Below are 126,268 nucleotides of genomic sequence, written 5' to 3'. Positions count from 1 at the left end.
TATGAGTTAAGAGAATAGGAACTTTTAAAAGTGTGAATAGAAAGGTTCAGAACTTTTGTGAAACATCAAAGCACAGTTGAAAAATATATGGCAAATATCAATCCAATATGGATGGTGTTAAGAGATAGGTGGGAGGGGTTGAATGGAGCTGAAGGTTGGGACTAATAACAACTAATAACAACAAGATAACTAATGTAACACATACTGTGTCCGTAAAAAGTATATAGGTTATAGGTTAAGAACTTTTGTCAAAGAGCACAGTTTGAAAGATATGGCAAATAGAAATCAAACCGGATGGACATCAGAAATAGATGGGAGAGATAAAATAAAATGAATATAGTATGTATAAACTGGAAGTAGAGGCCTAAGCGTTGTTGTTCACAAGTTTACTCCAATTAGGGGAGGGGTGGTAGGGTTAGAAAGTAATAAAGGAAAATATACAGTGAGGGAAAAAAGTATTTGATCCCCTGCTGATTTTATACATTTGCCCACTGACAAAGACATGATCAGTCTATACATTTAATGGTAGGTTTATTTGAACAGTGAGAGACAGAATAACAACAAAAAAATCCAGAAAAACGCATGTAAAAAATGTTATAAATTGATTTGCATTTTAATGAGGGAAATAAGCATTTGACCCCTCTGCAAAACATGACTTAGTACTTGGTGGCAAAACCCTTGTTGGCAATCACAGAGGTCAGACGTTTCTTGTAGTTGGCCACCAGGTTTGCACACATCTCAGGAGGGATTTTGTTTCACTCCTCTTTGCAGATCTTCTCCAAGTCATCAAGGTTTCGAGGCTGACGTTTGGCAACTCGAACCTTCAGCTCCCTCCACAGATTTTCTATGGGATTAAGGTCTGGAGACTGGCTAGGCCTCTCCAGGACCTTAATGTGCTTCTTCTTGAGCCACTCCTTTGTTGCCTTGACCATGTGTTTTGGGTCATTGTCATGCTGGAATACCCATCCACGACCCATTTTCAATGACCTGGCTGAGGGAAGGAGGTTCTCACCCAAGATTTGACGGTACATGGCCCCGTCCATCGTCCCTTTGATGCTGTGAAGTTGTCCTGTCCCCATAGCAGAAAAACACCCCCAAAGCATAATGTTTCTACCTCCATGTTTGACGGTGGGGATGGTGTTCTTGGGGTCATAGGCAGCATTCCTCCTCCTCCAAACACGGCGAGTTGAGTTGATGCCAAAGAGCTCCATTTTGGTCTCATCTGACCACAACACTTTCACCCAGTTCTCCTCTGAATCATTCAGATGTTCATTGGCAAACTTCAGACGGGCCTGTATATGTGCTTTCTTGAGCAGGGGGACCTTGCGGGCGCTGCAGGATTTCAGTCCTTCACGGCGTAGTGTGTTACCAATTGTTTTCTTGGTGACTATGGTCCCAGCTGCCTTGAGATCATTGACAAGATCCTCCCGTGTAGTTCTGTGCTGATTCCTCACCGTTCTTATGATCATTGCAACTCCACGAGGTGAGATCTTGCATGGAGCCCCAGGCCGAGGGAGATTGACAGTTCTTTTGTGTTTCTTCCATTTGCGAATAATCGCACCAACTGTTGTCACCTTCTTACCAAGCTGCTTGGCGATGGTCTTGTAGCCCATTCCAGCCTTGTGTAGGTCTACAATATTGTCCCTGACATCCTTGGAGAGCTCTTTGGTCTTGGCCATGGTGGAGAGTTTGGAATCTGATTGATTGATTGCTTCTGTGGACAGGTGTCTTTTATACAGGGAACAAGCTGAGATTAGGAGCACTCCCTTTAACAGTGTGCTCCTAATCTCAGCTCGTTACCTGTATAAAAGACACCTAGCAGCCAGAAATCTTTCTGATTGAGAGGGGGTCAAATACTTATTTCCCTCATTAAAATGCAAATCAATTTATAACATTTTTGACATGCGTTTTTCTGGATTTGTTTATTGTGATTCTGTCTCTCACTGTTCAAATAAACCTACCATTAAAATTATAGACTGATCATTTCTTTGTCAGTGGGCAAACGTACAAAATCAGCAGGGGATCAAATACTTTTTTCCCTCACTGTAGATGGATGATTTTAAATATGTTATTGGACCATAAACAGATGTGGCTCATTAACTTTTACAGACCAAATAATGATGATCCACGCTTCTTTGAAAATATATATAATAAATGATCAACCCTGCAAGCAATACAAGACTATATTATTATGGTGGGAGATTATAATACTGTTATAAATACCTCAATGGACCGTAAAGGAAATCACACTACAAACTATCACCCTCATGCTCTTAAGGAAATCATGAATGTCATGCATATACTGGAACTAGTGGATATATGGAGGCTTAACCTCTTAAGGATCTGACCCTTTCAATTTTCTCCTAAAATGACATACCCAAATCTAACTGCCTGTAGCTCAGGACCTGAAGCAAGGATATGCTTATTCTTGATACCATTTGAAAGGAAACACTTTTTTGGAAGTTTGTGGAAATGTGAAATTAATGTAGGAGAATATAATACATTAGATCTGGTAAAAGATAATACAAACTAAAAAACATTTTATTTAAAACTATTTCTTTGAAATGCAAAAGGCCAATAGATGGCAGTAGTGTGTGTGCAAAGTTTCAGATTGATCCAGTGAAGCGTTGCAATACTGGACTATTTTGTATCAAGTCTGCCCAAATGTGCCGAATTGGTCAATTGATACATTTTTAAGTACATAACTATAGAGAACAAACAAAAATTATATGGTAATACAAAATGTAAGTTTACACACTCCCAGGAATGTCATACATGATGGATCATTAGCTTATACACTAATTTTCACACACCTAGATGGCCGGGCGGGGTGGGTGTGGAGCCAGAGACAGCAGGGGTTCAAACTGTAGAACGCAGTTCCTATATTTGAATATAAAAACTGATTTTATCAAACTAAACTGTGCTACATTTTATCTCTGGGACCCTTAGGATGACAAATCAGAGCAAGATTACTGAATATAAGTACATTATTTACCTTTAGAGGTGAATGTATCAAACCAGTTGCCGTGATATGTTTTTTGTTGTTGTTGTGCACTCTCCTCAAACAATAGCATTGTATTTTTTCACTATAATAGCTACTGTAAATTGGACAGTGCAGTTAGATAAAAAATAATTTAAGCTTTCTGCCCATATAAGACATGTCTATGTCCTGGAAAATTTGCTTTTACTTACAACAGTCATGCTAATCATATTAGCGCATGTTAGCTCAACCGTCCAGTATACGGGACACCGATCCCGTAGAGGTTAAATATCCTGACCTAGTGAGATATACATGGCGGAGGCTCAATCAAGCTAGTTGTCTTGACTTCTTTCTTATGTCATTCTCTTTGGCACCAAAAGTTTTAAAAAGTGTTGATAGGGGACAGAATGCGGTCGGACCATCAGATAATAGGCATATGCATTACTCTTACTGAATTTACACGTGGGCGAGGATGTTGGAAATTGTATCAAAGCCTATTGGATGATAACTTGTTTTTAACTAGGACAGAGGAATTTATAACTGCATTTTTCCGACATAACATAGGTACAGCAAATCCCCTTATTGTATGGGACACTTTTAAATGTGCCTTTAGAGGCCATGCAATTCAGTACTCATCTCGAAAACAAAAGCAATTTAGGTCAAAAGAGTCCATACTAACAAAGGAAATAGAAGGTCTAACAGAACAGATAGATAGCAATACAAACTGTACCATAGAGGCTCAGAATAAGTTAGAGGAAAAACAAAAAGAAATGGAGGAACTTATTCAAGAAAGATCAAGTGTAATAAATTATAAAAAATTAAGCAAACTGGATGGAATATGGGGAAAAATGCACCAAACAACATAGAAATGCTACCAAAAAGAATTTACTGAAACTGGTTACAAATGACGGAGTCACCCATGATTCACCAAATTATATTTTGAAGGAGGAAGCAAAGTACTTTAAGCATATGTTTTCGTTTCAGTCTCCTCCATCTCCTCTAACCAAAGCTAATTGTATGGATTTTTTTTCTATTGATAATGTAAAATTAACAGCCGTACAGAAAGACTAATGTAAAGGACAAATTACAGCGAAGGAACTTCTTGATGCAATTAAAGCCTTTAAGTACAGGAAAACTCCAGGGCTGGATGGCATACCAGTTGAGGTATACCAAACCTTTTTTGATATACTCAGAGGACCGTTATTAGCATGTTTTAACAACTCCTATGTAAATGGTAGATTATCAGACACTCAACAAGAAGGTCTGATTTAATTATTACTGAAACAGGATACAAGTGGTAAATATAAAGATCCAGTCCATTAAAAAAAATTGGAGGCCCCTTACATTTCAGTGTTGTGATGCAAAAACTCTAGCAAAATGTATAGCGCATAGAATTAAAAAGGTATTGTCGGACATTATTCATCCTAATCAGACAGGTTTTACATGGACGATACATTGGAGATATGGCCATCGAAATGTTAGCTATTAAAATCAGATCCAACAATAATATTAAGGGGTTAGAAATCCAGGGCTTAAATACAAAGGTGTCATTGTACGCTGATGATTCATGTTTTCTCTTAAATCCACAACTTGGATCTTTCCACAGCCGTATTGGATCCCTAAAAATTACACATTTTACATTACCATGTAGTTTACCAATACGATAGTCTGATGGTGATGTGGATAACCTCGGTATACATATCCAGAAATAAATAAATCTCACTCAATACATTTTAATAGAAAGTTAAGATCTTGCTACCATGGAAAGGTAAATACCTGCCTATTTGTGGAAAAATCACCCTGATTAACTCTTTAGTAATATCCCAGTTTACCTATTTGCTTATATACACCAAGCGAACAGTTTATTAAATTATATGAGCAAGAAATATTCCATTTTATTTGGAACGGCAAGCCAGACAAAATTAAACAGGCCTATTTATATAATGAATATGAATTAAATATTAAAGCATTAGACCTCTCACTCAAACAATCAAGCGCTATGATGAAACTGGCTCTCATGAGGACCGCCACAGGAATGGAAGACCCAGAGTTAACTCTGCTGCAGAGGATAAGTTCATTAGAGTTACAGTGCCTTGCAAAAGTATTCATCCCCCTTGACATTTTCCCTATTTTGTTGCATTACAACCTGTAATTTAAATTGATTTTTATTTGGATTTCATGTAATGGACATACACAAAATAGTCCAAATTTGTAAAGTGAAATGAAAATAATAACTTGTTTAAAAAAATTCTAAAAAAATAATAATGGAAAAGTGGTGCGTGCATATGTATTCGCCCACTTTGCTATGAAGCCCCTAAATAAGATCTGGTGCAACCAATTACCTTCAGAAGTCACATAATTAGTTAAATAAAGTCCACCTGTGTGCAATCTAAGTGTCACATGATCGCAGTATATATACACCTGTTCTGAAAGGCCCCAGAGTCTGCAACACCACTAAGCAAGTGGCACCATGAAGACCAAAGAGCTCTCCAAACAGGTCAGGGACGAAGTTGTGGAGAAGTACAGATCAGGGTTGGGTTATAAAAAAATATCCGAAACTTTGAACATCCCACGGAGCACCATTAAATCCATTATTAAAAAATTGAAAGAATATGGCACCACAACAAACCTGTCAAGAGAGGGCCGCCCACCAAAACTCACAGACCAGGCAAGGAGGGCATTAATCAGAGAGGCAACAAAGAGACCAAAGATAACCCTGAAGGAGCTGCAAAGCGCCACAGCGGAGATTGGAGTATCTGTCCATAGGACCACTTTAAGCCGTACACCACGGAGCTGGGCTTTACGGAAGAGTGGCCAGAAAAAAGCCATTGCTTAAATAAATAAATAAGCAAACACGTTTGGTGTTCGCCAAAAGCCATGTGGGAGACTCCCCAAACATATGGAAGAAGGTACTCTGGTCAGATGAGACTACAATTTAGCTTTTTGGTCATCAAGGAAAACACTATGTCTGGCGCAAACCCAACACCTCTCATCACCCCGAGAACACCATCCCGTTTTTCATCGGCAGGGACTGGTAAACTGGTCAGAATTGAAGGAATGATGGATGGCGCTAAATACAGGGAAATTCTTGAGGAAAACCTGTTTGTCTTCCAGAGATTTGAGACTGGGACGGAGGTTCACCTTCCAGCAGGACAATGACCCTAAGCATACTGCTAAAGCAACAAGTGGTTTAAGGGGAAACATTTAAATGTCTTGGAATGGCCTAGTCAAAGCCCAAACCTCAATCCAATTGAGAATCTGTGGTATGACTTAAAGATTGCTGTACACCAGCGGAACCCATCCAACTTGAAGGAGCTGGAGCAGTTTTGCCTTGAAGAATGGGCAAAAATCCCTGTGGCTAGATGTGCCAAGCTTATAGAGACATACCCCAAGAGAATTGCAGCTGTAATTGCTGCAAAAGGTGGCTCTACAAAGTATATACTTTTTTTTTTGGGGGGTGAATAGTTATGCGCGCTCAAGTTTTCAATTTTTTTGTCTTATTTCTTGTTTGTTTCACAACAAAAAATATTTTGCATCTTCAAAGTGGTAGGCATGTTGTGTAAATCAAATGATACAAACCCCCCAAAAATGTATTTTAATTCCAGGTTGTAAGGCAACAAAATAGGAAAAATGCCAAGGGGGGTGAATACTTTCGCAAGCCACTGTACGAGCCTCAGGAATTGCAGCCCAAATAAAAGCTTCACAGAGTTCAAGTCACAGACACATCTCAACATCAACTGTTCAGAGGGGACTGTGTGAATCAGGCCTTCATGGTCGAATTGCTGCAAAGAAACCACTACTAAAGGACACCAATAATAAGAAGAGACCTGCTTGGGCCAAGAAACACAAGCAATGGACATTAGACCGGTGGAAATGTGTCCTTTGGTCTGGAGTCGAAATTGGAGATTTGTAGTTCCAACTGCAGTGGCTTTGTGAGACGCGGTGTGGGTCAACGGATGATCTCCACATGTGTATTTCCCAACGTAAAGCATGGAGGAGGAGGTGTTATGGTGTGGTGGTGCTTTGCTGGTGAAACTGTCTGTGATTTATTTAGAATTCAAGGCATACTTAACCAGCATGGCTACCACAGCATTCTGCAGCGATACGCCATCCCATCTGGTTTGGGCTTTGCGGGAGTATCATTTGTTTTTCAACAGGACAATGACCTAACACACCTCCAGGCTGTGTAAGGGTTATTTTACCAAGAAGGAGAGTGATGGGGCCACAGTGTCTCCGGACCGCTCCTGTCTCAGCCTCCAGTATTTATGCTGCAGTAGTTTATGTGTCGGGGGGCTGGGGTTAGTTGGTTATACCTGGAGTACTTCTCCTGTCTTATCCAGTGTCCTGTGTGAATTTAAGTATGCTCTCTCTAATTCTCTCGTTCTCTCTTTCTCTCTGAGAACCTGAGCCCTAGGACCATACGTCAGGACTACCGGGCATGATGACACCTTGCTGTCCCCAGTCCGCCTGGCCTTGCTGCTATTCCAGTTTCAACTGTTCTGCCTGCGGCTACGAAACCCCTACCTGTCCCAGACCTGCTGTTTTCAACTCTAAATGATCGGCTATGAAAAGCCAACTGAGAGACCTGAGCCCTAGGACCATACGTCGGGACTACCGGCCGTGGTGACTCCTTGCTGTCCCCAGTCCGCCTGGCCTTGCTGCTATTCCAGTTTAAACTGTTCTGCCTGCGGTTATGGAACCCCTACCTGTCCCAGACCTGCTGTTTTAAACTCTAATGATCGGCTATGAAAAGCCAACTGAGATTTATTCCTGATTATTATTTGACCATGCTTGTCACTTATGAACATTTTTGAACATCTTGGCATGGTTCTGTTATAATCTCCACCCGGCACAGCCAGAAGAGGACTGGCCACCCCTCATAGCCTGGTTCCTCTCTAGGTTTCTTCCTAGGTTTTGCCTTTCTAGGGAGTTTTTCCTAGCCACCGTGCTTCTACACCTGCATTATTAGCTGTTTGGGGTTTTAGGCTGGGTTTCTGTACAGCACTTCGAGATATTAGCTGATGTAAGAAGGGCTATATAAAATAAAATTGATTGATTGATTGATTGATGGAGTGCTGCATCAGATGACCTGGCCTCCACAATCCCCCGACCTCAACCCAATTGAGATGGTTTGGAATGAGTCGGATGGCAGAGTGAAGGAAAAGTAGCCAACAAGTGCTCAGCATATGTGGGAACTCCTTCAAGACAGTTCGAAAAGCATTACAGGTGAAGCTGGTTGAAAGAATGCCAAGAGTGTGCAAAACTGTCATCAAGGCAAAGGGTGGCTATTTGAAGAATCTCAAATATAAAATATATTTTGATTTGTTTAACACTGTTTTGGTTACTACATGATTCCATATGTGTTATTTCATCGTTTTGATGTCTTCACTATTATTCTACAATGTAAAAAAATAAAGAAACACCCTTGAATGAGTAGGTCTGTCCAAAACCTTTGACTGGTAGTGTAAGTGTATACACTATGACACACACACACATTTGCACATAAACACACACACAATCAAACACACTCAATAATCTTCCATGTCAGTGAAAGGGCTTCTCATCAGAAGAATGGAAAAGCACAGATGAGTGTAAAGACACTGGCAGCTGGAGCCAAAGCCCTGGTATTACAACCAGCTAAACACACACACAGTGTACGGTGAGTTGTGTGTGAGCTGAGGACCAGGCAGAACACTTAAGATTGACTTTGAAAGTTGACATCTTTCCATGTCCTGAGGACGTTGGGCAATGCCTTCAAAAATGTCCACTAGGGGCAACAGTGAGCGCTACTACCATCAAGTAGGCTTGGGTTTTGCTAGGGTGTTGTGGACGGGGGGTGGCGGAAGGACGTAAAGGTTGTTTGTTCAATCCCACTGGTAGACACTCTTTCTTTGTTTTTCCCAATCCCAAACCTTAAAGGCCGTTTGCACTTCCTCATTTGGCCTTGTTTTTCAGCAATGTTCATAAAAAGGGTGGCTATTTGAAGAATCTAAAGTAAACACTTTTTTGGTTACTACATGATTCCATATGTGTTATTTCATAGTTTCGATGTCTTCACAATTATTCTACAATGTAGAAAATAGTAAAAATAAAGAAAAACCCTTGAATGAGTAGGTGTGTCCAAACATTTGACTGGTTCTGTATATATTTGCAAAAACATATATGGGGGATTGGAAGTGATGCAGATAATTACATTGATGGAAGCTACAATCTATCTGCAATATTAAAGCTGATCTACCCCCTAACTTTTTTTTTTTTTAATTAAGTGAATAGAAACTTTTAAAAGTGCTTTTTTCACTGGACAGTTTAACATTTTAATTTAAAGTACGACATACTGTACAGTACATTACTGGATATTCATATTTACTCAGCATTGACCACAAGATGGAGACAAATATGACAACGGAGCCCATTGGATGAAATGAATGTTGGTGACTGATGCGTCATCAGTACTGGAAGCTGGTTGATGGACAAGCATTATTATGATGCAATAGTTCATACAGTCTCTAGCACACTGTAATGACTGTTGTGTCATAATAACGCTTTTTCGTGTGCCTGTCCCTCAGAAATTACATTTATGATGAAAGACTCTTGATCTGCTCTAGACAAAATGTAATTGAGGATAAAGAAGTGTTAAATATATCATCCAGTTACAGTTGCGAGTGGTGAATGTGACTATTGTTTCATACCTGGATTTCATAATGCCAGCTCAGTGTTATCGTGGAGGTTATTGCTGAGTTGCATAACCGTCCGTTGTGTAATAGCACGGCAGATAATCAATAAAATATGAGAGGGAAGAGAACTGTGTGAACTGCACCTCGCCCCCAGAGTCTATCCTCCAGATAGAGGTTTGTTTCTACTGCTTGACGAGAAGTGACTAAGAACTCTGAATTCACAAAAGTGGTGATATTTTTATTCTTTGTGGGGTTTTTTTTGGAGGTGCATAAATTCCCATCATGGTTACATAGGAGCTGAAAAGGCATTTTAAAAAACATGTTGAGGGAGAAGTGAATTTGACCTGACGTCATCATGTTTTAGTTGGGGATAAGCTTTCCATTCATGATGTCGAAGCCCATTATTTCAATATTCTCATGGCTTTTATTCTGAACACTTTGTTGTAAAGTTCTGTTCAGATCTCGGGGGCCGTATCAAGCGTCTCAGAGTAGGACTGCTGATCTAGGATCAGGTCCCCCACTGTCCAAGTAATCTTATTATTTGTGATCTAAAAGGCAAAACTGTTCCTGAATCAGCACTTCTACTCTGAGACACTTGATTCAGCCCCTGGTATTTGCCTGTTATTTATTAAGAAATTATTTAGTACTGCAATAACTAATAACAAGAAAGTCTGCTATTTGCAGATGATTAGGCAGTAGTAACTGGAAAACCCTCCTCTGAACCGTAGTCTTCAACATAGCCTTCCATCTGACGAGGCTTTCCAGGCTAAGAAAGTAAGCCTACTATGGAACATAGGGCAAGTCTTCGTATGGAGAAGGGATGTTGAACTGTGTACAGTATCTATAGTCAGTCAGCTTTACCATGAGCGGATAAAAGGAAGACTCGCTCACAGAATGAGAGCCAAAAATTCTGCTTACATACATTCCTGAGTTGTCTCAACACATTTGCCAAATTTGAGTAAACTACAACTAGAAATCCTGTTGTAGCTGAATGTCTTGATTTTATTTTAATTGAGTCAACTTTTGTAAGATTGTCATCAGCTGAACTACACATTTTATGTTGGGTGAACTATAGATATTTGCTCAACTATGGAAATGTGTTATTATTGACTTATGGCTGTTATATATATATATATATATATATAGTACCAGTCAAAAGTTTGGACACACCTACTCATTCCAGGGTTTTTCTTTATTTTGACTATTTTCTACATTGTAGAATAATAGCGAAGACATCAAAACTATGAAATAACACATATAGAATCATGTAGTAACGAAAAAAGTGTTAAACAAATATATCTTATATTTGAGATTCTTCATATAGCCACCCTTTGCCTTGATGACAGCTTTGCTCACACTTGGCATTCTCTCAACCAGCTTCACCTGGAATGCTTTTCCAACAGTCTTGAAGGAGTTCCCACATATGCTGAGCACTTGTTGGCTGCTTTTTCTTCACTCTGCGGTCTGACTCATCCCAAACCATCTCAATTGGGTTGAAGTCGGGGGATTGTGGAGGCCAGGTCATCTGATGCAGCACTCCATCACTCTCCTTCTTGGTAAGATAGCCCTTACACAGCCTGGAGGTGTGTTGGGTCATTGTCCTGTTGAAAAACAAATGATAGTCCCACTAAGCCCAAACCAGATGGGATGGCGTATCGCTGCAGAATGCTGTGGTAGCCATGCTGGTTAAGTATGCCTTGAATTCTAAATAAATCACAGACTGAGTCACCAGCAAAGCACCGCAACACCATAACACCTCCTCCTCCATGATTTACGGTAGAAAATACACATGCGGAGATCATCCGTTCACCCACACCGAATTTCACAAAGACACGGCGGTTGGAACCAAAAATCTCCAATTTGGACTCCAGACCAGAGCACAAATTTCCACTGGTCTAATGTCAATTGCTCGTGTTTCTTGGCCCAAGCAAGTCTCTTCTTCTTATTGGTGTCCTTTAGTAGTGATTTCTTTGCATCAATTCAACCATGAAGGACTGATTCACACAGTCTCCTCTGAACAGTTGATGTTGAGATGTGTCTGTGACTGTTTCATCATAGCGCTTGATGGTTTTTGTGACTGCACTTGAAGAAACTCTCAAAGTTCTTGACATTTTCCGTATTGACTGACCTTCATGTCTTAAAGTAATGATGGACTGTTGTTTCTCTTTGCTTATTTGAGCTGTTCTTGCCATAATATGGACTTGGTCTTTTACCAAATAGGGCTATCGTCTGTATACCCTCCCTACCTTATCACAACACAACTGATTGGCTCAAACGCATTAAGAAGGAAGGAAATTCCACAAATTAACTTTTAAGAAGGCACACATGTTAATTGAAATGCATTCCAGGTCACTACGTCATGAAGCTGGTTGAGAGAATGCAAAGAGTGTGCAAAGCTGTCATCAAAGCAAAGGGTGGCTATTTGAAGAATCTCAAATATTAAATATATTTTGATTTGTTTAACACCTTTTTGGTTACTACATGATTCCATATGTGTTATTTCATAGTTTTGATGTCTTCACTATTATTCTACAATTTAAAAAATAAAGACAAACACTTGAATGAGTAGGTGTGTCCAAACTTTTGACTGGTAGTATATATATATATATTAGACAAGTATGTTAATGTTGTACTTAGAGTCTCCTTTGACTCCTTTCCAGGTTCAGTCATGATCCAATTAATTGACCAGACAGTAGGTTATTTCAAATCTGCTCTGACCAACCGCAGACCAGATAAACAAGTAAAGCAATCTCAATGGTTACAACAAATCCACTTACTTTTTTGCTATATCTGGTTTAATGCATCATATTTCGGCCTCTGAAATACATGTTTCAGTTGTAAACTGGTACCTGGCATGTAAATTGAGTCAAATAAAATACAACTTGCTGAAAGGCACACTGGGTAATATGTTAACGAGAGCAAACCAAACTCTCTTGTGTGATCAACTCAGCTATTTGTGTTGCAAAGGCTGTAGCCTTGAATGGCAGATTCTAGTTTGCATATCTAATAGCCTACCGTTATACTATAGAATAACTAAACTTGACACCATTTGATGGTTGTTTGGGATATGAGTATAGGCTACAATAGTCAATTTAGAGATCTCAGCCTATACATTATCTTCTTCATGATTGAAAGACAGGTGAAAGGAATAATAACGCTGCTCTTCCTGTGGCCCAGGGGATCCAGAGTTACATTCTCCACATGGCAATTTCTCACATTATTAACACAATTGCTACTGTGCAATCAATATAAATGACAAAAAATGTAAATGTTGATGTAAATTTTAAGAGTATGTGGGCGTCCTCTGCTGTGATATTCAGCCCCTTGTGACACTTCCATCTCTATTTCCTTATTCAATTTAATTGTATGTGGTTTATTGGCATGAAGTAGCCTACACAGGTAGGTCTTAGATGAAAGGAGCCTAAGTAGTAAAATCACATACATTGTTTCTAATGACAAGTATAGCACAATCTATTTAATTAAATCAAATGATTGGGGGGTACTCGAGGACCGGAGTTGGGAAACACTGCAATAGAGGATGAGATATGCGATATACACTGACTCAGTATACCAAACATTAGGAACACCTTCCCCTTTTGCCCTCAGAACAGCCTCAATTCGTCGGGACATGGACTCTACAAGATGTCGAAAACGTTCCACAGGGATGCTAGCCCATGTTGACTCCAATGCTTCCCACAGTTGTGTCAAATTGGCTGGATGCCGTTTGGGTGGTAGACCATTCTTGATACACAGGGAAACTGTTGAGCGTGAAAAATCCAGTAGTGTTGCAGTTCTTGACACAAACCCGTGCGCCTGGCACATACCCTTTCATTCACCCTCTGAATGGCACACATACACAATCCATGTCTCAATTGTCTCAAGGCTTAAAACTAATTATTTAAACTGTCTCCTCCCCTTCATATACACTGATTGAAGTAGATTTAACAAGTGACATCAATAAGGGATCATAGCTTTAACCTGGATTTACCGGGTCAGTCTATGTCATGGAAAGAGCAGGTGTTCTTAATGTTTTGTATACTCAGTGTATACATATGTATGGTATAGTGAGCTTCTGAAATGACGTCCGTCCACAAGAAAATAACGCGCTATCTATCTCCTTTGTATGAGCGCTCCCGTGTATTCTGGTCAAGTGCTGGAAGTTGCATTGCAGGGGTGTGACTAGGCTACTTCTGCAATCTGCAGTCGGGAGGAGCGCTCTCATATAAATGCTTCTACGGTCTCATCAGGACCTCGCATCGCATGCATCTCGAATGGGAAGGCCCCTCGTTGAATGATTTCAACACAATTAGTCGAGCGGATGCGCTGAACAGGGAGGGGTGAATCTCCATCACGTTTCCCGCGGAAACACAGGCACCTGTGCGGTTGGATGGAGAGCGGCGAGTAAGCTGAAGAAGGGAGAGCGGTGGAGTTTACCCCCCTTCCCCCTTGCACCAAAATAAAACTCCTTCTAGGTAAGACCAACGCTAGTATTTCATAAAATTAATCTACTTTCTTTAATGTTTGTGTTCTCGAATATGCAAACTCTTGTTCTCTGAAGCACCACATGCCGAGTGTATGGAGACACTTTTTGTCTTATTATGTCTAACATCTCGTTCTCCATGGATTGAGTTGTTATCGTCAATAGGAAGAACAATAATCTTCATTTTATAGGATTATGCCTTTATGTACCCACCAGAGTGGATCAAATGTAATTCAATGATTATCTAAGCAACAATCGACTGAAACATTGATTTGCATTCCAGACAGTGCCAGTTCCTCCATAAAGCTGGCCCATGCAACGTATATAGTGGCATTATGAAGAAGTATTATAATGGCGTACAGGGTGCAACAACATAATTTCACCGGGTCACTAGCTACATATTGTAAAGGCTATAGCCTACATAGGCTACTAACACTTACAAAAAATTATTGCCGTTTTGAAACTGCAGTAAAAGTCCAGTAACTGCAGTCGACTGTGGTCATTTGGACTCAGTAATTGCAGAATAACTGCACTCTAACTGCGGTTACAGTTATACTGCACTCTGATTGCAATATTTTTTCGTAAGGGAAAATATATATTAAGTGTTGAGGCCACAAACGAACATTCACATTAAAGCTTCTGTTTGTGTAGTGCCAAAAACCCTAGAGGGTGTACTTCTTCCTGACGTTGTGTATTTCCTCTACCTGCGACCAGTTTGTACATTAAACATCCTCCTATCAGGCTGCAAAGGCATCGGTTTCCTTCTTAACTCGATTAAATGGCGGGCAGCCCAAATTCTTGTTTGAAAAATATGCATGTTGTCTTAATAAAACTTATTTTCCCACCACCATGCTAGGGTGGCTAATGCGTTGTGTACAGCAGCAGGGGGTAAACAACAGACTGGTGCAACCTGATTGGCTGAATGCTGTACACAACGCAGGAGCCACCCTAGCAAATCTAATCAAATCAAATTGTATTGGTCACATACACATATTTAGCAGATGTTATTGCGGGTGTAGCAAAAGGCTTGTGTTCCTAGCTCCAACAGTGCAGTAGTATCAAACAATTCACAGTAGTATCTAACAATTCAAGGGATCCAGAGGTACATGCTCCGCAGGCCCATTTCTGGTGGTGGAAATTGTGTTTTATTAAGACTATGCATATTTTCCCTTTATTTTTATTTTTCTGGAGGCACGCCATTAAAGCTAGTTAAAGAGGAAACCGATGCCTTTGCAGCCTGAATGGAGGATGTTTTATGTACTCGCTGGTCGCAGGTGGTTAGTAGTGTGTTGCCGTTTACGCTATTTGCGTTGGGACGTCAAAGACCAGACAACATATACTTTGGCAAACCTTGGGGCTACTGTATGTGAAAAGCAATCGAGTGACACAACCGAAGCTGTTCTTTCAGAACCACACTCTCGGTCAGAGCATGATCCCACGCTACCATTCTGAAAAGTTGTGATTGTTTGTTGATAGAAAATAGACTTGAGTCATCTATTGTACCCAACAACCCACTCCCTAACAACCTATAGAAAGTAACTGTGTGTGGGCTATTCTGATTCGCACGTAATAGACACCTCCATATGATGTTATTAATGCAGTTTTCGATATAGCATTTATATGGATTATGAGAAGTAAGTAAATTAATTCAAATGTTCTTGCCAATAGCCTCCTGGTCAATAAATATGGCATTCTCGTAGTATTTCTTTAGTATTTAGAATATATTTAAATCGGAACCTATAGCATATTGCTTATTTACCAAGTTAAAAATGACTAAGACTGTTGCAAGTGTAGGTTTAAAAAGCCAAACTAGTCATCATTACATTTTAACACTGAGAAGGTTATAACTCAATTATAGACTCTCTAAAATGGAGAGCAACGTGTAGTTCTGGGACTAATTGACCCACACAAACTCTCTGTTCCTGGGCTGGAGCTGGACAGAGTAGCTAATAAAAAATAAGGAAGCCTGTGCAGAATAAAACATATTCCAAAACATGCATCCTGTTTGCATTAAGGCACTAAAGTATAACTGCAAAAAATGTGGCAAATAAATGAACTTTATGTCCTTGTCACACCCTGGCTCGGGGACTCATTATGTTGAGCCAGGGTGTGTTCATTCTATGTTTTCTGTTTCTTCGGTGGGTGTTCTAAGTTGTCGATTTTCTATGTTTGCCGGTGTGACTCCCAATCAGAGGCAACGAGTGTCAGCTGTCGGCTGGTTGTCTCTGATTGGGAGCCATATTTAATCTGTCGGTTTTTCCTTTGGTTTTGTGGGTTCTTGTTTCGAGTTAGTTTAGTTTCACCGTGTACTGTCACGTTATCGTCTTTGTTTGTTTTGATCGTGTTTCACTTATTAAATAATATGTTTGCTTGCAACGCTGCGCCTTGGTCTACTCAATCCTACGACGATCGTGACAGAAGAACCCACCAAAACTGGACCAAGCAGCGTGAAGAGGAGAGAGGAAGGACCTGGGATCAGGGGAGTAGGAGTTTCGGCTGGGCCACGCTAAGTGAAGAGGAGAGAGGCTGGTCTATGAAGCAATGGATCGAGAGTCTGGCGAGAGCTAGGGAGGCCTGGTCCACGGGGAGGAGAGAACCCCAGAAAATTTTTAGGGGGGCTCACGACGTGGGACGACGGGGCAGCAGGAGGCCGCGATGGAGGCGGTCCAGCGGGTGTGAAGAGGAGGCCGCCAGGTTAAGGGGGCCACTGGTCACAGAGGAGAGGGAAAGTGTGGAGGCACGGCGAGAGGTACTGGGGTGTGTTACCAGTCCGGTCCGGCCCGTTCCTGATCCCTGCGTAGGGCCAGTGGTGTGTGTCCCCAGTACGGTCCGGCCTGTTCCTGTTCCTCGCATCGAGTCTGTGGTGCGCGTCGCCAGCCCGGCCCGGCCTGTTCCTTCTCCCCGCACCAAACCTGTGGTGCGCGTCGCCAGCCCGGTCCGGCCTGTTCCTGCTCCCGCACCAAGTCTGTGGTGCGTCTCGTCAGCCCTGTCCGGCTCGTTCCTGCTCTCCGCACCAAGTCTGTGGTGCGCGTCGCCAGCCCGGCCCGGCCTGTTCCTTCTCCCCGCACCAAACCTGTGGTGCGCGTCGCCAGCCCGGTCCGGCCTGTTCCTGCTCCCCGCACCAAGTCTGTGGTGCGTCTCGTCAGCCCTGTCCGGCTCGTTCCTGCTCTCCGCACCAAGTCGGTGGTGCGCGTCGCCAGCCCATTCCGGTCCATTCCTGCTCCACGCACCAAGCCAGGGGTGTGTATTGTCAGCCCGGTCCGGTCCGTTCCTGTTCCACGCACCAAGCCAGGGGCGCGTGTCGTCAGTCCGGCTCCGGCCAGCGGGGCTAGACAGGACCAGGAGTACTTTGGGGGGTTGGAGAGGAAGTGGGGATCAAGCCCGGAGCCGGAGCCGCCGCCGAGGAGGAATGCCCACCCAGCCCTCCCCTGTTTTGCTCGTATTTGGCGCGGTCGCAGTCCGCGCCTTTAGGGGGGGGTACTGTCACACCCTGGCTCGGGGACTCATTATGTTGAGCCAGGGTGTGTTCATTCTATGTTTTCTGTTTCTTCGGTGGGTGTTCTAAGTTGTCGATTTTCTATGTTTGCCGGTGTGACTCCCAATCAGAGGCAACGAGTGTCAGCTGTCGGCTGCTTGTCTCTGATTGGGAGCCATATTTAATCTGTCGGTTTTTCCTTTGGTTTTGTGGGTTCTTGTTTCGAGTTAGTTTAGTTTCACCGTGTACTGTCACGTTATCGTCTTTGTTTGTTTTGATCGTGTTTCACTTATTAAAGAATATGTTTGCTTGCAACGCTGCGCCTTGGTCTACTCAATCCTACGACGATCGTGACAGTCCTGAATATCAAATCAAATCAAATCATATTTTATTTGCCACATGCACCGAATACAACAGGTGTAGACATTACAGTGAAATGCTTACTTACAAGCCCTTAATCAACAATGCAAAGTAAAACAAATAAAAAAACTGTTAAGCAAAAAAAATTAAAGCAAATAACTAAAGAGCAGCAGTAAAATAAAATAACAGTAGGGAGGCTATATACGGGGGGTACGGTGCAGAGTCAATGTGCGGGGGCACCGGCTAGTCGAGGTAATTTAGGTAATATGTACATGTGGGTAGAGTTAAAGTGACTATGCATAAATAATCAACAGTAGCAGCAGAGTAAAAAAGGGGGACGGGGTGGGGGTGGGGGGGGCAGTGCAAATAGTCTGGGTAGCCATGATTAGCTGTTCAGGAGTCTTATGGCTTGGGGGTGGAAGCTGTTGAGAAGCCTTTTGGACCTAGACTTGGCGTTCCGGTAGCAGAGAGAACAGTCTATGACTAGGGTGGCTGGAGTCTTTGACAATTTTGAGGGCCTTCCTCTGACACCACCTGGTATAGAGGTCCTGGATGGCAGGAAGCTTGGCCCCAGTGATGTACTGGGCCGTACGCACTACCCTCTGTAGTGCCTTGCGGTCGGAGGCCGAGCAGTTGCCATACCAGGCGGTGATGCAACCAGTCAGGATGCTCTCGATGGTGCAGCTACAGTGGGGAGAACAAGTATTTGATACACTGCCAATTTTGCAGGTTTTCCTACTTACAAAGCATGTAGAGGTCTGTAATTTTTATCATAGGTACACTTCAACTGTGAGAGACGGAATCTAAAACAAAAATCCAGAATTTTATTGCATGACATAAGTATTTGATACATCAGAAAAGCAGAACTTAATATTTGGTACAGAAACCTTTGTTTGCAATTACAGAGATCATACGTTTCCTGTAGGTCTTGACCAGGTTTGCACACACTGCAGCAGGGATTTTGGCCCACTCCTCCATACAGACCTTCTCCAGATCCTTCAGGTTTCGGGGCTGTCGCTGGGCAATACGGACTTTCAGCTCCCTCCAAAGATTTTCTATTGGGTTCAGGTCTGGAGACTGGCTAGGCCACTCCAGGACCTTGAGATGCTTCTTACGGAGCCACTCCTTAGTTGCCTGGCTATGTGTTTCGGGTCGTTGTCATGCTGGAAGACCCAGCTACGACCCATCTTCAATGCTCTTACTGAGGGAAGGAGGTTGTTGGCCAAGATCTCGCGATACATGGCCCCATCCATCCTCCCCTCAATACGGTACAGTCATCCTGTCCCCTTTGCAGAAAAGAATCCCCAAATAATGATGTTTCCACCTCCATGCTTCACAGTTGGGATGGTGTTCTTGGGGTTGTACTCATCCTTCTTCTTCCTCCAAACACGGCGAGTGGAGTTTAGACCAAAAAGCTCTATTTTTGTCTCATCAGACCACATGACCTTCTCCCATTCCTCCTCTGGATCATCCAGATGGTCATTGGCAAACTTCAGACGGGCCTGGACATGCGCTGGCTTGAGCAGGGGGACCTTGCGTGCGCTGCAGGATTTTAATCCATGACGGCGTAATGTGTTACTAATGGTTTTCTTTGAGACTGTGGTCCCAGCTCTCTTCAGGTCATTGACCAGGTCCTGCCGTGTAGTTCTGGGCTGATCCCTCACCTTCCTCATGATCATTGATGCCCCACGAGGTGAGATCTTGCATGGAGCCCCAGACCGAGGGTGATTGACGGTCATCTTGAACTTCTTCCATTTTCTAATAATTGCGCCAACAGTTGTTGCCTTCTCACCAAGCTGCTTGCCTATTGTCCTGTAGCCCATCCCAGCCTTGTGCAGGTCTACAATTGTATCCCTGATGTCCTTACACAGCTCTCTGGTCTTGGCCATTGTGGAGAGGTTGGAGTCTGTTTAATTGAGTGTGTGGACAGGTGTCTTTTATACAGGTAACGAGTTCAAACAGGTGCAGTTAATACAGGTAATGAGTGGAGAACAGGAGGGCTTCTTAAAGAAAATCTAACAGGTCTGTGAGAGCCATAATTCTTACTGGTTGGTAGGTGATCAAATACTTATGTCATGCAATAAAATGCCAATTAATTACTTAAAAATCATACAATGTGTTTTAGATTCCGTCTCTCACAGTTGAAGTGTACCTATGATAAAAATTACAGACCTCTACATGCTTTGTAAGTAGGAAAACCTGCAAAATCGGCAGTGTATCAAATACTTGTTCTCCCCACTGTATGTATGTATGTATGTGTGTGTATGTACAGTGGGGAAAAAAAGTATTTAGTCAGCCACCAATTGTGCAAGTTCTCCCACTTAAAAAGATGAGAGAGGCCTGTAATTTGCAGCATAGGTACACGTCAACTATGACAGACAAAATTAGGAAAAAAATTCCAGAAAATCACTTTTTGAGGATCTGAGGACACATGCCAAATGTTTTCAGTCTCCTGAGGGGGAATAGGCTTTGTCGTGCCCTCTTCACGACTGTCTTGGTGTGTTTGGACCATGATAGTTCGTTGGTGATGTGGACACCAAGGAACTTGAAGCTCTCAACCTGTTCCACTACAGCCCCTTCGATGAGAATGGGGGCGTGCTCAGTCCTCTTTTTTTTCCTGTAGTCCACAATCATCTCCTTTGTCTTGATCACGTTGAGGGAGAGGTTGTTATCCTGGCACCACACGGCCAGGTCTCAGACCTCCTCCCTATAGGCTGTCTCATCGTTGTCGGTGATCAGGCCTACCACTGTTGTGTAGTCGGCAAACTTAATGAAGGTGTTGGAGTCGTGCCTGGCCATGCAGTCATGGGTGAACAAGGAGTACAGGAGGGGACTGAGCACGCACCACTGAGGGGCCCCCGTGTTGAGGATCAGCGTGGCAGATGTGTTGTTACCTACCCTTACCACCTGGGGGCGGCCCGTCAGGAAGTCCAGGATCCAGTTGCAGAGGGAGGTGTTTAGTCCCAGGATCCTTAGCTTAGTGATGAGCTAATACAAAGTGTAATGTTTAGGTCAAATCCAACACAACACATCACTGAGTGCCACTCTTCATATTTTCAAGCATGGTGGTGGCTGCATCATGTTATGGGTATGTTAGTCATCTGCAAGGACTAGGGAGTTTTTTAGGATAAAAAGAAATGGAATAGAGCTAAGCACGGGCAAAATTCTGGAAGAAAACCTGGTTCAGTCTGCTTTCCAACAGACACTGAGAGACAAATTCACCATTCAGCAGGATAATAACCTAAAACACAAGGCCAAATATACACTGGAGTTGTTTACCAAGACAACATTGAATGTTTCAGTTTTGACTTAAATCGGCTTGAAAATCGATGGCAAGACTTTAAAATGGCTGTCTAGCAATGATCAACATCCAACTTGACAGAGTTTGAAGAATTTTAAAAAGAATAATGTGCAAATATTGTACAATCCAGGTGTGCAAAGCTCTTAGAGACTTACCCAGAAAGACTCACAGCTGCCAAAGGTGCTTGTAACGTATTGACTCGTCGGTGGGAATACTTATGTAAATGCTTTATTTCGGTATTTCATTTTCAATACATTTGCAAATATTTCTAAAAACATGTTTTCACTCTGTCATTATGGGGTATTGTGTTCAGATGGGTACAAAAAAAAAGATTCAATAATTTTTTTATTCAGGTAGTAACACAACAAAATGTGGAATAAGTCAAGGGGTATGAATACTTTCTGAAGGCACTGTAGTTATAGATGTTTATGCAGCTATAGCACCTATGTGGACTATATGCAGTCCTTATAGGCTTCAGTTTGGAGCTTAAGCAATAACTAAAGTGCTCCCCAACGATAATAATAGATTGCATTTCCATAGTGTTCCCTGCTAGGTCTCAAGGGATGCAAGTATCAGCGGAAGAAGGGGAGTTGAGTTTTCATCTTGATTGATTGGGCTGGTGATTCACTTTGAGGGGGAGGCCACAGATTCAAGATTCTCCTATCCTCTGACGTTTCAAAAGCCCTGCGCCAGCTAGCTCTCTGTGGCTCCGCGGCGCGTTGTTGCTTTTAGTTAACCGCGCATAGGAAGATCTGTCAAAGGTGCCAGCGAAGGAAACTATATCTGGCAACCTAAGCGAAAGCGGCGTGGCAGAGGCAAACCGGAATAACCGCCACGCTAGGTTAGGCTATTCCCTATTCCCAGGCACTGTGGCAGCGAAGCAGTTAATTTTTATTATGACTCATTGTGCGATATTAAAAGCAAAGTTGATTTATTAGTTGTACCGAGGCTGGCGAGAGAGAAGAGAACGAGAGAAACTGACAAAAGCCCACTTGCTGTGATCGTTCTCTCTTTCTTGATCCCCCTTCTCTCTCTCCTTCTCTCTCTCTTTCTGAATCTCCCTCTCCCCTCCTCCCCCTCTCTATCCACCTATCTCTCTCTCTGTCTCTCTGTCTCTCTTTCCCTCTCTCTTCCTCCCTTCAAGGCAGCACTGCATCCATTATTATTGATCACTGGTGTTTTAGCATGGACGACCAATAAAGGGAAGTAGTACACATTCATTTTCTTCAGTAGGTGTAGTAGCTGTAGCACACCAGGTCCTGCTTTTACATTTGTACAGATAAGCACACATTTAGTACACACACACACACACACACACACACACACACACACACACACACACACACACACACACACACACACACACACACACACACACACACACACACACACACACACACACACACACACACACATGCCCTCTGCAGTTTTTGTTGTTGACAGCAGATTGTCTTTGATAGTGCAAGGGCTCTCCAGTTAACAGAAGGGCTGACTGTGTGTGTGTTTACATGGATCAGAGCGAGTGTTTGCCCATGCGCTGTGTGGTCTCCCCTGCCAAGACACAGAGGAGACAATCATGATGCTCTTTATGAGAGCTAACACAGCAGAAGTGCTAACAGGATACACACACTGTCTCTCTCTCTCTCTCTCTCTCTCTCTCTCTCTCTCTCTCTCTCTCTCTCTCTCTCTCTCTCTCTCTCTCTCTCTCTCTCTCTCTCTCTCTCTCTCTCTCTCTCTCTCTCTCTCTCTCTCTCTCTCTCTCTCTCTCACACACACACACAGACACACACACACACACACACACACACACAGACACAAACACACACACACACACACACACACACACACCGGCTGTGCTCTCTCTCTCACACACACACACACACCGGCTGTGCTCTCTTGTTCTCTGTAGGCACTGTGCAGGCTGCAGTGTCACACAACTCCACAGGGAGGGTGTTTCCACAAAAAGCTTGCTTTATGTCTCTGAGTAGAAAGGCTATCCTTTTCATCGCCAGAAGCAAAAGAAGTAGAGTCATTGAATCATTCTGAATCATCGGTCCAGAGTTTTCGCCATTTTTCTGCTTGGCACCATCTGCTTAATTTAGTGTTATTCATTGATATTTGCTTTGAGGAATATTAGGAACTATTAAATAGTTATTTTTCACCAGCTTGATATTGTATCAGCTATGTTGCATTGTATTGATAAGCTAACGTAAGATAATATTACCTACTTGAACCCTCCATCTATCATGATGTAAATGACAATATTAAGGTTTATATTTAAGGTGTATTTGAATTGTACACATTTGCAGCTAAAAGCATACATAGGCCTAAGTAAAAAAATTAAAAAGATACAAAAAGATTGAAGTTAATGGTATTTGAGATGTAGTATACAATATTACAGTCAAGCAGTGTTAAAGATGGCCGTTCTTATTGTATTTGTTTTGTTGACGAAGCAGAGGTGAAAAATATGCAGTACATATTATGCTGTTCTATCGTGTGTGTGCAATGATGTCAGAGTAAAAACAAAAAACTGTGTTTGCTGTTTGCAGTAACTTCTTTGTTGTTGTAATATCGCAAACAGACGTGGCAGTTTCAGCATTAAGGATTACAGCTTTAAGCAGTCTCACAAAGTAAGGTATAGTGCTGTTGTAATATCTGTCAGTCCGAGTAGGTGGATTGTTTAGTTTGTGACTGGATCGGGTAGAGGCAGCCATATGCTGTAATCCTGATAATAGATGTTATAAACAGTCATTACAGCGGATGTCAGTGAAATTGAACAGAGCAGCTAGGCACTAACCGACTACCGTGTTAGGTTAGCCATAGGTTGTCATTAATGTTTATGACCTCTTATGTCATTATTATGCCCACGATATGTAGGCAGAAACAGTTAAAGTAAAGTGTTACTGAATATTAGTTGTAAAGTACCCATGAGATATAGAGGATTGTGCAAATTTAGAATAGATGGGCCAAGTACTTTAGTATGCAAATTTGACAATACAACTGAAATGCTATTATGCTAATTCCTCCCAGAACAAGGATGGTAATGTCACAGAGTTTTCAAACCTAGAGGCCAAACATCACGATACTTCCGGGAACACATCGCGAAGCAGACTCGACAGACCAGACTAGAGTTTGGGGTTTGGCAAGTCAATGGGAGAAGTGAAAAATGTTCTCGAAATCTAAAGGCAAAACCTATATTCGAGCCAATGTCTTTAGTTGCTAAAACTGTCATTACTACAGCCTTGTGAAAGTGACAGACTAACTCGTTTTCATTTTCATCAAAAACAACTTCATATCGAAGGAGTGCCTTTGATTTGATGGCCTGCAAATGCCAGTTCGGCACGACACGACCGTTAAATGTGTTTCTGCGCATGCGCTATGCTAGCTAAAGTCGCCATGACATGCGTGACTGGGGATTTCTATTGGAGAAGCAGTTTCTAGGCTTCTTTATTCAAATTGTCTTTGGTAATGCGTTAGATTAGCAAGATGCCCTCTACAATTGAAATTAAATATATGCCTGCCAATGCACAGCACCAAATGACAATGTGTGGAGACCTTTTCTTCCTTGTCTCTCTGTCTCTCTCAGAAGGGTTCACTAAGGAGAATAGAGGTTTTAGCCCACACAGCTTTTTGTCTCTTGCTTTCTGATGCTCACTTTCTCAGTCCCTCTATCTCTATCTGTATCATTATTTCCCTCCCTTCCCCCCTCTCTGGAGGGATAAGGATATGTCAGACTAGAGATGGAGAGAGAGACAGGCTGTAGTCTCCACAGCTGCCAGAGGCCAGTTTACCCCCCGCCTCTCTCTGTGCTACAGTAGGACCCTACTAATGGCATTTCAGCAGCTGTCCCTCGCCTGCACTGCACCAGCCAATTTAATTGGGCTGCCCAGCAGAATTTAGTGATTTCTCCCCTACCTCCTCATCCCCCCCTTCTATGTCATTAGTGTAATGTTCCTGTTTACTCTAAAGGCATCCACATACATAGGTTGGGTTTGCTCCTAGCAGAACTCGGCTAGGGGAAGCGAACATCTGTGCTCGCATACTCCCTTAAAAGACCTTTGCTTGAAAAACAAGAAATATTACTGTTTGTCCCACTTGAGACACCATAGCAACAACATAGCCAGTATACACTTCCTCAAAATAGTAGAGATAAATCAAGAAATCTCTTATACATTTTGACATTTTTGGCGCAGATGGATGTTTGGTGCAGTATTTCTCAAGTGAAAAAATGTGCATGAAAACTAGTCGTCTCTCGTTGAATGACAACAAACACTTCATGTTCCTACTCCTACTAGGAGTAGTACTGTTGACCAATCACTGATGAAGGGGGTGTAGATTTCAGCTACCGAACTTCGACTTGGCACAATAAAAAAAGAATATGTGCACAAACAGCCGAAAACAACTGTGCTGAAGACCAAAACAAACAAAAAATTTCTAAAGATTTCATCATAATATACAGTACCAGTAACAAATTAGGACACACCTACGCATTCAAGGGTTTTTCTTTATTTTTACTAATAATATATAATAATAATATGCCATTTAGCAGACGCTTTTATCCAAAGCGACTTACAGTCATGCGTGCATACATTTTTGTGTATGGGTGGTCCCGGGGATCGAACCCACTACCTTGGCGTTACAAGCGCCGTGCTCTACCAGCTGAGCTACATTGTAGAATAATAGTGAAGACATCAAAACTATGAAATAACACATATGGAATCAAGTAGTAACCAAAAAAGTGTTAAACAAATCAAAATATATTTTATATTTGAGATTCTTCAAATAGCCACCCTTTGCCTTGATGACAGCTTTGCACACTCTTGGCATTCTCTCAACCAGCTTCACGTGGAATGCTTTTCCAACAGTCTTGAAGGAGTTCCCACATATGCTGAGCACTTTTTGGCTGCTTTTCCTTCACTCTGCCGTCCGACTCATCCCAAACCATCTCAATTGGGTTGAGGTCGGGGGATTGTGGAGGCCAGGTCATCTCTCCTTCTTGGTAAAATAGCCCTTACACAGCCTGGAGGTGTGTTGGGTCATTGTCCTTTTGAAAAACAAATGATAGTCCAACTAAGCCCAAACCAGATGGGATGGCGTATCGCTGCAGAATACTGTGGTACATGCTGGTTAAGTGTGCCTTGAATTCTAAATAAATCATAGACAGTGTCACCAGCAAAGCACCCCCACACCATCGCACCTCCTCCTCCATGCTTCACGGTGGGAACCACACATGCAGAGATCATCCGTTCACCCACATCGCGTCTCACAAAGACACGGCGGTTGGAACCAAAAATCTCAAATTTGGACTCAGACCAAATGACAGATTTCCACCGGTCTGATGTCCGTTGCTCGTGTTTCTTGGCCCAAGCAAGTCTCTTCTTCTTATTGGTGTCCTTTAGTAGTGGTTTCTTTGCAGCAATTCGACCATGAAGGCCTGACTCACGCAGTCTCCTCTGAACAGTTGATGTTGAGATGTGTCTGTGACTTGAACTCTGTGAATCATTTATTTGGGCTGCAATGTCTGAGGCTGGTAACTCTAATGAACGTATCCTCTGCAGCAGAGGTAACTCTGGGTCTTCCATTCCTGTGGTGGTCATCATGAGAGCCAGTTTCATCATAGCGCTTGATGGTTTTTGCGACTGCACTTTTAGAAACTTTCAAAGTTCTTGAAATGTTCCGTATTGACTGACCTTCATGTCTGAAAGTAATGATGGACTGTCGTTTCTCTTTGCTTATTTGAGCTGTTTTTTCCATAATATGGACTTGGTCTTTTACCAAATAGGGTTATCTTCTGTCACTGTCACGATCGTCTTGAGAAGTCGACCAATGCGCAGCGTGGAATGTGAACATACTTTTTTATTAGAGATCACACGAACAAAACAACAAACGATACGAAACGTGAAGTCCTTGTTTACAATACACACCATACGGAACAAGATCCCACAACACACTGTGGAAAACAGGCTGCCTAAGTATGGTACCCAATCAGAGACAACAAGCAACAGCTGATACACGTTGCCTCTGATTGAGAACCACACCGGCCAACATAGAAACAAAAGAACTAGATAATAACCCTAGCACACAAAACACATAGAAACAACACACCCTGGCTCAACATAACAGAGTCCCAGAGCCAGGGCGTGACAGTACCCCCCAAAGGCGCGGACTGCGACCGCGCCAAACATAAACCGAACAGGGGAGGGCCGGGTGGGCATTCCTCCCCGGAGGCGGTTCCGGCTCCGGGCATGACCCCCACTCCCTCTCTAACCCCCCAAAGCGCCCCTGGTCCGGTCTGGCCCTGCTGGCCGGAGCTGGACTGAACGCTGGTGGAGTGGATTGCTCTAGCTCCGGAGTGGAGCAGCTGACCGGTGCCGGACCAGGCTGGACTGAACGCTGGTGGAGCGGATTGCTCTAGCTCCGGAGTGGAGCAGCTGGCTGTGCCGGACTGACGACGCGCACCACAGGCTTGGTGCGGAGAGCAGGGACGGGCCGAACCGGGCTGATGAAGCGCACCACTGGTTTGGTGCGGGGAGCAGGAACAGGCCGGACCGGGCTGACGACGCCCACCATTGGCTTGGTGCGAGGGGCAGGAACAGGCCGAACCGGGCTGGCGACGCGCTCCACTGGCTTGGTGCGAGAGGCAGGAACAGGCCGAACCGGGCTGGCGACGCGCACCACAGGTTTAGTGCGGGGAGCAGGAACAGGCCGAACCGGGCTGGCGACGCGCACCACTGGTTTGGTGCGAGGGGCAGGAACAGGCCGGACCGTACTGGGGACACACGCCACTGGCCCTACGCGGGGAACAGGAACGGGCCGGACCGGACTGGCAACACACCCCAGTACCTCACGCCGTGCCTCTACATTCTCCTTCCCCCTGGTGTCCAGTAACTCCCGTAACCTGGCGGCCTCCTCTGCCAACCCTCTGAACCACTCTATCCCGTACTCCTGCTGCCCCGTCGTCCACGGCGTGAGCCCCCCCCTAAACATTTTCTGGGCTTGTCTCTCCCCCGTGGACCAGGCCCCCATGGTTCTCGCCCAACTCTCACTCCACTGCTCCCAATTCCAACCTCTCTCCTCATCACGCTGCTTGACCCAGTCGTGGTGGGATCTTCTGTCACGATCGTCTTGAGAAGTGGACCAATGCGCAGCGTGGAATGTGAACATACTTTTTTATTAGATATCACACGAACAAAACAAGAAACGATACGAAACGTGAAGTCCTTGGTTACAATACACACCATACGTAACAAGATCCCACAACACACTGTGGAAAACAGGCTGCCTAAGTATGGTTCCCAATCAGAAACAACAAGCAACAGCTGATACACGTTGCCTCTGATTGAGAACCACACCGGCCAACATAGAAACAAAAGAACTAGATAATAACCCTAGCACACAAAACACATAGAAACAACACACCCTGGCTCAACATAACAGAGTCCCAGAGCCAGGGCGTGACAGTACCCCCCCAAAGGCGCGGACTGCGACTGCGCCAAACATAAACCGAACAGGGGAGGGCCGGGTGGGCATTCCTCCCCGGAGGCGGTTCCGGCTCTGGGCATGACCCCCACTCCCTCTCTAACCCCCCAAAGCGCCCCTGTCCGGTCTGGCCCTGCTGGCCAGGGTGAATGACTCATACTGAGGCTGCCATTTTTGCTGTTTACTGCACCGCAAATTTGCGATCGGAATTTGAACACCCACAGTGTTAAATTGATCACTTTCTTCAAAATTATGTGACCATCTCAAATAGTGTTAAACCAGGGCTCTCCAACCCAACCTTGTTCCTGGTTTTCGCTCCAAGCCTAATCTAGCACACCTGATTCTAATAATTAGCTACCTGATTCTAATAATTAGCTAGCTGATAAGCTGAATCAGGTTAGTTACAACTGGAGTTGGTGTAAAAACCTACAGGAGGGTAGCTCTCCAGGACCAGGGTTTGGAGAAACCTGTCTTAAACTAACAGAGTGTTGGGTCCGTAACACCATGGGTGCAAATTCCGGTTTAAATTAACACTTTATTAGAGCTGATGCTGTCACACTTTCTCAGTGTTAGAGAATTAAAACATGTGGTGTTACAATAACTCATTTTTGGGTGTTGTTTTAACACTGTAGGGTGTAAAGCCTTATTTGCATATTATTTTAGAGGGTGCCTTCTGTGTGAAATTTAGAGGTACTAGTACCACCCACGACTGTGTTTGCTAGTGACAGAGACATGATTTTTGCAGTCCTGTATCCTTCACCAAGTGAAGTTTTCCACAATACCACACTCCGACAGCCTAGTTTTACCCTAACACAGTGGTCTGAATCTCCTGGTTTGCAAGCCACATGGGCAAGTCACATTATGCTAGCTTGCAAAGTGTTATATAATTCCTATGGAATCCAGCAAGAGTTAGGATATTCAACAATTGGAACTGTTAATCACCCGCAACTGCAGTTAAAATGGCTGGCAAGATAGGGAAGATTGATAAATGAGACTATCTAAACTATCTAAACTGGAACAACCATCTCAATAACGAGTGAAATAAGTCCAACCAATTACAGATTGGATTAGTTATAGAAAAATGTATGTTATTTTTCTTGGTGTAGTATAAGATAAATTAATTAATCAATGTGCATGCAGAAACATAGATATTAAAACAAACTATTCTAAAAAGCAACCTGCACAAAGCATGCTGGGAAATGTGATAATGAGGCCACTGCCATGTCTTTTTCATTCTGAGAGAGTTAACGGAAATTAACTGAACACGGTCAAGTAACAACAGGTAACAACGCGGTGCTGATTCCACTGTGATTCAAATAACACTTCATTTATGCACCACAGGTGGTGTCAATTTCAATCCCACTGGTGCTAACCCCACTAGAATCAACACCGAGATTTTAACCGCCGCAAATGTGCTTGTGTTGATATTGTGATACAGAAATATTGTGTTGTACTTTACCTTGGAAGACATGCTCTGTCTATATCCATAATTAACTCTTCTCTAATCTGTCTTCAAGGATCTAGTGTCATTATGTTTATGCTAACCAAACACAGCATCTGCATGTGTCATGATCAGTAAATTGGTTGTTATGAGTGCTTATGGCAAGATTATGACAGGCTGATGTCATGCTCAACATTGTAATAAAGGCTTCTGGACAACAACCAGTTTAATACAATTTACTCTTGCACTCTTTAGCCATTACTTCTACTGTGAATTGTGTTACTGTGTGTTTCATATCTATGTTTACTGTATTATGAAGGCATACATAAGTATTTTTTTTTCATTTATATGCTGGCACAAGGAGACACAAATATTTCTGAATGTTTTTAAGTCTTAATACAATATACGTATGACAAACCACCCATAATGACTTATGAATGTAATTATGGTCTTTATGCATTTATAAAGGATGACATTATAAGGGAGCTGTGAACTGTTATGAATGTTCATAGCAAGTCTTATAATGCACTTTGAGTGATGAAGCGTCTGTATGTAATCCGTTACGAATGCACTTCTAGCCTTTATATGCACTTATAACAGATGATATAAGGAGCACTTATGATTGCTTATAATGGACCTAGGATTACTCTTGTAATGTTTATGCTTATGCGTATAGTGCAATATGTATGTAACAGAAGCCATTATAATGCATTCATAATGCATTATATACTGGTGCATTCAACAAAGAACAAACTAGTGTTCTTTTGTTTTTAGGCTGGTGGCTGTACAATGTCCTCAGCACAGGGCAAGGATATATCGGACTACCATATCAGCGGTGAGTCTCTGTGTGTGTGTGTGTGCCTGGCCCCACGATGCCCCATCCATTCTGATGTTTCATTCTGCTTGGTCACACACAGCAGAGCCACCGATACAGTCTGTTTGTGTGTGTCCTTAAGGCAACCCTTCATAAGAACACTTAAACAAGGCTTTGGCATATCCACATTAAAAAGACCAAGGTATTCCATAGTTTTCCTGTCTGCTGCTTTGAAAAGGCAAGGTAAAACTGTCTGCTTTGGGCATTCACAATAAGTAATTTATCTTGAGAGAGACGGCAGTAACATTTAATGATGGTTCTTTCAAGTCGAAGATGTGAAATGTGTTTTTAGGTGCAAATGAGAATGCTGTTTTTGTTAGTAATGAGTCATCAAGTGAAAAGTCATCATTATGAATGTTTAGTGTTATAAAGGTTTTATTAAGCAATGCTTCGTTTGATGATACATTAAAGTAAATAGTGGACATCATTTGCTTTACAAACAAATGTTATTCCCCCCCCCCAGTGGTCCGAGCCCCCCCTGGATGGGAGGTAGGGGTGTTCGTGACTGGGTTCCTCCTGTTGTTGGCGGTGGCAGGAGTCAACCTCTGGAAGTTATGGAAGTCTGGTACCTTTCCTGCACCCTCACCCTTCCCAAACTTTGACTACCGCTATCTACAAGAAAAATATGGCAACTCCTTCTCAGAAGCGCGGCAAAAGGTCAGAGTTAATTTCAAGTCCATTGATACTACATAGGGAGAGAATGTTGAAAATTCCAAGAATTCTCGGTAAGACTTAATTTGAAGGGTACCTACATAAGGACATCATAACACATTAGTAAGCCGCATGTGTAAACAATTCATGAGTACTCAATCAAAAAATCTTACATGTATGGAAACCACCACTACACTACAATACACAACACTCTGAATGCACCATAATAACCAATGCCAGGAAAATAGTTTTGAGCCACTAACTTTATACATTTGGGGTATGTTCAGTATACAAGCTACTTCCTACATTTGAGCACTTATTGGTCCATGGGAGTCGAGCAAAATGTTGTAATATTATCTTTTAATCTTTAAGGGAGTAAACATGATTATTTCAATAGAACATATTGAGTTGTTCTATTATTACCTTGAAAGATACTGATCGAATTGGGAGTTTTGTTTATTTTTAAACATCTAAAAAGAATGCTGTCCTACCTTTTGATGTCACTACCGAAACACACACATTAAAAGCCTGTAGAATGAATGTGCCTTAAGCCACACCCTACAAATATCACCAGGTGATGGGATTGTACCCCTCTCAAGCATGGTCACATGGTGAGTATTCTGTCTACATGCATTGTGGGGAAAATGAGTGACGAAGTTGGTAAATCTTCATGTTTTTTTAAAGAAGTGTCACTACCGAACATCTAATATATTTTTGGGACTAAAATATATGTTTGCTCTGTCCAAATGAAAGCCATATGTTAGCTGGCGATTCTTTAAAGTAAAAAATAAGTCAAAATTATCCAAACCAAAATGGATGGTCACAACCGAAACAATTGACCCCATTCAGATATATAGAGGTGTCATCTTTGTATCTGTGCCATTATGGCGTCTGTGACAGCACGGCCAGCGCCATTGAGGCTATCTCCATTTGTAAGTTACATGTGCTCTACCAACTGAGCTACAGAGGACCACCATGTGGGTAGCGGACCAGTATCACAATATGAAAAAATCAACCCATCTTAACCAATTAACCCATCTTTTGCAAAAACAATAAATCAGCGATAAATAAATGTTGGGGTAGGTGCTAGAGCTTGGTGATATGGACAAAAACTCATAAATGCGATAAATTTAACTATTTTGCTCTAACAACAAATACAGATTTTTTTTTTAATGGACAGCTACTTTACATTAGCGGCAGGGCTCTAGACCATTTTTTTCCCAGTGTCAAGAAAGACAACTGAGGCGGCAGCGTATGTATTTGTATTGATTGCTACGCTAAGGGATGGTACATTTCTTTCAAGGGCTTAGATACCACAATATATCTTAGCTCAAGGTAAGGGTCATTTAGCTTGCTAACATTCTAACTTATAAACTGATAATGAGCTCCAAACACAAATGAAAGCATGATGTTAGCATGAAATGTGCCATCCCTTAGTGTAACAATCAATAAAATCATATGTGCTGCCGCCTCAGACATACTGGCAATCTGTCATCAATACCTCCACTCTTATTCATAGTTTATCTCGTGATCTCGACAAAACAACTTTTGTTGTGTCGTGATCGTGAGAAAATGTTCTTGTGATCTTGGCAAAACAACTTTTGATCTCGACATAACGAGGGAATATATTTTTTATGTATATGTCCTCTCTGGACTTCCGTAGTTTACTGAGAATGGTGCGACAAACAAAAAACATCCAGTCAGCGGCAGTCCTGTGGGCGAAAACAGCTCGTTGATGAAAGAGGTCTAAGGAGAATGGCAAGAATCGTGCAAGCTAACAGGCGGGCCACAAACAGACAAATAACAGCGCAGTACAGTGGTGTGCAGAACGGCATCTTTGAACGCACAACTCATCTGTCCTTGTCACGGATGGCTATTGCAGCAGACGACCACACCGGGTTCCACTCCTATCAGCTAAAAACAAGAAGAAGCAGCTCCAGTGGGCACGCGATCACCAACATTGGACAATTGAGGAGTGGAAAAACATTGCTTGGTCCGCCGAATCCCGGTTCCTGTTGGGTCATGCTGACGGCAGAATCAGAATTTGGCGTAAGCAGCATGAGTCCATGGCCCCTTACTTCCTGATGTCAACGGTACAGGCTGGTGGTGTAATGTTTTCCTGGCACACATTAGGTTCCCTTGATACCAATTGAGCAATGTTTGAACGCCATAGCGTATCTGAACATTGTTGTTGACCAGGTGCATCCCTTCATGGCTACACGGGGGTCTGACCCGGTACTAGATGTGTGTACCTAATAAACTGCTCACTGTATATCATAAGGATGTGGTAGCCTACTGGTGATCTTAAACACTTCTCCAATTGTTGAGATCTGATATTCTGCGCAGTGCAAGACGAGATGTAAGCCAATGTCATAGGCCTATCGTCAACCAATCACATTTTTCAAATCCTTTTGGGCTAAATTCCAGCTAAACTTGGAGAGGACAGTTAGGCCTAACTACTTTCAAAAAGTGTGCTTCTGATGAACCGCTACAAGAGTAAATCAATAGCCATATTAGACTGAAAGATAAGGTAATTTCGTCAACCTTGTGAGGCTCTCCAGCCATGCTCATTAGTTGCTCATTCAACTGTTACTTCACTCAATCACATATTAAAAGTGTCCCTTCCTAAATTTCCTGAGACCAACCAGAACTGTTTCTTTGGCCAAATCTTCCCCGATTTTCAAAAAACAGTTAGTGGTCTCTCATTTCTACATCACCAAATTTTATCGCGAGGCAAAAGAGTAGGCTAGGTGCGCTTCAATTGCTCAATCGGTGCAGCGGATTGCAGGTGTGTAGTGCTGCCTGTGCGCCACTTCTCACTGTTTGGCTGACTTGTTGGAAGACGTGTGCTGAAAGTTTTGGAAAAATAGGATACAAACTATTTAAAAAATGACCCCCAATTTGCACCACTTCTATAGAATTACCCATATATGCAGCTGATGTGCCTGCTGCACAAAGATCACCATGTTTATATCACATTATTAAATTCCCTTTCATTTGCACAACAAATCTCACTTTTGCCTGCTGTGCAAAGCACGCTGGGACATGCAGTGAAGAGGTCAATGGAATGTGACCAAAACAGTGAAATGCCATGTAAATGCCACCAACGCATCCCCTTGTGGGAAATAGATCCAGAATCCCTTCATTGCTGCCCATCAAAATGTGGCTACATTTAAGCTATTGTTTATATGTGTAGTCACACTATGTTGGGGTAAAAATCGGAGTATAATGTTTGTATAGATGTCAACCCTTATACATATTAATATCATCAATTGCATTACACTTAAAAATGTCTTCAACTACCACCACCGATTTCTATATGTTAGCTATGCTACTAGTTTATATGAACGGGAGTTAGCGTGTAGCTGACATTTTTTTGAAACCCGAAAAGGACAACCTCTAAATATTTTGCTAAGAAAACAGCCAGATATATGCAAGTCGGATTTTAGTAACTACCTTGTGGGCCTGTTAGAACATATAAATTATGACGGATTTGTCGAATATCCACTTTGTTAGATCAGCTTTTTTGAATAGGTGCCAACGATGGCGTCCTTCTTCTGTCCCTGACGCAGTGTTGCCAATTTAGTGACTTTGTCGCTATATTTAGAGAGTTTTCAGACCCCTCCAGCAACATTAATTGGTGAAAGAGGCTAGCACCAAATTCAGCTACTTTTCAGGCTGCCTGTTTTTGATAGCATTTAGAGACATCAAATAAAATTAAATTTTATTTGCCACATGCGCCGAATACAACAGGTGTAGACATTACAGTGAAATGCTTACTTACAAGCCCATAACCAACAATGCAGTTTAAGCATTTTTTAAAAATAGCAAATAATTAAAGACCAGCAGTAAAATAAAATAACAGTAGGGAGGTTATATACAGGGAGTACCGGTACAGAGTCAATGTGCATGGGCACCGGTTAGTTGAGGTAATTTAGGTAATATGTACATGTGGGTAGAGTTAATTATTTATGACTATGCATAAATAATAAACAGAGTAGCAGCAGCGTAAAAGAGGGGGTTGGGGTGGAGTGGGGGGGAAATGCAAATAGTCCGGGTAGCCATGATTAGCTGTTCAGGAGTCTTATGGCTTGGGGGTAGAAGCTGTTAAGAAGCCTTTTGGACCTAGACTTGGCGCTCCGGTACCGCTTGCCGTGCGGTAGCACAGAGAACAGTCTATGACTAGGGTGGCTGGAGTCTTTGATAATTTTTAGGGCCTTCCTCTGACACCGCCTGGTATAGAGGTCCTGGATGGCAGGAAGCTTGGCCCCAGTGATGTACTGGGCCGTACGCACTACCCTCTGTAGTGGAGCAGTTGCCATACCAGGCGGTGATGCAACCAGTCAGGTTGCTCTCGATGGTGCAGCTGTAGAACTTTTTGAGGATCTGAGGACCCATGCCAAATGTTTTCAGTCTCCTGAGGGGGAATAGGCTTTGTCGTGCCCTCTTCACAACTGTCTTGGTGTGTTTGGACCATGATAGTTTGTTGGTGATGTGGACACCAAGGAACTTGAAGCTCTCAACCTGTTCCACTACAGCCCCGTCGATGAGAATGGGGGCACACTTTTTTTCCTGTAGTCCACAATCATCTCCTTTGTCTTGAGCACATTGAGGGAGAGGTTGTTGACCTGGCACCACATGGCCAGGTCTCTGACCTCGATATGATGGTGTGAGATTTCTATGGTGTGAGATTTTTTCTTTATTCTGTAAGTGTGTCTACCTCAATCCATGCGTATATTCAACATAAGTCACAAATAAAACTATGATATATGAATATATAAAATATTTTGTTAATAAAACCATTATCCGTAAATCTGTACAAAAACTTTACAAATTAAACCATAATCCGTGAATATGTAAAAATATTTCACACATATTCACCAAAAGTCACAAATAAATCCATGATCTGTAAATATATTCAACATAGCTCACAAATAAAACTACAATTTGAACAAATATAGAAGGATTTGTGAGCAAATGTTCAGAAATCCCTAAAATGTACAACTGTGGAATATGCATTTGCACATTCCAAAATTGCTTGTGGATCTTTATTCTATGTTTACAGATTTAAAAAAATAAAAAATTCACCTGTCGGATGTATTACAATCCACAAATGTGACTTGTTTCAGGAAATCTACGTCGCACATATCTTTTGTTGATGGCAGAAATGCCTTCTGGAACATGTGAACTTTCATGTGCCTTAATAACAAATGTGCATGCCATCTGTGAAGACGTATACAATTGTTAAATTACGAGCCTAGTTGGTTTAGCCATGGAAAAATACAGGAACCTTCCCGCTACCCATGATTGGCTGAGATAATGGATGGGCTGGACATGCCGCGAGATGAGTTCGGATTGGTTTGCAATGTAGCATGCTTCTGTCTATAATATGAGCTGCTCAGTATGTGTAGATAATCCATTATACTGCATATTTTTTTAGAAAGATATCATGAAGAACTGCAAAAGTGTTGTCACTGCTATCCACTTTCTGGAGGACAATCGTGCCATGCTGACTCGCTCTGACTCTGAAAATGAATTAGACGATGAGGAAATCCCTGATTTAGGTAAAAAACGTTTTCATTGAACCAGACATTGTATAGTCTTCTGATGACAGTGATGGGGAAGAAACGGCGATCAACAGTGTTGTTCTCACGGAAGAAATTGACAAAGTTTTGAAATCAGTGGAATGCCCGGTGGAAGCAGATTATGATAGCTAAGGAGTCTGAGAAAATTCTGGGGTTTGATTGCAAATATGCGGAGGGAGTCAAAAAGAAAACTGAAGGCTGTTGTATAAAACACCTGTCTCCGGATTACATTTACAAACTAAGGGCAACCATGGCATCCGTGAAAGAGAGGGAGAAGCGTTCATCCATGTATACTGGTAAGAGTCTAGCTAGCTACATTTTCAGATATAAGTTTATAATTTTGTTTTCATTGCAAGTTAAAGAGTACTGCCAGCGGGGGCTCGCTAGCTAATGTTACGTTTATGATCTGTGTAGTAATATTATTCGTATCTCAGAAAGCCATTTGCATTGCTAATTTTGCCTTATGTTAGCTAGATAGCTTACATTGAACCTAGTTGGTTAGCTTTATCTACCTGCAGATTCATGCATGGTGGTTAGCTATGACAATCAGTTTGTTTTACTAGTAGTATGGGTTGGGATTATTGCCACGTTCAAAACAAATGGGAACTTGGAAGTGGGAAATCTTCTCCAAACTTCTTCCATTTAAGAATGATGGAGGCCACTGTGTTCTTGGGGACCTTCAATGCTGCAGACCTTTTTTGGTACCCTTTCCCAGATCTGTGCCTCGACACAATCCTGTCTCGGAGCTCTACAGACAATTCCTTTGACCTCATGGCTTGGTTTTTGCTTTGACTTGCACTGTCAACTGTGGACCTTTAATAAACAGGTGTGTTCCTTTGGAAATCATGTCCAATCAATTTAATTTACCACAGGTGGACTCCAGTCAAGTTGTAGAAACATCTCAAGGATGATCAATGGAAACAGGATGCACCTGAGCTCAATTTCGAGTCTTATAGCAAAGGGTCTGAATACATACAGTGAGGGAAAAAAGTATGCACCATACCTCGCATTTTTAACTTGTGTAACATCAGCAACTGTAAATAATTTGACTACCTAGCTATGTAACATAATTGATGAGGGTTGACATTGGTTATGATTATGATCTTGGATGCATTTCAATCTCACAAAATTATAGGCATGACGCAAGATAGGATTCCAAACAGATGCAATTAAGTTATTGCATATCCAGCAAGCTAGCTAGCTAAATTTACTGCCAAACATTGAGGATAAACAATAATACGACAATTTAGCATTATAAATCTTTGAAACTGAAGCTGGTTTTACTATAAATATATATTTGCCTAAACATGCCTAACAGACATGGCTGTAGGTAGAAGCTGTCTGCCTACTTACCTACCTAGGCTCATTTGTACGGTCTGGTCTGTGCAAAGTTTGAGGGTTATGCCATATGTCTTTCTATTAGGCTATATATTGTTGTAAATGTTATCTCTGTTCCTGTACACATGTATACATGTTCAACTGGTCTACCCTAATGTTAATGTTATGCTGGCACGGTTCAACTGTTGTTCCAACTGTACAATAAGAGTAGACAGTACCAGTCAAAAGTTTGGACACACCTACTCATTCAAGGGTTTTTCTTTATTTTTACATTGTAGAAACGGATGTGGCGCAGTGGTCTAAGGCACTGCATTGCAGTGCTAGCTGTGCCACTAGAGATCCTGGTTTGAATCCAGGCTCTGTCGTAGCCAGCCGCGACCAGGAGACCCATGGGGCGGTGCACAATTGTCCCAGCGTTGTCCAGGGTAGGGGAGGGAATGGCCGGCAGGGATGTAGCTCAGTTGGTAGAGCATGGCGTTTGCCACGCCAGGGTTGTGGGTTCGATTCCCACGGGGGGCCAGTATGAAACCAAAAAATTTTGACACAAAAAAATTTGACATTTAGCTAGCTAGGTTGCTGTTACTAGCTAATTTGTCCTGGGATATAAACATTGGGTTGTCATTTTACCTGAAATGTACAAGGTCCTTTTTTTTGCTGGATCTTTGTAGAATATCGACCCATTTTGGGTCACACAAAATTGTGTGTTCTCTACTCCGACATTGTGTGTTCTCTACTGCACAACCAAAAACACCTTCCTCGTCTGAAAGTACTGTCTGTGAACCTCTCCAAAATATAGCTATGTGATTTAGCTGATGGCTTTTTAGAGTTCAATACAGGACTGTAATGTTAGCTATCTAGCTATCTTACCCAGCTAGGCTGGCAAGCTAGCTAACGTTAGGTTACCTCTAATTGAGAATCTTCCTTTTTGTACTGAAGGAAAAAACATTGACGGTATCGCATCACTTCTCAGCTGTCGTCAAAATGGAATCCCCATCAGTTCAGCCTGAAAATCCCTCTGATAGTCTTTGGTCACCTCATCATTCTTGATAGCCGCAAGCCACTGGCAGAATCAGGGGGAATCACTGGTAGGTAGAATGGTGAAAGATAACTCATCTTCGCACGTGTTTGTAATTGGCTCAGTTCTGAGATTACTGTGTGTTGGTCGTTCGAAGTAAACAACGCTATTATTCAAGTTTGTGGGCACGCCTCCTCTACATAGCGGGCGGTATCAGCGTTCGCTATGAATGTCAGACTTTGTGGTTCACGATGAGCAGACCAATACACAGGGAGTTGAAACTTCCCGATTCTACCAGTGAAATTAAAATGTTTAAGTTCTAGCTTGTGGTTTGAATAATTATGATGTTTATGATAACGTAATATTGTTAATATAGTAATGACTCTATACCGTGGTAGAGGCAGGGTGAAATTCCCCTTTAAGTGTAAAACTAACAATGACTCAATAATCCATGCTTTCTGGGAATGCTATAAAGTCAAAATAAATTTGCCGGAGCTAGAAAGTTGGCTGTCAGAAGTATTACAATGTAAACATAATTTTAATCCATCTGTCTGCATATTTCAAGACATGATATATGGGGGTGAAGTGAGACACCCAATGGGCTGGACGATTCTCTTATCACTCATCTTGAAAAAATATACAGTGGGGAGAACAAGTATTTGATACACTGCCGATTTTGCAGGTTTTCCTACTTACAAAGCATGTAGAGTTTGTCATTTTTATCATAGGTACACTTCAACTGTGAGAGACAGAATCTAAAACAAAAATCCAGAAAATCACATTGTATGATTTTTAAGTAATTAATTTGCATTTTATTGCATGACATAAGTATTTGATACATCAGAAAAGCAGAACTTAATATTTGGTACAGAAACCTTTGTTTGCAATTACAGAGATCATATGTCTTGACCAGGTTTGCACACACTGCAGCAGGGATTTTGGCCCACTCCTCCATACAGACCTTCTCCAGATCCTTCAGGTTTCGGGGCTGTCGCTGGGCAATACGGACTTGCAGCTCCCTCCAAAGATGTTCTATTGGGTTCAGGTCTGGAGACTGGCTAGGCCACTCCAGGACCTTGAGATGCTTCTTACGGAGCCACTCCTTAGTTGCCCTGGCTATGTGTTTCGGGTCGTTGTCATGCTGGAAGACCCAGCCACGACCCATCTTCAATGCTCTTACTGAGGGAAGGAGGTTGTTGGCTAAGATCTCGCGATACATGTCCCCATCCATCCTCCCCTCAATACGGTGCTGTCGTCCTCTCCCCTTTGCAGAAAAGCATCCCCAAAGAATGATGTTTCCACCTCCATGCTTCATGGTTGGGATGGTGTTCTTGTGGTTGTACTCATCCTTCTTCTTCCTCCAAACACAGCGAGTGGAGTTTAGACCAAAAAGCTCTAATTTTGTCTCATCAGACCACATGACCTTCTCCCATTCCTCCTCTGGATCATCCAGATGGTCATTGGCAAACTTCAGACGGGCCTGGACATGCGCTGGCTTGAGCAGGGGGACCTTGCGTGCACTGCAGGATTTTAATCAATGACGGCATAGTGTGTTACTAATGGTTTTCTTTGAGACTGTGGTCCCAGCTCTCTTCAGGTCATTGACCAGGTCCTGCCGTGTAGTTCTGGGCTGATCCCTCACCTTCCTCATGATCATTGATGCCCCACGAGGTGAGATCTTGCATGGAGCCCCAGACCGAGGGTGATTGACCGTCATCTTGAACTTCTTCCATTTCCTAATAATTGCGCCAACAGTTGTTGCCTTCTCACCAAGCTGCTTGCCTATTGTCCTGTAGCCCATCCCAGCCTTGTGCAGGTCTACAATTTTATCCCTGATGTCCTTACACAGCTCTCTGGTCTTGGCCATTGTGGAGAGGTTGGAGTCTGTTTGATTGAGTTGTGGACAGGTGTCTTTTATACAGGTAACGAGTTCAAACAGGTGCAGTTAATACAGGTAATGAGTGGAGAACAGGAGGGCTTCTTAAAGAAAAACTAACAGGTCTGTGAGAGCCGGAGTTCTTACTGGTTGGTAGGTGATCAAATACTTATGTCATGCAATAAAATGCAAATTAATTACTTAAAAATCATACAATGTGATTTTCTTGATTTTTGTTTTAGATTCAGTCTCTCACAGTTGAAGTGTACCTATGATAAAGATTACAGACCTCTACATGCTTTGTAAGTAGGAAAACCTGCAAAATCGGCAGTGTATCAAATACTTGTTCTCCCCACTGTATATACTAAAAACTTGGAAATCAATCAATCTGCCATCATTAACACAATGGAGAAATCGAATGATTTATTATTGAAATATTGAAATGGCATGGGCATCCGAGAAAAACATATGTGTACAATTTAAGGCCGTGTGGCAAACAATAATGCAGGCATTAGGGATGGGGGTGTGCTCATGCGGCAGATGAGATGTAGTCGTTGTTTGTGTGCGTCTGTAAATTGTTGTTCATTTGTGTATGTTTCCATCTGGTGTGGGAAAGAAAAAAATGTAACAATTGAAAAAAGACTGGTACCCAGACTACCGCAGCAAGGCAAATTGATGCTGTGACAAAACGTAATCTAGCGACAAACTCCACACTGCCCTTTCCCACCTGGACAAGAGGAACACCTACGTGAGAATGCTATTCATTGACTGCCCTCAAAGCTCATCACTAAGCTAAGGACCCTGGGACTCCCTCTGCAACTGGATCCTGGACTTCCTGACAGGCCGCCCCCAGGTGGTAAGGGTAGGTAACAACACATCTACCACGCTCATCCTCAACACTGTGGCCCCTCAGGGGTGCGTGCTCTGTCCCCTCCTGTACTCCATGTTCACCCATGACTGCATGGCCAGGCATTACTCCAACACCTTCATTAAGTTTGCCAACGACACAACAGTGGTAAGCCTGATCACCGACAACGATGAGACAGCCTATAGGGAGGAGGTCAGAGACCTGGCCGTGTGGTTCCAGGTTAACAACCTCTCCCTCAACGTGATCAAGACAAAGGAGATGATTGTGGACTACAGGGAAAAAAAGAGGACTGAGCATGCCCCCATTCTCATCGATGGGGCTGTAGTGGAACGGGTTAAGAGCTTCAAGTTCCTTGGTGTCCACATCACCAACAAACTATCATGGTCCAAACACACCAAGACAGTCGTGAAGAGGGCACGACAAAGCCTATTCCCCCTCAGGAGGCTGAAAAGATTTGGCATGGGTCCTCAGATCCTCAGAAAGTTCTACAGCTGCACCATTGAGAGGATCCTGACTGGTTGCTTAACCGCCTGATATGGCAACTGCTTGGCCTTCGACCGCAAGGCACTACAGAGGGTAGTGCGTACGGCCCAGTACATCACTGGGGCCAAGCTTCCTGCCATCCAGGACCTCTATACCAGGCGGTGTTAGAGGAAGGCCCTCAAAATTATCAAAGACTCCAGCCACCCTAGTCATAGACTGTTCTCTCTGCTACCGCACAGCAAGTGGTACCAGAGCGCCAAGTCTAGGTCCAAAAGGCTCCTTAACAGCTTCTACCACCAAGCCATAAGACTCCTGAACAGCTAATCATGGCTACCCGGACAATTTGCACTGCCCCCCCATCCCTACCCCGTCCCCCTTTTTTACGCTGCTGCTACTCTGTTTATTATTTATGCATAGTCACTTTAACTCTACCCACATGTACATATTACCTCAATTACCCCGACTAACCGGTGCCCCCGCACATTGACTCTGTACCGGTTCCCCCTGTATATAGCCTCCCTACTGTTATTTTATTTTACTCTTGCTCTTTAATGATTTGTATTTGTTTTACTTATCTATTTTTTACTGAAGTTGTTATTTTCTTAAAAACTGCATTGTTTGTTAAGGGCTTGTAAGTAAGCATTTCACTGTAATGTCTACACCTGTTGTATTCGGCGCATGTGGCAAATACAATTTGATTTGATTTGATAAACAGCCAGAATACCGTTTTTAATTTAGAAATAACATATTTTTTTGACGATTTGTTGTTTCTAAATGGCTGCTGGGTAATTTGATATGCGTCGAAATCTGTGTGTTCGTAGGCATCGAATTGAGCGAATGCCACGCAGGTTCACTGAGTTGCAAACCAAATGGATAGGTCTAGTTCATTGATTTGTAGATCTGACGCAGTTGCTACCTCAGATAATGAGCCTAGCAAGCGTCGCAAATGAGTTATATAGTACACACAGAAGGCCACAGGGAGGATCAAGGGAGCTACAGTGGGGAAAAAAAGTATTTAGTCAGCCACCAATTGTGCAAGTTCTCCCACTTAAAAAGATGAGAGAGGCCTGTAATTTTCATCATAGGTACATGTCAACTATGACAGACAAATTGTGAGAAAAAAAAATCCAGAAAATCACATTGTAGGATTTTTAATGAATTTATTTGCAAATTATGGTGGAAAATAAGTATTTGGTCACCTACAAACAAGCAAGATTTCCGGCTCTCACAGACCTGTAACTTCTTCTTTAAGAGGCTCCTCTGTCCTCCACTCGTTACCTGTATTAATGGCACCTGTTTGAACTTGTTATCAGTATAAAATACACCTGTCCACAACCTCAATCAAACAGACTCCAACCTCTCCACAATGGCCAAGACCAGAGAGTTGTGTAAGGACATCAGGGATAAAATTGTAGACCTGCACAAGGCTGGGAAGACTGAATCTGCAATAGCTAAGCAGCTTGGTTTGAAGAAATCAACAGTGGGAGCAATTATTAGGAAATGGAAGACATACAAGACCACTGATAATCTCCCTCGATCTGGGGCTCCACGCAAGATCTCACCCCGTGGGGTCAAAATGATCACAAGAACGGTGAGCAAAAATCCCAGAACCACACGGGGGGACCTAGTGAATGACCTGCAGAGAGCTGGGACCAAAGTAACAAAGCCTACCATCAGTAACACACTACGCCGCCAGGGACTCAAATCCTGCAGTGTCCCCCTGCTTAAGCCAGTACATGTCCAGGCCCGTCTGAAGTTTGCTAGAGTGCATTTGGATGATCCAGAAGAGGATTGGGAGAACGTCATATGGTCAGATGAAACCAAAATAGAACTTTTTGGTAAAAACTCAACTCGTCGTGTTTGGAGGACAAAGAATGCTGAGTTGCATCCAAAGAACACCATACCTACTGTGAAGCATGGGGGGTGGAAACATCATGCTTTGGGGCTGTTTTTCTGCAAAGGGACCAGGACGACTGATCCGTGTAAAGGAAAGAATGAATGGGGCCATGTATCGTGAGATTTTGAGTGAAAACCTCCTTCCATCAGCAAGGGCATTGAAGATGAAACGTGGCTGGGTCTTTCAGCATGACAATGATCCCAAACACACCGCCCGGGCAAAGAAGGAGTGGCTTCGTAAGAAGCATTTCAAGGTCCTGGAGTGGCCTAGCCAGTCTCCAGATCTCAACCCCATAGAAAATCTTTGGAGGGAGTTGAAAGTCTGTGTTGCCCAGCAACAGCCCCAAAACATCATTGCTCTAGAGGAGATCTGCATGGAGGAATGGGCAAAAATACCAGCAACAGTGTGTGAAAACCTTGTGAAGACTTACAGAAAACGTTTGACCTGTGTCATTGCCAACAAAGGGTATATAACAAAGTATTGAGAAACTTTTGTTATTGACCAAATACTTATTTTCCACCATCATTTGCAAATAAATTCATTAAAAATCCTACAATGTGATTTTCTGGATTTTTTTTCCTCATTTTGTCTGTCATAGTTGACGTGTACCTATGATGAAAATTACAGGCCTCTCTCATCTTTTTAAGTGGGAGAACTTGTACAATTGGTGGCTGACTAAATACTTTTTTCCCCACTGTATAAACCCATACAGTTTTTTTGCCTTAAAAAAAACCTAACCCTAGATATAACCTATTTTAGGGGGTATCCAGGAATAAAACTACTCTTCTGAAATTTCATTTGTGGTCTTATGCTGCCATCTATTTAAATATTTAGTAATTGCAGTTCATTCATTTTCTTTAACAATCTGATCAGACCATCAAAGTTGATGTACCTAAGATCCCTGAATAAAGTGTATATCCTTACTGAAGTAGTAATTACTCAGAATTGCTAAATATAAAATATTTGCTAGTTCATTTTATCACTTACAACCATAAAATAAACATACTTTCAGCATAACAATAAAACTGATGGCCATTCGCATATACAAAAAACACCATAGATTTAGTTAATTATTTAAAAAACACTTTCTTTACATGGGTAACATTATATGCCAAAGTAACACCCCCTTAACATATAAACACAGACACTGGACACATAAAATGTGCTTTTTTAAATAAATCTGGCAGCTCTTAAAAGAGCCTTTGCTTTGCTGAAATGCAGGTGTGCTGCCTGTCTGCCTGCCTGGTCATCAGAGAAGTAAATCTGTGAATAATGAGAAGTTAATAAGTTATTGCCACGCTTTCACATAGAGGCCTAGTTCAAACCACAACATTTCTAACACAAAAAAGGCAAATAGCAGCAGATAAATGGTAAGCTGGTTAAATAAAAGACTGCTCTTAGAACTTTCAGACTGCCATTCGCCAAATATCTCAAAATGTATGTATTTTAATCGTTTGAAGTTCTACACCATTTTAAATCAGGATAATCTATTATTAATAATTATGTAAATTTGGGCAGCTTACAATGCTGTTACCAATTGATTGTAGTTAAACGTCATCAAACAAAAAAAATAATAATGGAACTATGAGGTCGTCCCATTGTTTCCTATAGGGGAAATATAGGTATGTCTGTTTATTTCACAAAATACACTGCTCAAAAAAATTAAGGGAACACTTAAACAACACAATGTAACTCCAAGTCAATCACACTTCTGTGAAATCAAACTGTCCACTTAGGAAGTAACACTGATTGACAATACATTTCACATGCTGTTGTGCAAATGGAATAGACAACAGGTGGAAATTATAGGCAATTAGCAAGACACCCCCAATAAAGGACTGGTTTTGCAGGTGGTGACCACAGACCACTTCTCAGTTCCTATGCTTCCCTGGCTGATGTTTTGGTCACTTTTGAATGCTGGCGGTGCTTTCACTCTAGTGGTAGCATGAGACGGAGTCTACAACCCACACAAGTGGCTCAGGTAGTGCAGCTCATCCAGGATGGCACATCAATGCAAGCTGTGGCAAGAAGGTTTGCTGTGTCTGTCAGCGTAGTGTCCAGAGCATGGAGGCGCTACCAGGAGACAGGCCAGTACATCAGGAGACGTGGAGGAGGCCGTAGGAGGCCAACAACCCAGCAGCAGGACTGCTACTTCCGCCTTTGTGCAAGGAGGAGCAGGAGGAGCACTGCCAGAGCCCTGCAAAATGACCTCCAGCAGGCCACAAATGTGCATGTGTCTGCTCAAACGGTCAGAAACAGACTCCATGAGGGTGGTATGAGGGCCCGACGTCCACAGGTGGGGGTTGTGCTTACAGCCCAACACCGTGCAGAACATTTGGCATTTGCCAGAGAACACCAAGATTGGCAAATTCGCCACTGGTGCCCTGTGCTCTTCACAGATGAAAGCAGGTTCACACTGAACACATGTGACAGACGTGACAGAGTCTGGAGACGCCGTGGAGAACGTTCTGCTGCCTGCAACATCCTCCAGCATGACCGGTTTGGCGGTGGGTCAGTCATGGTGTGGGGTGGCATTTCTTTGGGGGGCCGCACAGCCCTCCATGTGCTCGCCAGAGGTAGCCTGACTGCCATTAGATACCGAGATGAGATCCTCAGACCCCTTGTGAGACCATATGCTGGTGCGGTTGGCCCTGGGTTCCTCCTAATGCAAGACAATGCTAGACCTCATGTGGCTGGAGTGTGTCAGCAGTTCCTGCAAGAGGAAGGCATTGATGCTATGGACCGCCCGTTCCCCAGACCTGAATCCAATTGAGCACATCTGGGACATCATGTCTCGCTCCATCCACCAACACCACGTTGCACCACAGACTGTCCAGGAGTTGGCGGATGCTTTAGTCCAGGTCTGGGAGGAGATCCCTCAGGAGACCATCCGCCACCTCATCAGGAGCATGCCCAGGCGTTGTAGGGAGGTCATACAGGCACGTGGAGGCCACACACACTACTGAGCCTTATTTTGACTTGTTTTAAGGACATTACATCAAAGTTGGATCAGCCTGTAGTGTGGTTTTCTACTTTAATTTTGAGGGTGACTCCAAATCCAGACCTCCATGGGTTGACACATTTGAATTCCATTGATCATTTTTGTGTGATTTTGTTGTTAGCACATTCAACTATGTAAAGAAAAAAGTATTTAATAAGATTATTTCATTCATTCAGATCTAGGATGTGTTATTTTAGTGTTCCCTTTATTTTTTTGAGCAGTGTATCTCGCAATGTGTATATTTAGATTTTTTCAAGTCAGAAACCATTTTAATCATGAGAATCTCCTCTTTCTAATTATGTACGGCTGGGCAGCGTACTCCGTTGTCATTAAACGCTAGCCCCAAAATACTTGTTGCCTTTGGAATGCTGAGCTCCCCCCATTGTTTTCCTATGGAGAGGTATGCTGGGATATTTTGCCAAATATCTCGCAATGTGTACATTTAGATTTTTTCAAGTAGGACATCGTTTTATTCAGGATAATCTCCTCTTTCTAATTATGTAAGGCTGGGCAGCGTACTCCATTGTCATCGATCTCTAGACCAGAAATAGTCAGAAGTTGCCATTTTTTCCCTACCTCCTCCTTATGCAGACATAAGCACACTTGGCACCATCGAGGTGCGGATGTTTACTTTCTACACAAGTTGTTATTTTTCAGTTTCGTCCTAAGAACAGATTGTAGTAGTGAAATGAAAAGGTATCATTTTATTAGGGAAAATTGAATTCTAAGTTTCATTCCAGTCAAAAGAGGCTCAGCGAAGGTTCGTTTCAATTTATTTGCTATGGCCTCGCGCTAGTGTTCCAGCTCAACCAACATTCTTTGGCTGTTTTTCAGTCTTGGGTGAAATTTGACTCGTTCTATTGTCCAGCCTACTAATAGATGCTAAAAACAATTGACAAACGGAATAAATTCAAGTGGAAAAGGGCAGCTGGAGATGGAGAGGATACTCGATTACCCAAGAGAAGTGGCAGAAGGTAGGCTAAATGTACATGTATAGCTTCATGATTTAGTTTTGAGGATCAGGATGGCCAAACACGTGCTACCGAAGAGAAGGAGAATGTGTGAATGTGCCGTTTTTCTCTCCAGAGTTTGGTAAGGTGGACCTGTGATAAAGATTTTGCATACGAGCTCAGCACCGTTTCCTGGCTGCACCACTATGTTTTTTGGTATGTACTTACCAAAAAGTTATAAATAAAAATGTACTAAAAACGAAAAACAAATGTCTATTCGGCACCTCCAATCACTCATTACTTACCACGCACAGGTTGTTAGTCTAGAACGGCTCAATACATTGGAGGTTGCTTGTACATTTTATTTACACCTTTTTTTGGAAGTACATACTGGGCCTAACGGGAGTAAATGAAGATATTTGCTCAGCGAAACTCCATATTTGGTGATCAACGAACGTATTTTGAAATTATAACGCTTGCAGAGCTGGTGAATGGGAGTTTTAATCTGCGCTTTCTGGGGTTAGAGAGGTCTCTAACGCACAGATACTGGTTCACACTGTACCCTGAAATTAAACTAAGGTAACATTTTATATGAAGGGGTATACATAAGGAATTCACCACACCTTCATGAATGTTGCAATATACATTCATACAGCATTCGTAACAGATTTATTCAACATTATTCATAAGAGGTCCCTTATTATTATAGTATGAACATTTCTGGTAGGAATGAGCCAGATGGTTGCTGGTGTTACTAACTGGGGTGGGTTCAAGCCCAGGTCTCCTGCTCACTCACCACCATACTGTCTTAGACTGCTAAGATAAAGGTAATGGAGGTAATGCAAGTCTTCAGGTCTCAGCTAAGATTGCTTACTACAACATTACAATGGCAAACCATTTCTCAGGTGCAATCCTAATGGTGTCAGAAATCTTTCACATTATTTGAGCGTTTGCTTGAGCATGCCTGGAGTGCCAGATGGGTGGGCGGAGTTTGCACTTTTGGGACCATTCCATTGATTTCATTGCCCCAGGCAAGCTCAGCTAGATTATGTATTTGAAAGGTACTACACCCAGGGCTTTGAGCAATGCATTTAACCCCTAAACTCCCAGCATGTTGCGTGAATGGGCTCCCGAGTGGCGCAGCGGTCTAAGGCACTGCATCTCAGTGCTTGAGGCATCACTACAGACCCCCTGGTTTGATTCCAGGCTGTATCACAACCGGCCGTGATTGGGAGTCCCATAGGGCGGCGCACAATTGGCCCAGCGTCGTCCGTGTTTGGCTGGTGTAGGCCGTCATTGTAAATAAGAATTTGTTCTTAACTGACTTGCCTAGTTAAATAAAGGTTAAAAAAATAAAAATACAAATAAATGGTGTGTTAGGAGGTTGGGTACTGTGACAGTTAAAATACACATTTCCATTTTACAATAGGCCTTTAATTTGGAAATTTCTTATGAATGATGTTGAATAAATGTCTTACGAAGGTTGTTGTGAATAATACTGCAACACACATAAAGGTACTTATGACTGGTTTCATAAAGTTGTTATGTATACCGCCTTCATATGAAGTGTTACCTAATAAAATATTATTGAATTTCTTAGACCTTGATGCAAGAGTTGATGTGTAATTTTGCATTGTTTGTATCCTCAGAGAGTGGTCGCCAACAACCACCGACGGGCCTCCGCCTCCATCAACCTGAGTCGTAAGCCCAGCCTGCAGCTGGTGGACACCCCGGACGGGCTGAGGGACCTGGGCCACCTGGAGCTGATGAGCCGGGACCTGATGGATCCTGCCGGTGGGGTGGTGCCCTTCAACCGCTCCATGTCCACCGACTCTCTCAGCTCCATCTCCTCCATCGGCAACAATTTTGGCCACGACTACACAGTGGGGCAGCTGGAGGTGACCCTGGAGTACGAGGCCCGACCAGGGCCTGGGCCGGGGGTGCTCCACATCGCCCTGCACCAGGGCAAGGACCTGCTGGAGAAGGAGGAAGGGGACTTCCCCGGCTGCTTTATCCGGGTCACCTTGGTTCCTGAGGAACTCAACGTGGGCGTCACCAGGGTGAGTGTGTGTGGTAATAGTCTTTTAGATTGATATTATCATATTTTATTTTGGCTTTGCAGAATGGTTCTGTGATATCATGTTTCACTGAAGATGCAACACTAATGGTGTTCTGGGATCATTCTTGTAGAAAATGTTCTCAGAAATGAACAAAGCCATCGATCATATCAAGTCAAGTTATATTTATACAGCACATTTCATACATAGAATGCAACGCAATGTGCTTTATAGGAAAAAAACTAATAAAAAACAATGAAAATAAAAGCTGAAATATTTACTACACAACAAACAAAAGAATGACACAAACTGAACAACTAAAAAGCACCCTAAAGAAAAGCTAAGCTAAAAATATGTGTGTTAAGATCTCTTTTAAATATGTCCACAGTTGTGTCCCCCCTTCAGGTTCTCTGGCAGGCTATTCCAGAGGCTGGGGGCATAATAACTAAAGGCTGCCTCTCCATGCCTCTTGGTCCTAGGCTTTGGGATAGTTAAAAGGCCAGTGCCAGATGACCTGAGGGGCCTACTGGGTACATAACTTAAAAACATGTCTGACATGTATTGGGGTGCACAATCGTGGATTGATTATAAACCAATAGAAGAATCTTAAAATGTATTCTAAAACTCACAGGCAGCCAGTGCAGAGACCTTAAAACCAGTGTAATGTGTGCTCTCCGTCTGGTCTTGGTCAGTACCCGTGCTACAGCATTCTGTACGTTTTGCAGTTGACCAATGGCTTTCTTGGGTAGACCAGACAGGAGAGCTTTACAGTCGTCAAGCATAGACGAGTCTCAGCCTGAGAGAGAAAAGGTCCACACCTTGTCAATGTTCCTCAGGTGGTAAAAAGCTATTTTGGTCATATTCCTATTGTGTGATTTGAAATTTAGTTCAGAATCTAAAATATCACCTAGTTTTTTTTTAACCTGGTATTTTATCTTTATTGCCTTTGAATTAAAATGTGCGACTAGATTCTCTCTCTGCTTTGGCTCCAACAATATGTACCTCGGTCTTGTCTTGATTTAGCTGAAGAAAGTTGTGAGCCATCCAAGTATTTAAATCACTAATACATTTACATTTGACATTTGATTCATTTAGCAGACGCTATTATCCAGAGCGACTTACAGGAGCAATTAGGGTTAAGTGCCTTGCTCAAAGGCACATTGGCAGATCCCTCCCCCCCCCACCTAGTCAGCTCAGGGATTCGAACCAGCGACCTTTTAGTTACTGGCCCAAAACTCTTAACCACTAGGCTACCTGCCGCCCACTAATACAGTCTAATAATTTATCCTTGGAGCTAAATTCCTCTGGTGACACAGAAATGTAAAGTTGTGTATCATCTGCGTAGCAGTGAAAATCAATGCTGTGCTTTCTGATAACGCTGCCAAGGGGTAACATATAGAAACTGAACAGTACCGGACCCAAAATCGAACCTTGTGGAACGCCACATGTGATATGTATTTTCTCTGAGTTATGTCCACCAAGGGTTACAAAAAACTCTCGACCGGTTAAATAGGTTAGAATTTAGAACTGGACCGGAGAGGCCAACCCACCTCTCCAGTCTATCCAGAAGGACATCATGTTCAACAGTGTCAAATGCAGCACTTCAATCTAAGAGTACAAGGACAGTGTCACGATCGTCTAGAACAGATGAGGACCAAGGCGCAGCGTTGCAGACGAACATACTCTTTATTAGTGAACACGACCAAAACAACAAAAAACGATAACGTGACAGTCAACGGTCAAACACAAACCAACTTTGAACAAGATCCCACAACCACTGTGGGCAAACAGCCTGTTTAAATGTGGTTCCCAATCAGAGACAACCAGCCACAGCTGACACTCGTTGCCTCTGATTGAGAACCACACTGGCCAACATAGAAATGGAACACATAGAATACAAATGAAACTCACACCCTGGCTCAACATACAAGTGTCCCCAGAGCCAGGGCGTGACAGTACCCCCCCCCCCTAAAGGCGCGGACTCCGACCGCGCCAACTAAATACCACAGGGGAGGGACCGGGTGGGCACTCCGCCTTGGCGGCGGATCCGGCTCCGGGCCTGATCCCCACTCCCTCTCCAACCCCCCAAAGTACCCCTGGTCCGGTCTGGCCCCGCTGGCCGGAGCTGGACTGCACACTGATGGAGCGGATTGCTCTAGCTCCGGCGTAACGCATCTGACCGGTGCCGGACCAGGCACCAGTGGAACAGGCACGGGCCGTGCCGGACTGACGACGCCCACCACTGGCTTGGTGTGGAGAACAAGCACGGGCCGTGCTGGACAGACGACGCACACCACTGGCTTGGTGTGAGGAGCAGGAGCGGGCCGAACCGGGCTGGCGACGCGCACCATTGGCTTGGTGCGGGAAGCAGGAGCGGGCCGGACCGGGCTGACGATGCGCACCCCTGGCTTGGTGCGTGGAGCAGGAACGGACCGGACCGGGCTGATGATGCGCACCATTGGCTTGGTGCGGGAAGCAGGAGCGGGCCGGACCGGGCTGACGATGCGCACCCCTGGCTTGGTGCGTGGAGCAGGAACGGACCGGACCGGGCTGATGATGCGCACCCCTGGCTTAGTGCGTGGAGCAGCAACGGGCCGGACCGGGCTGACGATACGCACCCCTGGCTTGGTGCGTGGAGCAGGAACGGGCTGGGCCGGGCTGACGACTCGCACCCCTGGCTTGGTGCGAGTGGCAGGAACAGGCCGGACCGGGCTGGCGACGCGCACCATCGGCTTGGTGCGGGGAGCAGGAACAGGCCGGGCCGGGCTGGCGAAGCGCACCATAGGCTTGGTGCGGGGAGCAGGAACAGGCCGGGCCGAGCTGGCGACGCGTACCATAGGCTTGGCGCGAGTGGCAGGAACAGGCCGGGCTGGGCTGGCGACGCGCACCGTAGGCTTGGTGCGAGGGGCAGGAACAGGCCGGGCCGGGCTGGCGACACGCACCGTACACTTGGTGCGGGGAGCAGGAACAGACCGAACCGTACTGGGGACACACACCACTGGCCCTACACCGGGATCTGGAACGGGCCGGACCGGACTGGTAACACACCCCAGTACCTCTCGCCGTGCCTCTACACCTTCCTTCCCTTCTTTGACCAGTAGCCCCCGTAACCTGGCGGCCTCCTCTGCTAACCTCCCAAATCGCCCTGTGGCAGCCTCCTGCTGCCCAGTCGCCCATGCCGTGTGCCCCCCCCTAAAAATGTTTTGGGGTTGCCTCCTACCCGTGGACCAGGTCTCCATACTTTTCGCCAGACTCTCACCCCACTGCTCCAAAGTCCAACCTCTCTGTTCTTCACTAGGCTTGGCCCAGTCGAGATAGCAAAGGCGATCCACTAGAGACTCCCCCGGCGATGGCTCCTGGACACGCTGCTTGGTCCAGTCTTGGTGGGATCTTCTGTCACGATCGTCGAGAACAGATGAGGACCAAGGCGCAGCGTTGCAGACGAACATACTCTTTATTAGTGAACACGACCAAAACAACAAAAAACGATAACGTGACAGTCAACGGTCAAACACAAACCAACTTTGAACAAGATCCCACAACCACTGTGGGCAAACAGCCTGTTTAAATGTGGTTCCCAATCAGAGACAACCAGCCACAGCTGACACTCGTTGCCTCTGATTGAGAACCACACTGGCCAACATAGAAATGGAACACATAGAATACAAATGAAACTCACACCCTGGCTCAACATACAAGTGTCCCCAGAGCCAGGGCGTGACAGACAGAGAGCTGTTTGGCATCTGTGTTGGCGCTAAGATAATTCACCACTTTAACTAAGGCTGTCTCTGTGCTGTGGTGGGTACAAAAACCAGATTGGAATTTTTCAGAAATACATTTGGCAGTTAAAAAGTCATTTAGCTGTTTGAAAACCAATTTCTCCAAAATGTTGCTTAAGAATAGAAGGTTGGAGGTTGGCCAAAAATTGCTAAGAGTTGAATAATCTAGATTACTTTTCTTCAGAAGGGGTTTCACCATAGCGGTTTTTAACAATAGCTTGCACTTCTTTAGATATGCAATTAAAAACTGTTTTGAAGAAGGTGGTGGGGATAGGATCGAGAAGGCAGGTAGAAGGCTTAAGTTTCCTGAGCATGTCTGTGTCAACCAGGGAAAATAAATTCATAGTGCCTTTGCGTGGTAGGCTAGGGCACATAACATTAAACTTCTCATCAGGTCTTGCTTGACTGATACCCAGCCTAATGTTGGTTATCTTATCTCTGAAAATGCTGCAAACTCATCACATTTAGATGTGGAGGAAAGTTCACATAGGTTAGCGGGGTAGGATTTATTAGGCCATATAATGATCGAGAAGAGCACTCTCAAATTATTCTGATTAATAGTGATCAAGTTAGAAAAATGAGCCTGTCTGGCATGTTTAATTACCTTGTTATAGATGCCAAGTTGCTCTATCAGAATATTATAATAGACCTGCAATTTTGACTTTCTCCACTTCCGCTCTGCCTTTCTGCAATTCCTCTTTAATTGATTCGTTTCCTCACTCGTCCAAGGGGCTCTCTGTTTGGATTTGGCCTTTTTCAACTTTACTGGAGCTATGGTATAAATGGTTGCCCTTCATTTGCTATTAAAGTTATCAACTAAATCATCACAAGAGGAAGGCAGAATATGTGGTGGATTATTGGTCATACATTCAATAAAATCTGTAGCAACTTCAGAGGTAAGATAGCGTGTCTTAATAATGGGTTCATTATTACCCTGTGCTATGGGCAACAAGGTAGTAAAAAATACACAAGGTGATCATATAAAGCAACATCAACAATAGAGGCTATGTCAATAGAAAGCCCCTTGGTAATAACCAGCTCCAGAGTATGGCCGCGGTTATGGGTGGGCCCAGTAACATGTTGGATAAAGTCCATAGAGCACAAAAGATTCATAAATTCAATGGCCTTGGAGTCAGTGTCTTTGTCAACATGAATATTAAAATCACCCAACACAATGATTTTATCATAGTTCTCAAGGACAATAGTTCGGATAAATCAGTAAAGAAAATGGGGCAGTGCTTTGGTGGCCTATACAGGGTTATGGCCAGCACAGGTGGCTGACATTTAAACAGTATAGCATGATGCTCAAAAGACCCAAAGTCGCCAAACGAAATGTCCTTACAGCTGAGAGCAGTAGTAAAAATAGAGGATGTCCCCCCACTCTTTCCCTTTTCTGATAGAGTATGAAAAGCTATAGTCCGGGGGGGGAGGCTTCAATAAGAGTGGCACTACAGTCTGATGACAGCCATGTTTCAGTGAGAAATATGCAATCAACTTTGCGCTCAGTAATGAGATCATTCACAAGAAAGGTTTTTACATGTGATTGCTCTAACATTTAAATGCGCCATATTCAATGAGTGTGGGCATGTACATCGAGGTAACCAATGGAATAACAACCAAATTATTAACGTTACAACCACGTTTTCTCCAATCTATCAGAATGGTAGGAGATGACAGTTTGTATACTGTAAACTCACTAGAAGGCGGAGTTAAAGGAACATAAATGAGGTTTCTCACAATAACCATAGTGCCATTTCTACAGGAGTTGACATGCTTTACAAGTCCTCTGTTGCTTATTCTGAAAGGGAGAATTGGAGCACTACCAGACCATGTCCGTCAGTCTATAAAACAATTTGCGATGTTGCTGGAAATAATCCTGGAACCCCTTCGGTTAGGGTGAATCCCGTCTCTTTTAAAAAGTGCTGGTTGCTCCCACAGAAAATCAAAGTTGTCACAAAGACATTCCTGTCATTGCAAAATGTATTCAGGTACTCGTTCAGGGCAAAGAGTCGGCTGAAACTTTCCGAGCCCCTTCGGTAGCATGGGAGGGTGCCAGAGATAATTATTCTCTTCACTGTGCTAGCGAGGGTGTTTAAAACATGTAGTCCTCGCTCAGTTCCTCAGATCGCCTAAATCGAAGGCTGTTCAAATCTACGAGTGACAATGGTTTCAATATTGGAGTAGTTGGCCAGAACCGTGGGCAGGAGGGAGTTGATGTCGTGGACACGGGCTCCTGGGTGACAGTGGACCTTGGTCGGTCCACAGATCATAGGCAGGCCAAAATCTCTCACCATCGAGCTGCCCACAATGATGGTGGTTGTGATGGAATCCGATGGGGAAGCGACCTGCTGAACTGCGGTGTCTGTGGGCAGGGTGCCACTGGCCGCCGGCTGTTGGTATACACCCAGGATCCGTGCTGACTCCTGGGGCAGGTAGGTCCGTCTCAAGCGGGGAAAAGCTGTTTGATAGCTGGATCGGATCTTCTCGGATAGATGAAGGGTGGCCAGACTGCCTTCCCAAACTCCTACGCCTTGCGAGTGTCCAGTCTCCCATGGGCTGCGAATTTGAGCTTAACATCTGTCTGTTGGATTGGTACAGATTAACGCCGTTTGACCCATCGACAGCTTTGCTATAGGAGGCATTTAAAACTGAGGTTCGGTTTGCCTGGGTTACAGCAAGGTCGGTGTACTTAGAAAGCAGATTATATAACCTTTTCTCGCAGCCGAACTACATAGCCAGGGGCTCTCTTCCCTAAAGTGCTTGATGGTGGTGCATTTAGGGCAGACAAATCCCTGTTTATTTTCAAGTTCCACCTTATCTTATTCTTGTGATTGTGTGGAAATCATCTCACACCTGAAGCATTTGTACCCAACCGTGGATAAAAACACCGGTGGGCTAGCACTGCTAGCCTTAGCCTGCTCTGTCCCAGCCGTAAAGGCTGACCGTGTAGTGAAATCCGTAGCAATACAAACTTTAGTTACAACTATTTCATGAAAACTATTTCATAAAAACAACAAACCGAGTGTAGACAGTACACTGTTCTGTTGCGCGCTATGATGATGCCCTTGTGTGCATTTTTGATACCATTCATTCCTATGTGAAGTCTCAATAACGCATTGAAGCCAAATTAAGTCGGTTAGAATGGTGTCTCATGGAGACATAACATGCGCAGTTTGAGCTACTCCAGGAAGTGATGTTGCACGCTAGCTCAGTGCTGCCCCTCTAATTGAGTAACTCAAGTTGAAGGCCGACCGGGGTACTGCAGGCTTCCATTAGCAACTAAATTATCCTTAACTTCTTCTGTGTGTGATTTTAAAATAATCGGTTCAAGGACATACATCTGGTGCATTAGAAGCTATTATTGGTACCTTGATTGTCCTCCATATTATTTTATTGACATGAAAATTGATGACGAAGTTTGCCATTTTCCCATTCACTATAATGGAGATCCTTATTTATTTTTCCACTAACAATGCCTGCAGTACCGTGGTTGGCCTTCAATTTTTGTTGCTTCTATGAGAGGCGGCAGTCGTTCTCCCCTGGTTTTGGTAACTTTTCTTGTTAGCTGAGAAGTGTTGATAACATCATCACCCAAGCCTGGAGTCAGAGAGAGAGAGAGCAATGAGTCCCTTGGGTTAGAGTTTTGAGCCTTCAGCTCGATGGGCTAATCCTATTCTGGGAAAGTGTATTTGATTTGCAGCACCAAGTCTCCTGGGGCTTCTTGCAGTAGGTTTGAGCCGGAATAAAGGGCTAGTTTCTGTCACACACAGTAGGCTACATCCACAAACATGATCATTGCAACCACACTGCACCACAATGTACAGTAACCACCAAAGTCTCCAGGCTTGTCACCCTCTGTACTGCAAGATAATCAGGATCAGAGCAAATCACTGTATTAATGCGTTCACACTGGCCTCAATGATAGCCACTAGTGCGGCTGCATCGAGGAATGTTGGAGACCGGGGGGAAATGCTGACATCAGCTGGATCCACTGCTCCACTCGGCACAATCCACAGGGGAGCAAGCCGTTAAGCCTGGCTTCTTTCTCTAGCTCTCCGACGGTTCCCTTTTCCCTCACAGTCACACTGTATAGTGGTGGTAATCGCCTAAACCATCATTTTAAATGTTCAGACTGTCACAAATTAGAGATGTGGGGAATGCTCCAAGTAGGAAAACATGATGAACACATTACAGGCAGAGGAGAATGTGTTCATTGTGTTGGATGTGATTCACATCCAGCCGTGCTTATTTACAGTTGAGTGGTGCTTCAGATTCTGCAGTTGTTTGAAGTAGGGTGATAATGTGATTCTGGTGTTTGATAAAGGGCAGACTCCAAGGTTACTCTTCCGGAATATTATTAACATTTATTTACATTTACATCATCTAGCAGACGCTCTTATCCAGAGCGACTTACAAATTGCTGCATTCAACTTATGATATTATGCAGGTTTTATAAATCCACTATGGGCTTTCATGAAGAAATTCCACACAGTTTGTATGACAATTTACCAAAAATACTATTGTGTTAAGATGCAGGTTATGTTGTGTTATGAAAGCAGCCTTGGCTAATTTGCATTTTGAGATCTGTGTGATCTCGCTCGCCGTAGCCGATGTGAGTAAGACCTTTAAACAGGCCGCGGGGCCAGACGGATTACCAGGACGCGTACTCTTAGCATGCGCTGACCAGCTGGCGGGTGTCTTCACTGAATTGTTTTTATCTCCCCCTGACCCAGTCTGTGATACCTACATGTTTCAAGCAGACCAACATAGTCCCTGTGCCCAAGAACGCCAAGGTAACCTGTCTAAATGACTACCGACCCGTAGCACTCACATCTGTAGCCTTGAAATACTTTGAAAGGCTGGTCATGGCTCACATGAACACCATCATCCCAGAAACCCTGGACCCACTCCAATTCGCATACCGCCCCAACAGATCCACACATGACGCAATCTCTATTGCACTCCACACTGCCCTCTCCCACCTGTACAAGAGGAACACTTATGTGAGAACGCTGTTCATTGACTACAGCTCAGCGTTAAACACCATAATGCCTTCCAAGCTCATCACTAAGGTCAGGACCCTGGGACTAACCTCCCTCTGCTACTGGATCCTGGACTTCCTGACGGGTGGTGAGGGTAGGCAACAACACATCTGCCACGCTGACCCTCAACACGGGGGCCCCTCGGGTGCGTGCTTAGTCCCCTCCTGCACTCCCTGCTCACCCACGAATGCACGCACGACTCCAACACCATCATTAAGTTTGCTGACGACATGATGGTGGTAGGCCTGATCACCGATGAGACCGCCTATAGTGAGGAGGTCAGTGACCTGGCAGTGTGGTGCCAGGACAACAACCTCTCCCTCAACGTCAGCAAGACAAAAGAGCTGATCGTGGACTACAGGAAAAGGAGGGCCGAGCACGCCCCCATCCACATTGATGGGGCTGGAGTGGAGCAGGTCGAGAGCTTCAAGTTCCTCGGTGTCCACATCACTAAGGAATTAACATGTCCCACACACACCAACACAGTCATGAAGAAGGCACGACAACGACTCTTCCCCCTCAGGAGACTGAAAAGATTTGGCATGGGCCCTCAGATCCTCAAAAAGGTCTACAGCTGCACAATTGAGAGCATTTTGGCTGGCTGCATCAACGCTTGGTATGGCAACTGCTTGGCATCCAACCGCAAGGCGCTACAAAGGGTAATGCGTACGGCCCAGTATATCACTGGGGCCGAGTTCCCTGCTATCCAGGACCTGTTTATTATCTATCCTTTTGCCTAGTCACTTTACCCCTTCCTATATGTACATACTGTATCTACCTCAATTACATCGTACCCCTGCACATCGACTTGGTACTGGTACCCTGTGTATATAGGCAAGTTATCATTACTCATTGTGAATTTATTCCTCATGTTAATATTTTTCTCTCTGCATTGTTGGGAAGGGCCTGTAAGTATTTCACTGTTGGTAATAATGTTTATAAACTAACCGGCAGACCTGTTAATCCTATGTTTGTTGTGTTGTTTGACATAATCCAGATCTAGAATTTGCTCACTAAGATGTTTTGATTGTGATGCAGGTCCAGAGGAACGCTTTCACAGTCGTGTTCGACGAGCGTTTCTCCATAGCCCTGGATCCATCTTGTCTGGAGGAGAACAGCCTGCGCTTTGCCGCATTCGGCATCGACGCGGAGGAGAGGAACATCAGCGCCGGGCTAGCAGAGCTCAAGCTGTCTGACCTGGACCTTTCTATCAGACCCTTTAACGCCTGGCTCTACCTGCAAGATGTTAACAAGGTAAAAATCTGCACCTTTGGGTTGATTTTTAGTATTGCCCTAATGTGCTGATGGCCTGTGGCCTGCCACCTACAGCACACATGTCTCAGTGTCGGCGTGGGTTGGAATCTGGCCCACTGCCCATTTTACATTCTCCTCCTGTCTTTCTCTCATCTCTTTACCCTTACAAAAAAAACACATGTCCATTTTGCAGTTTCACATGTGAAATAGCTGTTTTCACATGTTGAGCTGAAATTTCACATGTGAAACCATATTTTTCACATGTATAAAATGTAGAGTTCTCATGTTATCACCACCTTTTCACATGTGAGAAAGACACCATGTTTTCACCTCACGTGAATTGCAGTTTCACATGTGAAATTTGCGGTTTCACATGTTAAAAACATTCACATTTGCCGTTTCACATGTAAAACAACTCCACATGTGAAAATCTCACTTTCACATGTGGAATTGCAAGTTCACGTGTGAAAATCAATCACGTGAAAAAATCTAATTTGCTTTTTCACATAACACAACTCCATATGTGAAAATCGCACATTTACATGTGGAGTTGCAAGTTTACGTGAAAAACAATCACATGAATGTGAGATTTTCACATTAAAGTTTTTCACATATGAAACTGCAAATTAGATTTTTACATGTGATTGTTTTTCACGAACAACTCCACATGTGAAAGTAAACTAATCTAATTTGCAGTTTCCAATGTTTGTAAACAAAGCAAAGGTAAACACTCACTGCCTCTGAAGCTAAGCAGGGTTGGTACTACTCAGACCCTGGATGGGAGACCAGATGTAGCTGGAAGTGGTAAAAATAATCCTGTGAAAACAAATGTCACGTGGGGAAATTATTTTTCACGAGGGACAAATGTGAAAAATTTACAGGTGAAACTTAACACGACTCCGAAAACCACGTCTGACTTGTGAAAATTTAGAATATGAATAATTTATATATCATATTATGAACATTTTCACATTATTTGTTCACACGTGTCCGAAAACCATGTTTAAAAAATGTAATAGTTTTTTCCTATACCCCCTTTTTCTCCCCAATTTCGTTGTATCCAATTGGTAGTAAGTCTTGTCCCATCGCTGCAACTCCCGTACGGACTCGGGAGAGGCATGCATCCTCCGAAACGTAACCCAACCGAGCCGCACTGCTTCTTGACACAATGCCCGCTTAACCCGGAAGCCAGCCGCACCAATGTGTCGGAGAAAACACTGTACACCTGGCGACCTTGTCAGCTTGCACTGCGCCAGGCCCGCCACAGGAGTCGCTAGTGCGCGATGGGACAAGAACATCCCTACCAGCCAAACCCTCCCCTAATTTGGACGACGCTAGGCCAATTGTGCACCGCCCCATTGGTCTCCCGGTCGCGGCCGGCTGCGACAGAGCCTGGACTCGAATCAGGATCTCTAGTGGCATAGCTAGCACTGCGATGCAGTGCCTAAGACCACTGCGCCACTCGGGAGGTCCTTCATGTTTATTTTTGTAAGGGTAATAAAGCATATAAAATGTACGTTTTAAAAGTGCTGATGGCAGGAAGGAGAACATGAGACATGGAGATAGGTGGCCTTTTGAGGATAAATCATGTAAACAGTTTCATCTTTATAGAATCGTCAGTGACGGTCGTTTCTGTGCAGTGTGCAACAATGGCCTCTTTTGGCTTGTGTTGTCTGTAGGCCGTGGATGCAGTTGGGGAGATTCTGCTGTCTCTTAGCTACTTGCCCACCGCTGAGCGCCTTACAGTGGTGGTGGCCAAGGCAAAGAACCTTGTGTGGACCAATGACAAAACCACAGCAGGTGACACTACTTTACAGCTTTAGCTCTTATGTTTGTCTACAGTGAGGGAAAAAAAAGTATTTGATCCCCTGCAGATTTTGTACGTTTGCCCACTGACAAAGAAATGATCAGTCTATAATTTTAATGGTAGGTTTATTTGAACAGTGAGAGACAGAATAACAACAAAAAAATCCAGAAAAACGCATGTCAAAAATTTTATAAATTGATTTGCATTTTAATGAGGGAAATAAGTATTTGACCCCTCTGCAAAACATGACTTAGTACTTGGTGGCAAAACCCTTGTTGGCAATCACAGAGGTCAGACGTTTCTTGTAGTTGGCCACCAGGTTTGCACACATCTCAGGAGGGATTTTGTTCCACTCCTCTTTGCAGATCTTCTCCAAGTCATTAAGGTTTCGAGGCTGACGTTTGGCAACTCGAACCTTCAGCTCCCTCCACAGATTTTCTATGGGATTAAGGTCTGGAGACTGGCTAGGCCACTGTCAAGAGTGCTGTAGGTGGGTGTAGTGGTGGAATCAAGCGCAGGACACCGAAGTATAGTCCAAAAGACTTTAGTACTATTTCCAACAAGGAAAATATGAACACACTTGCCCGAAGGCGAAATTACGCACGAAGGCGACAAAATAACGGCGCACTAAACATGTGCGAAAAATGCTCCAACGTAGTGGAGAGCAGCTCAACCGAGCGAGAATGCAACAAACAAGCAACACTACGACAGCAAATAATACAATAACACACAACACTAGACAAACACAACGAGAAACTTATAGGACACTAATTACGCTAAACGAGAAACAGGTGTCACAACAAACAGACAAAAGCAAACAAACATGAAACATACAACGGTGGCAGCTAGTATTCCGGAGACAACGAACGCCGAAGCCTGCCCGAACAAGGAAGAGAGGCAGCCTCGGCCGAAACCGTGACAGTACCCCCCCCCTTGACGCGCGGCTCCAGACGTGTGCCGACTCCGGCCTCGGGGACGACCAGGAGGACGCGGAGCAGGGTGCGTCGGGTGCCCACGATGGAATTCCGTCAGGAGAGACGGGTCCAAAATGTCTCTCCTCGGCACCCAGCACCGTTCCTCCGGACCGTACCCCTCCCACTCCACTAGATATTGGAGACCCCCCATCCGACGTCTCGAATCCAAGATGGACTTCACGGAGTACGCCGGTGCCCCTCGATGTCCAATGGGGGCGGAGGAGTCTCCTGATCTCACTTTCTTGGAGTGGGCCAGCTACCACCGGCCTGAGAAGAGACACATGGAACGAGGGGTTAATACTTTTATATTCAACAGGTAGTTGTAATTTGTAACACACCTCGTTCAACCTTCTCAGGACTTTAAATGGCCCTACAAACCGCCGACCCAGTTTCCGACAGGGCAGGCGGAGGGGCAGGTTTCTGGTAGAGAGCCAGACTCGATCACCAGGTGCGTACACCGGTCCCTCACTGCGGTGGAGATCGGCGCTCGCCTTATGACGTCGGAGGGCCCGCTGCAGGTGGACGTGTGCAGCGTTCCATGTCTCCTCCGAGCGCCGTGCCCACTCATCCACCGCAGGAGCCTCGATCTGGCTCTGCTGCCAAGGTGCCAGAACCGGCTGGTAACCTAACACACATTGGAAAGGGGTTAGGTTAGTGGAGGAATGGCGTAGGGAATTCTGGGCCATCTCGGCCCAGGGAACGTACCTTGCCCACTCCTCCGGCCGGTCCTGGCAGTATGTTCTAAAAAACCTACCCACATCCTGGTTCACGCGTTCCACCTGCCCATTACTCTCCGGGTGGTAACCCGAGGTGAGACTCACCGAGACCCCCAACCGCTCCATAAAGGCTCTCCAGACCCTGGAGGTAAATTGGGGACCTCGATCAGACACAATATCCTCGGGTACCCCGTAGTGCCGGAACACATGGGTGAATAGTGCCTCGGCAGTTTGCAGGGCGGTAGGAAGGCCCGGCATGGGGAGCAAACGACAGGCCTTAGAAAACCGGTCCACAACGACCAGTATAGTGGTATTCCCCTGAGAAGGAGGAAGGTCAGTAAGGAAATCCACCGAGAGGTGAGACCATGGTCGTTGTGGAACGGGCAGGGGTAGTAACTTACCCCTAGGCAGATGTCTAGGCGCCTTACACTGGGCGCACACCGAGCAGGAGGAAACATAAACCCTCACATCCCTTGCCAACGTGGGCCACCAGTACTTGGCACTAAGACAGTGCACTGTCCGGCCGATACCAGGGTGTCCAGAGGAGGGTGACGTGTGAGCCCAATAGATCAATCGATCCCGAACCTCGAGCGGAACGTACTTCCGACCCTCCGGGCATTGCGGTGAACTAGGGTCAGTGCGTAACGCCCGCTCGAGCTCAGCATCGACCTCCCACACTACCGGTGCCACCAGACACGACTCCGGCAGTATGGGAGTGGGCTCCACGGACCTCTCCTCCGTGTCATACCGCCGAGACAGTGCATCTGCCTTACCGTTCTGTGACCCAGGGATGTACGTGATCTTAAATGTAAACCGGGTCAAAAACATATTCCATCTCGCCTGGCGAGGGTTCAGCCTCCTCGCTGCCCGGATGTACTCCAGGTTACGGTGGTCCGTCAAAATGAGGAAAGGGTGTTGAGCCCCCTCAAGCCAGTGCCTCCACACCTTTAGGGCCTGTACCACGGCTAACAGCTCCCTGTCCCCTACGTCATAGTTTCGCTCCGCCGGACTGAGCTTCTTGGAATAAAAAGCACAGGGGCGGAGTTTAGGTGGCGCGCCTGACCGTTGTGAAAGCACGGCTCCTATACCGGCCTCAGACGCGTCCACCTCTACCTGAAATGGCAAAGAGGGATCCGGATGCGCCAGCACCGGGGCCGAGGTAAACAGGTCCTTCAGCCTCCCAAACGCCCTGTCCGCCTCGGCAGACCACTGCAGACGCACCGGACCCCCCTTCAAAAGAGACGTGATGGGAGCTGCCACCTGTCCAAAACCCCGGATAAACCTCCGGTAGTAATTCGCAAACCCCAAAAACTGCTGCACCTCCTTCACAGTGGTTGGTGTTTGCCAATTACGCACGGCTGACACCCGGTCTACCTCCATCTTCACCCCTGACGCAGACAACTGATACCCCAAAAAGGAGACCGACTCCTGGAAAAACAGACACTTCTCTGCCTTAACATACAGGTCGTGCTCCACCAGCCTCCGCAACACTCTGCGCACCAGGGCCACATGCTCGACACGGGTAGGCGAGTACACGAGAATGTCATCTATGTACACAACCACCCCCTGCCCCTGCATGTCCCTGAAGATCTCATCCACGAATGATTGGAAAACTGACGGAGCGTTCATCAACCCGTATGGCATGACAAGATACTCGTAATGGCCCTAGGTGGTACTAAAGGCTGTCTTCCATTCATCGCCCTCCCTGATGCGCACCAAGTTGTACGCGCTCCTGAGATCTAATTTAGTGAAGAAACGCGCCCCATGCAATGACTCAGTCATGGTCGCAATCAGCGGGAGTGGATAACTGTACTTCACCGTGATCTGATTGAGACCACGATAATCGATGCACGGGCGTAAACCACCATCCTTTTTCTTCACAAAAAAGAAACTCGAGGACGCAGGGGAAGTGGAAGGCCGTATGTATCCTTGTCTCAGAGATTCGTCTATGTAAGTCTCCATAGCTTTCTTCTCCTCCTGAGACAGAGGATACACATGGCTCCGTGGGAGCGCAGCTCCTGCCTGGAGGTCTATCGCACAATCTCCCTGCCTATGGGGCGGCAACTGCGTCGCCCTCCACTTACTAAACGCAATAGCCAAATCCCCATACTCAGGGGGAACGTGCAATGCGGGCACCTGGTTTGGACTCTCCACCGAGGTAGCCCCTACGGAAACGCCCAAACATCGACCCACACACTGGGCAGACCACTCCATCAGAGCCCTCTCCTGCCACGAAATAAATGGGTTATGGGTACTCAACCAGGGCATGCCCAGCACCACCGGATACGCAGGCGAGTCAATCAGAAATAGCTGAATCATCTCCTGATGACCCCCCTGCGCACACATCCTAAGTGGCACAGTGACTTCCCTGATCAAGCCCGCACCCAACGAACGGCTATCTAGGGCATGAACGGGGAAAGGGACATCAACAGGAAGAAGGGGAATCCCTAACGCTAAACAAAACTTCTTATCAACAAAATTCCCAGCCGCGCCTGAATCTACCAGCGACTTATGCTGGGAATGAGGTGCTACCTGTGGAAAACTCACAGGTATACAGAAATGTGCAACAGAGAGCTCTGGGTGAGTGGGGCGCCTACTCACCTGGAAGGAATCCCCAGTGCGGGACCTGTCGTCCTCTCCCCTAGGAGGCCATCCCCAGCACCTAGCTGCGGTGTGTCCTCCCCGACCACAGTTGGTGCAGGAGATAGACCCCCTAGAAAGCCGACCCCTCCTCTCTCTAGCGCCAGCGCCCCCGAGCTCCATGGGGCACGGCTCGGAGGCGCTGGAGGGTGAAATGGACGGACCCGTCCGCGGGTAGCTAGCAGGTTATCCAGCCTGATGGACATGTCGACCAACTGGTCGAACGAGAGGCTGGTGTCCCTACAGGCCAGCTCCCGACGGACGTCCTCTCATTCCACCCTGCATCTGCCGCTAGAGTACGGAATTCTAGGGCGAACTCCTGGGCACTCCTCCTCCCCTGCCGGAGGAAGACCAGACGCTCCCCCGCCGCTTTCCCCTCCGGGGATGGGTCAAACACCGCCCTGAAGCGGCGGGAGAACTCGTCGTATGTGATGGTGTCCGCGTCGATCCTCCTCCACTCCGCGTTGGCCCATTCCAACGCCTTCCCGGAAAGGCAGGAGATCAGGGCGGACACGCTCTCATGTCCCGAGGGCGCCGGGTGCACGGTGGCCAGGTACAGCTCCACCTGGAGAAGGAATCCCTGACACCCGGCCGCGGTCCCATCGTAGGCCCTCGGGAGCGAGAGTCGGACTCCTCGGGGTTCCGGTGCGGGAATGGGCTGACTGGCCGATGGTGCTGGCAGGGAGGATGGCGGTGGAGGCATCCCCCAGCCTCGGATGGTGGTGATCACCTCCTGCAGTGCGGTCCCCATCTGCAGGATCTGGTCACTTTGTTCCCGGACCTTGTCCTCCAGCGTCGCCTGGGCTGCTGCGGCTCCTGCTGATTCCATTCTTAAGGTGTGTTATTCTGTCAAGAGTGCTGTAGGTGGGTGTAGTGGTGGAATCAAGCGCAGGACACCGAAGTATAGTCCAAAAGACTTTAGTACTATTTCCAACAAGGAAAATATGAACACACTTGCCCGAAGGCGAAATTACGCACGAAGGCGACAAAATAACGGCGCACTAAACATGTGCGAAAAATGCTCCAACGTAGTGGAGAGCAGCTCAACCGAGCGAGAATGCAACAAACAAGCAACACTACGACAGCAAATAATACAATAACACACAACACTAGACAAACACAACGAGAAACTTATAGGACACTAATTACGCTAAACGAGAAACAGGTGTCACAACAAACAGACAAAAGCAAACGAACATGAAACATACAACGGTGGCAGCTAGTATTCCGGAGACAACGAACGCCGAAGCCTGCCCGAACAAGGAAGAGAGGCAGCCTCGGCCAAAACCGTGACAGCCACTCCAGGACCTTAATGTGCTTCTTCTTGAGCCACTCCTTTGTTGCCTTGGCCGTGTGTTTTGGGTCATTGTCATGATGGAATACCTTTCCACAACCCATTTTCAATGCCCTGGCTGAGGGAAGGAGGTTCTCACCCAAAATTTGATGGTACATGGCCCCATCCATTGTCCCTTTGATGCGGTGAAGTTGTCCTGTCCCCTTAGCAGAAAAACACCCCCAAAGCATAATGTTTCCACCTCCATGTTTGACGGTGGGGATGGTGTTCTTGGGGTCATAGGCAGCATTCCTCCTCCTCCAAACATGGCGAGTTGAGTTTATGCCAAAAAGCTCCATTTTGGTCTCATCTGACCACAACACTTTCACCCAGTTCTCCTCTGAATCATTCAGATGTTCATTGGCAAACTTCAGACGGGCATGTATATGTGCTTTCCTGAGCAGGGGGACCTTGCGGGCGCTGCAGGATTTCAGTCCTTCACAGCGTAGTGTGTTACCAATTGTTTTTTTGGTGACTATGGTCCCAGCTGCCTTGAGATCATTGACAAGATCCTCCCGTGTAGTTCTGGGCTGATTCCTCACCGTTCTCATGATCATTGCAACTCCACGAGGTGAGATTTTGCATGGAGCCCCAGGCCGAGGGAGATTGACAGGTCTTTTGTGTTTCTTCCATTTGCTAATAATCGCCCCAACTGTTGTCACCTTCTCACCAAGCTGCTTGGCGATGGTCTTGTAGCCCATTCCAGCCTTGTGTAGGTCTACAATCTTGTCCCTGACATCCTTGGAGAGCTCTTTGGTCTTGGCCATGGTGGAGAGTTTGGAATCTGATTGATTGCTTCTGTGGACAGGTGTCTTTTATACAGGTAACAAGCTGAGATTAGGAGCACTCCCTTTAAGAGTTTGCTCCTAATCTCAGCTCGTTACCTGTATAAAAGACACCTGGGAGCCAAAAATCTTTCTGATTGAGAGGAGGTCAAGTACTTATTTCCCTCATTAAAATGCAAATCAATTTATAATATTTTTGACATGTGTTTTTCTGGATTTTTTTGTTGTTATTCTGTCTCTCACTGTTCAAATAAACCTACCATCAAAATGATAGACTGATCATTTCTTTGTCAGTGAGCAAACGTACAAAATCAGCAGGGGATCAAATACTTTTTTCCCTCACTGTATAGCATCCTGTATGATTTACCTATTCACATCAATACTATATATTACCCAATCATTCAACAATTTATCTTTCTATTTTGCTTTTTGCAAAGTGATTTGCCATAATTATCACTAGAATTCATGACTGAATGTCTCAAAAAGGGGGTACATTTTTCGTTAAATGAAATATTTACCCTAACTTTACCTCCATTATGCTAACATGTAAAGTTAAATATGAAGAACAATGGTCGCATGGGTTAAAACATGTATTTTTTGTTTTACTTTTATCGCTGTCTACACACAGAGACTATTATCTCTGATGACACTTTTTGTATTTAAATTGTTTGTGAACAAAGCTGTCACAATCTCTCTGTTAATAGATCCCTTTGTCAAAGTGTACCTTCTGCAAGATGGTAAGAAGATCAGCAAGAAGAAGACCTCCATGAAAAGAGACGACACCAACCCCATCTTCAACGAAGCCATGATCTTCTCTGTGCCTGCTGTCGTGTTACAGGTGACACTGGGAAGGGATGGTACCATGGTAGTGAAAGGACAGCTGAACGGATTTAGTCAAATGAAATTCGCTCTTATCAAATTAAATGTGACTTTATAGTTGTATTTTGGTTGAGCAGTTGTTGTTAGACTGCATTAACACTGTGAACCACATAGGCTTCACTTTTGACCCTCTCTGGAGTACTACAGTGCACTAATCTTATAGTGAATGCAGTTATAGTGGTAAACCGTTTATAGTGATCAGATTGTCCTGTACTGATTTGATTACTATAAGAGGATTGCACTGTACTATGTTGGGGCCGAGGGCTGGTGCTGACACTGTGCTCCATCTTCAGGAACTCTCCCTGAGGATCACAGTGGCTGAGGGCACCGACGACGGCAGGGGCGAGAACGTGGGTCACGTGATTATCGGGCCCGAGGCGAGCGGCATGGGCATCACCCACTGGAACCAGATGTTGGCAACACTGAGGAAACCTGTGTCCATGTGGCACCCTCTGCGGAGGACCTAGTACCCCTCGATCTCCCCCTGTACCTTACCTCCGGTCACCAGGGTTGGGCTCAATTCCATTTCAATTCCCTCCATTCAGGGGATACATTGAAATTCCAGTTTGAGAAAAGAAAAAGTGCCATTTATTTTCAAGGAGGATTTTCCACTTCCTGAATTGGATTGGAGTTGATCCCGACCCCGCCGGTCACTCCTCTTTGCATGGTGCCTACTGTAGTACTATTTTACTGTCCTCCAGATAGGGAGAATAAAAAAGGAAGGGGTAAAATAGCTTCTTTTTTCAGGAAACTAGTCATTTGTCTTTTGAAACCAGTCTTACTCTGCACCTAGTGGTATGCAGGACTAATTGGAAGGTGGCGTGGTAAGCTTTATCAGATTTGCTTGTGATCATTTGTAAAATGTGAGAGTGACAAACTTTTCCTAGTATGGTTTTTGGTATGTATCATATCTTCTTGTGCTTTTTAAAATCCAGGTTCTCAAATCCAGGTGATATCAATTGTAATTTGTAGCAATTGTAACAGGGTGCCCAAATCTGACCTAACAGGTATATACAGTACCAGTCAAAAGTTTGGACACACCTACTCATTCAAGGGTTATTCTTAATTTTTACTAATAGTGAAGACATCAAAACTATGAAATAACACATGGAATCATGTAGTAACAAACAAAGTGTTCAACAAATCAAAATATATATCAAATAGGCACCCTTTGCCTTGATGACAGCTTTGCACACTCTTGGCATTCTCTCAACCAGCTTCACCTGGAATGCTTTTCCAACAGTCTTGAAGGAGTTCCCACATATGCTGAGCACTTGTTGGCTGCTTTTCCTTCACTCTGCCCTCTGACTCATCCCAAACCATCTCAATTGGGTTGAGGTCGGGGGATTGTGGAGGCCAGGTCATCTGATGCAGCACGTCATCACTCTCCTTGGTAAAATAGCCCTTACACAGCCTGGAGGTGTGTTGGGTCATTGTCTTTTTGAAAAACAAATGAAACTCCCGCAAAGCCCAAACCAGATGGGATGGAGTATCGCTGCATAATGCTGTGGTAGCCATGCTGGTTAAGTGTGCCTTGAATTCTAAATAAATCACAGACAGTGTCACCAGCAAAGCACCCCCACACCATAACAACACCTCCTCCATGTTTAACGGTGGGAACTACACATGCGGAGATCATCCGTTCACCCACACCGCGTCTCACAAAGACACGGCGGTTGGAACCAGAAATCTCAAATTTGGACTCCAGACCAAAGGACACATTTCCACCAGTCTAATGTCCATTGCTCGTGTTTCTTGGCCCAATCAGGTCTCTTCTTATTATTGGTGTCCTTTAGTAGTGGTTTCTTTGCAGCAATTCGACCATGAAGGCCTGATTCACACAGTCCCCTCTGAACAATTAATTTGGTCTGCAATTTCTGAGGCTGGTAACTCTAATGAACTTTCTCTTTGCTTAATTGAGCTGCTCTTGCCATAATATGGACTTGGTCTTTTACCAAATAGGGCTATCTTCTGTATACCCCCCCCCCACAACACAACTGATTGGCTCAAACGCATTAAGAAGGAAATAATTTCCACAAATTAACTTTTAAGAAGGCACACCTGTTAATTGAAATGCATTCCAGATGACTACCTCATGAAGCTGGTTAAGAGAATGCCAAGAGTGTGCAAAGCTGTCATCAAGGTGGCTATTTGAAGAATCTCAAATATAACATATATTTAGATTTGTTTAACATTGATGTCTTCACGAATATTCTACAATGTAAAGAAAAACCCTTGAGTGAGTAGGTGTGTCCAAGCTTTTGACTGGTAGTGTAGGTACTATAACTTGTTGCATTTTACTATTTGTATCATAATGAATGCAATACAAGTTGCAATGTCATTGTTAGGAATGTAAATAATGTACAACTGCTTTGTTTTTGTTTTATTCATTCAAATATATATATTTATTCATTCAAATATGTATTATTATGTTATTATGTTGGTAATTAGTGCATCTGCACTTTCATTGCATATTCATAATCATAAAAAGCCAATACTACAGTTACACAAACACATTATCAGGTGAATATTAATTCAGTAGATCGATTTATTCTTGGTATGTCATAAAAGGAATGTCATCCAATGGATTCCACAATGAAGCCATATGTCATGCTTACGTAGCCCTTATAAACGTGTAATAATTGTTTGTGGATGCATTTAGTGGTCAGTTTTACACATGTTATCCTCTATGTGCTTTAAACTGCTAAACATAACCTTCTGGACTCACTTTTGGAGTAAGAGCACCACGTTATCTGGGTGAATGCATCAAATACTAAAATGGGCTTTATCGATGATTACCTCGACAACCATTACTGTTGACTTGGATGTAACTGATTATTTCACTTGGTTGCATTGTGAGGGGATGCAATGAAGACCTTTATTTGCTTTGTGTAACAGTTTGGCAATAATAATGTTTGTACAACAGAATGTGAATTAACAAGTGACCTCCCCTTGCATTGTATAAACAGGTCAGATCGCCCTTATTACCTGGCGAATGTGATTTTAATTCATTCATTGCTAAACTAACCATGCATTTAAGGCACAAAAATACAGTATTGTCACTCAATAACCTCAACAAAAATTCTAACAAGAAGCTTGTTAAATGCTGCATCTGGGCAACCACTCCTTGCCACTCCTTTGCATTCCACAATCAACAATGTGATACAATATTTCCTACTGTGCCAAATTCATTATTGAAGCAATATTTTCATTTAGCCTACAGTGAGCATTTGCATTTTGTGATCAATGCCATGCATGTACTTGTTTAGCACTTGTTATGAATGTGCCACCAAATATGTGTATTGTGTAAACATTGTTTGAAATATAAGAAATGCAACAAATGGCCTGGTTTAACGTCTTTGTTCAATGTTATCTATGATTTTGTTCTCTCCCTGCTTCTTTCCCTTTATCTCTCCCTTTGTTGCCCTTTGGTCCAAAAGTAGCTAGCTAGCTAGGTCATCCAGTCTAGCAGTCTACTAAACTAGCTAGGTCATTAGGCCAAACTAAAACGAGAGTTTCTATTGGAAAAATGATGTTAAGTCCCTCCCCGTTACGTTACATTTAAGAAACGTTTTGCAACAGAATCGGCGGAATGAATACTCCATTAGCCAAGGAGGAGGAGCCAAGCCGTACAAAGTACACAAACTCTTCTATTTAGCTTGCTAGCACGCATTTGTGGTTTAAAGTTCTGCCTTCAAGATGGCTGAGGATAGAGGGAAAGCAACCGATCAAATGAAGCTATGGAAAGCGGGCCGAAGCGCTCAGGTTTGTCCATTTCGATGCGTAATTTATATAGACGCGACGATAATGTTGCGCAGTTGAAACGAGGGGAGTTTGTTGTGAAATGGGTGAGAGGTCGTCCAGGGTCCCATTTGTGGCTCCAGGCTCGACCTTTACTATAATTTAAGAACCATGGCACTATGCAATCCCACAACATTTCTTACAAAGAACGCACATTTGTGTTTTAATTGTATTCATTTCTGGTCGTGGAGGGGGTTAGGAATTGTTAGCCGCCTGCTAGCCGATTGCTGCTGTTAGCTAGTTTGTTCGCTTAGCACATGCAGGTTGAGCTGTCTTGAATTCATGGTGTTGCCAACTCCTCAGCAAAGAAAGTAGCTATTGGCTGTCCTAAAAGTCGCTAAATGACGTCATCACCTAATATGCGTTATTGGCCATGTGCATGTAATTGTGATGGACACTGTAGGAGAGAGGAATAACGTCGTGGGAGAGGTAAAAAAACAATCTAAATATGTTTAGAACTACAAATTAACTTTCTTCTGTCAATTCTTTAAAAAAATAAAGTTGTACATTTACATCCCGCCCTGAATGTAAGGCAGGGCGGGATCAGCCAGAGGCTGCTTCCCGCATGCGCGATTCAATTGCAGTCTGGACTGGGAGGGGTGAACATCTCCTGCTCTGACTGCAGCTGGGAGGGACCGTTGCGTGAGGACTGGGCCGCCTGTGAGTGCTTTGGGACTGTGGTGGGGCCCACGGCAGCACCCACTGCTCGTTGAGAAGAGTAAGAACGATACATGCTTTCACGTCAGTCTCCAATAACACCAGAAAAAGTCGCTAGATTTGTCGCTAGTCAATCTTTTTTGAAAATTTGTCGCTAGAGGGATCTGAATACTCGCTAAATATAGCGACGAAGTCGTTAAGTTGGCAACACTGCTTTAAATTTTTAGAATTCTAGCCACAAGAATCCGATTAGACGTTCATTACATTCTCTCTAGTCGGAACGCGGCTATACCACGATCAGGACACCGCGGAGCCGGTGCGAGCAACTTCATTTAGTATGATATGTTACCTTTCGTACTGTATGTATTAATTTGTGGATGTCAATCACCCATTTCATATGACATGTTACGAATTCCAATTCGTATTTAATATATATGTATGTATGTTACTACTTCTTCGGTGAGGTTTAACGGCGGTTGGCATCCAATAAATGTTGCATTACCGCCGCCTACTAGACTGGAGTATAACGCCCTTATACTTTGCTTTAAAATAAAATAAAAAAACGAATACCCTACCATATAACACTACACTCACAAAAAATAAAAACCATACTCCACTATCTAAATCTATTTAGTCCTACATCGGGCCAACAGCCTGAAAGGATGGGACACCACCTAACACACCCTGTAACTCTTCTGATGTCAAGTCTCGCACACCCAAATACCTCTCTGCAGCTGCCACCGCAACCTCTATTTTCTGCGACTTACGTTCCATCCCTGCAGTACATTTGATAACCATTGCTATAAATGCCAAAAATCCAATCTTACTGAAACATATATCACTTGTTGGTTTATCCCTCTGTACCGGTACAGATCTACTACTCACACCACTTCTCTCAGGATCCCTCCCCCTTGACCCATCTTCCTCTACTTTATTCACTGCCTCAGCATATGACAACTTCTGCACTAATCTAACCCTGGAAACCTCAACCTGCCTCTCTCGCAGGGGCCATTTCTGATCCCCAGCCCCATGGGCACCCTTACAATTAACACATACCACTACTTTCCCCAATGCTACGCATTATTTTGTCTCATGCCCTTCTGCACACTTCTCACACCTAGGAACCTCCCTCTACACGCTGCTGCAACATGCCCATAAGCTTGACACCTGTAACAACGTAATGTATTCGCCACAAAAGCTTGTACAGGATAACTTCTATATCCTAACATCACTTTGTCGGACAAAGACTCAACATCAAAACTCAAAAGAACAGACTGTTTTTCCACTCACGCCACCCTATTCCCGCCATTTTTAACTGACTCAAGCTCACCCTCTTCCTTCCTCCCTCTCTTTTCTCCTTCCATTCCTCCTCTGTATTCCAAGTATAACTCTCCTTATGATAATACTGCACTTCTCCTGACATACATCTTGTTCTTGCCTTGTTAAGGGACGCCATTTAATCGGCTGTCACAATCTCCATACAATCATCACGAACCCCTCGGGATGTAGCGCTCAACAGCGCATCCCACTTGTAAATCAGCTGCTTCGTCTTGATGTTCTTCTTTATCAATAGCTACTGTGATTCTTTTCCATTTCAAACAAGCGCGCTCTCTTTCTCCCGGATTCCGACATGGCGCATGTACACCCCAGCTCTGCCTCTTTTATATGTTACAAATTTGCAAAATATATTATATGTTACTAATTTGCTAGTTGGCCAACGATAGTTAGGCTAGGGGTTAAGGTTACATTTAGGAGTTAGGTTAAAGGGTTAGTTAAGTAACATCTGTCTTGTGTAACCATACCAAATGTAACATCATACCAATTTGAGTGTCCCGGATTTACATTTACTATGTTACGTCTAGTCTGAGACCAGGCTGGCACGAGATGGCACAGAAAATGTACCTCAGTCAAGGGATGGGAGATCATACTGTAGTCCTAATTATCCCAACTGACAAATCAAAAAGATTGAAATGCTGCTAGTTTTTAATGTAATTGTATTTTTTGTCAGCATGCTAGGCTAGCTAATGCTGTAGCAGCCAATGCATTGGATTCCACAAAAAAGCGATGCCTAGCGTTGGGGTGAATAGCTACCGGAAGTGTTGCCTTAGCATTAGCTATCCTAGCGGGCAGTTTTATTAAACTAGCTGTATTTCAGTCTTTTCGATTTGTCATTTGGAATAATTAGGAGTACCCTCCCATATTAGGCTTTGCTGTTCTGACTAGAGAGAGAATGTAATGAACATCGTGTTGGATTCTTATGGCTAAGAAGAATTCGTAAAGTCATGGCAAGGCAAACTAAGGCATATAATTAGGAATATAGGATCTCTATGAGCTAGGGTTTACTCCCGTACATGACTGTGATAATGTTTTGAATCAATAGACCCAGTCGACCCTGCCCGCCTGTGGGGAAAACAACCTGGGTTTACCTAGGTTACCCCATTGGCTCACAGCAAAAACTTTACCTGTTTCAAATGATTATTTTATTTTTGTCTGGCTGTTTTAGTCAATTACAATTAAGAAAAGTACATGTCTAAAGATTACTTTTCAACATTACCTGCTCCCAAGCATTCTCACTACTTAGAAAAATGTAATATTGTAGGGCTTCCCTCATGCCCCTTTTCATGATGATGCTAGCGGCCACTTGTGAGTGCTAGCTACCGACCGGAACATTAAGCTAACCAAGATCAACATCACAAATGGACTACACAGCTACAAGTATTGAGTGGAGTTACAAATTGGCTGTACTAAACAAGTTTAATGTCTTACCTATGATGAAATGTTTTCCACACACATACAGTGGGGGAAAGAAGTATTTAGTCAGCCACCAATTGTACAAGTTCTCCCACTTAAAAAGATGAGAGAGGCCTGTAATTTTCATCATAGGTACACGTCAACTATGACAGACAAATTTAGATTTTTTTTCTCCAGAAAATCACATTGTAGGATTTTTTATGAATTTATTTGCAAATTATGGTGGAAAATAAGTATTTGGACACCTACAAACAAGCAAGATTCCTGGCTCTCACAGACCTGTAACTTATTATTTAACTCGTTACCTGTATTAATGGCACCTGTTTGAACTTGTTATCAGTATAAAAGACACCTGTCCACAACCTCAAACAGTCACACTCCAAACTCCACTATGGCCAAGACCAAAGAGCTGTCAAAGGACACCAGAAACAAAATTGTAGACCTGCACCAGGCTGGGAAGACTAAATCTGCAGTAGGTAAGCAGCTTGGTTTGAAGAAATCAACTGTGGGAGCAATTATTAGGAAATGGAAGACATACAAGACCACTGATAATCTCCCTCGATCTGGGGCTCCACGCAAGATCTCACCCCGTGGGGTCAAAATGATCACAAGAACGGTGAGCAAAAATCCCAGAACCACACGGGGGGGACCTAGTGAATGACCTGCAGAGAGCTGGGACCAAAGTAACAAAGCCTACCATCAGTAACACACTACGCCGCCAGGGACTCAAATCCTGCAGTGCCAGACGTGTCCCCCTGCTTAAGCCAGTACATGTCCAGGCCCGTCTGAAGTTTGCTAGAGTGCATTTGGATGATCCAGAAGAGGATTGGGAGAATGTCAGATGAAACCAAAATAGAACTTTTTGGTAAAAACTCAACTCGTCGTGTTTGGAGGACAAAGAATGCTGAGTTGCATCCAAAGAACACCATACCTACTGTGAAGCATCGGGGTGGAAACATCATGCTTTGGGGCTGTTTTTCTGCAAAGGGACCAGGACGACTGATCTGTGTAAAGGAAAGAATGAATGGGGCCATGTATCGTGAGATTTTGAGTGAAAACCTCCTTCCATCAGCAAGGGCATTGAAGATGAAACATGGCTGGGTCTTTCAGCATGACAATGATCCCAAACACACCGCCCGGGCAATGAAGGAGTGGCTTCGTAAGAAGCATTTCAAGGTCCTGGAGTGGCCTAGCCAGTCTCCAGATCTCAACCCCATAGAAAATCTTTGGAGGGAGTTGAAAGTCCGTGTTGCCCAGCGACAGCCCCAAAACATCACTGCTCTAGAGGAGATCTGCATGGAGGAATGGGCCAAAATACCAGCAACAGTGTGTGAAAATCTTGTGAAGACTTATAGAAAACGTTTGACCTGTGTCATTGTCAACAAAGGGAATATAACAAAGTATTGAGAAACTTTTGTTATTGACCAAATACTTATTTTCCACCATAATTTGCAAATAAATTCATTAAAAATCCTACAATGTGATTTTCTGGAGAAAAAAAATCTCATTTTTCTGTCATAGTTGACGTGTACCTATGATGCAAATTACAGGCCTCTCTCATCTTTTTAAGTGGGAGAACTTGCACAATTGGTGGCTGACAAAATACTTTTTTTCCCCACTGTAGCTACGTGTAGCCTACTTGGACCGCGTCCCCACATTTACCACTCTCCCACGCCGATCAGCCTGAAGCCACAGGGCTCTTGTCGCAGGCGCAATTTCCCTACGTGGAAGCATTGCAAACCATAGGAAAGGTTTTTTTGACCTGGCTACATGTACATTGAAACAACACAGCAGCTTTTCGGTATGTTTTATTTCTGTATAATAAAAAAATCAACAACGAAGTTGCCTCTTTTACAATGGGGGTCAATAGGAAAGAATGTTTGTTTTCCCCTATTTGTGGTCGAGGGGAATTCCTTATTTAAGTGTTAATGCCTGAGAAGCTGGTGTTTGGAGGATATATTGCCAATATATCCTCCAAACACCGGCTTCAAGGGCATTATCACTTTTATACAACGGGTTACCAACATATTCAAATAATGATTGACATATTTTGATTAATGTTATTTTGATTCATTTATTCATACTATTTCATCCTTCCACAAGATAGTCCCGACACAAATCTAGTGTTGCGACCCAAGCCGGCTGGTCGTTCGGTTGCTAGAGACACGACCCAGTCGTTCAGTCTTTTTGTTCTGTATCTATGGATTTCTGGTAGATCATCAAAATAAATAGCATCACATTTCTGGACTCAGCAGTTTTTACCTAATTAAGTAGAATACTATTGGAAATTAATCTTGAAAGTTCCATTTATATTCCTAAAGCATACAATGAAAATTATGCTGTCGCTGCTTCCCGTTGACAAGAACTTTTGATAAATAAGTGTCCAAATCAATAAATATGCAGAAACTGTTTTGATATATATTGAAAACATAAAATACATCAAATGTACTACCTACACATGTTAGGGGTGTGAATGTTTTAAATTAAATTGGGATGGTTAACGTTTAGAGAAAATCCCTAACTGAAAAACAATGTTTTTGTTTTCCCCCCACAAAATTTAAATTGCAGTGCTGTTATTACAAAACTACCACAAACATCATCTTCATAAAGGTAAAAATAAAATACCTAACGCAACAATGCTGTAACGTTTGTAGGAGGAGATATGCATCAAACAAATTATTTGGCAAGGATATAAAGTGTTCTGCACGTCATCGTCGTTAATATTTGGAAAAATTGCAGAGTGTGAGACAGGGAAGTGACAGCAGCGAAGTCCTGTATGGCAATACTTTGAGAAGATAAATGAGGTGGTGGTGAAATGCAAACTTTGCAAGGTGGAATTAAGATACACCGGGAATGCAGATGCAATGCTTAACCATCTGAAAGGGAAACAAGATCTCACTTCTTTACCAAATTCACTTCAAATTCTGCTGTTTATCCATGTTTCTAGAAACTTCCAATTTAAAGTGTTTGACACCCTGGGTTAACTCCTCCTGCTCAGCATCGTTCCGTTTCTCCAAACGTTAAGGTTTTGAATAGGGTTAAAACATCAAGTTTAGGCATTCATTCCAAATGGTTAAGGTTTGGAATAGGGTATACATTTTTTGGGGGGGGTTGCTTACCACTGGGATTGAACACGCAACCTTCAGATCCGGAGTCATTGGACCCCTGTCCTCAACGCCCTAGCAATACCCAAGCCTACTGGATGGTAATAGCGCTCACTGTTGCCACTAGTGGCCGGTTTTGAAGGCATTTCCCGATGTCCTCAGGATATTGACAGAGGTCCAATTTTGAAGTCAATCTTGCGCGAACTGCCTGGAAAGGGAGGCACCTTGAGACCCAAACCGAAAGAAGTGCGATAAGGGATGGAGTGAGAAAATCACTGCACTGATTACAGAAGGGTCGGTTACACCTCCAAAAAGCACAAGAAAGAGGATTTCAACACCCACCATCTCGGATTGTTCTGATCTAATTTCTGTTAGAAACCGATAAGATTAGCATTCCTGCAACATTATTTTTGTTGAAATATAATTTGATATCTGAGGAATTAAGCTAATTGATTGTATCCAAATTGGCCATTTTAATTTATAGGATTGTCTTTGTCTATGTATGTTTTTGATATTCAGCCATTGTCAATTGTGAAGGATGTCTGCTTCAATGCCCTGATGGCATATCTAGAACCAGACTACAAGATGCCATGTTGCAGAAACCGCGACGACCCGGATGGAGAAATTGTACAATGATAGCTCTGCAAGTACAAAGCGCGAGCTATCAAACACCCATACGTGGCGTTAACAGATTGTTGGACGTCTATGAACACGCTTTCATACATCACTGCAACGAGCCATGACATGGGTGTTCGTGTCCAACTTCTCATCAATGTACTGACCACTGAGCCACACAGCAGAGAACCAATATCAATTTGAAATCAATAAAGCAGGGGCTAACATTTGGGGTGTTTGCGCTGTTTAAACTAACACTATTCAAAGGCCACACTGAATCTGAGAATAAATTTTTATATCACTGGTTAGAAGAGAATTTGCTGAAGACTGTCGTCTAAATTCTAGAATGTCAGATGGAAGTTTTGGGAGGCTGCCGAAACGGGCAAGGAAACAAATCAGTTGCTTTCTTATTTAACTTCAGCAGTTTAAACCTGGAGGCTGGCGTGTGTTTCACGTCGACTGGACCATTCCATGATTAGTGAGGATTATTAGGGTAGATTTATAGACTACTATATAAACTACTGTTAAATCACTATTGTACACTTTTCTGACCTTCCAGTATTTGTTTGAACAATTGAATATGGGAACTTTTCAGGATTAATCAAACCACAATTCTTGATTCACCAATATATTTTGTGCGTAAAGGCTCTCCAAACCAGTTTTTACTATTCATAAATATTTTCCTAACCCTAAATAATATACAAGGTCAGAGTATTTTAAAGTCTATTGGTGCTCAAAAGGAGACGAATAGGCCAATGGCTTTCTTTCATTTATCCCTAATATTCTGAACAGTTCTCTCCACATATTTACTAAATCTGTCGTGAAAATTCTAATGGCTTTAGATACGTGTACTGAAAGCCCTATTTTATGAAAACTCCTTGAGAAATCTGTTGGCCAGCAAGTGGGAGGGTTTTCAGCGGTTGAATTAAATGTATTCCGGCCTCCCGAGTGGCGCAGCGGTATAAGGCACTGCATCGCAGTGTTGCGGTGTCACTACAGCCTGGGATTCGATCATTACCGGCCGTGACCGGGAGTCCCATTGGGCGGCGCACAATTGGCCCAGCGTCGTCCGGGTTAGGGGAGGGTTTGGCTGGGGGGGCTTTAATTGGCTCATCGCGCTCTAGCGACTCCTTGTGGCGGGCCGGATGCCTGCAGGCTGACTTCGCTCGTCAGTTGAATGGTGTTTCCTCCGACACATTGGTGCAGCTGACTTCCAGGTTAAGCGAGTGGGTGTTAAGAACCGCAATTAGGCGGGTCATGTTTCGGAGGACGCATGACTCGACCTTCACCGCTCATTGGGGAGTTGCAGCGATGAGACAAGTTCATAATCATGAAATTGGGGAGGAAAAGGGGGTTAAAAAATAAAACATGTATTCCGAGTGCGCAAGGGAACCACACCTGCAAAGCCCGTTACGCACCTGCATAAGGTAAGTTTGAATACAAACTATTGAGAAGTGCTTAGATAAGGCATGCGTAGGAAAGTCGTACATTTCCTAAGTCTGAATCGGGCCCATATTGAATTGTAACAATTGCATGAATTAAGCAGATGATCATTCAATGTCTTCATTATGTATAATGTCTATTTCATTGCTTTCCCTTCAGAGGCCAGACACCCTGACCACGGGGGCTGGTCACCCGGTAGGGGACAAGCTGAATATAATGACAGCAGGTCCCCAGGGGCCCCTCCTGGTGCAGGACACCCCGTTCATTGACGAGATGGCACACTTCGACCGTGAGCGCATCCCAGAGAGGGTGGTGCACGCCAAGGGAGGCGGTGGGTGTCCAGCACTACCAATGAATTTAACAGACTGGCACTGATTGGCATTAATGCAATATATACTGAACAGAAATATAATCGCAACATGCAGCAATTTCAAATATTTTACTTAGTTACAGTTCATATAAGGAAATAAGTCACATGACAGGGAATACAGATATGCATCTGTTGGTCACAGATACATTACATGACCAAAAGTGTTCGTTGTCCGTAGCTTATGCCTGCTCATACCGTAACCCCACCTCCACCATGGGGCACTCTGTTCACAACGTTCACATCAGCAAACCGTTCGCCAACACAACGCCACCCACGTGGTCTGCGGTTGTGAGGCCGGTTGGATGTACTGCCAAATTCTCAAAAATTACGTTGGAGGTGGATTATGGTAGAGAAATGAACATGCAACAGCTCTGGTGGACATTCTTGCAGTCAGCATGACAAAACTGCACATTTTAGTGGCTTTTTATTGTCCCCAGCACAAGGTACAACTGTGTAATGATCATGCTGTTTAATCAGCTTCTTGATATGCCACATGTGTCAGGTGGATGGATTATCTTGGCAAAGGAGAAATGCTCACTAACAAGGATGTAAACAAATTTCTGGCAAATTTAGAGAAATACGCTTTTTGTGCGTATGGCACAATTTTGGGATCTTTTATTTCAGCTCATGAAACATGGGACCAAGACATTAGATGTTGCGTTTTATATTTTTGTTCAGTGTATTTCTCAGTAATTGTTTAAAGACGGGCAAAAATGACAGAGCTGGAAAGACCGTCAGATGCCACTAGATTTCTTAAGAGTGGAGCTTCACGTAATGGTAGGGGAACCACTGCCCTTGCCTAGACATCTAGCTATCAATTGTGGGCCTAATTTTGGGTCAACACCAAAAAGCCAACTGTAAGCGGCTCTCCAGTCTAACATTATAAAGACCATGATCATGTGACGATCTGTTGGCCCACTCTACAGAAGGGGTAAAGTGCACCACATGAATGGCTTTCTTAGCAGGTGTTTACTCACTAATCTTCCAAGGAATGTGTACACGACATGGTGAAGGCAGCATATTTGTTTGTGAAGTTGAATATAACCTCAGCTCATTTTGTCTAATGACAAGTTCAGTGGTTCTCTTTCATATATTCGTTTTGATGTATCACTATGGGGATTCGCCAAGGTCACCAACTCTCGGAAGAACCTGTCAAAAGCGTCTGTTAGAAACAGGTAGGTAGTGGCGAATGAGGTGAGCCCCTCACTTCCTTTTAAGGAGCTACTCTCCCGCCCTGTGGTGATTCTTGCTTGTGAAGAGCATTACTCTCTAGCTCTCCTCTGCATGATTGATCCTTGTTTTCCTACTTAACTGCTTACAAGCGAACCATGAAGGCAATCACTGCCGACCGTAGATCTTCAGACCCTTTCGAGAGGTTTAGTACTGACCGAATGGTTTTTGCTTTGTGTAGAAATTCATTTTCTACTTTTCAGTCTCCGTTGGTTGCTAGCTTCACGGCTAGCTATTGAGACTGTTAGCCCACGCTGCAAGTCTAACTTGGCTAGCTCACTGAGATGCAAGCTAACCTCACTAGCATACCTTACCTACCTACAACACGGTAGAATTTCTAGCTCCCTTCTCTCGTCTAGCTTAACGTTCATCCTTCTCAGCCTCACGGCTCCTTCTGTCATGGGAGCACACTACCTGCAGGCTAACTCTGCTGCTAGCTAATGCCCCACTAGCCTAATGGTTATTGCATTCTACTGTGCTCATTATTGCTTACTATTAGCCGCAAGGCTTCCAACTAGCTAGCTTCTAACTGTTTACACATGCTACCGTTTGCTAGCCACCAGCCGCAAGGCTTCTAACTTGCTAGCCTACGCAGTCTACTCGTTGTTCTTACAACAGGCGTTTGCTTTTTCCTCCAAGCAAGCCTTGTTCCTCAAAATGGCCTCTCGTATCCCAGGACGAGCCTAGCACTCGAACCCCCACGTTCTTGCACTTGCGATTCCATGATTGCAGGGAAGGATGCCCACCCTCTATGCATCAATTGCCTGGGAAAGGAACATGCCCAAGAGGCGCTCGATGACCCAGAGTCCTGTGAGCACACCCAAGAGGCACTCTGAGGAGGTTTAAACGAGCGTCTATCTTGATAGCCCCTTTCGCCTCCAAGCCGACAGCGAAAGCTGAGGCTCAGCACCCCGCAACCTAGCCCAGTTGGGGCGTGGTCATGGATAGCCTCGACTCCTTCCCCTCACTATCTTACGATATAGTGTCAGGGGAGGCAAGCCTAGGGATGACGATGGGATTAATCTCACAGATATCCTCGATGGCTCAGGAGCTGGGTGGTGATGACCCTTTTTCTCCCGCCTTCTCAGAACCGCGGGTCTGACGGCCACGAGAGCAGAAAAGCCACCCCTACTCCATAGGAGTTTGGGCTCCTCCGTGTCTGCAAGCGGCCCATTAAGAGACCTATACGACGAGAAGAGACTCCTGTCTCATACAGCCCCGGTAAAGCAACTCACCGCGGTAACCACATGCCTCAGGGAAGCTAAGAGCTCGTGGGACAAACCCCTCACCAGCAAGATTCTTGCAAGGGGCACCCCAAGCCTGGACATGCACAATATGGAGGAATTTAGGTTTGGTAACCCTCCCACGGTGGAGCCGTCACTGGCTTAGCACCTCAGCCCCTCGCGCCGTGTTACTAACGACACTAGCACCTCACTCGCTAGAAAGACGGTGCGCTTTACTGCCTCCATTTTGGCTCTGCCCAAGCAATCGGCTCTCAATGTGACCTTTTTATTGTTTGCTTATCATGCTGAGCTAATGGAGGAGGTGGGGAAACAACTGGACTCAGACACCCTAGATCCAGATGCTTGGGAGGAGCTCTGTATGGTTACAGACTTAAACCTCTGTGCCTCCCGTAGTGCCATTTTTAAGGCTGTGGTTGTACCATGTGCCTATCGCTGGTGGGAGAAAGGGCTGAGTGAGGACGGCGCACTTGCCAGGCGTCAGAACCTCAGAAAATCATTTTTTACTGAGATTGGTTCACACAGCCGAGCCACTGCCTACTCTGCCTCCCCATCAGTTGGGAGCAAGAGGCTGGGGATATATCTTCGCTCTTGACAACCCTCCTCCATGGAGCAGGGCCAAGACATACCAGTTACATAGCTGTTCTACTTCCCAGTAGTAGGAATACTGCGTTGAGAAAAAATAAATAAAAGACAGGCCCGCAATTCTTGGAAGAGTGCCAGTCTCTAAGCCTTTAGCTAGTCCTGGGACATGTCTATAGTGCTTAATATACTTTCATAGCAGTGTGAAGCTGTAATATTATTTGGCTTTGCTACAGCCCTTGGCACCCCTAAGCGAGTGTGTAGACTGTGCTCTACCAGCCACTGTTCGCACTCGCAGTGTGCCCAGGGGTTCTTCAGGTTAATGTACCTCATCCTTTGGCCTAGGTCGACATTTTCTTATTGTCGCACCTTGGAGCCTAAGGCTTTTCACCTGTCGTCTTCCTCGGTCGTATGTGCGTTGGACATCTACTTGGATTGAACGAGAGCTCAGGCAAGGGTGTTATGCTCGTCGCTCATTGTGCAACATTATATATTTTTGTAATGGCAAGATTGACAGCCTTCGGAGGGGCCTGAAAGGGCCCTCTCCTACAGAGGAGTTTACCTCTTGGGCACAGTTTTTGGGACATATCTCATTAAGCACCAAATTCCCCTGCTGGCAAGGGCGCGAGGAAGAGAAGCATGCTTGAGAATGACCAGAGGGCGGGAGAGTGCCTTCTTATAAGGAAGTGAGGGGCTCACCTCATTTGCCACTCTGTCTGTCTCCAACCGATGCTTTTGATACAATAGGTCCTTCCGAGAGTTGGTGATCCAGGCGAATCTCCATAGTGATACATCGTACTCATATTTTCTGAGAACCGGGGTTACGCAAGTAACCTTAAGTTTTGCACTGCCTACAATGACAAAGATACATTGGTTTTAAATTAGGAGTGATAATCAACGTTAGCCTAACTAGCTGTGCCTTCTCTAGTCTCGGAAACCGACCCTAAGCAACAGCAGAGACGTATCTGGTTTCAATGACTGACTGACTCTTTTGGCAACTTCGATAAGGGAACAAAAATGTCTATCTCTAACTAGCTAGCCTAACTAGCTAACATAAAATACAAACGGTAACTGACCATGTACTGCCTCTTCCTCCACAGGAGCGTTCGGGTACTTTGAGGTGACACATGACATCTCTCGCTACTGCAAGGCCAAGGTGTTTGAGCATGTGGGAAAGACCACACCCATCGCCATCCGCTTCTCCACCGTGGGTAAGACGCACCACTGCATAGCTAGATAGCTTCTCCACTTTCGTGCTGGTTACATTAGCCTACATTACATTTACTTAATTTTTTATCCCATACTTTCCTGGTATTTACTCAATACTTACATGGTAAAATTGTATTTTGAGGTTGCTCCCACCGGCTTTTCCATAAAACTGCTACAAACACATTTACACAGTTATTTGTTTCCTCAAGAACATGTGTAAAGAAGCACTGTATCATGTAATTATACGTATTTGCTACCAATATTAGTTTGTTTGCGATAACTAGAGGCAATGACTACAAATATGATTGTCTGCAAAAGCAATATTTGCTTATCAGAAGAATCCTTGACAGAGTTCATATTCACTTCTGACATTTGACCAACTTAACACTCTTTTATAACAGCTCTCGTAACACTCTCATAACTGATGCCTGGACAGTTGTCCCCTGCCAGAGCAATACAAACAAAGGTTGTGTAAGAGCCCCATGAGAAAATGATGCCGTCTACATGATTGACGCTGTCAAGTGAAGAGCAGTCCTTAGTGTAGTAACCTTGATGCACAAGTGTCCATCACTAACCCTGACCCAAAGCCTCAGTGGGAAAACTGCTGTTACAGGGATAAAACTAGCTGGGAATCCAAAGAAAATACAAAAACTCAGAGTAAACTATCTGGATTAATACTTTGATATAGTTAGCCTGCATGTCCTAGAAATGTATAGGACCCCCTGAACCCACCTAAAGTTCCCTGGAATCTATTTTCTATTGAATTGGCTTGACCTAGGTCTCTATTAGCTTTTTCAGGATTGTTTGGCATTTCTTGAGAGTTTGAAATGATACAAAACAAAGGGTACATTTAAATTACTCAGCAATTACAACATCCAAATAGATCATTGAATAAATACCATAAAATAGTCATAATACACTTTTTTTTCATCTGTAAATGTCTTGTTTAAACTGTGAGTTTCTTATCGTCATATTTTCATGTAGCTGGGGAATCGGGCTCAGCCGACACAGTGAGAGACCCACGTGGCTTTGCAGTCAAGTTCTACACTGACGAGGGCAACTGGGACCTTACTGGCAACAACACCCCCATATTCTTTATCAGGGACGCCATGCTGGTGAGTCCAGACAGGTGTGAGTCAAGATTGAGCCTGTGTGCGCCTGGCCAAGGTTCAGGGTGTAGTGTGTGTGTGTGTGGCCGTGGCCAAGGTTCAGGGTGTAGTGTCTGGCTGCACGTGTGCACGCTCCTGGCCAAGATTCAGGATATAGTGCGAGACCAAGGTTCAAGATATTTTGTGGATATTATGTGTTCTACATTAGTTCATCTCCCCGTATGATATGTACCATTACCGCATCTCTCTGATATCCCTTTGTCTGTGCAGTTCCCATCCTTCATCCACTCTCAGAAGCGCAACCCCCAGACTCACCTAAAGGACCCAGACATGGTGTGGGACTTCTGGAGCTTGCGGCCTGAGTGTATGCATCAGGTGCTGTAGCTGCTCCTCTCTACCCGCAACCAAACCTTTACACACACGCACACGATAGATGGATGGATGGATTTCTGACATTGTATTTTCTGATTTCACCCCACACTAAGCCAAGTTTTAGTAAGAACATGCCATTATCAACTTTTTAGCTATGCCAAATATAGTTTTGCATCCTTTTTCTGATCAGATTATTATTATATCATGCTTATATACTTATGTTTTTCTAGATATTATCTACTTACAATACCTCAATTGCTAATCACTGAATATGTGCCTTTGTTCATGATCTTCTATTTGTTCTCGTCTCTGTGAAGGTGTCCTTCCTGTTCAGTGACCGTGGTCTGCCCGACGGCTTCCGCCACATGAACGGCTACGGCTCCCACACCTTCAAGCTGGTCAACGCCAAGGGTCAGCCCGTCTACTGCAAGTTCCACTACAAGGTCAAAGCACAAGTCAAAATAATGTAGTGAACACAATAGTACAGGACTAGTGAAATGCACTACACTTAAATGGATATAGGAGTCGACTATACTTAATTAACTGAAGAGGGTAATGGTGGGAACAGAAGGAAACGTATTTGGAAAAATTGGGACAGGGTCCATAGTAACCCATAGCAACCTTCCCATCTCAGACCGACCAGGGCATCAAGAACATGAAACCTGAGGATGCCGAGCACCTGGCTTCCACCGACCCGGACTACGCCATCCGAGACCTTTACACCGCCATCGCCAACGGCAACTTCCCCTCCTGGTCCTTTTACATCCAGGTCATGACCTTTGAGCAGGCAGAGAAGTTCCAGTGGAACCCCTTTGACCTGACCAAGGTACCATAGAGATGCAATAGGCAGAAATCGCTCCGCCATTTGCCTAATTTAAGTTTGTGACAAAACAAGAAGTCATTGTGTAGAGAATCATTGTACCATCTAAACCGCTGTGATATATATTTTCCGTAACCAAAAATTTTGTATTTTCAGCTGTTTGAAGCTGGTGTACTAAACCGAAAGTAGAATACGAAAAAACTAAACTTAAGAACGGGCAGCATAGAAGTAGCGCACATAGAACAGATCTACCACTTCTTAGACTTGCTTTCAATGAGAATGACCGGTTTTAGAACTCAATTTCAATGTGAATTTGGTCAGGCCGCCCAAAAAGTAACATTTTGCAGCTTTTAATACTCATAATCTTCTATTCAATTATGTGGGAACCACTCCCTAACATTTGATCAATATGTTCCCGTGGTTTTGAAAGAAGAATGTGACAGAAATACTTGATGTCTTTGTACTAGGGCGGCAGGTAGCTTAGTGGGTAAGAGCCGACCAGGTGAAAAATCTGTCGATGTGCCCTTAAGCAAGGCACTTAACCCTAATTGCTCCTGTAAGTCGCTTTGGATAAGAGCGTCTGCTAAATGACTAAAAATTTACAAATGTACTATGTTATTAGCCATTTAAACCTCGAGTCAAAAACACATTCTCAGAATATCGACATTTGCAGTACTCTGGCTTTTCCCCTAGAGGGGGAACTTCCTCCACATAACCACTGAAAGATCTGACAGTGGTCTGAGATCTGTTATGGTGTCATAGCATCTGTGAGCAGTAGTATGATTGGCAACTGATTCTCAATAGCTGTTATTTAGTCAGGATAATTATTAGGTGAAAATAATACATTATAGGGGGTCATGCAAGCCTACATTTTCATAGAATTGTCTTGCACATCTATGCACCTTGGTTGGCATGCGAGGTAGCTACACTGTTCTCTCTTTCTTACTACTCAGGTGTGGTCTCACAAGGAGTACCCCCTCATTCCTGTGGGGAGGTTGGTGCTCAACAGAAACCCTGTCAACTACTTTGCTGAGATCGAGCAGCTAGCTTTCGACCCCAGCAACATGCCCCCTGGCATCGAGCCCAGCCCTGACAAGATGCTGCAGGGGCGTCTGTTCTCCTACCCAGACACACACCGGCACCGGCTGGGCGCCAACTACCTGCAGCTGCCCGTCAACTGCCCCTTCAGGACCCGTGTGGCCAACTACCAGCGAGATGGGCCTATGTGCATGTTCGACAACCAGGCTGGCACTCCCAACTACTTCCCCAACAGCTTCAGTGCTCCAGAGACCCAGCCCCAGCACGTGGAGACCAAGTTTGAGGTGTCCCCAGACGTGGGCCGCTACAACAGTGCTGACGATGATAACGTCACACAGGTAGAGAACACATATGTTGGGAATATTGGTCAAGTTATTACTAAACAAGTTATTAATATATTTTATGAATGGGGGCACCAGTCCATTATTAGACAAACATGGTATTTTAAGAATACTTGAATTAATATATTTTATGAATGTGGGCACCAGTCCATTATTAGACAAACATGGTATGTTAAGAATACCTGACTTATGAATTATCTTAGCAATAACACTATAAGACAGAACTGAGAATACTAGTAACAATTGATTTACCTGAAGGTACAGTATATCTGATGAGCTTAATATCAGATTTGTGAAATTGTACAGTTTTCTAGAGCTTGTTTTGTGTCAGAAAACCCCCCAAACAAGTAAAATGTAATAATAAAAAATTGTAAACATCTATAAATTAATCAATGGTTACAGGGTAAATTATAATGTTAGGTAATCGATACAGGAGAATGATGAATTCAATCATTTGTTCATCAGCAAATTGCTAGAGAATTATATTCTAATTTTGGATAGAGCAACGTTTGCACAATCAAGCTTGTACTTAACAGATAACACGGGCGCATACTGCTAAAGAGTATTAACTATGAGTTGTGAAGTGAGCAATTTAAAAGGCAAGTAGTGGTTCAGTTCTAACATGCAGTTACTGAACGTCAACCTAAAGAGTTACACATTACACTTAATACCAATGCAAGGGAGCGAATTAGCTGTATAGTTACTCTCAAAAGGGGAGACTCAGAGATGTGCACTGACGCCGCGTGGTGCAAGGCAGAACGAGGAATGCTAGCTTCCGCCGTGGAGGACAGATCTTGGCGGGATCAAGCCGGTGATCTGGAATCGGTAGCTCGGCTTCAAGGGAAAAAGACAACTTGCAAGAGGAACACACAACATACTTTCCCCCAACATTTTCATGTCTTCCCTGTCCGGTAAAGGGGGTTGTGCTGATGTGACATGAGGGTAATTTACTACACACAGATAGCTGTGTGCACTGCACTGGCAGGGCCAATAATGATGATACACCCTGTAAAGAAATCTTTGTTATTATACATGATAAATGCCTATTAACTATAATGCTTACACATGTTTATAAATGATTACAAATAATGAAATACGTCTTTTATTGATAGTTTATAAATAGTTTATTAATGCTTATTCATGTGTGTGCCCTGACCGTGTGTATATGTATTGCAGGTGCGTACCTTCTTCACTAAGGTGCTGAACGAGGAGGAGCGCCAGAGGCTCTGTCAGAACATGGCTGGTGCCCTGAAGGGAGCCCAAGTCTTTATCCAGAAACGCTGGGTGAGTTGTCCTCATCATCGTCATCACCATCATTAAGATTGTCTAAGTCCAACACTTTCATCATCTTTAGGATCAGCAATTATGTTATATATGTGTGTGTTTTCTTTAATCACCATCATCATTACTATTCAAATTAACCTCCTCCACCACACTGTCATCATGGCTGTTATATACACTGCTCAAAAAAATAAAGGGAACACTTAATCAACACAATGTAACTCCAAGTCAATCACACTTCTGTGAAATCAAACTGTTCACTTAGGAAGCAACACTGATTGACAATACATTTCACATGCTGTTGTGCAAATGGAATAGACAACAGGTGGAAATTATAGGCAATTAGCAAGACACCCCCAATAAAGGACTGGTTTTGCAGGTGGTGACCACAGACCACTTCTCAGTTCCTATGCTTCCTGGCTGATGTTTTGGTCACTTTTGAATGCTGGCGGTGCTTTCACTCTAGTGGTAGCATGAGACGGAGTCTACAACCCACACAAGTGGCTCAGGTAGTGCAGCTCATCCAGGATGGCACATCAATGCGAGCTGTGGCAAGAAGGTTTGCTGTGTCTGTCAGCGTAGTGTCCAGAGCATGGGCACTACCAGGAGACAGGCCAGTACATCAGGAGACGTGGAGGAGGCCGTAGGAGGGCAACAACCCAGCAGCAGGACTGCTACCTCCGCCTTTGTGCAAGGAGGAGCAGGAGGAGCACTGCCAGAGCCCTGCAAAATGACCTCCAGCAGGCCACAAATGTGCATGTGTCTGCTCAAACGGTCAAAAACAGACTCCATGAGGGTGGTATGAGGGCCCGACGTCCACAGGTGGGGGTTGTGCTTACAGCCCAACACCGTGCAGAACATTTGGCATTTGCCAGAGAACACCAAGATTGGCAAATTCGCCACTGGTGCCCTGTGCTCTTCAGATGAAAGCAGGTTCACACTGAGCACATGTGACAGACGTGACAGAGTCTGGAGACGCTGTGGAGAACGTTCTGCTGCCTGCAACATCCTCCAGCATGACCGGTTTGGCGGTGGGTCAGTCATGGTGTGGGGTGGCATTTCTTTGGGGGGACGCACAGCCCTCCTTGTGCTCGCCAGAGGTAGCCTGACTGCCATTAGGTACCGAGATGAGATCCTCAGACCCCTTGTGAGACCATATGCTGGTGCGGTTGGCCCTGGGTTCCTCCTAATGCAAGACAATACTAGACCTCATGTGGCTGGAGTGTGTCAGCAGTTCCTGCAAGAGGAAGGCATTGATGCTATGGACTGGCCTGCCCGTTCCCCAGACCTGAATCCAATTTTGCACATCTGGGACATCATGTCTCGCTCCATCCACCAACACCACGTTGCACCACAGACTGTCCAGGAGTTGGCGGATGCTTTAGTCCAGGTCTGGGAGGAGATCCCTCAGGAGACCATCCGCCACCTCATCAGGAGCATGCCCAGGCGTTGTAGGGAGGTCATACAGGCACGTGGAGGCCACACACACTACTGAGCCTCATTTTGACTTGTTTTAAGGACATTACATCAAAGTTGGATCAGCCTGTAGTGTGGTTTTCCACTTTAATTTTGAGGGTGACTCCAAATCCAGACCTCCATGGGTTGATAAATTTGATTTTCCATTGATAATTTTTGTGTGATTTTGTTGTCAGCACATTCAACTATGTAAAGAAAAAAGTATTTAATAAGATTATTTCATTCATTCAGATCTAGGATGTGTTATTTTAGTGTTCCCTTAATTTTTTTGAGCAGTGTAGTTGGCATCATCTTCCTCACTACCACAAAGGGCATCTTTGCAATGTAATGTTTAACAATGTATTATGCCATCACTAACAACACTGTTCTGACCCTCTCTCTCTGCTCTCACTCTGTTTTTCCAGGTTCAGAACTTGATGGCTGTGCATGCAGACTATGGAAACAGGGTCCAGTCCCTACTCAACAATGCTGAGCCCAAGAAGGTAAGTTCATTTATTGCTGTCAACAGACACTAAAGCTTATGTAAACAACGCAACAGTAAACATGTCGTCCCCCATGAATGATGCAGTATAGTCAAAATAGGAAAAGCACTCGCACATCTGAGTCAGCTTATTGCAGGTGAGTAGGAATAATTAATGAAATATTTGGAGAAAAAAATAAAGATCAAAGTATAGTTGCATCATTTACATGAGCGGTTTTAGGTATATTGTAGATCCTTAATAAAAATCTAAAGTTGCATTAACTAAATAGTTTCATACACATTTTATGTAGGTAGAACTTTTTGTTTGTACTTATTCCTTTCTGTTTAGTATATATGTGACTGTTTCTCTCAGGACCCCTCGTAAACAAGATTGTGTTTGACATAGCCTCAAATCTCCTTCTCTCCCTTTGTCTCCTCCCCTCCCCCTCTCTCACAGGACACTGTGAGAGTGTACACCCGTGGAGGTGCAGCTGCCATCACTGCCTCCTCCAAGATGTGATGCCTAAGCTTGCACCTGGGGCCAGTTCCATCTGTTGCACTTATCACCCCGCTATACAAGATCCTACTACTAACCGTCCGTGAATGTGATCGCTAATGAAATGGGAAACTTTAATTATTTAATATTATATTCCTCAGGCTACTTACTGCACAGATGACTAGAGACAACATTGTTCTAACATGTAGTTTCCTGTCCATTTAGCCAAAGTTCACACAGAAATGTATGCACTCAGACTGCAGCCCTATGGGAGAAGATCGGTCCCCAAACTACATCCGTCAAATATACAGGTCTGCTGTCTGAAATGTTCATTCTGTTGTCAGTATAGTGATCCATCTCTTCCCAATGATGTATCGTTTGTGTGCCCATGCCTCATCTATGCCCTGATAGTTAGCTTTATAAACAGAGGTATGAGTTAGCCTATATGCACAAAATGACATTTATCCTAGTTAAACAAACCACCACCAATGTTTTCGAATAGGCTTCATAATTATTTTACAGTATTTAGCAGTTTAAACTTCTGAGTTCTCTTCAAAAATGTTCCTGTGTTTAGTCCTACACCAGATTCCTTGTTTATATTAGAAATAGTTGCCGGCCATCGATCGGTGTGAGTAACTGTGATGGTTCAGTCATGAAATAATGTTTTTAAGTCATCATCCTCGCAGCCAAACCAACACAGCAGTGCCTTTTGGGTTCGAAACGAATCCCTAGTCACCATGCCATGATGAGGGGTTTGCCATGACCTTTAATCATAATGTCATGTACAAAATGTTTTCTGTATATTAGTGTTGTTTTGTGTAGATACTCTGAACCACAATGAATCACTGAAGAGTTGTAGTTGGGTTGAATTAGGGCTGGGGAAACAAGAACCACTACTGTTTACTGTGGAGGAAACTTTGTCCTTATCCTTTCTCATAAACCTCCCTACTCAATTTCTATGTTCCAGCTGAGCCAATGACTGTTAGTGTTTCTGTGCTAGGTAGCATTCCCGCTCATATCGCCTGTCTGAAGAGAAGTGATTTGTTATATTAATATGCAATTGTGGACTTTGAACCACAAAATTAGATGCATTATTGAGTGCTTGATCTTTTTTAAATTTATGCTAATAAATCCAAAGGCAATGCTATATGTGTGGTTTTAGTGTGTCTGGTTTAAAGTAGGCCTATCTTAACTCCAGGGTATGCACGCTTTAGTTCTAACCCAGGACTCCAGCTGATTCTACTCATCATTTGTTGGTAGAGGAGTGTTGCTACTGGGCTGGAACAAAAGCCTGCACACCCTGTGGGTCTCCAGGACCAGGGTTGAATAACCCTAGTGCTTTGTAAATACATAATACATTGAGGATTTTCATGAGGTTGTCATCTGGTGCTGTTCAAGTCGTGAATGGTGGTTTGTCCTTAGGTCTCAGCATTTCAAGACATTTAGTAATACCTCCCTCATCTAGGTCCAATAGATTATTTAAAAACGCAAACCGACAGGACCGTGGTTAAGACGACGACTGTAAAGTAAGCATACCACTGCTAAGGCACTCAACAGACCGAGCTAAGGGTAAACACTGACAATGACCTATTTCAACTGCACAAAACATTCAAGCCAGGTTCATACCTAGTTCCCATCAATAAATGTTCAACTGTAGGCCTACATTGTCTGAATAGGTTAGCTAGCATTTTCTTCACGCTGTAACCAGTTGAAAATATTTTATATGTCATGGGTGAATGAGTAAGCTTTATGTTTTATATTTCCCACACTTTGCTTTATAATGTACTTGTTTAAACTTGATCAGTTAATCAAAAACAAAACATCTCTCAATTCATGTAAGCCATGGTATCAGACCTGGGGTTTTAATATTTGAAAAATAATTGATAATACTTTGTGCCTTGAGCTTGCCTGCCCTGGCTTAATAAAGTTATGTTGGTAAATTTATATGGCAACAAATCCTTCAGAACTAACTTGCTCCGGGGCAGGCTAACTCCGGGCTAAGAACATTATCCTGAATGAACCAGGTACGTAGTATAGGGCTCTGAAGGTTGAGGATTTGCCGATCATCATGGACAAGCTTACTCTCCTAACTTGATCATTATAATATTTATATCACAGGCCCCTGTTGCATGTAGGAGATATTTTGCATGTAATTCTGGCATTTATTGTGACATACACTACATGACCAAAGGTATGTGGACACCTGCTCGTCGAACATCTCATTCCAAAATCATGGGCATTACTATGGAGTTGGTCCGCCCTTTGCTGCTATAACAGCATCCACTCTTCGAGGAAGGCTTTCCACTAGATGTTGGAACATTGCTGCGGGGACTTGCTTCCATTCATCCAAAGAGCATTAGTGAGGTTCTTCCACACCGATTTCGACAAACCATTTCTGTATGGACCAAGCTTTGTGCACGAGCGCATTGTCATGCTGAAACAGGAAAAGGCCTTCCTCAAAATGGTGCCTAGAAGTTCAGATTCATCTAGAATGTCATTGTATGCTGTAGCATTAATATCTCCCTTCACTCGAACTAAGGGGCCTAGCCCAATCCATGAAAAACAGCCCCAGACCATTATTCCTCCTCCACCAAACTCTACAGTTGGCACTATGCATTGGGGCAGGTAGCGTTTTCCTGGCATCCGCCAAACCCAGATTCGTCCGTCGGACTGCCAGATGGTGAAGTGTGATCCATCACTCCAGAGAACGCGTTTCCACTGCCTCGGAGTCCAATGGCGGCAAGCTTTACACCACTCTACCCGATGCTTGGCATTGCACATGGTGATCTTAGGCTTGTGTGCGGCTGCTCCGCCATGGAAACCCATTTCATGAAGCTCCCGACGAACAGTTATTGTGCTGACATTGCTTCCAGAGGCAGTTTGGAACTCAGTAATGAGTGTTGCAAATGAGACAAGACTATTTTTACGCGCTATGTGCTTCAGCACTGGATGGTACCCTTCTGTGAACTTGTGTGGCCTAGCACTTTGTGGCTGAGCCGTTGTTGCTCCTAGACGTTTCCACTTCACTTACAGTTGACCGGGCCAGCTCTAGCAGGGCAGAAATTTGACGGACTGACTTGTTGGAAAGGTGGCAGACGACACCATTTTGTATACATCTGGCCCTTCATTGGACACTGTGTTAACAAACCTCCAAACGAGCTTCAATGCCATACAACACTCCTTCCGTAGCCTCCAACTGCTCTTAAACACTAGTAAAACTAAATGCATGCTCTTCAATCGAACGCTGCTGGCACCCGCTCACCCGACTAGAATCACTACTCTCGGCGGGTCTGACCTAGAGTATGTGGACAACTACAAATACCTAGGTGTCTGGTTAGACTGTAAACTCTCCTTCCAGACTCACATTAAGCATCTCCAATCCAAAGTTAAATCTAGAATTGGCTTCCTATTTCGCAACAAAGCCTCCTTCACTCATGCTGCCAAACATGCCCTCGTAAAACTGACTATACTACCGATCCTTGACTTCGGCGCCCTCCAACACTCTACTCAGCAAATTGGATGTAGTCTATCACAGTGCCATCCGTTTTGTCACCAAAGCCCCATATGCTACCCACCACTGTGACCTGTACGCTCTTGTTGGCTGGTCCTCACTACATATTTGTCGCCAAACCCACTGGCTCCAGGTCATCTATAAATCACTGCTAGGCAAATCCCTGCCTTATCTTAGCTCATTGGTCACCACAGCAACACCCACCCGTAGTATGCACTCCAGCAGGTATATCTCACTGGTCATCCCAAAAGCCAACACCTCCTTTGGCCGCCATTCCTTCCAGTTCTCTGCTGCCAATGACTGGAACGAACTGCAAAAATCTCTGAAGCTGGAGACTCTTATCTCCCTCACTAACTTTAAGCATCAGTTGTCAGAGCACCTTACCGGTCGCAGTTGTAAAGGAGAACTTGTTCTCAACTGGCTTACCTGGTTAAATAAAGGTGAAATAAAAAATAAATAAAAAAGTGGCATCCTATGAGATGCCACGTTGAAAGTCACTGAGCTCTTCAGTACAGGCCATTCTACTGCCATTGTTTGTCTATGGAGGTTGCATGGCTGTGTGCTCGATTTTATACACCTGTCAGCAACGGTGTGGCTGAAATAGCCTAATCAATTAATTTGAAGGCGTGTCCACATACTTTTGTAAATATAGTGTATGTTGGGTATAATGTGTATATTTATATAAATATGTATGTTGTATATAGAGGGTGCCTTTGTAAAAGAGACCTAGGTCTCAATGTCTTCCCTGTTAAAATAAAGGTTAAATAAAAAGTATTCCACACATACCTATATTATAGGCTATATGTAAAGAACAGATTAATTTGTGAAAAGTCTGATGGGTGAGAATATTATCAAGTGCTTGTCAAATTCTGAATGAGAGACTGATAATGTGTGCAGAAACAGAGCAGAGCGCATGCATTTCATGCAACCTTTTTCAAATCATCATTAGTCGCATCATGCAGCCTTGGAATGTATTAGAAATCAAAACATATAGCCTAAGGTTTGTATCACAACTAAAGTTGCATGAATAACTCTAAATTAAGAATATAGGAGAACCTGTTTCAAATTATCACTTCATTAACTGCTCAACACAGAATAGTGTGCACTCCCTCGGAAATCGTTTAGTAAAAATATCCTTTCTATTTTATGCAGCTATGTTCAATTGTGTGCTTCTTAGTATAAAATAATTCCACAGGAATTATAAGCAAATCTTGTCTGCTAAATGAACTTGTGTAGCCCATAGCCAGGTCAAGGCCTAACATAAGGATGACTCAGAATATGCTGTGAGAACGGCAGTTATTTGCATGACAGTTACCGGCTGACAAAATGTCATGACCACCACAGCTCTAGTTGTGACAGGAGCCACGGATGGAATCGGGAAATCCTATGCGGAAGAGCTCGCTTATCGAGGGTTCGCCATGATGCTCATCAGTTGCTCCCAGGACAAGCTGGATGATGTGGCCAGGCAGCTTGAGGAGCAATACAAGGTGGAAACCAGGACCATCTGTTATGAATAAGTTAGGTAGTCTAGACCGCACACTACAGCTCACTACCACTTCCACACTCCATTCCCCCAGGGGGCAGCAGCAACCTTGTCCAAGTGCTGAGCCTGGTTGATAAGCACATCATGTGCTGCCAATAAGGGTGGACGTCAGTCAGAGTGCCAGCTTGGAGAGCCTGCTAGTTTTGTTTGGTGGCCATGAGGCATTTAGTTTGTTTTTGAGTCTTTAGTTTGGGCACCTTTTGTATTTTTTCCTTTTTGTATATATTTATGTTTCGTCACCATCTGAACCAACAATAATCAGTTTGGACTGGTCAAGAGGTCAAGAGAGAGAGCTGGCCCTGGACCAAGGTAAGGTTGCTGTCTCCCTGGGCACATTGCCTTCAGAAAGTATTCACACCCCTCAACTTTTCCACATTATGTTGTGTTACAGCCTGAATTTAAATGAATTAAATTGAGATTTTGTGTCACTGATCTACACACAATACCCCATAATGTCAAAGTGGAATTATGTTTTTAGAAATGTTTACAAATTAATTAAAAAGCTACGTTAGCTAACTAGAAACTTAAGCAGCTTCATCTTAGGTAGCTATCTAACTAGCTAACACTAGCTAGCGTACTAGTGTTAGGTTCTAATTTCTGGTACAATGATCCAGACAGACTTCGAGAAAAACTCAAACTAGATTTATTCACCACACTGGGTGTTGCAGCTGCATAGCACACACATACAGGTCACACAAGCATATATTTATACCTTCCGATTAGGTGGAGTCACCTCCTTGTATTTCTAGGATAAACAATCAGTCCCTGTTGCTGGCCAAGGACTGAGTCTGTTCCTCTTGTTGGTGTTATCGTGGCTTCTTATCAGTCAGGGGAGGCCTTGAGTTATTGGGAGTACTCATTCCTACAGTCTACTGCAGTCCACTAGACAATTACAGTTCTCATACACAAAGACCTTAAACCTAACACTACTTTCAATTTCTAAGAATATATAAAAACGGTATGTTCATACTAAGAGTATATAAGGATATAAAACAGTAAAGCTATAAGACAGTGTTATAGAACAGTATTTACGATCTATCAACTCTAACCCCAGACACATGGCTCTTATTCAACCCTTATGGAATCATTATTGCACTCAGAGACAGGCCCCCTTTCCCTCTGCCCAAATACAATGCACATAGATCATTCCATCTAACCCATAACACGATAATTACTACTGCTAGGCTAATTTTACAATTATAAACAGATTAAAATGGGCTCAAGTCTGATAGTCTCTAACACTAGCTAGCCTTTAGCTATGCGAACTGTTATCTAATGTAGTTTGTTTTGTTGTATTTCAGGATTTAACTGGACCTACTCATCTGTAATGCTGCTGAACGATACATGGAGAAATTCTAAAGACAAATTTGAGAGTCCCGAGATCAAGGACAGAAGCCTGGGAAATTGTAGCTTGAATGCTGCAAGAGAAAAGTTACTGTGACCTGGGAGACATGTGAAGTGAAGTGGAGGAGTATAAAGAGTATGAAGCAGTGTTGCTATGTAGCTACCTCTTTGTCTTTCCTTTCTCCTTTCTTTCCTATTGCTATCTTGTTCTCTCACTATTTCAATTACTTACACACACATACAAACACACAGAGAGAGAGAGAGAGAGAGAGAGAGAGAGAGAGAGAGAGAGAGAGAGAGAGAGAGAGAGAGAGAGAGAGAGAGAGAGAGAGAGAGAGAGAGAGAGAGAGAGAGAGAGAGAGAGAGAGAGAGAGAGAGAGAGAGAGAGAGAGAGAGAGCAGCTGCTGCTAACTTAGTGTCATGTACTGTAACTGTTGTTAATGTTCACTCGTGATGCCAAATTGTGTGTCACACTGGTACAAGGCCATCCTTGATGGGCATCAGAAGAGGGCAGGGGAGAAGGAAGTGGGAGTTCTACTCCATCATGGAGGAGGTCCTCTCTGGTGATCCTGCGGTGAAATATACAGTATAATAATTTGCCACACGCAACACTAACACTGTCACCCACAACACTCACACTGCAACCCACACCATCCCTAACATCACTACACACACACAACATACAGCACACAATATTAATTACAGTGTCACTTAACCAGCATGTCCACAGACACCCCACACACAGCATGCTACAGTAACACTGACAGCCTCTCACCCTCTCCCTCTACCACAACACCTTATAACCCTCATGCCAACACCCCTCCCTGTACACAACCCAAAAAGAAGGCGAAACTGGACATTATCATTGCACCTCAGAAACAAACACTTCAAGGACAGAGTGAGAGGAACAATATTCTTAAACAATTTACTGCTGCACTGCAGAATTTCAAAGAACAGTAGCCTAAATCTATTTATTTATTGTTTAATTGTACACTAATAATGTCACACCCTGGCTCTGGGACTCTATATGTTGAGCCAGGGTGTGTTCATTCTATGTGTTTATTTCTATGTTGGTAATTCTGTTGTGTTTATTTCTATGTTGGCTAGAGTGACTCCCAATCAGAGGCAACGAGTGTCAGCTGTCGTTGGTTGTCTCTGATTGGGAGCCATATTTATACTGTCTATTTTCCCTTTGTGTTTGTGGGTTCTTTTTCCGTGTTCGGTCATTGTTACCGTGGACTTCACGAGTCGTTTCTTGTTTTGTTGATTGTTTCTATTATCACTAAAGATAATAAAGTTAACCATGTTCGTTCATCACGCTGCGCATTGGTCTCTCCCTGACGATCGTGACAAATAACTAATTATCCTGAGATTTTTCTTGATTGTATGTTTAACTGAATACTGTAATAAATAATTGTCATGGCTATTTTGATTGTTTAATTGTACACTAATAAATAATTATCCTGAGGTTTTCCTTGATTGTATGTTTAATTTAAATCGTTAATAACTAATTGTTTTGGAACATGTTTTATTAAAATGGAAATTGCAAACACACACAAACATTTCTCATCTAGTCCAATAATCATTTATTGATTAAATGTGGTTATGTACTATACTAATTTTAGTATGCGGACGTCAGTGATGAGTGGGTGCATGTGTGTGGTTGGGTATATGTGTGTGAGTGTAGATGTGTGTTGTAGCTTAAAGCAGCCTCATCAGGTTGTCCCTCTTCAGCATTGCTGCCTGTCAAAAAAAAATAAAAAATGTATGCACTCACTAACTGTGAGTCGCTCTGGATAAGAGCGTCTGCTAAATGACTAAAATATAAATGTAAAATGTAAAATGTCAAACAGCTGCCCTTTGGGGGTCTGAGGCAGGGTCAGGGACGGGGTCAATGGTGGCCTCCACTGGTATTTTCTCTTTGATCCCTCAATGTATCCACGTGTCGAACTGTGGACCTGGTTGAAATGCTTTTGTTCATCTTCAAGGTGGCCATTGTTTCTGAATGGGACAATAAAGTCCACACTCAGGGGGTATGCAGAATCCCAGAGCAGATGTTATTGCTTAGGTAGTGGGTTGGTCTCCAGGTGAGCCTTGAGGTCGCTGGTCCTGTACACTCTGGCATCGTGCACAGAATTCACCAGCATTCCTGGTATAGAACCAGAACCAGAACCACCATTCCCGGTATAGATGTTTGTAAACATGAGCTGTCTGCCACTCCCCTGAAACTTTCCTGGTTGGCCATCAGCCCCAGGGAGGCCAACAACCTATTTTCAATGGGTCCACCTCTGTGAGGAACTAGAGGAGCCAGGTCCTCACACAGTATCTGGGACAAAGCAAAATACAAATCTTTTAGTTCTGTCTTTCAGCTAAAAACTCAACAATCTTGAGTAATCTGTTAAACATTAGTATTGTTGCGTTACTGCACAATTGCAATGCAAAATCTGCCAGTAGATGGCGTCAGTAGCCTATTGATAGGCAGTTTACATAGGTTTACAGTGCAGAGTATCTTTAATATCCTGTACAAAAATAGAAATGCAACAATTTCAATGATTTTACTGAGTTACAGTTCATATAAGGAAATCAGTCAATTGAAATAAATTCATTAGGCCCTAATCTATGAATTTCACATGACTGTGAATACAGCTATGCATCTGTTGGTCACAGATACTGTACCTTAAAAAGAAATGGGCCTCACAATTGGCCTCAGGATCTCGTCACGGTATTTCTGTGCATTCAAATTGACATCGATAAAATGCAATTGTGTCCGTTGTCCGTAGCTTATGCCTACCCATACCATAACACCAACGCCACCATTGGGCACTCTGTTCACAACACTGACATCAGAAAACCGGTCGCCCACATGATGCCATAAACGTGGTCTGCGTTTATGAGGCCAGTTGGACGTACTACCAAAATCTTTAAAATGACGTTGGAGGCGGCTTATGGTAGAGAAATTAACATTAAATGTTCTGGCAACAGCTCTGATGGACATTCCTGCAGTCTGCATGCCAATTGCACGTTCCTTCAAAACTTGAGACATCTGTGGCATTGTGTTGTGTGACAAAACTGCACATTTTAGAGTGGCCTTTGATTGTCCCCCACACAAGGTGCACCTGTGTAATGATCATGCTGTTTAATCAGCTTCTTGATATGCCACACCTGTCAGGTGGATGGATTATCTTGGCAATGGAGGAATTCTCACTAACAGGGATGTAAACAAATTTGTGCACAAAATTTGAGAGAAATACGTTTTTTGTGCATATGGACATTTTCTGGGATATTTTATTTCAGCTCATGAAACATGGGAGGAGAGGAGTAGGCACATATTATACATAATACATTTGATACAAAATACAATATGCGAATGTATCGCAAATTACCTGGATGGTCTCCTGACCAATCCGAATGTGAGCCCGAAAGGAGAGGTCACTGTATGTCGGGATCACCTCCTCCACATAATTCAGTATTCTCCCGGACTGATATTAAATCCCATCAATAGCGACTGTTAGTAGGGGAAGCAGTGCTTCAATAGAATTGGGACCCAAATCTAAAAAATCACTCACAATTGCTCCAGCTGCAGCAAGCACAGCTGCTCTTCTTGCCACATCCATTCCAGTTTTGCCAAGAACTAACAGAAACTAACAGAAATTTAACATTTGTGTTAATAACGTTCAACAAACTCTGTTGAAAACAAATAGTTGCTGCGAGCGTTTGGAAATGGAAGCCTTGTTGAATGACCATCAAGTGAACTAGGCCTAAGACCCTAGACTTTTGCAGGCTAGTTATTGGTTTCATAACATATGGGGGCTCATCCGGGATAAATGTTAACACATGTTAGCATTTGCGGTAGTGGTCGTGGTAGTGGTCCGGGTGGTTGTGAACTATGGAGTGCATTTATTTTAAATAAAAAGGTCAAATAAAACAACAACAAAAAAGTGTTGAGAAAAAAAGAGCAGAAGTAAAATAAAAGAACAGTAGGGAGGCTATATATACAGGGGGATACCGGTGCAGAGTCAATGTGCGGGGGCACCGGCTAGTTGAGGTAGTTGAAGTAAAATGTACATGTGGGTAGAGTTAAAGTGACTATGCATAAATAATTAACAGAGTAGCAGCAGCGTAAAATGATGGGGTAAAAAGATGGGGTGGGGGTGGGGGGCAGCATTAGAGTTACCAGCCTCAGAAATTGCAGCCCAAATAAATGCTTCACAAAAATCAAGTAACAGACACATCTCAGCATCAACTGTTCAGAGGGGACTGTGGGAATCAGGCCTTCATGGTCTAATTGCTGCAAAGAAACCACTACTAAAGGACACCAATAATAAGAAGAGACCTACTTGGGCCAAGAAACACAAGCAATGGACATTAGACCGGTGGAAATTTGTCCCTTGGTCTTGAGTCCAAATTTGAGATTTTTGGTTCAAACCGCTGTGTCTTTGTGAGACGCAGTGTGGGTGAACGGATGATCTCCGCATGTGTAGTTCCCACCATAAAGCATGGAGGAGGAGGTGTTATGGTGTGGGGGTGCTTTGATGCTGACAATGGCTGTGATTTATTTAGAATTCAAGGCACACTTAACCAGTATGGCTACCACAGCAATCTGCAGTGATATGCCATCCCATCTGGTTTGGGCACAGTGGGACTATCACTTGTTTTTTAACAGGACAATGACCCAACACACCTCCAGGCTGTGTAAGGGCTATTTTACCAAGGAGAGTGATAGTAGAGAGTGCTGCATCAGATGACCTGGCCTCCACAATCCCCTGACCTCAACCCAGTTGAGATGGTTTGGGATGAGTCTGACAGCAGAGTGAAAGAAAAGCAGCCAACAAGTGCTCAGTACATGTGGGAACTCCTTCAAGACTGTTGGAAAAGCATTCCAGGTGAAGCTGGTTGAGAGAATGCCAAGAGTGTTCAAAGCTGTTATCAACGCAAAGGGTGGCTATTTGAAGAATCTCAAATATGACATATATTTTGATTTGTTTAACACTTTTTTGGTTACTACATTATTCCATATGTGTTATTTCATAGTTTTGATGTCTTCCCTATTATTCTAATGTAAAAAATAGTAAAAATAAAGAAAAACCCTTGAATGAGTAGGTGTGTCCAAACTTTTGACTGGTACTGTATATACGTGCATATATGTACTTATATGTGTGGATACATATATAAGCATATATGGGCATATACAGTTGAAGTCGGAAGTTTACATACACTTAGGTTGGAGTCATTAAAACTCATTTTTCAACCCCTCCACACATTTCTTGTTTACAAACAATAGTTTTGGCAAGTCGGTTAGGGCATCTACTTTGTGCATGACACAAGTAATTTTTCCAACAATTGTTTACAGACAGATTATTTCACTTATAATTCACTGTATCACAATTCCAGTGGGTCAGAAGTTTACATACACTAAGTTGACTGTGCCTTTAAACAGCTTGGAAAATTCCAGAAAATGATGTCATGGCTTTAGAAGCTTCTGATAGGCTAATTGACATCATTTGAGTCAATTGGAGGTGTACCTGTGGATGTATTTCAAGGCCTACCTTCAAACTCAGTGCCTTTTTGCTTGACATCATGAGAAAATCAAAAGAAATCAGCCAAGACCTCAGAAAAAAAACTGTAGACCTCCACAACTCTGGTTCATCCTTGGGAGCAATTTCCAAATGCCTGAAGCTACCACGTTCATCTGTAGGAAACAGGTACAAAAGTTTCTATATCTACAGTAAAACAAGTCCTATGTCGACATAACCTGAAAGGCCGCTCCTCAAGGAAGAAGCCACTGCTCCAAAACCGCCATTAACAAGCCAGACTACGGTTTGCAACTGCACATAGGGAAAAATATAGTACTTTTTGGAGAAATGTCCTCTGGTCAGATGAAACAAAAATAGACCTGTTTGGCCATAATGACCATCGTTATGTTTGGAGGAAAAAGGGGGCGCTTGCAAGCCAAAGAACACCATCCCAACCGTGAAGCACGGGGGTGGCAGCATCATGCTGTGGGGGTGCTTTGCTGCAGGAGGGACTGGTGCACTTCACAAAATAGATGGCAACATGAGGAAGGAAATGTATGTGGATATATTGAAGCAACATCTCAAGACATCAGTCAGGAAGTTAAAGCTTTGACGCAAATGGGTCTTCCAAATGGACAATGACCCCAAGCGTACTTCCAAAGTTGTGGCAAAATGGCTTAAGAACAACAAAATCAAGGTATTGGAGTGGCCATCACAAAGCCCTGACCTCAATCCTATAGAAAATGTGTGGGCAGAACTGAAAAAGCGGGTGCGAGCAAAGAGGCCTACAAACCTGACTCAGTTACACCAGCTCTGTCAGGAGGAATGGGCCAAAATTCACCCAACTTATTGTGGAAGCTTGTGGAAGGCTACCCGAAACGTTTGACCCAAGTTAAACAATTTAAAGGCAATGCTACCAAATACTAATTGAGTTTATGTAAACTTCTGACCCACTGGGAATGTGATGAAAGAAAGAAATGCTGAAAGAAATAATTGTCTCTACTATTATTTTGACATTTCACATTCTTAAAATAAAGTGGTGATCCTAACTGACCTAAGACAGGGAATTTTTACTAGGATTAAATGTCAGGAATTGTGAAAAACTGAGTTTAAATGTATTTGGCTAAGGTGTATGTAAACTTCAGACTTCAACTATATGTTTCCACCATATATACCCATATAAAACATAAGTAAAATACATATATTGCCATATATTCATTTTCCTTATGGGACAGCAATTAACGGTTTCAACATCTCTATATGCCGTGTCACATTATTTCCCGTTAAAAGTGGCTGCGCTGGTAGACAGAGTTGATTCGTGAGACACATTTGACAGAATTAGTCCCCTGTAGCTCAGTTGGTAGAGCATGGCGCTTGCAACGCCAGGGTTTTGCGTTCATTTCCCATGGGGGGCCAGTATGAAAATGTATGCACTCACTAACTGTATGTTGCTCTGGATAAGAGTGTCTGCTAAATGACTAAAATGTAAATGTAATTACTGAAAGTAAGCAGAAAACTAGTACTGAACCGTTTTTCATGTTCTAGTATCGAAAAAGTACAGAAATGTCGGTATACTGTGCAAGACTACGTGTGTGTGTTTTTATGTAGCCTATGTAAGAACCACTTAGCCCAAACTGATGTACCATGTCATGTCTTGAATGAAGTGGGCCACTTGAACAAAGTGGCTGGAATAAAATATGAACTGTTGAGACTTTTAACCATTATGAAGAGTTCTCAGGTGTGAAACTGTACCAGTAATGTTGAGCATGGAATTACAATGTTTTCCCATCACTCTTGCACCTGTATGATAATCTGACCTTTTTATTATTCTGATATTTTCTTTTATATTATTTGATAATACAAATACTCTACATAAAAAGTACAACTCAAAGCATTGCCCTGACATTTTTTGGTTTTAAACAGGAGGTTTCAACAAGAAGTTGTACCTTTTTAAGATGACAAAAGCTGTAGGATATGTACTGTAGACTGATATTCATTAGATATTAGATATTCATTATTATTATTATTATTATATTCATCGGGTATAGTAGACAATAGGCCATAGGAGGGCGCTCTTGTCTCAGTTCAGATGACCGATATTCAACCTCTGTTTGTCACTGCCATGGTTCCCCAGTAGGGTGCAGCACTGTTTCAAGTTGTAATGTCACATGCACAAGTACATTGAAATGCATTTCTTGCTAGCTCTAAACCCAACAATGCAGTAATCAATATCAATGTAGTACTAAAAATAACATAAGGTAGAACTAAAACATATGAGAAATATACAGGGTCAGTTCCGATACCATATTTACAATGTGCAGGGATACTGGAGTGATAGAGGTAGATATGTATAGGGGTAAGGTGACTAGGCGTCAGGATAGTATATGATGATTGTATGTGAGTGTGTGTGTGTAGAGTCAGTATAAATGTGTGTGCATGTTATGTGTGTGTGATCAAATGAAGTGAGTGTGTGTGTGTGTTGGTGTGTCAGTGTACATGAGTGTGTAGAGTCCTGTGAGTGTGCATAGAGACAGTGTAAAATAAAAAAATACAAGGGTCAACTCAGATAGTCCGTGTAGCCATTTTGTTCGCTATTTAGCGGTCTTATAGCTTGGGGCTGGAAGCTGTTCAGGAGCCTGTCGGTGTCAGACTTGATGCATCGGTACCGCTTGTCGTGCAGAAGCAGAAAGAACAGTTTACGGCTTGGGTGGCTTTAACAATTGATAGCATATTGACTGTCTGTATATTTCTGGTCTGTCTCTAATTAGTCCATATTTGGACAAGGTTTGTTTACAAATGCATCACATAATCAAGCTCTTTATTGATTGATTTTATTGTGTATGTGTGCCATTCAGAGGTTGAATGGGCAAGACAAAATATTTGAACGGGGTATGGTAGTAGGTGCCAGGCGCACCGGTTTGTGTCAAGAACTGCAACCCTGCTGGGTTTTTCATCCTCAACAGTTTCCCATGTGTATCAAGAATGGTCCACCACCCAAAGGATGTCCATCCAACTTGACACAACTGTGGGAAGCATTTGAGTCATCATGGGCCAGCAACCTTGTAGAGTCCAAGCCCCGACGAATTGAGGCTGTTCTGAGGGCAAAAAGGGGGATGCAACTCAATATTGGGAGTGTTCCTAATGTTTGGTATACTCAGTGTATGTACAAATCATAATTATAATCAATTATTGGCAGCAATTCCAACAGAATGGAAGAGTAAGTTAAGGGTTAGAAAATAGAAATTGGTTGCAGACCTCATATTAGGGCTCTATTCAATATGTACCACTGCGCGATAGAAATGTAAAGGTAATTTCCGATTGAGCCAACATATGCAGTGTCTACCGTGAATGCAGGCTCCGCAAACGTAGGAACATTGCCTTTAAATTTCAATCACGTTGTAACGCTGAATTTTAGCGATGCGGATTGAATAGAGCCCTAAATTACAGTTCTTCTCAATCCTGTATAAGCATTTTTTGGAACAATGTTGTCGATTTTCAAAACAGATTTTACAAGACACAGAACTCTTTGGCCATTTGCAAAACAGTAAATGCGTTTTCAAAATGAAGTTGCCTTCTCAAAACATTATACATTCATCAAAACTATATTATACAGTCAAAATTGCAAATACATTCATCAAAAGAACACAACTGCCTGAAAAAAGATTTATGCAACCATACTTATCTCTTGAGTCCAAGCAGACAAAACAGAAAGTTAGTCTGTCTTTTAAAAATCTGTCTTTTAAAATAGATTTATACATTTTCCTTGTAGTAATAACTAAATCATGATGATCAAAATTGGAACTACAACTATGCAGAATTATGGGCAATGACTCTACTTCTAATGCATATTTGACCAAACAATTTCATACACATCAAATCAAATATTATTCCTGATAAAATAAAATAAAAAAATAAGCACATTGTGTGCAGGATCCAATCATCGGTATCATCACAATCCAATTCCATGTATTCAATACATAGGCTGGTTTGCTCATAGTTTTGTAGGCTTTCCATTGGCGCAAAGGAACACAATTCACAATAGAAATAAGGAAAGGTGAATACAATGAAGGAACACAACTGATAGGCCTCAAAGCGAAGCTCTACAATGGAAGGTCACAATGTTGGAGATCATGATTTAGGAGTAGGCTAACCCAAAGTTACTTAGAAGTAACCCAACCTCATTCTCTGCATCTCTGCATATTGTAAAAAAAAATCTTTAAAATTAGACAGCCCTTTCATTATATTGTACATGGTATGACACTGATGGGGTGAATGAACATTTCGTTCAGTGGTATTTACTGAATGCCGGAAACAGTGAACACAATTGTGAGCACGCATTTCTCTTCTGATAAAAACAATGTGTACATTTTCTGTGAACCAAACACTTAACAGTGAACTTGGTATTCACTAATGCCATTTGGATTTAACATTTAGCAAAAGGTGGTCTAAAATATGCAAATCAGGTACAAAACAGAGACCAAAACAACAGAAAGAAATCTTAAATTCCCCCCAGAAGGATGACCACCCACCACCCTTCCCACCCGGGTGTGGTACCCCTCAAAGCCCCCCCATCCATCCACTCCCTCCCACCCAACCCGGGCTTTCATAATCCTGACTGAAACCTGTTACAACAAGAGCCAATGAAAGGCTCTGAAAATAATTTGCAGTAATGTCCAATTGCTTCTCACCTACATTTGACCCACCCTCCTTCACACAGAAAGCTACATGAATGGGAATGGTGTCTTTGTGTCTTTGTGATTGACATGTAAATTCACTAAAGGGTGGGCAGTTTCTGTTGTTAGACAGTGGCTAAAGCCAATCATGGTTGGAGGTGGGTTTGCCAGCTGACTATAGAGTAGGTGGTGGGTGTGTGCTTACATCAGGATAGACTAGTGTTGTGGGAGTGTGATGCTACAACCTGCTCATAAAAGGGAATCTCGCGTTGTGCCCGGAAGTAGAGCACATCTTCGTGTACAATAGACAATAGGTCATAGGAGGGCGATCTTGTCTCACAGTTCAGATGACTGATATTCAACCTCAGTTTGACACTACCATGGTTCCCCAGTAGAGAGCAGTACCATCCTCTACAAAAAAATGTATTTGTATATTTCTGGTCTGTCTCTAATTATAAAAGCTGGTATAGAACCAACACAACCACATTTTAAAAGTGCACAAATGATATATACACTACATTCGGAAAGTATTCAGACCCCTTGACTTTTTCCACATTTTGTTAGGTTACAGCCTCATTCTAAAATGGATTAAATAGATGTTTTCCCTCATCAATCTACACACAATACCCGATAATGGCAAAGCAAAAACAGATTTTTAGAATAATACAAATATCACATTTACAAAGGTATTCAGACCCTTTACTAAGTACTTTATTGAAGCATCTTTGGCAGTGATTACAGCCTCGAGTCTTCTTGGGTATGACGCTACAAGCTTGGCACACCTGTATTTGGGGAGTTTCTCCCATTCTTCTCAGCAGATCCTCTCAAGCTCTGTCAGGTTGGATGGGGAGCATCGCTGCACAGCTATTTTCAGGTTTCTCCAGAGATGTTAGATCGGGTTCAAGTCCAGGCTCTGGCTAAGCCACTCAAGGACATTCAGAGACTTGTCCCAAAGCCACTCCTGCATTGTCTTGGCTGTGTGCTTAGGGTCGTTGTCCTGTTGGAAGGTGAACCTTCGCCCCCAATCTGAGGTCCTGAGCGCTCTGGAGCAGGTTTTCATCAAGGATCTCTCTGTACTTTGCTCCATTAATCTTTCCCTCGATCCTGACTAGTCTCCCAGTCTCTGCCACTGAAAAATATCCCCACAGCCTGATGCTGCCACCACCATGCTTCACCGTAGGGATGTTGCCAGGTTTCCTCCAGACATGACGCTTGGCATTCAGGCCAAAGAGTTCAATCTTGGTTTCATCAGACCAGAGAATCTTGTTTCTCATGGTCTGAGTGTCACGAGCTGATGTGGATGTGGTGTTGGAGTCAGGCGCAGGACACAGAAGCTTAGTCCAACAGACTTTACTAGTCAAAACACGACAATACAAAATAACGGGCCTTAACACAACGGAGGCGAGCGATTACGCATACTGTGCGTCAATACACAAAATACAAGAGAGCAAATACAAATCACCAACGGACAGGCGGACAACAACACACAACTACAAACAAAACCAAAGGAAACTTATAGGTGACATAATCAATACGTGATATGGAACAGGTGCACTAATCAGACAAAACCAAACAAACATAGAGAACATCAAACGGTAGCAGCTAGTACTCCGGAGACGACGAACGCCGAAGCCTGCCCGAACAAGGAGGAGGAGCAGTCTCGGCGGAATTCGTGACACTGAGAGTCTTTAGGTGCCTTTTGGCAAACTCCAAGCGGGCTGTCATGTGCCATTTACTGAGGAGTGGCTTCCGTCTGGCCACTCTACCATAAAGGCCTGTTTGGTGGAGTGCCGCAGAGATGGTTGTCCTTCTGAAAGGTTATCCCATCTGCACAGAGGACCTCTGGAGCTTTGTCAGAGAGACATTTACATTACATTTACATTTACATCATTTAGCAGACGCTCTTATCCAGAGCGACTTACAAATTGGTGCATTCAACTTATGATAGCCAGTGGGACAACCACTTTTTTTATGGGGGGGTGGGGGAGGGGGGGTAGAAGGATTACTTTTATACTATTCCAGGTATTCCTTAAAGAGGTAGGGTTTCAAGTGTCTCTGGAAGGTGGTCAGTGACTCCGCTGTCCTGGCGTCGTGGGGTAGCTTGTTCCACCATTGGGGTGCCAGAGCAGCGAATAGCTTTGACTGGGCTGAGCGGGAACTGTGCTTCCGTAGAGGTAGGGGGGCTAGCAGGCCAGAGGTGGATGAACGTAGTGCCCTCGTTTGGGTGTAGGGTCTGATCAGAGCCTGAAGGTAAGGAGGTTCCGTTCCCCTCACAGCTCTGTAGGCAAGCACCATGGTCTTGTAGTAGATGTGAGCCTCAACTGGAAGCCAGTGGAGTGTGCGGAGGATCAGGGTGACATGAGAGAACTTGGGAAGTTTGAACACCAGACGGGCTGCAGCGTTCTGGATTAATTGTAGGGGTTTAATGGCACAGGCAGGGAGCCCAGCCAACAGCGAGTTGCAGAAATCCAGACGGGAGATGACAAGTGCCTGGATTAGGACCTGTGCCGCTTTCTGTGTAAGGTAGGGTCGTATTCTGCCAATGTTGTAGAGCATGAACCTGCAGGATCGGGTCACCGCTTTGATAGTAGCGGAGAACGACAGGGTGTTGTCCAGAGTCACGCCAAGGTTCTTTGCACTCTGGGAGGAGGACACAATGGAGTTGTCAACCATGATGGCGAGATCATGGAGCGGGCAGTCCTTCCCCAGGAGGTTCAGCTTGAGGTGGTGATCCGACATCCACACTGATATGTCTGCCAGACATGCAGAGATGCAATTCACCACCTGGTTATCAGAAGGGGGAAAGGAGAAAATTAATTGTGTGTCGTCTGCGTAGCAATGATAGGAGAGACCATGTGAGGATATGACAGAGCCAAGTGACTTGGTGTATAGAGAGAATAGGAAAGGGCCTTGAACTGAGCCCTGGGGGACACCAGTGGTGAGAGCACGTGATGCGGAGACAGATTCTCGCCACGCCACCTGGTAGGAGCGACCTGTCAGGTAGGATGCAATCCAAGAGTGAGCAGCGCCGGAGATGCCCAACTCGGAGAGGGTGGAGTGGAGGATCTGATGGTTCACAGTATCAAAGGCAGCAGATAGGTCTAGAAGGATAAGGGCAGAGGAGAGAAAGTTAGCTTTAGCAGTGCAGAGAGCCTCCGTGACACAAAGAAGAGCAGTCTCAGTTGAATGACCAGTCTTGAAACCTGACTGGTTTGGATCAAGAAGGTCATTCTGAGAGAGATAGCAGGAGAGTTGGCTAGAGACGGCACCCTCAAGAGTTTTGGATAGAAAAGAAAGAAGGGATACTGGTCTGTAGTTGTTGACATCGGAGGGATCGAGTGTAGGTTTTTTGAGGAGGGGTACAACTCTTGCTCTCTTGAAGACGGAAGGGACATGGCCAGCGGTCAAGGATGAGTTGATGAGTGAGGTGAGGTAAGGGAGAAGGTCTCCGGAAATGGTCTGGAGAAGAGAGGAGGGGATAGGGTCAAGCGGGCAGGTTGTTGGGCGGCCGGCCGTCACAAGTCGCAAGATTTCATCTGGAGAGAGAGGGGAGAAAAAAGTCAAAGCATAGGGTAGGGCAGTGTGAGCAGGACCAGCGGTGTCATTTGAATTAATAAATGAGGATCAGATGTCGTCAACTTTCTTTTCAAAATGGTTGACAAAGTCATCCACAGAGAGGGAGGAGGGAGGGGGAGGAGGAGGAGGATTCAGCAGGGAGGAGAAGGTGGCAAAGAGCTTCCTAGGGTTAGAGGCAGAGACTTGAAATTTAGAGTGGTAGAAAGTGGCTTTAGCAGCGGAAACAGAGGAAGAGAATGCAGAGAGGAGGGAGTGAAAAGATGACAGGTCCGCAGGGAGTCTAGTTTTCCTCCATTTCTGCTCGGCTTCCCGGAGCCCTCTTCTGTGATCTCGCAATGAGTCGTCAAGCCACGGAGCAGGAAGGGAGGACCGAGCCGGTCGGGAGGATAGGGGACATAGAGAATCAAAAGATGCAGAAAGGGAGGAAAGGATGGTTGAGGAGGCAGAATCAGGAGATCGGAGGGAGAAGGATTTAGCAGAGGGAAGAGATGATAGGATGGAAGAGGAGAGAGTAGCGGGAGAGAGAGAGTGAAGGTTGCGACGGCACATTACCATCTGAGTAGGGGCAGCGTGAGTAGTGTTGGAGGAGAGCGAGAGAGAAAAGGATACAAAGTAGTGGTCGGAGACTTGGAGGGGAGTTGCAGTGAGATTAGTAGAAGAACAGCATCTAGTAAAGATGAGGTCAAGCGTATTGCCTGCCTTGTGAGTAGGGGGGACGGTGAGAGGGTGAGTTCAAAAGAGGAAAGGAGTGGAAAGAAGGAGGCAGAGAGAAATGAGTCAAAGGCAGACGTAGGGAGGTTAAAGTCACCCAGAACTGTGAGGGGTGAGCCATCCTCAGGAAAGGAACTTATCAAGGCGTCAAGCTCATTGATGAACTCTCCAAGGGAACCTGGAGGGCGATAAATGACAAGGATGTTAAGCTTGAATGGGCTAGTGACTGTGACAGCATGGAATTCAAATTAGGAGATAGACAGATGGGTCAGGGGAAAAAGAGAGAATGTCCACTTGGGAGAGATGAGGATTCCTGTGCCACCGCCGCGCTGACCAGATGCTCTCGGGGTATGCGAGAACACATGATCAGACGAGGAAAGAGCAGTAGGAGTAGCAGTGTTTTCTGTGGTAATCCATGTTTCCGTCAGCGCCAAGAAGTCGAGGGACTGGAGGGTAGCATAGGCTGAGATGAACTCTGCCTTGTTGGCCGCAGAACAGCAGTTCCAGAGACTGCCGGAGACCTGGAACTCCACGTGGGTCGTGCGTGCAGGGACCACCAGATTAGAGTGGAAGCAGCCACGCGGTGTGAAGCGTTTGTATGGCCTGTGCAGAGAGGAGAGAACAGGGATAGACAGACACATAGTTGACAGGCTACAGAAAAGGCTACAATAATGCAAAGGAGATCGGAATGAAATTCACTAAACATCTGGGAAAGCGAGAGAGTGGGGCCTCCCTCACTTACGTTTCACTGAAACACTCAAATATAACTCTCCCAACTTCCATTATAGAAATTCTAATTGTTGTAAACTACAGCGGTTCAATGTTTTCTAGGAATAGACTCTAACTTAGTTTATTCAGTTAGCTAACTTGGTACAGTATTCTTCCATGAAAACTGCCCAGGGCACCGTATCCTATGACGCCATAGCTAACTAGCATGCTAGCTTCCAATAACACGGTTTAGCACCAATACTCGGTTACAACAAACTACCAATAGTGTGTTAACACGCTAAACAGATCATTCGTGTCTGTGTCTAACGTTGTGTAAAGTTTTGGGGTTAGTTTTGACAGTTTGAGTGAGTACGTCGTCAATTTATTCAGTCAGTTAGTTAGCTAGCTAGAATAGTTATTATATTAGCTAGCCATTGCTCTCTGTCAACGAACCAACCCCTCCTCCCACGGTATGAAACACACAGAGAGAGCCAAGCTAACGTTAACTAGTCACCCATGTCTTGAATTCCTTTTGAACGACTCTGGTTACCAGTATGTAAAATAAAATTAAAATAAATGTAGGTTTTAACTTACCCTTAGTAGCTACTGTTAGCTAGTTAAGTGTAAAGCTAGCTACTGAATCGATTTAGCCAGTTCGCGTCTGTCCCAACGGAGAGAAAGTGTCTCCAAACATTACAGCTAGGTCGTTCCAGCTATTGTTTAGTTAGCTATCTAGGTAGCAACAAGCTAGCTACATTTCGAGTACAGTAGCTACTAACTACCTAACGTTAACGCTTCAGATAATGAGATTAGAAAAACAGCTGAATGGTAGATAGCTAGCTGGCATAATTACAGGTACTCTTAAGCGTGAAATAACATTGGAAACAACTATCCACAGTTGCTAATAATTACCAGTAGCTACCCGCTAGCTAGCTAGCTTTATTGGTCCTGGTAGTGGGTTAGCTAGCCTCGTGCTCACCGGGCTCAGCCGAATACAATACTTACGTACAATAATTACCTACAATAACTACCTAGATAAACTACCTACAATACCTAACTACAATACCTACCTACAATCTAAATACATGGTTTAAGCTTTACTCAACACCATATAAAGAAGAAGCCAAGCTTACCTCCCATTAGAGAAACACAACCTCACCCCATCGCGTCCTCCGTTAGAATGACCATCGGGTTCTTGTTCACCTCCCTGACCAAGGCCCTTCTCCCCCGATTGCTCTAGGAAGAGTGTTGGTGGTTCCAAGCTTCTTCCATTTAAGAATGATGGAGGCCACTGTTTTCTTGGGGACCTTCAATGTTGCAGACATTTTTTGGTACCCTTCCCCAGATCTATGCCTCGACACAATCCTGTCTCTCGGAGCTCTAAGGACAATTCCTTCAACCTCATTGCTTGGTTTTCGCTCTGACATGCACTGTCTACTGTGGGACCTTATATAGACAAGTGTGTGCCTTTCCAAATCATGTCCAATCAGTTGAATTTACCACAGGTGGATTCAAATCAAGTTGTAGAAACATCTCAAGGATGATCAATGGAAGCAGGATGCACCTGAGCTCAATTTCGAGTCTCATAGCAAAGGGTCTGAATACTTATGTAAATAAGGTATTTCTGTTTTTTATTTTTAATACATTTGCAAAAAATTCTAAAAACCTATTTTCACTTTGTCATTATGGGGTATTGTATGTAGACTGATGAGGAAAATGTTTTATTTAATCAATTTTAGATTAAGGCTGTAACGTAACAATGTGAAAAAAGTCAAGGGGTCTGAATACTTTCCGAATGCACTCTATATACATGTTTGGCTATAAATGCTTCACATAATCCAGCTCTAGTTGAAATTATCATTTAAATGTTGCATTTGCAAGATACAGGAGTTGAGGTACCATCCTGAATAGGGTTAAACAATGCTCACACTGAGGACAGCAGCAAGTGTGTAACAAACCTGTCAAATTATCAACTATTCGACCATGATTACAGTAGTTGAATCAGGTGTGTTAGTACTGGGCTGGAACAAAAGCCTGCAGACCGATTAGCTATCCAGTTAGAGACCCCTGATCTGAATTCAACAAACTGGTCTCTCTCTCTCTGGCTCTCTCCCTCTCTCCCTCTCTCTCTCTCTCTCTCTCGCTCTCTCTCTCTCTCTCTCTCTCTCTCTCTCTCTCTCTCTCTCTCTCTCTCTCTCTCTCTCTCTCTCTCTCTCTCTCTCTCTCTCTCTCTCTCTCTGTGTCTTGTTCTCTCTCTCGCTGTATGTCTGTCTGTCTCTTTCAGTCTTTCCTTCTCTCTCTGTTCGCTCTCTTTTTCCCTTGGTCTGTCCCAGAGGCCCGACCACATAATGACAGGCCTACAGGTCCCTGCCCAACGCGCCCTCTCGCTGTCACCAACCTCCACAGGGGCATAAAAGCCCCACACAGGGGCCATGGCACACTAGGAGACGCCATCCAAGCAGAGCAAGTGGAGCAAGGCAGGTCACAGAATTTGCCAGCTTCTTTTCAACAAACCAAGGACATTCAGGACCAGATAACAAGAATTGAAAAAGCCAAAAGAATGGACAACCACACTTACAACTACCCGTCCGACTGCACCCCTCTCACCAACTGCAAGTCGGCCCGCAAGCCGGCGGGTTCCACCGTGGTGAATATGGGCACCGCAGGCAAGAAGCCACCCAGTGACTACCTAGTCTGGTCCCTGTGCAACACCCTGTATGTCAACTTCTGCTGTCTGGGATTCATGGCTCTCATCTACTCCATTAAAGTGAGTTCTTTACAAGGTTTATATCTCTCTCACTTTTTACAAGTCTCTATATCTCTCTCTCTTTCCCCAAGTCTCTATATCTCTCTCTTTCCCCAAGTCTCTCTATCTCTCTCTTTCCCCAAGTCTCTATTTCAACCTGTCTCACTAATTATTATGTTGTAGCTGTTGTATTGTTAGCTAAAATAGAGGCAACACAGAGATAGGTTGAACAGCCAGCATAAGTTGAACACAAATAATGAGTGTTAAATTGCATCCATTCAAAGCCCATGTTTACAGCTGCCATACAGTACTATATAACTGTACTAATATTGAGACTCCTGTAAGATACATGCACTGTCTAAGGCTTCTCCATAAGCCAAACTAGATGAGGGAGTCTGTGTGTCCTGCACCACAGGAATGGGGGATGTGGACTGGGAACGCAAGAAGCCAGCAGGCACAGTGGCCCAAAATCACTTCCCCTGTAATGAAACAGAGCCCAAATTAGAGATGAGCACCACCACTGGCAGCCTGACTGACAGACTGAAGGGTTTAAAACTAGCGTAATTGGCATCTTACTAATAGGCAAGTGCTGATGGGAGATTAAAGACTAGCATGGGGGAAGCAGGAGTACCATACCAGAGTACAGACATGCTCCAGGGGAGAATATGAATGTAGACACAGATCTAGGATCAGTTTGCCATCCAATTCTAATTCTAAACCTAACTATTTAGGCAAGAAAAACTGACCTAAAATCAGTGTCTACAGCCAACTACATTTTTCTCCAAATAAACCAGATATGTTATTAGTGGGCAGAAATATGGCAAATGTCTTAGACCAATGTTTTCCCCGGTACAATTACTTACTTGGGCAGGCCTCCAGTCCTGCTCTATTCTACCTGCATAAAACATGTCCCAAAGTAAAAAATGTGGTTCCTGCTGCTATAGATGATGGTTAGTAATCCTCTGTGTCTTTATAAGAACTAATCTAGAGGAAACACTGCTTAGACTTCAACCAGTGTATTCGCCAAGAAATACAGGTGTATAAACCTGGTCATAAGACATACATGGTGGGCCTGTGTAGGTTGAAAAGGGAGGGTATATTACTGGTAATTTTCTAAGTTTACCAGTAAATTACTGGAATTTTTGAAACTTTCAAGGATTTCATGACATTTTCATAACATTTAATAGAAAATAGGATTATAAAAATAGAAAAAAATAGAATGACAAAGCTGTAAAACATTTTCCTAAATGTAACCCATAAACTTGGTGAATACCGTTTGGTGTTTAATATGAGGGTTTCAGTATTAAATATTATTTATATTTTTACACACTTTTATTTATTTTACTATGTCACTATGTCTTTGTTGTATATGCTTTGTCGCCAAACTGGTGGCAGTTGTGAAAAAAGTAAATAGCTGGAAGAGTTGCAGAGTAAAAATGTTGCCATTGTTAATTGGATGCTTTTTTCATTAATTACGCTATTTTCTCTTTAAACATATAGTCTATCCACTAGAAACACATGGACAATATGGACACAGATCTAAATATTAAGAAAATATATATATATTTTACATGAACATATTACCTCTTAATTACCATAATTACATAATACATACGTTTGTGTCATTATGACATAATTTTCAATTGAACCATATCCAGAGATTGAAAAAACATTATCCTAAAACCTATCATTATGATAACATTAGAAAACGTACATCAGAGGCCTCTCCTAATTTAAGCCCTATCAATAAATGAACTCTCTCGCTCTCTCTCTCAATTCAATTAAAGACACTTTTTTTTTAAAGGCACTACATTGCTTTTAACATTTGCTTCTCTCTCCTGTCCAGGCCAGGGACCAGAAGACCCAGGGGAACTTGCAGCTGGCCCAGGAGTGCTCGGACAAGGCCAAGTGGTACAACATCCTGGCGGCAGGCTGGAACCTGTTGGTGCCCCTGTTGGTGGTGGTGCTGCTGGTACTGCTGCTGGTACACCTGGGCACCTCACAGGGCTCCTTCGACTTCTTCGGAGAGGACGGCTTCCAGAGCTTCATGAAACTCTTCAGCAGGTAGAGAGACAGATGTAGAGAAACATACGTAGAGGGTTATATACTCTGTCTGTTAAACAATGTTGAAATACACAAAAAAAGTCTGTATTACTCATAATACTTGCAGCAGGGTTAATCTGAAAACTTGAGGATTATTCATGCAGATTTAAACAACGCACTTCTAAAATGTGTTGTATGACATTCAATCGTGAGCTGCAGTAGGCTATTCTAAACCTTTTTGGAACAGGGATTATGCGCCACCTGTCAATTAAACATTTTATGTTTTTGGGGCGATTTAGCACACATTGAAGGCTGGTTAGTGGACAGAAGATATCGAAGAACAGAATGATAGGAGATAGGATATAATTAAAGGAGAAGACGGTGGATGGAGACTGGTGGATGCTTCCCTAAAAGCCACCCGACATCGGACTAATGGCCTCTTTTCATCATGGGTCACTTTTTTTCCTTTATAATTATTATTAAGACATGAATTAATTATTGTTCTAATGTACTGTAATATTATTATTGCTGTTATTTTTTATTGGTAGCTGTATTGTTAGCTAAAGGTTAGTATCATTGTCACTGCATTGGATCTTGACCATTTCTAGACCCCTTTGTGAAAAACAAATGTGAGAAAGTAAAATAAAACATTTAACAACCACAGAAGGTTTGTACTACTGACTTGTTTAAGCATTATTTTTCTTTCCCATCAATGGATTTATTTGCAACATCAAAGGCAGAATTTTGAGGTCAGTAATAAAAGAAAAACAGCGGCTGAATTCAATTGTTGCAGATTGTGCTGCATGCAATGATTGAATTCCGGCCTTGGAGTAATCTTGAATGTGTGGGTGGGACATTGATGATTATTTTCCTCTCTTGTCAAACTCTTCAGTCTTTCCTCAGGTTTGACCCACAATGGCAGACAATTCTCGACCAAGGATCCTACTTGTTTTGGTGGATGAACATAAGCCCCTTTTGCAGAAGTTCTCCTGAAAAGAGCAGGGCCCGGTTTCCTAAAAGCATCTTATGGCTAAGTCATCGTTAGAACCTTTGTAGGAGCATCGTTAAATCTCAGAGCTGGTTCCCAAAACCATCTTTGCTAAAGTTGTTCTTGAAAACGCCCGTTATTTACCGACTGCCTCAGACCACTTGTAGAACAGCTAAGTGCGTCAGTGGTGGAAAAAGTAACCAATTGTCATACTTGAGTAAAAGTAAAGATACCTTAATAGAAAATGACTCAAGTGAGAGTGAAAGTCACCCAGTAAAATACTACTTGAGTAAAAGTCTAAAAGTATTTGGTTTTAAATATACTTATGTATCAAAAGTAAAAGTATAAATCATTTCAAATTCCTTATATTAAGCAAACCAGACGGCACTATTTTCTAGTTTATTTATTTACAGATAGCCAGGGGCACACTTCAACACTCAGACATAATTTACCAACTAAGCATTTGTGTTTAGTAAGCACTCGTTACATTTTGAATGCTTAGCAGGACAGGAAAATGGTCCAATTCACACACTTATCAAGAGAACTTCCCTGGTAGAGATGACCAGGGAAGTTATCTTGATAAGTGTGTGAATTGGACCATTTTCCTGTCCTGCTAAGCATTCAAAATGTAACGAGTGCTTTTGGGTGTCAGGGATAATGTATGGAGTAAAAAGTACATTACTTGTAGTGAAGTAAAAGTAAAAGTAGTTAAAAATATAATTAGTAAAGTAATTTACAGATACCCCCCAAAAACGATTTAAGTAGTATTTTTACTTAACCCTTCCGTTGTCCTAGGGTCAAAATGACCCGCCACTGTGTTGAACCAACTTTATTTAATTTTTATATTTTGGGGATCATTTGTGAGAAGGAGGCAGTGAGACTTTAAAGAAAGTATCACTGCCTCCTTCTCACAAATGATCCAAAAAATATAAAAATTAAATAAAGTTGGTTCAACACAGTGGCGGGTCATTTTGACCCTAGGACAACGGGAGGGTTAAGTACTTTACACCACTGCATTAGATGCTATTTTGCCCTTCCGAGTCACTTTATACACAGAAGATCTCAGCTAAACACTGAATCAAGATGTTTATCTGTCTCTGTGACCGCCATTACTTCAGAACGAAGTTGACTATAAATACAAAGTTGCCAATGTCTTTGAAATTGTTACAAACCGAGGATAAAAAAAGATGCTTCAAATGAAAACTGAGATGACTGCATTAAAAGATCAATACAGTATTGGCTAATTATTGTGGAATAATTATAATGTTAAGGTAAGATTTGAATGGAGAAAGCTGATTCGAGAGCAGCGTTGCTTTTCTTTTGATCCTATCAGTATCGACACGTGCTTCGAAGACGCACTTATGCCGGGCAGGTACACTACGTGACTTTCAAAATCCTAACATCGCTGAGTCATTAAACAACCGTCTTTCCTGTAGTATTTTGTCTTGATGCGCACACTAAATGATGTGGTACAGACAGGGTCACACACTACAAGATTCTTCACTTGGTCGTGAGGATTCTCTATACCACGCTTTCTCGCAAAATCAATGATGTGAGATTGTTAACGTAGCTAGAACGAGCTGTGGCTCAAGGCAGCATCATAAACGTTTTTCAGTCAGACATTCACGCTTGCTATAGGCCTACAGATTTGAAATATCTAGCCAATACCTTTTGAATTGAATAACATTGCTTGTGAACTTCAGAGCTAAAAGGCAAAAAGGTTCCTTAACAGCTTCTACCTCCAAGCCATGCTGAAGACTGCTGAGCAGTTAATCAAATGGCTACCCAGACTATTTGCCTTAACTCTCTTATTTTGTTTGTATTTATTATTATTTTTGGCACTGACTCTCTTGCACAGGCTCGTACACATACTACACTGACACTCCAACACACACACGGACACACACACACACAAAACACACACGCATATTGACGCCACACACGCACACACACACACACACAAACATACATTCATATTCCTTCACACTCGTCACATACACTGCTGCTACTCTCTGTTTATTATCTATGCATAGTCACTCTACACTTTCCTACATGTACATATTACCTAAATTACCTCGACTAACCCGTACCCCTGCACATTTACTCGGTACCGGTACCCTTTGTATATAGCCTTGTTATTGTTATTTTATTGTGTTACTATTTTACCTTTAGTTTATTTAGCAAATTTTTCTTACTTTTTTAAAAACTGTGCATTGTTGGTTAAGGGCTCATAAGTTATAATTTCACGGTTTTTGTATTCGGCGCATGTGACAAATATGATTTTATTTGATCCGATTTCAGAGCTGTAACGATTTGTCGCTTTGGTTGAAGGCAAGTACAAAGGTATATTAGTAGTAGTCATGGCTCCTGCTAAAGAGTCTACACCAATGATTGTATCTACTCTGTGTGATGCGATACGTCATCATCTTTGGCTTCTTTTCTGGCAAGCTATCATTGGCTATTGCTGTTCCCCGTTCTCAAAACTTGTTGCTACACATCTCACACTACAAGAGCATTGTAGATTTTGTGCCGATAAAATCAAACGTGTTTGAAAATATCGGGACGGCTCAAAGACGGGATTGGTAGCCCTCATACTGCGTCTCTGACCCGCTCACATTAAACGAGCATTGTGATGGCCGCGTGCCCCGAGTAGGCAATGACATGGGGATTTTGTCTCCGTTCTCAAAAACTTGTCTGGGACAGCTAAAGCGGGGACAAAATCATGTAGTGTACACCGGCTTTAGTGAACATTCTCTCTGCATGCTGTTTTGGGAAACGCATGTTACATCTTCGGCCGTTGTAGGAATGATGCGTCATTAAAACACTCTTAAGCATAAATCCCATCGCTATCGGGAAACTGGGCCAACGTTGGTCGTTGTGGTCACCTACTGTATCTGAGAAGGCCAGGAACTGTATGTAATATGGACCTTCAAAATCATTCCAGAGTGGATCAACTCCATTTGATTTTGGCTTAAAAGGTTTAGGATGATTTTGGGGCGGGTCATTGAAGGTACAGCTAAAACAATAAACTGTTGTATTTTATTTTACTTTTCCGAAGTTCTCCCGCCTCTAAGCCTCCTTCAGTGCTGCTGTCTATTTGTGGATCATGTCATTTGGAACATGCTGGTTGTGTAAATATACCCTTGACTACAGAGGAGGGCTGCCCAAGCAGACCACCACAGAGGAAGGAGCAGTCTGCTATCAAGAGGCCTACAGTACCATTACATGGGCCGAGCATACCCCTCAATGATTACTCTGCCTATTGAATTAATGATAGGAGCTTCTAAATGAACCTTCAGAAGTCCATGTCAGAAGAACCTACTTTTTTCCTTCATTCAAGTTATATTTTTAAACTTAACTAAAAACTCCACCTAATTTACACGATAGTCTGATCTATTATGGAACAGCCACATGTCAAAGTCAAGTCCAGGGCATTGCTTTGAGTTTATATTCATAGAATTCTAATTATATTTCTATTGTCACATCCATGTGCCGATTTGACCATAGAATTACATGTAGGATCACGACTCCCAATATGTCATGTTTTTTTTCTCAAATCTCGCTCTGTTGGAGGTCTGTAGACATGTCTCTGTCCATCCAACATGTTGCAGAGGTAAAACCGAAGTACAGTAAACACTCAAGCCTAGCTCTTTCCTTTTTGATCCTCCATCCATCCCTCCAGCAGCCCTTCCCTTCCTCCCACCCTTTAGCCGTTCTATATTAGTGGCCTCTCCAGTACCGGCTCCGATATGTATATGTAGCCAAATCACAGGCCACACTGCCAGCTTTCTATTTTCTCCCAGGGTCAAAGTAGTTGCAGATGTGAGTCTCCAAGAGAATTAAAGGCTAGGCCAGGCTCCACGATTTGAAAACAGGGAGGGAGTGGCCCTTCCCTTCTGGGATCTGTTTGCTGGTGTTCTGGTCAGAGGAGTAGGCTAGCTGTACTTTAGTCGGTGCCTGGAGAGCAGAGGCAAAATACATTTACACACACACACACAGACCACAAGTCACATGACTAGGGTGTATCCCACCGCTGTGCCTCGGCAAGGCGCGCAGCAGCCAGCTGTGTCTGAGGGCAACCGCTGTAACATCTGTAGCAGTTCCTTTTACAGGGTCTGAAGTAGAAATTGGGTAAATAGTAAACACTTGGTAACTATTTTAATTTAAATGGTAATTACGGTTTGAGATTTGGCACTTTGAAATCAACACAAACTGAAAATGAAGCTGAATTTCTAAGAGCGTCCCATTCATTTGAAAATACAGTATAAATCATTTCAAAGGAACAAAATCCTTTCCAAAAATGAATTTGTTGTTGCAAACTTCCTGCAAGTTTGTGGCAAATTTGCTGCAAACTAAATAGTGTGCCACAAAATGTTGCCAAAAGTTTGCAAACGGTTGCCACTAGTGGTGAATCTGCGGCAAACCTTTGGCAACAATAATATTTATTGACACTAGCGGCAAACAGTTTGCCAGAGGGATTTTTCTGGCAGACAGGATTCAACAAACCTGTGGCAACAAGTTC

At 43.6% G+C, this 126,268-nt stretch overlaps 3 protein-coding genes across 6 annotated transcripts; all 3 read left to right on the top strand.

Annotated features, from left to right (window-relative positions):
• Nucleotides 1-13,813: 13,813 nt before the first annotated feature.
• On the top strand, nucleotides 13,814-71,077 carry syt12 (synaptotagmin XII). 3 transcript variants are annotated; one of them, XM_041837644.2, is made up of 8 exons: nucleotides 13,814-14,126; nucleotides 30,965-31,025; nucleotides 31,528-31,721; nucleotides 50,378-50,788; nucleotides 60,645-60,860; nucleotides 62,540-62,660; nucleotides 69,820-69,953; nucleotides 70,288-71,077. In XM_041837644.2, exons 2-8 carry the CDS (start codon nucleotides 30,980-30,982, stop codon nucleotides 70,459-70,461), a joined length of 1,296 nt encoding a protein of 431 aa, XP_041693578.1. In that variant the 5' UTR covers nucleotides 13,814-14,126; nucleotides 30,965-30,979; the 3' UTR covers nucleotides 70,462-71,077. The 3 variants fall into 3 exon arrangements, with proteins under 3 accessions (XP_041693578.1, XP_041693580.1, XP_041693579.1); XM_041837646.2 differs by lacking the exons at nucleotides 30,965-31,025; nucleotides 31,528-31,721; XM_041837645.2 differs by lacking the exons at nucleotides 13,814-14,126; nucleotides 30,965-31,025; nucleotides 31,528-31,721 and adding an exon at nucleotides 33,668-33,764.
• Nucleotides 71,078-73,599: 2,522 nt separating this feature from the next.
• Nucleotides 73,600-95,537, top strand: cat (catalase). The gene is made up of 11 exons (XM_041837642.2): nucleotides 73,600-73,759; nucleotides 82,525-82,696; nucleotides 86,889-86,999; nucleotides 87,982-88,112; nucleotides 88,377-88,481; nucleotides 88,796-88,921; nucleotides 89,113-89,304; nucleotides 90,252-90,674; nucleotides 91,854-91,961; nucleotides 93,839-93,916; nucleotides 94,352-95,537. Exons 1-11 carry the CDS (start codon nucleotides 73,694-73,696, stop codon nucleotides 94,412-94,414), a joined length of 1,575 nt encoding a protein of 524 aa, XP_041693576.1. The 5' UTR covers nucleotides 73,600-73,693; the 3' UTR covers nucleotides 94,415-95,537.
• A 22,886-nt stretch (nucleotides 95,538-118,423) lies between these two features.
• On the top strand, nucleotides 118,424-121,432 carry ifitm5 (interferon induced transmembrane protein 5). 2 transcript variants are annotated; one of them, XM_041836611.1, is made up of 3 exons: nucleotides 118,424-118,736; nucleotides 120,562-120,779; nucleotides 121,058-121,432. In XM_041836611.1, the coding sequence occupies exons 1-3, from the start codon at nucleotides 118,530-118,532 to the stop codon at nucleotides 121,065-121,067; spliced, it is 435 nt and encodes a 144-aa protein (XP_041692545.1). In that variant the 5' UTR covers nucleotides 118,424-118,529; the 3' UTR covers nucleotides 121,068-121,432. The 2 variants fall into 2 exon arrangements, with proteins under 2 accessions (XP_041692545.1, XP_041692546.1); XM_041836612.1 differs by lacking the exon at nucleotides 121,058-121,432 and having other exon boundaries at nucleotides 120,562-120,783.
• The last annotated feature ends 4,836 nt before the right edge of the window (nucleotides 121,433-126,268 follow it).

This window comes from Coregonus clupeaformis, chromosome 19 (assembly GCF_020615455.1).
Source record: "Coregonus clupeaformis isolate EN_2021a chromosome 19, ASM2061545v1, whole genome shotgun sequence".
Classification (NCBI taxonomy): Eukaryota; Metazoa; Chordata; class Actinopteri; order Salmoniformes; family Salmonidae; genus Coregonus; species Coregonus clupeaformis.
This window is presented reverse-complemented; position numbering and strand designations above follow the sequence as displayed.

Bases quoted from the DNA above. Each gene is read 5' to 3' on its own strand.
- syt12 (XM_041837644.2), top strand. From the start codon at position 30,980: ATGTCCTCAGCACAGGGCAAGGATATATCGGACTACCATATCAGCG. The intron at 31,026-31,527 runs GTGAGTCTCTGT...CCCCCCCCCCAG, and splicing joins ATCGGACTACCATATCAGCG to TGGTCCGAGCCCCCCCTGGA. The intron at 69,954-70,287 runs GTGACACTGGGA...CTCCATCTTCAG, and splicing joins TGCCTGCTGTCGTGTTACAG to GAACTCTCCCTGAGGATCAC.
- cat (XM_041837642.2), top strand. From the start codon at position 73,694: ATGGCTGAGGATAGAGGGAAAGCAACCGATCAAATGAAGCTATGGAAA. The intron at 91,962-93,838 runs GTGAGTTGTCCT...CTGTTTTTCCAG, and splicing joins TCTTTATCCAGAAACGCTGG to GTTCAGAACTTGATGGCTGT. The intron at 93,917-94,351 runs GTAAGTTCATTT...CCTCTCTCACAG, and splicing joins ACAATGCTGAGCCCAAGAAG to GACACTGTGAGAGTGTACAC.
- ifitm5 (XM_041836611.1), top strand. From the start codon at position 118,530: ATGGACAACCACACTTACAACTACCCGTCCGACTGCACCCCTCTCACC. The intron at 118,737-120,561 runs GTGAGTTCTTTA...TCTCCTGTCCAG, and splicing joins CTCTCATCTACTCCATTAAA to GCCAGGGACCAGAAGACCCA.